This window comes from Chenopodium album, chromosome 17, assembly GCF_948465745.1.
Source record: "Chenopodium album chromosome 17, dcCheAlbu1.1, whole genome shotgun sequence".
NCBI classification, from domain to species: Eukaryota; Viridiplantae; Streptophyta; class Magnoliopsida; order Caryophyllales; family Amaranthaceae; genus Chenopodium; species Chenopodium album.
The window spans coordinates 42,613,391-42,741,696 of record NC_137850.1 but is presented as its reverse complement, the minus strand read 5'-3'; the positions used below and the strand labels follow the sequence as shown (position 1 = coordinate 42,741,696).

General features: G+C 34.4%; 14 protein-coding genes across 14 annotated transcripts; 9 read left to right on the top strand and 5 right to left on the bottom strand.

The window, feature by feature from the left end:
- Positions 1-1,796: 1,796 nt before the first annotated feature.
- On the top strand, positions 1,797-4,103 carry LOC145589052 (putative F-box protein At1g32420). The gene is made up of 4 exons (XM_081645625.1): positions 1,797-2,234; positions 2,374-2,788; positions 3,807-3,910; positions 4,050-4,103. The coding sequence occupies exons 1-4, from the start codon at positions 1,797-1,799 to the stop codon at positions 4,101-4,103; spliced, it is 1,011 nt and encodes a 336-aa protein (XP_081501751.1).
- A 1,923-nt stretch (positions 4,104-6,026) lies between these two features.
- LOC145589051 (F-box/kelch-repeat protein At3g23880-like) lies at positions 6,027-7,103 on the top strand. Its single transcript, XM_081645624.1, has one exon. It carries the CDS (start codon positions 6,027-6,029, stop codon positions 7,101-7,103), a length of 1,077 nt encoding a protein of 358 aa, XP_081501750.1.
- A 3,146-nt stretch (positions 7,104-10,249) lies between these two features.
- LOC145589049 (F-box/kelch-repeat protein At3g23880-like) lies at positions 10,250-12,814 on the top strand. The gene is made up of 3 exons (XM_081645623.1): positions 10,250-11,300; positions 12,086-12,149; positions 12,379-12,814. The coding sequence occupies exons 1-3, from the start codon at positions 10,250-10,252 to the stop codon at positions 12,812-12,814; spliced, it is 1,551 nt and encodes a 516-aa protein (XP_081501749.1).
- Positions 12,815-21,327: 8,513 nt separating this feature from the next.
- Positions 21,328-22,443, top strand: LOC145589048 (F-box/kelch-repeat protein At3g23880-like). The gene has a single exon (XM_081645622.1). The coding sequence runs from the start codon at positions 21,328-21,330 to the stop codon at positions 22,441-22,443; it is 1,116 nt and encodes a 371-aa protein (XP_081501748.1).
- A 6,344-nt stretch (positions 22,444-28,787) lies between these two features.
- On the bottom strand, positions 28,788-29,870 carry LOC145589047 (putative F-box/kelch-repeat protein At1g12870). Its single transcript, XM_081645621.1, has one exon. It carries the CDS (start codon positions 29,868-29,870, stop codon positions 28,788-28,790), a length of 1,083 nt encoding a protein of 360 aa, XP_081501747.1.
- A 12,814-nt stretch (positions 29,871-42,684) lies between these two features.
- Positions 42,685-44,600, bottom strand: LOC145588055 (uncharacterized). The gene is made up of 2 exons (XM_081644698.1): positions 43,409-44,600; positions 42,685-43,118 (listed from the first exon to the last, which is right to left on the bottom strand). The coding sequence occupies exons 1-2, from the start codon at positions 44,556-44,558 to the stop codon at positions 43,084-43,086; spliced, it is 1,185 nt and encodes a 394-aa protein (XP_081500824.1). The 5' UTR covers positions 44,559-44,600; the 3' UTR covers positions 42,685-43,083.
- Positions 44,601-44,738: 138 nt separating this feature from the next.
- Positions 44,739-45,554, bottom strand: LOC145589046 (F-box/kelch-repeat protein At3g23880-like). Its single transcript, XM_081645620.1, has one exon. The coding sequence runs from the start codon at positions 45,552-45,554 to the stop codon at positions 44,739-44,741; it is 816 nt and encodes a 271-aa protein (XP_081501746.1).
- Positions 45,555-50,143: 4,589 nt separating this feature from the next.
- LOC145589045 (F-box/kelch-repeat protein At3g23880-like) lies at positions 50,144-51,304 on the bottom strand. Its single transcript, XM_081645619.1, has one exon. It carries the CDS (start codon positions 51,302-51,304, stop codon positions 50,144-50,146), a length of 1,161 nt encoding a protein of 386 aa, XP_081501745.1.
- Positions 51,305-53,054: 1,750 nt separating this feature from the next.
- LOC145589044 (putative F-box protein At1g33530) lies at positions 53,055-54,110 on the top strand. Its single transcript, XM_081645618.1, has one exon. It carries the CDS (start codon positions 53,055-53,057, stop codon positions 54,108-54,110), a length of 1,056 nt encoding a protein of 351 aa, XP_081501744.1.
- Positions 54,111-61,041: 6,931 nt separating this feature from the next.
- On the bottom strand, positions 61,042-70,458 carry LOC145589043 (uncharacterized). Its single transcript, XM_081645617.1, has 6 exons — positions 70,254-70,458; positions 67,135-67,200; positions 66,008-66,546; positions 64,843-65,964; positions 64,169-64,445; positions 61,042-61,592 (listed from the first exon to the last, which is right to left on the bottom strand). Exons 1-6 carry the CDS (start codon positions 70,456-70,458, stop codon positions 61,042-61,044), a joined length of 2,760 nt encoding a protein of 919 aa, XP_081501743.1.
- A 3,689-nt stretch (positions 70,459-74,147) lies between these two features.
- LOC145589042 (putative F-box/kelch-repeat protein At1g12870) lies at positions 74,148-75,361 on the top strand. Its single transcript, XM_081645616.1, has 2 exons — positions 74,148-74,676; positions 74,844-75,361. Exons 1-2 carry the CDS (start codon positions 74,148-74,150, stop codon positions 75,359-75,361), a joined length of 1,047 nt encoding a protein of 348 aa, XP_081501742.1.
- A 5,306-nt stretch (positions 75,362-80,667) lies between these two features.
- LOC145589041 (F-box/kelch-repeat protein At3g23880-like) lies at positions 80,668-81,618 on the top strand. The gene has a single exon (XM_081645615.1). It carries the CDS (start codon positions 80,668-80,670, stop codon positions 81,616-81,618), a length of 951 nt encoding a protein of 316 aa, XP_081501741.1.
- A 4,344-nt stretch (positions 81,619-85,962) lies between these two features.
- Positions 85,963-87,237, top strand: LOC145589039 (uncharacterized). The gene has a single exon (XM_081645614.1). It carries the CDS (start codon positions 85,963-85,965, stop codon positions 87,235-87,237), a length of 1,275 nt encoding a protein of 424 aa, XP_081501740.1.
- Positions 87,238-113,323: 26,086 nt separating this feature from the next.
- Positions 113,324-114,650, top strand: LOC145589038 (putative F-box protein At1g33530). The gene is made up of 2 exons (XM_081645613.1): positions 113,324-114,385; positions 114,561-114,650. The coding sequence occupies exons 1-2, from the start codon at positions 113,324-113,326 to the stop codon at positions 114,648-114,650; spliced, it is 1,152 nt and encodes a 383-aa protein (XP_081501739.1).
- Positions 114,651-128,306: the final 13,656 nt, after the last annotated feature.

Below are 128,306 nucleotides of genomic sequence, written 5' to 3'. Positions count from 1 at the left end.
GGGATACATCTCGGGGTCATATAATGCCGTTTGGATCCATATATGATCATTATATGTTGTCATAAATGTTCGTGGTAAACTTGAGTTAATGAAATCGGTGCAAGTTGTAAACTGGTAAATTGGTCATTTAAAGGCAAATTGGATGGTTCCACCCAACCAATTAAACTCCCACAGGGTATTAGGGAACATGACAAACATTTTGGCAATTTTTTTTTTTCCGGGTGAAAAAAAGTCAAAAAATTCCAAAATTGAAGGCTAATATCCACGCTTTTTAAGAAATTTTTGAGGTTTCAAGTAGAGTTGTCAATTCGGGTAAACGGGTCGGGTTTGGGTCGGTAAGAGTGTGTTAGGTCAACTCCGGTCGGGTCAATTCAGATTAATTCCATAACCTATGCGGGCCGGGTTTGGGTTGGGTCATGCTTGAGTTGGGTCATACTTCTTATATATCGGGTTTGGGTCGAGTTAATAACAGGTCGGGTTACATTCGGGTCGGGTGAACAATAAGTCGGGCTTAATTCGGGTTTTCACACGTTAAAACGAGTTAGGGTAATTCTCGGGTTCGAGTTGGGTTTGGTTCAAGTCAATAATTTGCGGGTTAGAATCAGGTCGGGTTTGAGTCGGGTTCTGTTCAAGTCAATAATTTGCAGGTTATAATTAGGTTATTGGGTCATTCTCGGGTTCAAGTCGGATTCAGTTCAAGTCAATAATTTGTGGGTTATAATCAGGTTGGGTCATTTCCAAGTCGGGTCATTCTCGGAGTCAAGTCAAGTTATGTTCAAGTCAATAATTTGCAAGTTACAATCAGGTCGGGTCATTTCCAAGTCAGGTCATATTCGAGTTCAACTAACTATATATAGATAATTATCATTTTTATCAAGCTAACTATTTCCTTTGGCTATAATATATATGGCAGTATACTAGGGAGCTATAGTTTATAATTTAGGAAGATAATTATTTCCTTTGACCATACAACAAATATATACTATATTTAACTCTTAAATATGAGGATGATGCTCCGTTTTTTTTGCTGGCCTAGACCGACTTGGTCTCCCAAGACAAAATGCTTTGATCAACAATAATAAGGTGGTTTAAATTGCATTTAAGGTGAGTTGAAATCGGGTCAGGAATAATTTGGGTTGAATTTAAGTCGTGTCAATAACAAGTCGTATTGATTTCGAGTCGGGTTAGTAACAGACGGGTTGAATTTTTGGGTCGGGTTAGTAATAGGTCTGGTAAAATTCAGGTCGGGTTGATAACAAGTCGGGTAGAATTTGGCTCAGGTCAATAACAAGTCGGGTTTGTTACAGGTTGGGTTAAATTCGGGTTGAGTTAGGATTGGGTCGAGTTGAATTCAGGTCAGGTTAGTAACAAGTCGGGTTAAAACGGGTTTGGGTTAATTTCGATTCAAGTCGGGTTTGGTTCAGGTCAATAATTTACGGGTTACATTCGAGTCGGGTCATCTCAAGGTCAGTTTATGTTCGGGTCTCACATACTCGGGTCTAGGGTTGGTTTCAGGTCGGGTTTGGGTCACTATTTTTTCGGATTCAGATGGGTTGGTTAATAATCAGGTTTGATTCGGTATTTTGAGTCGGGTAAACTTTTGACAACTCTAAGTAGGAGTAGGGATTAGGGACTAGGGAGTACTACTGTACTATCTGTACTACACTACTAGAGTACTTGACCCTTGTTCTTCCTTAAAATCATCGCTTCTCTAATCCAACTTCAAATAATCAATTCCATCCAATTTCACTACAAAACCCTCCATTTTACAGTGTAAAACAGAGAAACTGAACACCATGAACAATACTCTTCCAAACCATCTAATTTTCGAAAAAATCCTCCCAAAACTCCCAGTTAAATCCTTACTTCGCTTCAAATCTGTTTCCAAATCATGGCTTTCCACTATTTCCTCCCCTCAATTTGCAAAAACCCACCTTCAACTCTCCTCTCCACCCCCCAAATTAATCGTACTTGCTGGCCAAAATCGTGCATCAGGAGAAGAATTTTACTTATTAAATTACGATGAAAACAACAATTACAAGCTTAACCATTTTGTTGAATTGGAATTAGAAGATGTGTGTAATAGTCCAGTTAAATCCTTCCATATTTTGGGTTCTTGTAATGGTCTTGTGTCTTTGCAAGTACAGCAGCAGTCCGGTGAGGGGGAGGCGTTATTTATCGGTAACCCGGCTACTCGCCGCTATCGAAAGATCATGATCCCTGAGGGTTTATATGTAAGTTCCGTCCACTCTTTTGTTTTTTTACTATGAATCATCAACAGATGACTATAAAATCTTTGGTGGGTTTTCGTCTTTTGAAGGTGATTATGTTCAATTTTATGTGTTTTCTTTGAGTGCTGGAAATTGGCGACAGATTAACTCGTTAGATATTCGTGTGGTATCAGATGAGATTGAGGAGGTTGTATTGGTCAATGAAACTATTTACATGTTGCTTGAATTTCGGGATTCTATAATTGGGTTTGATTTGAGTACAGAACAGATGAAGGAATTGCCGCAGATTGATTGGTTGAATAACTATAGATGTGTTGGTTTGTCGGAGCTGGGAGGGTGCTTGTTGTTGCTTTGTACTACTGCTAATCTTAAATTAGATGATGTTTGGATGTTGGAGGATCCTAGTGATGTGACTTCTTTGGAGAAATTGTTTTCTGTCAATCATACTGATGTTTTATACTATGGTTTTTCTGAGAACGGCAAGTGTTTGCTACACACTGAGGGGAAACTCAGGGTATTCGACCCGACTCGGGAGAATCCACAGATGTCTCAAGGGGGTATTGCTTTCGATAATGACGACAGCATTGTTCAATCAAAAAGATATATTGAAAGCTTAGTTTCGCCTAACATCAATAATATAACCTGTTCTTACAATTTATTTTTCTTTCTGGGCATTTTTCGGATGACAACCTACAAGGAACAATAGTTTTAGGTGTTAAATGGAACTCCTATAATGACCGAGTCAAGTAGCTCTAAGGTGGCATTCCATATCTTTAAGTATTTTTTTTCTTTAGGTGCCCAATATTTACACTATAGAATATAGATTGCCTGTTAGTTGTTTAAAACTTGCAGATATCTTACTTCTCTTTTCCTTGCTATTTATACCACTGTTATCTGCTCGATGCTTGGTGAATCGGACATTGCATAAGGGTTTTTAATGCAAGTACTTCTCTTAGATAAGTTGTTTGGGTGCTTTGGTAATGTACTAGCCAATCTTGATGCGTCATAACTCTTGGTTCTTCACAAGTGAGATGGTGATTCTTCACTTGTTTAAAATAGCTACATAAGTTACCTACACTTATTGGAGGGATGAGATCTTTTAGTTTTGTTTTGTTTATGATAAGAGAACTAGTTAGATTTCATTATGTATCATACATGCAGGCTATGCATGCATACAAAATCAGTCAACTTAGCTTACAATGTAGCAGACTAGCTGACTAGCAGCTAGAGCGAGTTAAAAGATCGCTTGTCTGATTTGATTTCTTTTGTGCCTTGCAGCTATGAAGAATTTGGTAAGTTCGCCTTTCATGCTAAACAGCCTGTCTGACATGGTTTCTTCGTGCCTTAAAAGAGTTTAATTTAGGATGATGAGAATGAAGAGAATGGGCAGAGTAAAGAATCTTAGCTTGTGTTTTATGTGGTATCTTAGCATGGTTATATATTAGTAGAATGTACTAGGTTTCTATCAACGATTGCCTTTTGAGTGTAATTTTATTTCTTGCAAACTAGTATCTTAATGTATAAACATGTATGTGTTAAACTTTTATGCTTGCTGTTCATCTGCATTTGATCCAGGATTTCATTTCTTTGTGTTATATTATGAATTTTGTGGGAAATGCTCTTTGGTGGCTTGTGTTGAACCTAAATGTTCCACACCTTTGTCTGCTGCTACTCTGAGTGTAATTATAGAGCTACCATGTAATTAACGTGCCAATTTGGAAGAAAGAAAGGATTAACAGATGTTAAAAAGACAAGAACACAGTAATTAACCCTCTGATGTTTTCTTGTGGATAAGTTTCTGTGTCTGGTCTGTCTAAGGTAAACTATAAGAGTCCCGAGCATCTTGAGCAGCAGTATAACTGTATTCCATGAACTCAGTTACGGCTGGATTACTCTACTTTGTTCACACGTTGTTTATGATAGAGTTTAAAACCAAGTCCGAACAACTCTACTCTGTCGATACATTATTTATGAGAGTTTAAAAATTAAAACCAATCCTAGTTCCCTAACCAAAATGCAACCATCTCATAACATGAATACATGATGTACTTTGCAACGGCAACCCGAACTCTACCACACGGTCCTCGTAAGGGATTTTGCCTAGAATCCCGACTGTACCTGATTTGCTTCATGGCTGTTTGTAAATTGTAAATTGGCTCTCTGTTTTAAAGGTTTTTGTATTTCCAATTCTCCTCCTCCCCGCCTATTTTTGTTGTATAGGCTTCAGCTACCTGTTGTTTTTGTAATTTGAAAATTGGTTAGTTTTCATGATCCTAGACTAAATTTCCTCGGGCTCGCCCCAGGCAATCAGCCTGATTGCCATATTATTGTCAATCAGCCATTTTGGTGGGCCATTATGTGTACTTGATAATAGTAATATATTGCTTTGTACGGGCTGTTTGTTTAACAAACTAATGGAAGGAAAATGACCATTAGTCACGGGCCTAAGTTACGACGTTTCCCCCAAAAAATATATTGCTTCTTCTAGATTGCCATTTTCATAGCATTTTCATCGCCATCTTCATTTCGATCTTCGTCCAGAACACCTTATTCGAACTTACTCAGTTCGAAAGATGACAAAAACGATGCTGGGTCGAGTAAAAAAACTTCGACGTCACCGCTTTTATCGTATTTCCATGAAATTGAATTGTAATTCGGACGCCAACATTGGTTGCACCAAAGCTGATAAGAATTGAACTCCCCGAACGTGAATTGCTTGGAGATTGCTCCCGAATTGATGATTTGACAGAGGAGTTCGGGTTTGGGTTCACAATTTGGAAAGGGAACGGATAATTTAATCCAAATCGCTGCAGAATTACTTAATACGAATCAAAATTAGTCGGAGAATAATGGTAATTCTGGAGAAGATGATTTTGCAGCCAGATTGAACCAGGGCTTACAATTGGGAAAGTGAAGGAAACTCACGAAAGTGTAACGTCTTTGACTAACGACTACGTTGGTCAACAAATCCCATCCCAAGTTACCGTTTCAGCAACATCACTGTATAGTTACATATTTACCCCTAACTTAAACACGGAAAAGACGAAAAAAACCCCCCTGATTTACCTCCCATGTCAATCAGGCTGATCAACTAGAATTTTCTCAATTTCCTCTGTTTGGTGGTGTAAAACATTTTCAATACTCGTATAAAGAAATGAGATTCCATTGAAAATACTTCCTACATTTTTATTTACTTGTAACACAGTCTTGTTCACGCGTTTAGAGATTGAGATATATAATATGAATACATAAATTATTCAAAATAATATTTACACATTATACCAAACCCTACTCTAATTCACATACTAAAATTATTTTGATAAAATCGCTTGTTTATCTTCACTAATCATCTTTTAAAATTACATGCCTAAAAAGAGTGTACAAGTAAAATAAATAATGAATTATGTATACTTTAAAGAAAATCACAATTGTAAATACGTAGAGTAGTAATTTTTATTTTTTGAAAAGTTACTTTTCCAAAAATTACTTTCGGTTAAATCAAACAAAAGGTTTCGTATGAATTTTACTTAAGACCTACGACCAAAAACCTTATTAAAAGCCCCAAAAGAAAACAGAATTTATCCTTTTAGCCTCCTATTAGGGAACTAGACTACTATAGTAGTACAGTCTACAAGTATATGTCGATTAGAGCGACCACCACGCGTCCACGCCAACCAAGGTGTAGTCTTTAGCCCTTGACTACAGTCGATTCACTTTATTACCTCTTCTCTCGGTCCTTATAAATTGTTCCTCTTTGGAATCATCGCTTCCTTCGAAAACTAGAAGAGACTCAAAATGAACAATACACTTCCAAACCATCTCATTTTCGAAAAAATCCTTCCAAAACTCCCAGTTAAATCCTTACTTCGCTTCAAATCCGTTTCCAAATCATGGCTTTCCACTATTTCCTCCCCTGAATTCGCCAAATCCCACCTCCAACTCTCCTCTTCACCCCCTAAATTTATCTTACTTGTTGGGCTTGATTGTGAATCGGAAGATCATGAATCGCAAAGAGAGTTTTACTTGTTAGATTATGATAACAACGACAATTACGAGCTTAAGCCTTTCGTTGAATTGGAATTTGAAGATGGGTGTGATACTCCAGTCAAATCCTTCTATATTGTGGGCTCTTGTAATGGTCTTGTGTGTTTGCTCGTACAACAACGCAATGGTGAGGCCTACTTCATAGGTAACCCGGCTACTCGCCGCTATCGGAAAATCAAGATTCCTAAAGGCGCAGAAGCGGGTTCACGATCTGGGTGTGTGTTCTATTATGAATCATCAACAGATGATTATAAACTTTTTGGTGCGTTTTCTTATGGTAGATATGAAAGATTTTATGTCTTTTCTCTTAATGCTGGTATTTGGACAAGAATTAATAAGTTAAACAAGCGAATTGAGTCAAATGACCTTGAAGATGTAGCTTTGATTGATGGTACTGTATACGTGTCTGCTGGAGTGGAATATCCTATGTTTGGGTTTGATTTGAGTACTGAACAGATTAAGGAATTGCCGTGGATCAATTGGGTGAATAATTATAGAATTGTGAGGTTTTCGGAGTTGAGAGGGTGCTTGTTGTTGCTTTGTAGTACTGTTAATTTTGAAGTAGATGATGTTTGGATGTTGAAGGATCCTAGTGATGTTACTTCTTTAGAGAAATTGTTTACTGTCAATCATACTAATGTGGAGTACTATGGTTTATCTGAGAATGGCAAGTGTTTGCTACACACTGAGGGGAAAATTAGGGTATTCGATCCGATTCGGGAGACTCCAGAGATGACTCAACTCACTCAAGGGGGTATTGCTTTCGATAATGGTGACAGCATTTTTCAATCAAAAAGTTATATCGAAAGCTTAATTTCGCCTTTCTAAAGCCAAGATAATTGAAGGTATTACTCTTGTTGCTATTTCCATTGGCCTTTTATAGTGTGCTTAGTTGCTTATGTATGACTTTCCTTTGCTTGATTGTTTGTTCAATCTTCCATCAGCCCATTTATATGAACATGTTCATTCAAGTGCCCTTCTTTTTTACTTCTAATTCTGGCAGCAATTTTCTCCGAACTATACCAAGTTTTCAGATGAAAAATCTTGTCAACCTCCAATTCTAGTCTCTGTTGTAACATGCAATATAAATGTAGGAGCCTTGTGTTTATTGAGCAGTAAATTTATACTCAAGTTTTTGTTGTTTGAAGATTAGGTAAGGCGGTTTTGACTTATGCCCTATGTCAAGGTAGGTAATACACAAAGCTTGTTATATAGTTAAGTTAATTCTGTCTCCATAGAGATGTTTTCATGTGTTAACTTTTTCTGCAAAATTTTAGTTGCTTCTCTAGTCTTCTAGGAAATTTTAGTCAGGTTCAATCTTACATGTTCAAATAAATGAGCAGATGTGAATTACAGTCCTGTCCTGCGTCAGTTCATTTACCAGAAGATTTCCATTTACAATTCTTTTACGGCGTTATCCTGCTTTAACGGGATATGTAAGGATTTTGACATCAAGAATATAGCTTTTGAAAATTGTTGGCAATTGTAGGCAATACTTTTGAATGACAATCTACAAGAAACAATAGTTTTAGGTGATATGGAACAAAAGTTATATGGGTGCTTTGGTAATGGATATAGACCAATTCAATCTTGATGTATCTTAACTCTTGATTCTTTAGCTATGTGACAAGGGAGGGGGTGACCCTTGACTTGATCAAAATTACTTCATTTATTAAAACCTTATAGGGGGATGAGACCTTTAAATTTTCCCTTGTTTAAGATTAGAGAACTATTCAGATCTCATTGTGTGTGATACATGTAGCCATGCAGGCTATCTTCTTTTGGGGAAAGAAAGCTTCTGTTTTTTTTTTTTTTCCAGCTTAAGATTAAAGAGCCAGTCAATTTTATTCTATGATACAGGGGCTATAATCGCTATACACATCACTTATAAGCAGCAATATAGAAACTCAAATTTTGTTTTTGTGAAAACTTGCATAGTTGCATGCATAAATAGATTTGCAAAATCAGTCAAACTTAGCTTACATTGTAGCAGCTATGAGGAATTGAAGAGATCGCCATTCATGCTAAACAGCTTGTTTGACTTGATTTCTTTGTGCCTTGCAGCTATATGAGGAATTGAGAAGATCGCCTTCATGCTAAACCAGCTGGGTTTCTCTGTGTTTGACAATGAAAATGAAGAGAATGGGCAGAGTAGAGTATTTCAGCTTGTGTGTTTTTATGTAGCCATTATAAGAATAATTAGCTTGGCTAATATTAGGAGTCATACTAGATTCTAAGTTCTAATGAAGTTGCCCTTTTGGGTGTTATTTTCTTGCAAACTAGTATCTTTAATATATATTAGCCTTGTGTGTTCCTTTTGGGTGTTTTTCCTTGCAAACAAGTATCTGTAATACATTATCAATGTGTGTTTGTATAAAATTTATGCTTCTTGTTCATCTACACACGGTCCGAATTTCAATTTTTTTTTTTGCTAGGTTAAATTGTTTGGACTATTGTGGAGAATTCTGTCTTTGGTTGCTGATATTGTACCCAAATGTTCCACACCTTTGGCTGCCACTTTTGAGTAGTCCGTATACTTGCAAAGCTAACTTGTGACTGTGTGAGCCCTCATTGCCAAGCTGCTGCAAACCTGCAATACTCAGTTTATAATTTTCTATGATCTTTTGTCTTTAATGCCTTAGTATTTTAAAGGCGTGAATGTATATTGACTACCCAATTAAAATATCCTATTCAAAGGATGTGTGCTTGACTGTCCGGCTATGTTACTTGGACTTTTCATTTCACCTCACGTACTCTTGTCGGGCTCTTGACATTTGGACATGGGTATAACACCTAGACACTTTACTTTTAGTTTAAAATCATGAAACTTTCACAAAATAGCCTAGTCGGACGCTTGGACAAGTACACGTGTCGAACATGGGTACCAGAGTCCAAGTAACATAGTTGCCCAATGCCCCTTTTACCACAAATGAGAGATAAAAATATTGTAGCAACTTGCAACTATTGTCATTCGGGTTGGATTTGAATTGGGTCAAATATGGTACACTAAGCCGGCATGGGTTGGGTTGGGTTTTGTTTCGGCCATGATGATTGGATTGAGATTTCGGGTCGATTTCTGATAGGATCATTTTGGATCGAGTTAAAAATGGGTAAAATTTTTCCACAAAAAAATGGGGTAAACCTTTTAAAATTAAAGTATTTGGCACATTAGATTTGAATTTGAATCATTTGATACATGTAATTGTGTAAAGGAATATTCAAAATAACTAATTTATACACTTAAACATATTACAAAATAATAAAAAAATAAATACAATAAATTTATTAGTTAAAATTAAAACAGAACATGCTTACATCATTTTTAACACAAGTCAAACTATCATTTTTTTTTTGTTTTTGATTTTTGGTTTTCTTTATCCTACTTAGCGTATTTTTAAAAAGTACGTTGTATAGTTATTTTTGGGAAAAATATACATCGTTAATGTAATTTAATGTATAATATTATTAAACATTTTCAACACAAATAATCAACAATACCTTTTCAATTTAATTTTACTGTAGTAATTTTGGCCTTATTATTTCATTTTTTTTGTATACACATTGCATTTGTAAATTTCATATAAATCGCCTTATTTTTTTTTTATATTATATCACAAATTAATTATGAAAATAATTATTATTATCGTGCATTGCACGGGCACTAATCTAGTAAATAAATAAAATGGAGTGTTAAGTTTGGGTCAATTAGTTTGGGTTGAAATAAGTTCAGGACAATTAATTAATTTGAGTTGATTTCAATTTGGGTCATTTTGAATAGAGGGTAATATTAGTTTGGGCTTTGATTTGAGTTTTAATCGAGTTTGGTCAAAAGTGGTTCACCTCCACTTTCGGTCTGATGGTTAAACTCTATACTTTTTTCACCCACCTGCCGTACCACCGTCTCCCATCTCTCCTGCCACCACTTGAAATCATCAGTTACTCCCAATTTCCATTTTCATCATATGATAGAGAAAATGAGCACTATTGAAAAAACTCTTCCTAAACATCTCATATTACAAGAAATCCTACCAAGACTCCCAGTAAAATCCTTACTCCGCTTCAAATCTGTTTCCAAATCTTGGCTTTCCACAATCATATCCCCTAAATTCACTAAAACCCATCTCAAAATCTCCTCATTTCGCCCTCACTTCCTCGTCCATGCTACGCTTCATCGTGCATCAGATGACGAAATCTATTTGCTACAGTATGACCATATGAATTGCAATGTAAGAAATTTCATTGAATTGGAATTTGCTAATGGTTCTGATCTCCCAATTGAAGTTAACTACATTGTGGGTTCTTGTAATGGCCTTGTTTGCTTACTCGGAAACGAACACCGCACTCGCGAGGTCTTCTATGTGTGTAACCCGGCGACTCGCCACCTTCGAAAAATCAAGAAACCTGGTGGTGTAGATCGGGCTGATCGGTCCGGGTGTGTTTTTTGCTATGAATCATTAACAGATGATTATATAATTTTCGGTGCCTTCTCGTCACGTCATGATGATTTTGTTCATTTCTATGTGTTTTCTTTGAGTGCTGGAAATTGGAGAAGAATTGATAGTTTAGACAAGCATTTGGAATTGGTTGAGCTTGAAAAGGCGGTGTTGATTGGCGATACTGTTTATATTTATGCTGGATTGTTTAGGTGGAAGAAGGGTAATCCTGTTGTTGGGTTTGATTTGATAACAAAACAATTGAAGAAATTGACTTGGATGAATTGGTTGAATAAGTATAAGAGTGTTCGTTTGTTGGAGTGGAGAGGGTGTTTGTCGTTGCTTTGTTCTACTGATGCTTTATCTGTAGAAGATGTTTGGATGTTGAAAGATCCTGGTGATAGGAAATTTTGGCAGAGATTGTTTTCAATCAATCGTACTAATGTATTATACTGCGGTTTCTCTGAGACTGGCAAGTGTTTGTTACACATTCAGGGGAAACTCAGGGTATTCGATCCAAGCCGGGAGACTCCACAAATGTCTCAAGGTGGTGTTGATTTTGATAATGATGGCAGCATAGTTCAGTCAAAAGGTTACGTTGAAAGCTTAGTTTCGCCTTTCTAAAAGCCGGGACTAATGAAGATGATGGAGAGAACGGAGATACACTTATCATTTTGGTAATGTTAACCTTGTTAATGTTACTCCTATTATTATGTTTCTATTGGCATTGACCTTAAGTTTGTGCTAAGTTGCATTTGTATGATTTTTCTTTCCTTGATGACTGGTTTTAATCGATGTTTATATTTATGTATGAACCTTGTTAATGAACTTTCTAGTTTTGAAGATTTGAACTATATCTTTGTTTGACTTACGATTGTAAAGTATAGTTGCTTACTTTATATGGAAGTGGTAATGAGCTAAAGCTATTTAGTAAAAGTTATAGTCTCCAAATAGATGTTTCATGTGCTAAGCTCTTGCCATTATTTAGTTGATTTCTTGATTTCCTTTTTTTGAAGAAAATTTAGTTGATTTCCTTTATTCTGGGAGACTTGGGCATCTGGAGCAGAGAATTTCGAGTCAACTTCTGAAATTGATGGTTCAATTCATCAGCTCATTCATTATATGAACATGTACATAGACCATTCTGTTTGATATCTTCCAACTTCAATAGGACACTTTAGAGATTTACTATCTCTATTCTCTACAATTCATACCATTATGCTGTCACACCTTCTGCAAGAATTTAAAATTCCAAATTGTAACCTCTTATTGTTAAGTAAAGTAACTCTTAGGTGGCAATTTCCTCCATTTTTCCCATAATCGTTCTAGTGACTGCTAGGTATATGATTTGTAGCTTTCCCTTTTTATTTCTGACAGCATTTTGTTTAAAATCCTTTGTGAAAAACTGGTGCTCTACTGCTCTGTTGTCTCAAAGTCCCCTGTAATATGTAATAAAATAATTAGCTCTTATGCTTTGTAGGAACTAGGAAGCTTATTCTGGCATGTTCCAACGTCAATTGTCACTACTTATGGACTTATGGTAATTCTGGCAGCAATTTTCACCGAACAGTCCCTATTTCTGGATGAAAAACCGTGATAAACCTCGTTCAATTCTCTAGTCTCTACTATTTAATTTGCAAAGTAAATCTAGTTTGAAATTCTTTGAGCAGGAGCGTTTTACTCTACGATACAGGGGGTATACAGGGTAATCCTGTTCTTGGGTTTGATTTGATTACAGAACAATTGAAGAAATTGATTTGGATGAATTGGTTGAATAAGTATAAATGTATTCGTTTATTGGAGTTGAGAGGGTGTTTGTCGTTGCTTTGTTCTACTGATGCTTTATCTGTAGAAGATGTTTGGATGTTGAAAGATCCTGGTGATAGGAAATCTTGGCAGAGATTGTTTTCAATCAATCGTACTAATGTATTATACTGCGGTTTCTCTGAGACTGGCAAGTGTTTGTTACACATTCAGGGGAAACTCAGGGTATTCAATCCAAGCCGGGAGACTCCACAAATGTCTCAAGGTGGTGTTGATTTTGATAATGATGGCAGCATAGTTCAGTCAAAAGGGTATATTGAAAGCTTGGTTTCGCCTTTCTAAAAGGCAGAATTAATGAAGATGACGGAGAGAAGGGAATGTGCAATCATTTTGGTAATGTCAACCTGATTAAAACTGCTGCTATTATTATGTTGCTATTGGCTTTGACTTTTAGTTTGTGTATAGTTGCTTTTGTATGGAAATTTTCTTTGTTTGATGACTGGTTTATATCCATGTTTATATTGTTTGATTGACTTATGATAGTATAGTTCAGTTGCTTATGATTTATGCTTTAGTAAATGTTATACAGTCTTTAAATAGATGTTTCATGTGATAAAATCTTGCCTATATATAGTTGACTCCCTACAATCTAGTTGAGCAGAGAATTTTGAGTCAAGTTCTAGAATTGATTGGTCAAATCCATCAGCTCATCTATTATATGAACTTGTAACATTGACCATTCTGTTTGATATTTTCCACCTTCAACAGGCCACATTAGAGCTCTGTTCTCTACAATTTATACCACTATCATCAGACATCTTCTGCAAGAATAAATATTTTCTGATTGTAACTTCTTATTGTCAAGTAAAGTAACACTTTTGTGGTCCGTTTTTCTCATAAAAATTGTTCTAGGGACTGCTATTTACATAATCACATGCTTTGTAGCTCTCCCTCTATATTTCTGCAAGCATTTTGTTAAAATCATGTGTGAAATATGAACTAACATGTAAAAGCAGGTGCTCTGTAGTCTCAAAGTCCCCTGTTATATGTAATACTACGTAAAATAATTGGCTCTTATGCTTAGGTAACTTTTACTTTGTAGGAAGCTTATTAAGTAAAGTTAACCACACAATTAATCTTTCTTAAGGCATGTTCTAAGTTCAAATACCCGCAGCAATTTTAACCTAACAGTCCCTAGTCTCTGGATGAAAAACCGTGCTCAACCTCCTTCAATTCTCTAGTCTCTACTCAAACTTGCAAGATAAATCTGGGAGTCTTGAAATCTTTAAGCAGTTGTATTTTACTCAAGTTGTTTTTTTGCTGGAAGATTAGTATAGGTGGTATGAGTCTTATGACTTATGCTCTCTGTCAAGTTAGGTAAGATACAAAGCTTATTATATCTAGCAAGCTAATTCTGTCTCTAAATAGATGTTATTTGTACGTGCTGACATGTTGCTAATATTCGGTTGCTTCTCTAGTATTTAAGCTAAGCTTATTAGCTTTCCTGAGAAATTTCAGTGAGGTTCAGTCCTAGATGTTCAGATGATTGAGGGGATGTAACTTACATCAGTTCATTGATTTGAACATTTCCATATCCAACTCTTTTCCGGGACTTTCCTGCCTCAATAGGACATGAGGGGATTTTAATATCAAGAGTTTATAACTTCTTTGGAAAATTAAAGTCCTTTCTAGGAAATAATTTCAGATAACGATCTACAAGGAACAATAGTTTATAATATTAGCCATGTGTGTTTGTATAAAGCTTTTATGCTTGTTGTGTTCATCTACAGTTGATCCGTATCTCATTTCTTTTTGTGCTGTGCTAAACTGTTAGGAGTATTGCGGAAAATTCTGTCTTTGGCTGCTGATGTTGTACCCAAATGTTCCACTTCTCTGGCTGGCTGGCTGCCACTGTAGACTGTTTACTCTGCTGATATTTTTTTTTCCACTCTTTTGTATTAGTTGATTTCATGAAAACTTGCATGCATAAATATATTTACTATTAGTCAACTTAGATTACATTACATTGTAGCAGCTACTAGGAATTAGAGGAAGTCTTTTACAAAAGTATAGAGGGTCCAACTGGACCAGCACACCAATAAGATAAAAATATTCAGAATATAAAGGAATTGGGTATTTAGCTTTTTGCCAAACTAGTGTATTCCTTCGTAGGGTTTTGGATAGAGCTGTCAATTCGGGTAAATGGGTCGGGTTTGAGTCGGGTTTGTGTGGGTCGGGTCATCTCGGGTCGGGTCAATACGGGTTTATGTCAGGACCTATGTGGGTCGGGTTCGGGTTGGATCATGCTTGAGTCGGGTCACGTGGGGTCATACATCTTTTCGGGTTCGGGTCGGGTTTAGGTCGGGTCAATAAAAGGTCGGGTTACATTCGGGTCGGGTGAAAAACAAGTCGGGTTAAATTCGGGTTTTTACGGGTTTAAATGAGTTAGGGTCGTGTTCGGGTTCGGTTCAAGTCAATTATTTTCGGGTTATAATCAGGTCGGGTCATTATCGGGTTTGAGTCGGGTTCGGTTCAAGTCAATAATTTGCGGGTCATAATCAAGTCGGGTCATTATCGGGTTTGAGTCGGGCTCTATTCAAGTCAATAATTTGTGGGTTATAATTAAGTCGGGTCATTCTCGGGTTCGGGTCGGGTTCGGTTCAAGTCAAAAACTTGCGGGATATAATCTGGTCATTTCCAAGTCGGGTCATTCTTGGGTTCAAGTCGGGTTTAGTTAATAATTTGCGGGTTACAATCAAGTTGGGTCATTTAAACTTGTCTGGTCATTCTCGAGTTCAAATTGGTAAGTCAATAATTTGCGGGTTATAATCATGTCGGGTCATTTCCAAGTCGGTCTCGGGTGTGGTTCAAGTCAAAAAATTTCGAGTTATAATTAGATTGGTCCTTTTCAAGTCTTTTTATTCTCGTATTATAATAATCAAGTCGGGTCATGTTCGTATTCGGGTATCAAATATTGGATTAATAGGGTTTAAGTTTGATATCAGGTCGGTCATATTGGGTCCAGTTACATTTTTTTTAATTTTTTTTAATTTATTTAAAACTCCAAATTAAATTACGTAATTTAAAAAATTTCCAAAAAAAAAAATATTAAATAGACAAGTGAATAATAAAATTTGAATTCCCTTTAAAAAAATAATAATAAAAAAAAGGCCACTTTTGTTTTTTTTTTATTTTTTATTTTTTTGTTTAATTTTTTTTTTTTGGCTGCTGTCCAGTTCAGTTTTTCTTTGACGAGGATTATGTAAGAGATAAGTCAAGTAAGATGAGAAAGGCCACTTTTGTTTTATAATTGGAATCCATGTTAATAAATTGAAAAAAAGCCCGAAACTCAATAGTCAATACGGAGTACTCTTTTTATCCTAAAAATTCCTAAATCCTAAAATTCGGGTTAATAATAGGTCGAGTTTAAATTCGGGTCGGGTCAATAACAAGTCGGGTTGAATTTGGGTCGGGTCAATAACAAGTCGAGTTGATTTCGGGTCGGGTTTGTAACCAGGTCGGGTTTAAATTCGAGTCGGGTAAGGAACGGGTCGGGTTGAACTCGGGTCGGGTTAGTAACAGGTCGGGTTGAATTCGGGTTTTGACGGGTTAAATCGGGTTTGGGTCGTTCTCGGGTTCGAGTCGGGTTCGGTTCAGGTCAATAATTTACGGGTCAAATTCGGGTCGGGTCCTCTTTAGGTCGGTTCATGGTCGGGTTCGGGTCTCAAATACTCGGGTCAACTCGGGTCTAGGGTTGGTTTCAGGTCGGGTTCGGGTCACCATTTTTTTCGGGTTCAGACGGGTTAGGGTTAGGGTCGGGTTAGGGTCGGTATTTCGGGTCGGGTCAACTTTTGACAGCTCTAGTTTTGGATATTAAGCAGGGACTTGACAAATCGGAGTCAAAAGTGAATATATAATCAGTTGAAAAATAAATTTAAAAATAGGAGTTAAACTGCACAGTTTTATTTTTAAAAAAATGTGTAAAATGTATATTTACAGGTTTTTTTTTTTTTTTATTTTTTTTATTTTCGAGAGGATGTATATTTACGGTTTGATATGGGTCTCAAATACTCGGGTCAACTCGGGTCTAGGGTTGGTTTCAGGTCGGGTTCGGGTCACCATTTTTTTCGGGTTCAGACGGGTTAGGGTTAGGGTCGGGTTAGGGTCGGTATTTCGGGTCGGGTCAACTTTTGACAGCTCTAGTTTTGGATATTAAGCAGGGACTTGACAAATCGGAGTCAAAAGTGAATATATAATCAGTTGAAAAATAAATTTAAAAATAGGAGTTAAACTGCACAGTTTTATTTTTAAAAAAATGTGTAAAATGTATATTTACAGGTTTTTTTTTTTTTATTTTTTTTATTTTCGAGAGGATGTATATTTACGGTTTGATATGGGTTATACTTCGAACTAGACTGCTAAGAGTGCTAACACCCCTTTTCCACATACGTTGACTAAGTTTTGTTCACTTCACCTTAAAAAAAAATAATATTAAGTAAAAATAATTTCAGTTCAGCAAAAATAAGTTCAGTTCAATAAAATTAATTTCACTTCAGTTAAAATAATTTCAGTTCAGTAAAAATAAGTTTAGTTCAGTAAAATTCAGTTTTTCTAAAGAAAAAATATAATAGAAAATTAGCAAAAATAATTTAAGTTCAACAAATATAATTTTATTTTGGTAAAAATAAGGTGAAGTGAATGGAGCTAAGTGTATGTGTAGCTTAAATGTTACTGTTAGTTACGGAGTAAATTATTTTCAGAATCAATGTTCTCCTCTAGTTACATAACTGAAAAGATGGTCTTTTTTTCTCCTCTTCATCTTATAATGTGTTCTTATTAAAAGCATTCATGCCTCCTTTACACACTGAGGGTCGAGAGATTATAGAAAATTGACATAAAGCTTTCTCTCTTCCCCTTTTAATCAGATTCAAAATTGACATTAACCTTTGTTCTTGTTTAAAACCATTGCTTCCTCTCTCACAGTCTCACCCTTCTCATCTCCACCACCTGAACACCTATCTGCAGTCGTACTCATCACCTCCATAGATCATCAGTTGGAAGAGATTCAAAATGAACACCATCAACAATACTACTCTTCCTGACCATCTCATTTTCGAACATATCCTCCCAAAACTCCCTGTCAAATCCTTACATCGCTTTAAATCTATTTCCAAATCATGGCTTTCCACTATTTCTTCCCCTGAATTTGCTAAATATGTTTATTTTAAGGTATGCTAGTTTTATATGTTAGGTTAGTTGGATTATTGTGTAACGTATCAAAGGTATGCTAGTTTTTGGGACTAAGACTTTGTTGTTGTTGTTGTAGTAGTATCAAAGTTATGCTAGTTTTATACTTTGTTGCTTGAATTGGGTTATTTAGGTCGTTATTGTATGCTGTATCAATTTTACCTGTTCCATTCAGTTATTGATTTGCCTATGATTCAAATATGCAGATGCAAATCTTCGCCAAGACTCTTACCGGAAAAACCATAACTCTCGAGGTTGGGATTTCTGACACCATTGACATTGTTAAGACTAAGATCAAGGATAAAGAGCAAATTCCTCCATACCAACAGCGTCTGGTCTTTGCTGGAAAGCAGCTGAAGGATGACCGAACTCTCGCTTACTACAATATCCAGGAGGAGTCGACAATCCACCTTGTTCTCCGTCTTTAAATCCCACCTCCAATCATCGCCTTCCTGCTCTAAATTTATCGTGCATAATGTAAGCTAACTCTTTGGGGGCATTCATTCTAGAGACCAGCACCTATATGCTATGTAGTTTTCCCTCTTTCAGCATGTATTTCGTTATAAATCCTCTGTAAAACTAACATGAAAAAACAGGTGATTCATAGTCTATAAGCTAAGCTAAACCAATTAGCCGAGTCTTCTAGGAAATTTTCAAGCAGGTTCAGTGTTACATGTTCTGATAAATGAGCAGATGTCACTTACAGTTCTATCTCAAATCAAGTTCATTTGTTAGAAAATCTCCATCTATAATTCCCTTTAAGTTTTCCTTCTATAAGATCAAAGAAAGAGATTCACTATGTAGGCTATCTTCTTTAGGGTGGAAAATTGTAGTTTTTTTACTGCTTAAGATTAAAGAACCAGTCAAGTTTCATTATCTATGATACAGGGGTTATATTCATCATTTGTAAGCAGCAATATAGAAACTCAAAATTTGTTTTAGTGAAAACTTGCATGCATAAATAGATTTGCAAAATCAGTCTAACTTAGCTTACATCGTTGAATTGAAAAGATTGCCTTCCATGATAAATATCCTCACTTGATATCTTCATGCCTTGCAGCTAGAAGGAATTGAGAAGAACGCCTGTCATGTCATGCTAATTGCTAAACAGCCTTTCTGACTTGGTTTCTCTGTGTCTGACAGGGAGAATGAAGCGAATGGACTGAGAAGAGAATCTCAGCTTGTGTGTTATGCAGCCGTTATAACTTTATAAGTATAACTAGTTTGGTTAACATTAGCAGTACTCGTACTAGATTTCTGATGAGGATCTTTTGGGTGTTATAATCTTGCCAACTAGTATCTGTTATATATTAGCCATGTGTGTTTGTAAATAACTTTTATGCTTGTTGTTTATCTACGTTTAGTTTGCTGGATTTCATTTCTTTGTGTGCTATGCTATACTGTAAGGAGTATTGCGGAGGATTTCCTCTTTGGCTGTTGATATTGGAAAATATATGTTGATGTTCATGATAAATAACAATTGTTTACCTTGTCAGAATATTGTTAATCAGTGCTCATGTTATTTATTTCACGATTTATCGCCTAGTTGAACATAAACCGTTAATGGGTCTCACATAATATCATGTGCTGACATGTTGCTAAACTGTTACTCTCCTGAAACAAATTCAATCAGGTTCAGTCGTTCAGTCTTACATATTCAGACAAATGAGGGGATGTAACTTACATAAGTTCGTTGATTTGAACATTTCCATATATGATTCGATTACGCCTTTAGGGTTTGTTTCTGCTTCAATAGGACATGAGAGGATTTTAATTTTTAAACACTAAGAATATCCTGCTGATCCACACGTTTGTGAAATTTTCAGTTAGGTGGCCAATATTTACACTTAATAGTTTTTTCTTCTGGATCTCTGATATGGCCTGCTGGTTGTTTGATTCCTGCTGATTTCTACCTTCTCTTTTTCTTACTATTTATACTGTTATTTTCTACTTGAATTTCAGTGAATTAAACATTGCATAAGGGTTTAATATAGAAGTACTTTTCTTAGATAAGTTGTTTGTGTTAAGCCAATCATGATGTGTCTTAATTCTTCATTCTTTAGCTATGTGAATGTGACGAATGAGGTGGTGATTCTTCACTCGTTTTAAAATAACTAGAACAATCACCAAAAACTTATTAGGGGGTCTGGGGAGATTTGAGACATTTAGTTTTCCATTGTTTAAGATCAGAGAACTAGTCAAATTTCATTAAGTGATACATGGTTACATGCAAGTTATCTTCTCTTGGAGAGTAAGATATAGGGAACTGTGTCATTAACTATTTTTTAATTTTTAATGCTGTAACAATATTACTCAAATAACACTCTTGTGATTTTTTTTTAAAAAGTATCTAGTCCCTCTTTTCCGTATCACAAACTTTCACATGTGTGGTCAACTATTATGGGAGTTACTTTGTTAGTGTTATAGGGGTTATGGGATACTAAGTCAGTTAGGTGTTACTATGTTAGCGGTTACCCACTCGGTCAGGGGCTACTAAGTCGATTAAAGGTTACTCGGTTAGGGATTATGACTTAGTTGGTCAAGGGTTACTAGGTGTGTGTAAGCTGTCCACACCGTGTAGTCAGCCCCACATAAAAGTTGTTGTTTCTATATTGTTGGTTACTTTTTCTATTATTACATGGTTTGGGAGTAGGGAAAATAAGAATATCTGCATTGAGAGTACATGAATATTTTAGTGAATGAGAGGTAAATAGGATTATTTGCTTTGGAAGTATATGAATATTTAGTACTCGTAAATGGGTAAAATTGTTTTGTAAGTAGGTAAATGTTTTGATCAATGTGAAAATTGCATTGAAAATAGGTAAATATAAAGGAAAATGTGAAGAAAAAAATATTTTAATTAATTATTGAAACGTAATCAACAATATGGTGTTTTCACAAAAAAAAAATAAAAAAAAAATAAAAAAAAAAATCAACAATATAGAAAGGAAGGAAGAAATACATTTCAATACCTTACAAATTCTTAAATGGACCTGGTTCACACTAATTTATTGTGGACCACTAACATTAGAGAAACTATGGTTGTTTTATTAATTAAAAAAAAAGTCACTATAATAAAATGAAGGTCCCTATATTGAAAAAAAAAGTCATTTTGGTAATATATAGGCTATTAGAGGTTAATTTTTTCAATAAAATATTTAGGTCAATATAAATAAGAAAAGGTGACTATGTTAAAATTAGGGTCATAACGTCGTACTTCAAGTCACAATAGTATTAAACGTTATACAACTTTTAATAAAGGTTACTATGTTAAAAATAAGGTTACTATGTTAAAAATAAGGGTCATTATGTTCAATATAATGTCAGTTGCGTGTGTATAAACCTCGGGTCCACAATAATATTATTGTGGACCAGGTCCACGCAAGTATTTCTGTCAATACCTAGAGTTTATATTTTACTCCGTATTATTTTATGAAATTCTTTTAGGAGTGGCTACTATTGACCAAAAACCATCCCAAGAGACTCTTTAAATAAAGTACTCCGTAATAAGTTATTTATTTATTTATTTATTTTAATGAAGAAACCGTAATAAGTACAAGCTCTTACCCGTAAATATCTCCAGAAAGCATCTGCAAGAGTTAAACAAAATGAGCAGCATCAACAATAATACTCTTCCTAATCATCTCATTTTTGAAGAAGTCCTTCCAAGACTCCCGGTAAAATCCTTAATTCGCTTTAAATCTGTTTCTAAATTATGGCTTTCTACCATTTCTTCCCCTGAATTTGCTAAATCCCATCTCCAATTCTCCTCTTCCAACCCTAAGTTTATCGTACTTACATCGGAAGACAACATTTACTTGCTAGACTATGATCATAACCGCAATTACAAGATAGTACGAGTAAGATACTTGGATGAATTGAAATTCAAAAATGGGTATGATCATCTATATAAATTCTTGTATATTGTGGGTTCTTGTAATGGCGTTGTTTGTTTTTGTGTCGAAGAAGTAGGATACCGTGAGGCTTTCTTGATAGGTAACCCTGCTACTCGCCGCCATCGAAAGATCATGATCCCTCAAGGTATAAGGCAAGGTATGGGGGCCAGGTGCTTGTTTTATCATGAATCGTCAACTGATGATTATAGAATACTCGGTGTGTTTCTGTTTCGTAATTATGTTCAAATTCATGAGTATTCTCTGAATGCTGGAAATTGGATAAAATTTAGTATTTCAGACCTTGATCTTTGTTTGTATAATTCCAGTTGTTTCATGGGTTACTTTGCAATGAATGAGTTAGACTTGGTAGTGTTGATTCATGAAACTTTTTACATGTTTACTGGGGGTTTATTCTATCGCAATCCTATTGTTGGGTTTGATTTGATTACAGAAAAGTTTAAGGAATTGCCGCCGATGAATTGGCTAAACATGTATAACAAAAATATGAGACTGCGTTTATTGGAGTTGAGAGGGTGCTTGTCGCTGCTTTGTACAACAACTGATTTTGCTGAAGATGATGTTTGGATGTTGAAGCACTCTAGTGATGGGAATTCTTGGCAGAAATTGTTCTCTATCAATCTTACTGGTGTCATATACTATTGTTTGTCTGAGACTGGCAAGTGTTTGCTTCACACTAAGAAAGAACTCAAGGTATTCGATCCAAGTCGGGAGACCCCACAAATGTCTCAAGGGGGTATTGCTTTTGATAATGGTGATAACATAGTTCACTCAAAAGGTTATATTGAAAGCTTAGTTTCGCCTTTCTAAATCCAAGACAAATGGAAGTAGCGGAGAGAAGGGAATTGTGCTCATTTTGGTAATGTCAACCTGGTTTATATTACTCCCTAACATTTTGCTAAATGTCATTGGTCTTTTATATTTGTTTAGTTGCTTTTGAATCAATTTCCTTTGCTTGATGATTGATATTCATCCACAATTATTTTGTTTGAACATTTGCACAATAGCTTTGTCTGTGTTATGATTTGGTTAGTATAGTGTATAGTTATGTTTTATGCTTTTATGATGGGGTATTGGTATGCTTTTATGCTTTTATGTTTCATGTAGTAAGCTCTGGTCAATAATTAGTTGTCTCCCCATTCTCTAGTCGAAATGATCCTAGGAGTTTCGGGCATCCTGAGCAGACAAATTTGTCTCAAGATCTGAAATTCATGGTTTAATCTTCCATAAGCTCATTATTATAAGATCATGTACATTGACCATTTTACTCGATATCATCCAGCTCCAATAGAATAAACCAGAGGGTTAGTATCTACTTCGTAATATTTATACTGTACTATTTTACTTCATACTTCGTACTATTTAGCTTGGGTCAAAGCAAAGTAACTCTTAGGTAGCACTCTCCTTCACATTTCTCTTTATAATCATTCTAGAGACCACCAGTTTTATGCTTTTTAGTTTTCCTTGTTTAATTTTGCAAGCATTTTGTTTTAAATTTTCTGTGAAAACTAACACGAAAACAGGTGACCCTTAGTTTCAAATCCCCCTGACATATGTAATTGATCAATGATCTCTCATGAATCCAGGTTAACTTTACTTTGTAGGAAGCTTTAACCACAAATTAAGCTCTCTTTGTTTAAGGCATGTTCCAACTTCGGATGCCCGCTTATTTCTGTTAACTCTTGCAGCAATTTTAAGATTTCCATGAACAATTCTTTTATGGTGTTATCCTGCATTAATAGGACATAATAGGATTTTAACATCAAGTACACAACTTTTTGTTCTGAAGTTATTGTCCATTCATGGCAATAATTTTGGATGATGTATACAAGGAACAATTGTTTTAGATGATATGAAATGAACTCCATAATGATGACTGAAGTAACTCTAAGGTGGCATTCCACATCCTAAAGAAATTTTCAGTTAGGTGGCCAAGATATACATTCTATAGGTTTTCCTCTGGATCTCTGGGATGGCCTGTTGTTTCTTTTAAACCCGCAGATTTCTAGCGTCTCGGCTTCTCCTTTTCTTCATATATATTCTGTCTGCCCGGTGAATTGAACATTGCTTAAGGGTTTAGATATATGAGTAAGTTGTTTTGGTTAATGTATAAGCCAATTCCGATGTGTCTTGACTTTTGATTCTTTATCTATGTGACTGAGTGTGGTGAGTTGGAACAGAGATCTAGTTAGATTGCATTATGTATAATACATACAGGCCATCTTCTTTTGGCAAAAGAAACACTTTTACTCATCATTTGTAATCAGCATATAGAAACTCAAAATTTGTTTTCATGAACACTTCAATCAATCAATCAATCAATCAATCAAAGCCTTAATCCCAAAAGTGGGGTCGGCTAACATGAACCAAATATGATTATTCCGTGTAGTCATCAACATAAATCTTTCTCCTCCATCCCTTACGATCCAAAACTTCATCCTCACGTAAATCCATGCACTTCATATCCTTCCTCACTCCTTCCAACCAAGTCATTTTTGGTCTCCCTCTTCCCCGTTTAATCCCTCCATGATCCCACTCTTCCACTCTTCGCACCGGTGCACCCACGGGTCTCCGTCTTACATGTCCAAACCAACGCAGACGATTTTCCCTTAATTTATCTGCAATGTCTGCCACACCTACTTTCTTGCGAATAACCTCATTTCTGATTCTATCTCTTAAACACTTGTATGCATAAATATATTTACAAAAGCGGTCAACATAAATTACATTGTAGCAGCTACGAGTAACTGAGATGATCGCCTTTCATGCTAAGCAACCGGTCTGACTTGATTTCTCGTGCTTTGCAGCTATGGGGAACTGAAAAGATCGTCTATCATGTTAAACGACCTGTTCACTTGATAGCTTCATGCCTTCAAAGAGTTCAAGTTGAAGAGAGTGTTTGTGTTTTATGTAGTCATTTTTAAGTATAAAATAGCTTGGTTTCTATTGATGATTGCCTTTTGTGGTATCAGTTATATAACTATGTGTGTTTGTATTATGGAGTTAAACTTTTTTGCAACGTTGAAATGTTAGTAACATTGCGGATAAATGCTCTTTGACTGCTTATGTTGTAGTATTGTACCCAAATGTTGGCTACTACTTTTGACTCAGTGTGGATTATGATTCTCGTTGTCATAGGGTTAGCAAAGTAGAATAACTAGCATCTACCATGCCAAAGCTTAAGTAATTAAGTGTGATAGGTTTAGCATCAATTGAGAAAGAGAGAGTATAGGCAAAGTTTACACTAATTTGCGCGTGATTTAATTATGCATTTCTAAATTAATACTCCACAATATACGAGTTTATTTTGATATAAAGGCAAGTGATGAGATTCGATCTCAATACGTCATGGAGCTGGGAGGAAAGCTTCAACTACTATTTAAGCTATCTCTCACTTGCTCTCGCTCTCGCTCTCATATTTAATACGAAGTACTTATTTGTGGTTCTAATATACTCCATCCGTCCCATGATATATGAGACGTTGGACTTTTTTTTCACTATTCATACATTAGGTTTGATCATAATTTTTTTTACTAACATAATAAAAATATATTTTATCATAAAATATATTGTTAGATAGATTTTAATATAAAGTTTCATAATGTGATTTTTAAAATAATATTCATTAATATTTAACTATATAAAGATAAAGTTAAATTAGTGCATTGATATATGTGTAATGTTTGACTGTGTTATGTATTATGGGACATAGGGAGTACAAGTAACTATTTTGACAAATAAGTGAAACTCAATGTTGTTTAAGTATATGCAAAATTCAAAGATAATGAAAAAAGTACAATGAAAAAAGTAAAAAAAAAAAAAAAATGAGGGCATAATAATCTTTACGTACTATTCAAAAATAGAAACAAGAACAATATTTTGGATCTCGAAAACAGGTGCTGGATTATGGGATGGAGGGAGTATACTCCCAACATTGAATTGTGCACGTTTAAACCCAAAAAAGAAAAATACGAAGTACTCCTTCCATGTTTTAATAAGTGTAACAGTTTGACCGGCACAATTTTAGACATTTTAATTGATTTAAATAAAATTAGAGGTAAGTGGAGTAATTAGAGTATTAAAAAATTGTAAAAGAAAAATAATAGTAGGATAATAGTTTATTGAAAAGTATTGAATGTGAGAGGAAGTATATAAGAAATAAAGTGATAGTGGATTTGGGTGGGGATCATAAGAGAAGAGAGATATAATATTTAAAAGTAACTTTTTGTCAAAAAAAAGATGTGTAACACTTATTTAAACACAGTCGAATTTAATAAGTGTAACACTTATTAAAACATAGAGAGAGAGTTATTAAAACATAAAGGGAGTAATAACCGCGAATTATACTGTCTGAGGTTTCCTTTGTTTTAACAGAAAGTAACTTTTTGGGAGTACTTAAATCTTGTCCATAAACGCAATGAACGACATGGCGTTTGACAGAAGAAACTTGAAATTTAAGTGCAGGGGAGAGGGGTGCAGACGTTCAGTGCAGCATAGGGAAGGAAAAATTATCTCTGCCAAAAGATTTCTTTGCTGCTTATCTCTGCCAAAAGACGTTCAGTGGTTTAAAATGCTTGTCAAACTGTAGTAGTGCGATTTAATAAAGACAAAATAAAGTAACTTTTGAATTTCAAAAGCACAAGTATACAATGGACAAGATAAATTAAGGCTGATTGTAATACGGAGTAGTAATGGGAAAGGTACAAATTCAGATAAATGAAATTGTAAGTACAGTATTACTTTTGTTTCATATTAATGGTAATTTTAGGGTATTATTTATAAAATATAAAATATTTCAAAATTATATTTTCTCTGTTTTTTTATTTGTATTAGGTTGATCGGCATATTTAACGAGATACATTTTTTACCATTAATATCTTTAATTGTCTATTAGTAAAAATTGTAACAAAGTTACATTATGAAACTAGACATTATGCTAATGATATATCATATAATAACTTTATTTATTTTATAGAGGTGAAAAAATTAAGTCAATCATGGTATGTGAATAGTGCAAAAATCAAAGTGATGCATTTAAAAAAAAAACGGAGGGAGTAACTAAGGCCTCGTTCTCTTCACCTTATTTTTGCTGAACTGAAATTATTTTTACTGAAACAAAATTATATTTGTTGAACTTAAATTATTTTTACTGAACTTAAATTAATTTTAGTGAACTGAAATTATTTTTGCTGAACTGAAATTATTTTTACTGTTTTTCTATTATAATTCTTCTTTAAGGAAACTGAATTTTACTGAACTGAACTTATTTTTACTGAACTGAACTTATTTTTACTTAATATTATTTTTTTAAGACGAAGAAAAAAGGACCTAAGTATAAAACAAAGGTAGTAATTATTTGGTTAATTTAAAAGTAAAAAAATGTAGAAAGTAGAAATTCCTATAGTAGATAAGAAGTAACTTATCCCATCCTCTCTTATACTCATAGAGTCATAGTCACTCAAACTTTCCACAAATTTGGAGACACATAAAGTTAACCAAACAAAGTATAGCTTAGAAAGTTAAATTATTGGAAATACAATTTCCTTTACAGTATGTCAATGTAACATGGATATAATATTTCCTAGAAATTGCAATTTGCCAGTTTCTCATGTATTGTTATAACTTTCTGAGCATTTAATTCTCATATATAGCTAAGCAGGACCTAAGTATTCCCTACGTATCGTTTCTCCTCCGTATGTGGTTATATTTCAATTATATTTGTTAAATTTTAACTAAATTATTACCTGGAATGTTAATTTCATCTTGAAAAGAACAATTTTTCTGAATTTTTACTTAGATTATATTGAATATACGGAGTATTTGATTGAAGATATACATTAAACCTGTAAAAGTGAAAGTATAACAAAAGAAAAGAGACATGAAGACTACTTACGTTAGTTTTGAAACATAAAATAGAACTCATAGAAGTAAATGCAAACGTGTTAAGACAAAACATGTTCTAACAAAAATATGTTCCAACTAAAAAAGAATACTTGTTACTCCTTACTTCGTATCATCAATGAATATGTAGTATTTCCTCCGTCCCTAAATTACATTCCTCCTTTTTATTTTGGGTATTCTAAAATTACATTCTACCTTTTTATTTTTATTAAGTTTTTTTTTTCTAAATATCCTAAATGCACTCTCTTTCTCAATTGTACTTTTAATGTTTAATTAATGTATTTACATTCCACTTTTAATATTTGGTTAGATAATGTACTTTTTCAGCCTTTAATTTTTCAGAATCCTTGTGCCAAATTACAATGAATATAATTGGTTAAAAATTTTCAATTAAGAGCATGTGATTGGTCTTTTTTTTTTGGCAAAGGATTGATGACATGTCATGAGTAATCACTCATCTATCTTTGTTTTATTCAAAAACATTATTTAATAATTTGTACTTCCCATTGCATTATCTAATTATTATTATTTGTCTTATTCTTTCCTCCTTAATTCCCGTGTAAATTTTCAAATAAGAATGTAATTTAGGGACGGAGAGAGTATCAAACTATCAATGAGATTTTGACCAACTCGAATTTGTCAAAATTGAGGGTCAGTACAGTCTATGGTCAAAGTTCTACCTTATCAGTTATCACCATTTACAGTTGTAAGGTCCTAACTCCTAATCATTAATACGGTGTATCAAAAATTCAAAAGTCCATCTTCAAATAAAGCCACAAATTCAATTCCGTAGTACATTTTCCGTTTGTGATAATTACAATATTAATCATATTACAACATTTAAGAAATTATAGAAATGGCATTTTGTTGCACTAAAAAAGAAAGTATATGTAGTTAAATAAAAATGGAATGGCAATCATGGCATAATCTTTTGTCAAACATTGCAAGAATCAAACAGCGTTGCGAACATCTGTTTAATCATACATAAGATGATAAGAGAATACAAAATAAAACGACCACTCTAATTCTTACATAATTCTGAATACAATAACACTAGTAATAATACTCCGTTTGAAACCTAAATAAGTGACTAATAAATACGAAGTACTTAGTAGTAAAATACGGAGTACTACAATTTGAGTAACTACTCTGAAAATCTAGCCATGAAAATTACAGAGTAGCTTCTTCATACATCTTGGTTTTTTATCGTGACATAAAAAGTACACATTAAGATTAGGTTCGTCTAGTAATACTTACTCAAGAACTGGCGAAACCAAACTCATCTTATAATTCCAAGCGTTACCAATAGGACAACCAACACTAGTTCCTCCTTGATATTGTCTATCAAATGGTTTGCTCGGATCAAGTAACGCAACCACACCGCGGTTTAAAACCAACCATTTTCCAGTCTCGGAAACACACAACAATTTCATAACATCACGATTAAGATCATACAATTTCATCCAAGAAACACCATCCGATTCCAACATCCAAACATCACTACCAAAACACCACGACAACCTCCCTTTTATCCCATATAACCTCAACCTATCCGAACCACCGCAACGCTTATACGCATCCATCATATCTTTATACATTATAGTGATTCTACTTAACTCTGAATTGACTAAATTCACCCCTACACAATGGCAAACCGAAGGCCAGTATAGAGTATCATTGACAAAAGCCGGGACATCAGCCGGGACAATCGAAGAGCCATCTATTTCATCAATAGACAATCTATCCCACCTGTTTTTCCTTAATGAAAATATATAGATTGTATACAAATCAATGTCTTCTATAACAATTCCACCAGATAACCCCATTAAATAAACAATCTTATAATCATCAATCGAAGAAACATAAGCAAATGCAGCAGTTATCACAACAATATGACCTCTAGGAGCTTGAGGACAATCAATAACATCACTACATTGTTTGGTGACAGGGTTGCAAATATAAAAGTTATAATGTTTGTCAAAAAAACATACCAAACCATTGCAACAACCCAGCACGTGAATAGGTCCACCGTTAAAGGTGAAGTTGAATTTAAGGGTCTCTTCGACACGGCCGTGTTCATCGAGTGTAATCGAGGTGAAAATAGGATGATTGTCGCTGTTCCCTGAGAACAGGAGGAATTGAGGGGATGGAGAGGTGAATAATTTGAGGTGGGTTTTTGCGAATTTTGGGTTAGAAATTGTGGAAAGCCATGATTTGGAGACAGATTTGAAGCGAATTAAGGGTTTAACTGGAAGTCTTGGTAAGATGTGCTCGAAAATAAGATCGTCTGGAAGAGTTAGGGTTTGGGATTCTGAATCCTCAATCTCTTTCTCCATTTTTGAAAATGAAATTTTAATTGGAAGTTTGAGAATAAAATGTTTTAAAGTTTATGATACTAGCGTGGAGAGGTTGAGTACTTAAATGAAGGTTGAATACTACTCCGTAAAGAGAGATGAAAACAGAGAATAAATGAGGGGAAAAAAAAAAAGAGAGAGAGACTTGTCTCACAACTTCACAGGTCAAAAACTACTCGAAGTAGTCTAGTAGTCTACTACTCTAGCATAATTGTTCAGCACTTCAGCTACTCACAGTTAATTTTAAATGCTTTCTCAAAAAAAAAAAAAAAAAAGTTAATTTTGAATGACATTTCGGGTGAGAATTGAATCGCGTAAAAGGGGTACACTTTATTACTCCGTACTTAAGTACTTTGTTTATCAAACTGTAAAATAATAAATACATCTATGAAAATGTTCAATTAAAATGACATTTTCACGATGAATAAATTTTGTTTAAATTTTGTTTATAACGTGAGAAATTGGAACCTTTTGTTAGGCATTGTTAATTTCAGTTTATTTTCATTTATTTTAGAAACAGATCACATCACATTAGAAAAATTAAGTTTAAATTAGAAAAAATAAGTTCACACCAAATCTTCGTTTTATGTGCAATTTTTTATCGCTAAATATCTTTAATTTTGTAATGAAAAAAATTATGAAAATCACATATTAATAAAATACACATTATTATAAATCTAACAAGACCTCACTTAATATATTTTTTCTATATAAATTATCAATTTTTAAGGATTTTTTAGAAAATAACAACACAAAATAACCAAAAATTTGATTATACATTTCAATATTTTATTATAACACCACAAAAAAAAACAAAAAAAAAAGAATTGATTTCACCATCACTTTCTAACGCCATAAAAAAAACCGTTACTGGGCACCACACTTTACACGTGTCAGTTAACTATCAGATTAAAAAAAAAAAAAAAAAAAACCATAACTCCTAACCCCAGCCACCACCCTCATCATCAGCGCCGATTTTCCTTGCCTCTACCGCCGTCACTCCAATCCCGGTTGTCGGCTACCCCAGACGACTACCCTGGACTGACAAAACCAGCCCTACTCCTCTGCCATAAGCCTCACTAACCCAACCTCTCGCCGTCACCGGTGAAACAACCTCACCCGAGCCTAGCCACCAAGCACAACCGACGCTTAAAACATTTCAGCCAACCACGAACAAAAACCAGCCACCTTGAAACACCATAGCCTTGAAATGCGCTAGCCCAACCACGACCCTAACGGCCAAAAGCCCGAAAACCACCAATTTTTTACCCTTTCACCCTCAAAATGGGCGGAATCGACCATGGAAACCCAAAATGGTATATTTTCATGGTCGATTTGATCGTTTTAAAGGTGGGAAAAGGGGGGTGGTTTTACGCCGTGGTGGCCGGGGTAGGTGGGGAAGGGAGCGTTGGCAGTTGAGCTAGGGTTGTGCGCAGGCGCGTCTAGGCTAGGGTGGAGCGCCGACGGCTGGGGTAGGAGCGAAAAGGAGCGCCGATGACTGGGGTTGGGGTGCCGGCAGTGGCAGTTATGGTGGTGGGGCTGGGTTTAATTTTGGGGTGTAAATTTTTTTAAATTTTTTTTAACCTATAATATGGTGACATGTGGCAATGTGGACCCCACTTAACGGATTCCATCAAAAAATCTGTTAAGTGGTGGTAAAATCAAATTTTTTTTTTTTGGTTTTTTTGTAGTTTTATAATAAAAGTTTCAAATTTTATGGCGTTATAATCAAAATTTTGGCTATTTTATGGTGTTATTTTCTAAAAAATCTTATATTTAAGGTCAAAACTGACATTCAGATCAGATTAGATCAAATCAGATCAGACCATATCAAATAAGTTTAGATAAACAAAAATAAGGTGAACCAAACAAGCCCTAACTCAACCATCTCTTAATCAATCAAGCTTTTCACATAATTTTTTGATGATATTACATTATTACCCTTCAAATTTTAAGAAAATCACTAAAATGGTAATAATACATGGAAATTAGTGGAATTAGATAAAGTTAACCAAACAAAATAAAATTTAGAAAGTTAATTCTTGAAAAATACAATTTCTTTTATGTTAACCAAATATGATTAATATTTTTTTTAAATTGTAATTTCCATATATTGTACGAAGTCACTTTCTATGGGTATTTAATTCCCATGTGCAACAAACATAGGCCTAAGTATTCCCTATATATCTTTTCTACTTCGTATGTAGTTTTATTTTAATTTTTGGTTGTTAAATTTTGAATGCATTACGTGCGTGAAATGTTAAATTCATTTCGAAAAGAATTTGTAAATGTTATTTATTTATGTTTTTTTTGAAAATTTTACTTGGCGTAGATTATATTGAATTTTTCCTTTATTTTTTTTAATTGCATCACTTTATAAATTGGAATTTTTAGGCAATTTTTACTTTTTTAGAAATGATAGGAGATAGATAGAGAGAGTTAATTTAAAGCTTATGTTTTAGAAAAGTGATATAACTAATTCAAAACTTGTAATTCAAAAGAAACAAATGAAGTATCTAATCAAAGATATACATATTTAAAGTCTGTAAAAAGTGAAAGTATAACAATAGAAAATAGACAAAAAGAGTAAGTAAGTTTTGAAATATAAACATATACGAAGTATGATACAAGTAAATACATTAACGTGTTAATACTACGTAGTAAACATGTAGTTACACAAAAGGATTAAACCATTAAGCTAATAACCTCAGTAAAGAAAGCTGAACTAGATAAGAAAGCAAAATGTTAACCATATACTCTTAATAAGTTTAGCAAAAACTGATTAGAATCAGTACCTTGATGTAATACTCAACAGTGGCTTTACTGAAGAGGTCAGCCCTGAGTTTTTCAGTCCTAGTGAGAGCATTCTTCTTCTCCACCTCGACTTGCAATTTGGCCCTGTAAACACAAATTTTAAATCTGTAAAATAATAGATACAAAACAAATGCAACAAAGAGTTAATTTTATTAATTTGATAATTTTGAGTACAATCTCTAATTTGCTCCTCTGATTCGATCTCCACTTTGACTTTGACTTATGCTGATGTAAACCTTTGATTTGCTGTTGATGTAGACCTTTGATTTGAATTCTTGATTGAGGGCCAACCAGACTTGATCTCGATCAATGAATATTTGATGTAGAGGTTGAACTGGTGTTCTTGATGATTTGAATTCCTTCTTTCTTTTGTGTTGAGGGCCGTCGAGGCTTGATCTCTTCCACGGATGATCTTCTAGAGTAGAACGGCACGTCGAATGCTTGTTGTTCTTCTTCTAGGTTTTTGAGAGACTTTCTCCAGAGAGGTTTAGAGTATTTGATAAGAGGTTTAGAGTGTTTGAGAGGTTTCCTTATTTTTGATCTCCTTGTTTACTCTAGGTTTTTCTCTCTAGGTTTTACTCCTCCTCTTTTTCTCTCTGTAGGTTTTTTTTCTCCTTGTTTTATTTTTTCTCTAGGTTTTCCTCCTCCTCCCCAATGAAATAAAAAGAGCTCTATTTATAGAGGTTGTGACTTCTAGGGCTAGGGTTATATTTGTATTGGGCTTTTGACTTGGTAATCATGACCCATCTATTATAGCTTAACCCATTTGTTGAGTTTTAACTCTCAAAATGAACCTATTAAATTAAATTATATTAAATGGGCTAATTTAATATATTTCACCCAAATTAAATAATTTAAGTTAACAGTCAAATAACCAATAAGTCAACAATTTGACTTTTGACCCGTATAATATCCGATGTGGCACTTATATAAATTTTTCGTGCCTACAGGCCCCTCTAAAGGAAACAGCCTGTTCTGCCTCAACTCCTGGCAACTGAGCCGACTTTGACCAACCGGCCTTCAGAGCAGCAAGCTCGGCATTTGCTTTTGCAACATCAGAAATGATCTTAGTCTCTGCATCAATTTTTGCTACATTATGCGCTGTTTCGCCTTCCCTTTGCTTGGTCCTACCCCCTTTTCATCTTGGCCTCTTTAACATCCACCTTAAGATATAAACACATACTAAAATCAGATCGATCGTATTTTCAAAAATTTAATAGCATACTAGCATAAGTCTGTCTAATTAACATACGGAGTATTTTCTTGGCCTTAAACAAGATAGTATCATCAACATCAGAAAATTATTTGTTACTCAACTAGATTAGACCCGTGCGATGCACGGATTACAAAAATTATTGAAATAAAATAGCTTATTTGTATTATTTATTTTTGCGTATGTTCTTATAAATTAGATCATAAAAGATATCTATCATCATAAATTACATGAGTAACAAAATATAAAAATGAAAGCCAATCTAATCTAATCAAACCATATGCATACGAATTTATATACCTCCGTATCTAAGAGTTCGAAATACAAAATAAAAATACTTGTAATTTAAAGATCCTAAGTTAAATAAATAGAAGCACCTTGGGAATATAAAACAATGATAACATTTACCGACAACATTAGTTCATTTTTGTATAACAAACATCCATATTTATTAGTACATCAGATCAATACATGACTCCATAGCTAGGTTGCTTGCATAATCCTTAGTTAAAAAAAAAAAAAAAAAAAAAAATCCCATAGCACAAAATAACATTAAAGCCTAAAAAAAAATCGTAATTACCTAAAAAGTTTAAGCTCGATATCAATTTAAATATTCCAACAAAAAAAAACATTTATTTATTTATTGATATAGTCAAAAGATTGAAATAAAAATTAGAAAAAACTAATTCTTTAAAAAAAAACAAAAATAAATATGACATCATAAGTGCATTTGGCGGGAATTTTTTTTATACAAGAGCGACACATATACAAATTGGGGGAGATGATGATGTCAGCAGTTTTCTGTTTTAGTAATTGTTAATAGATATAGAAACTAAGATCATATTTTCCATTTTTTTTTAAAGTTCCCCCAATTAAAAGTCATTACTCAATACACTCTATCTCCCGCCAAAATTTCAATAAACATTGCATTTTCACATTATTAAACCAAATATAACGATTAATCAACAAAATTCTAATCTAATCAAATTTCAGAATTACATTATTATCTAAAATAAAAAACCCAAATCTTGAAAAAAAAAGACCAAATCGCTCAACACAAAATTAATAACATAGAGTTGAGAATTTACCCCAGCTTGCTGTGGTTTTTTTTTTATTTAATTCTTTGTTATCGGTCCTTTGCCGCTTTTGTTGGGTTAGTGTGACCCAAATTCCATAGCCCAACTCATTATATGTCAAATTTCTTAAGGTTTCTTAAAAATTCTAAAATAATCAAGAAATTGATGGATGATGGTGGAAGAATCTAAAAACAGTGAATGCTCATGAGAGTTCTAGATTTATGTGGACAATTTGAAGAGCTTGTGTGTAGAAAATTCCACACACTTCCTCCACCTCCTTACATCACCTATAAATATAAGGTGTTGGGCATTATTTGAAATATGTATCCATCTACATATCCTCCAATACTCCAATACTCTCATTAAGTGTCCCTCCATTCTTAGAGAGAATTTACCTACAAATACAGCTCTCTAAGATATATATCATGATAAGTTTCTACATACACACAATCTCCCTAATACATTATTCTTAATTTGTATTACCTCTTTGTGAGTTCCTATAATGAGAGTTCTCTTGTAATACTCACCCTTTTAAGGCTTGGTGAGTGCACATCGGAAGCAAATTAAAGATGTAAAGATTGATAAGATAAGTAGGGAAAAAATAAAGGCAAGATAACTAGTGAAAATGGACACACAATATTTAACGTGGGAAAAATTATAAAAAAAAACTCACGAACAACGAGCGTAGAAAACATTGGTCAGTCGTATCAACATTAGATACTCATCATTGTGCCAAGAAATGTAAATTTTATAACATAGTCGCAATTGGCGGTGGTCGTCGACGAAATCGTCCCGTGATAAAAATAATGATATAGATGGTTTCTGTTAGGAGATACATAGTACTCGAAGCAATACTGCCTGCGATCAGGTGTAGCAATGTTTATTGCTGGAACTATAAGGGATTCAGCAATTACTCTATCTGCTCTATTAGCAAACACCTCATGACAATATCTAAGCATGCCTGGTTTGATAAATCTGATGCGAATTCAATTGTAATATGAAGTTTACCGGCAACAGATGTGTATGTTAGTTCAAGCTCTTCTTCCATGTTAAAAAAGAGATTCAAAGATTGGATGGAAATTCAAAGAGTTTAAATAAGATATTTATTGAAGTAAGTAAATGACGATTGAGTGTAAAGGAAAAGAGGAGGGAAACCAGAAAATATAACGCAAACAAAATAATGAACTTAACTACTTAGTGTATTTATAATCAGAAAATCTAATTACCAATGTGTATTTATAACAAAAAAAATAAAAAATAAAAAAGAAGTAGATTTTTGGGTGTTGTTGTATCCACTTCCACCATAACCGGCTCGGTTCTTCCGGTGGAGCGGCGGTAATCCTATTAGAAGTAGATTTTTATCTGCATCCCAAGAAAGCTCGATGTTGGAACCCGCTTATAGCTGTGGGTAATCTTTGACAAACTTCTTCCACCCCTCGTAAAAGTATCAGTAAAAGTGGCATTTTTCCGCCTGATATTGTACTCGAATATGTATTCTTCACCATCCTTTTTGTCTCTATTACGTGCTGGTATTTTCACAGGATTATTGTGGGTCAAACGTTCCGCTCGCCTGACGTAGTTCTTCGGACACATAGCTAACATGCCCGGGATGATGAATTCTTCATGTACGCTCTTATGTATGTTCAAGTTGGTTTTTTCAATGGCAGTTGGAGCTAATCTTATGGTCTGTGTGTTTTGATTATTTGCCATGTCAATTCCAAGAAAGGAGTCGGGAAAGAGATGATACTCTCTGACAAAAGGAGGGAAGCAAGTGTTTGTAATTTCGTTAAACAAAATTTGTGAGAATTTGTTTACGACTAAAATCAGTAAAATGTTACTTCTTAATATATAGCCACGACTAAAATCAAAGCGTGCTCAAATGAACTAACTAACTAAGGGCCTGGAGTATACAACACAAGGAAAAATTAGGCTTAAATTGGGAAGAAGTCCAATCTGACCTGGCAGCAACTAAAGGAAATAGTGATATGTTGGGCCCAATAGAGATCCGGAAAAAGATTGGAGATTGAGGAGATAGGGCTGAACAAAACTATCCGAAAATCTGAAAATCCGATTCGAATTCGATCCGACTTTTTAGGATATCCGATTAGGAATTTCGGATCGAATATCTTATCCGAAAAGTCAGATATCGGATGCCAACTTGGATAACTATATTTACAATTTCGGATATTCGAATCGGATATTCGGATATCCGAAAATTTTCAAATATTTTTCGGATAACGGATTTCAGTATTTGATATATAGTATTAATATTTTTTACATATAAAATTTTAATTTTAAAATATATATCATAATTAAAAATAATAATTTTTTAAAAAAATTTCGGATAATTGATATTTCGGATATCCGATCGGAAAAGGTTCGAATATCAAATATCGTTGATTCCGGATATCGGATATCCGATCCGAAATCCATTGGAGACAACGAGCGAAGTCAAAATGGGATGCGTATAGAGACCAATCTTTGGGTTTTTTCTATAGAAGTGTCAAAGCAAGAATAGATAAAGCTGGAAATCAACAATAGACTATACAAAATTAACTAGGGGGTGGACATGCACCATGGTGCACCCAAAATAGGTGCATCAGGTCCAAATAACAACCCATAAATCATATTTGCCCAAATTAAATCAAATGAGACACCGTTAAGTCTTAGTTGCACTCTAGTGCAGCTAGAATAGCTGCACCACTCCTATAAAATGAACATGTAGTAAAAAAATTATGAACACGTAAAAATAAATGAACATTTAGTAATAAAAAATAAACACATTAAAAAATGAACATTTAATACTAAAAAGTGAACATGTTAAAAAAAATGATAATTCAATATTAAAAATAAACATGATAAAAATCGTAAAATTGCTGGGCCACAACTTTAAAAATGAACATTTAGTGTAAAAATAATTATGAACACGTAAAAAAAATTTATTAATTAAAATGAACATGTTAAAAATAATTATGAACATTAGCGTATTGAAAATGAACATTTATCATATAATAATAGAATAGCTGGAGCACACCAAATAAAATGAACATGTCATAAAAATATATGAATATATAAAAAAAATGAACATTTAGTATAAAAAATATGAACACCTGACAAAAAATTATGATCATTTAGTATATTAAAAATGAACATGATTTTCTTATATTCATATAAATAAAAATTCATTTTATATTATTATTAACGGAAAAATAAAGATAAAATGAATCATTAACATATGTTTAGTTTTTATATACTAAATGTTCATTTTTATAGTAATAAATGTTCAATTTAATTGTAATAAATGTTCAATTTTAAAGTACGCTGTGCTCATTTTTTTTTCCAAAAATTATACACAAATATTAGGAACTCAGTTAAAAACCAAAATTTATTATAACAAAAAAACTAAAGTTGCATCAATTCAATAATTTAACACAAAAACTCATTAATTAAATTAACATTCATAAAAAAAATTCAAAAATTTAGTTGAAATAGTCTAATTCACTAGATTAACATTCTCCGTACTTTGTATCATCAATGAATCTTTTTTATTAGTTACTTTAGGGGAGCCAGAATACATATTATATACATCACCACTTGGGCCACAGGGGGCCGGGCCTCCACCAGCCCCCCTGGTTCCGCCCCTGCAATGATGTATTATTAAAGTATAAGTTGTGTGATTAGTACTTTTTGTGTAATATTATGCATGTAGTGGTATTTTTTACCATCCTATCCCCCCCTGTGGCTCCGCCCCCTGCAATGATGTACTATTAAAGTATAAGTGGTCTGATTAGTACTTTTTGTGTAATATTATGCATGTAGTGGTATTTTTTACCATCCTATAAGTTGAATATTTTCCCCCAAAATACTTACCATCTGTCACCTATTATACATATAATGGTACATTTTTCATCCTATATATATGCTAAACTAATACTTCGGAGCTATGTGCTAAAGGTTAACCTATATTAAAATTGGAGATCACCATTTATAATTGTACGAACCTAATGGTCATTCATAAGGAGTACACAAAAAGTCATCTTCAAATAAAGCCACAAGTTTCCCTCAAAATAAAAAAACAATAAATAGAAAAAATAAAAGCCCACAAGTTTAATTGCTTCCTCCATTTTGTGATAATTATAGCATTAATGTTTTAGAAATTATATTATGATGGTCTTTATTTTTGCACTAACAAAGAACTGGTATATGGACTATGGAGTTTATTTAGAATGGAATGGCATAATCTTTTGTCAACCGTTGCTAAAATTAAACTTAAGAGTGAAATAATCTAGCATTAGTATTTAGTAAGGTGAACATCTGGTTAATTATACATAAGATGATAAGAGGATACAAAATAAGACGACCACCCTAATCGTTACATACATTAACACCAGTAATAATACTAATACTCCATTTGAAACGTAAATAACTGACTAAATAGTAAATACAGTACAACAATTTTAGTAACTCTGGAAAATCTAGCCATGAAATTTCGGCCGCTAGAACCGATTAGGCAATTACGGATCAGAGTAGCTTCTTCATAGTACATCTTACTCAAGAACGGGTGAAACCAAACTCATCTTATAATCCCAAGCGCTAAAAATAGGACAACCAACACTAGTTCCTCCTTGATATTGTCTATAAAATGATTTACTCGGATCAAGTAACGCAACCATACCTCGGTTACGAACCAACCATTTTCCGGTCTCGGAAACACACAACAATTTCATACCATCACGATTAAGATCATATAATTTCTTCCAAGACAAACCATCCGATTCCAACATCCAAACATCACGACCACAACACCACGATAATCGCCCTTTTATCTTATATAACCTCAACCTATCAGAACCATTGTAACGTTCATACGAATCCATCATATCTTTCTGTCAAACTTTAGAGAAGAAGTTTAGAGTAAATGTTTTCTGTATGTATTACGATATTCACAAGGTATATATATACAACCTAGGAGAAGAGAATAGGGCTTAACATCGGCCCAATAGCTAAATACAATATAAGGTCTAACACCCCCCCTCAAGTTGGAGCATGCAAATCACAAATGCCCAACTTGCCAAGTAAATACATGAATTGACTTTTACTCAAAGCCTTGGTGAAAATATCCGCTAATTGGTCCGTTGTCTTCACATAAGACGGACTAATGATACCATCCTGAATTGCATCACGAAGATAATAACAATCCACCTCAATGTGCTTGGTACGCTCATGAAACACCGGATTTTTCGCAATATACAAAGCAGATTGATTATCACAAAACAAACTCATAGCACGAGGATGCGAGACACCCAAACTCAGAAGAAGAGCCTTCAACCATTTCAACTCATCGGTGGTCTTAGACATTGAGCGGAATTCGGCCTCCGAAGAAGACTTAGCCACAGTGTCCTGTTTCTTAGTTTTCCAGGATATGGGAGAAGCACCAAGAAACACCACCCAACCAGTGATAGAACGGCGCGACAAAGGACAACCCGCCCAATCGGAATCGCACCAACCTGTAATATGTAAGTCACAAGCGGAACCCAAAAGAATTCCCTGACCAGGACATCCCTTCAAGTACCGGACTGTACGAAGAGCCGCTTCCCAATGATCCTGGCGCGGTTGTTGCATAAATTGAGACAAAATATGCACCGCGTATGCCAAATCCGGTCTAGTAAAGGACAAATAAATCAGACGACCCACGAGTCGCCGATACTGCTCTGGATCAGAGAAGAAAGATGACTCTGATGTCGCCAGGGAATGATTCTGCTCAATAGGGGTACCGGCCGGACGTGCCCCAAGTAAACCAGACTCTGCTATAATATCAAGAGTATATTTCCGTTGACACAAAAATATGCCTTCCGGACTACGTGCAACCTCAATACCCAGAAAATACTTCAACAAACCCAAATCTTTCATATGAAAACAGTCACTCAAATATGATTTGAATTGTGAGATAGTAGAAGAGTCATTACCGGCAATGATTAAGTCATCAACATACACCAAAACACTAAGCTGTATAGATCCAGTTTGCAGAGTAAATAGAGAGTAGTCAGAATATGATTGCAGAAAACCGTACCTTTTCAGAGAGGTGGCTAACTTAGAGAACCAACATCTAGGTGCTTGGCGGAGGCCATACAAAGACTTTTGAAGGCGAAAGACCGAATCAGAACTAGAAGTATGGAAGCCCGGGGGTGGTTTCATATAGACTTCCTCATCAAGATCACCATGGAGAAAGGCATTATGAACGTCCATTTGATGGAGTTCCCAATTCTTTGCCGCAGCAATAGCTAAGAATGCACGAACCGTGACCATTTTAGCAACCGGGGCAAATGTCTCATTGTAGTCAATACCTTCAACCTGATGATTGCCAAATATAACAAGACGAGCTTTTAACCGCTCAACCGTGCCATCAGAGTTATGTTTCACCTTATAAACCCACCTGCATCCGAGAGCTTTCTTCCCCGGAGGTAAGGTGGCCACAACCCAAGTCTCATTATCTTCCAATGCAGAGATTTCTTTGTGCATAGCTTCCCTCCACCCCTCATGTTGCATAGCCTCTTTGAAATTACGAGGCTCCACTGCCGTATCAATAGCTGCAATAAAGACACGATGGCGCATAGAAAATTTGTCACAATTCACAAAGTGTGCTAAAGGATAGGGAGTACCTGAGGAGCTCGGAGAAGACGATGAACTTGGAGAGATAGATGGACCGGGAAGAGAAATAGTATGTGCGACGTAGTCACGATGCCAACGAGGAGGATGTCTGTCGCGTTGATCACGGCTCAAACCAAGCGAGGAAGCAGAGAGAGAACTCGGAACAGCATTGGGGCTGCTGTCCGTAGTACTGGCAGCAGCAGCAGACTGCACCGCGGTGTTGCTGCGGGCAGCAGTCTCTGCCGCAGGTGGACTGCGGGCAGAACTGGTTGCCGCGGTGGAGCTGCGGTCCAGGCTGCCAACAGCAGCAGTAGAGGCAGTTTCGGCAGCAGTAGGAGGAGAGTCAGCAGCAGTAGTGGGGGCAGCAGGGCTGTGCACTTCGCTGGGAGGCCCGGGATCAAGGGTAGCCTCACCAACCTCAAGAATATGTTCAAGATCATCTAAAAAATCAACGTCAACCCCTACATTGTCATTAGACATATGATTCGTACCAACTTGACTATCATCCGCAAAAGGAAATTCACTCTCAAAAAATTTGACATCACGAGAAACAAAAATGTCACCCGACTCCAAATCATACACCTTCCATCCCTTCTTACCGTGAGGATAACCCACAAACACACACTTCCGACTACGAGGAGCAAACTTGTCACCCTTCGCCTTTTGATTATGGACAAAACAAAGACACCCAAAAACCTTTAATTCATCAAAATTAGGTGCAACACCAAATAGTGTTTCAAAAGGAGTCTTATTAGCCAAGACACGAGAAGGAGTACGATTAATTAAATAAACCGCCCCAAGGACACACTCACCCCAAAAACTAACCGGCAAATTGCCTTGAAACATTAGTGCACGACTGACATTTAAAATATGCTGATGCTTACGTTCCACCCTACCATTTTGTTGTGGTGTACCAACACAAGAGCTTTGAAAAATAATGCCACGTTCATCAAAATACGGAATTAGGTGTTTAAATTCCGTACCATTATCACTCCGCACACATTTCACAGTCACTTCAAATTGGCATTTAATCATAGCAAAGAAAGAGCAAAATGAAGAATAAACCTCAGTTTTATCATTCAACAAATAAACCCATACGCCTCTTGAAAAATCGTCAACAATAGTCAAAAAATAGTGAGCACCACAACTAGAAGGTGTCTTATATGGCCCCCACAAATCACAATGTATTAATTCAAAAATACGACTAGCTCTACTATCACTATCAGGAAAGCTATCTCGAGTTTGTTTAGCTTGTGGACAAATATCACATGCTTTATTCAAAATTTTGCTACTAGAACTAGCACTAACTGCAGGAACTAACTTGACAATTCTATCCGACGGATGTCCCAAACGACGATGCCAGAGCTCAAATGTAGACACCTCTCGATCCGTCACCGCACATACTTTGGGAAGACGCCGGAAATAGTAGAGTCCATCTATCCGTTCACCGCCTCCAATCAGGCTCCCCGAATGTTGGTCCTGTATAGCACACAAAGAATCAGTGAAACGCACAAAACAATGTGAATCATCAATCATTTTAGAGACCGAAATTAAATTGCAATTTAATTTCGGAACAAAAAGAACATTTTCAAGAATAATGCAATCTGTTAATGGCACTCGTCCCATCTTCGTAGCCATAGCATGTGCACCATCAGGTAACCCAACAGGACACGGAGAAATATCAGTCACATTCATCAAAGAGTGTTCATCCCCCGTAACATGGTGAGACGCACCAGTGTCGACAATCCAATATGGAGAAAAATACTCACCGATCATTTTCTCCTGTTGATTATTAACCATATTCAAAAGGAGGCGAACATGCTCGGGTTTAAATTCGGAGAGAGCAGAAATAGTATCATTCGAAAGTAGGGGAGAGGAGTCACCAGAGCAACCCACGGCATTAGCACGCACCGGGGGTTTGCTCGAGGTTGAAGCAGCAGTGGCAGCAGTGGTCGAGGCAGGACCTTTAGGGGCAGGCAGCAGAGCACCCTGCTGTCCCGAGGAAGTAGCAGCAGCAGAGGATGGAGCACGGCCCTTCCTACCATATTTCTCCAGCCACCAGTCAGGGTAGCCATGGAGCACAAAGCAACCCACGTTGTCATGACCAGGCCGCTTGCAATGAGTACAATAAAGCGTCGATTTGTCCACTCTATTGAAATTGGTCGATTGAATTTGTCGACGATCCGAGGGCAGAGCAAACACATGAGCATCTTCACGTGTCATAGAGGTATGAGATTGGGCAATACTCCTTGAGCGCTCCTCTTGAAGAAGTGCTTGATAGGCACGCTCAATAGTAGCAGGGGGCTGCTGCGAGAGAAGGTTTGTGCGAACCATAGCATACTTGCTATCATCAATCCCGACCAGAAATTGATGCAATATTTCCTCCTCCCTGTCCCTCTCGTATGCAGCAGCAACATCACAAGAACAAGAGCCACACTTGCAGCCATGTGGGGGTTTAAGGCGTAAAAGATCATCAAAATAACCCATTAATTGGGTGTAATATTCCTCGACAGTCATAGTGGGCAATTGCTTGCAATTTGTAATTGCTGCCCTCAATTGTTGCAAGCGAGGTCCACTTGCTTCACAGTAGCGTTTGTCTAGGTACTCCCACAGTCGTCTGGCGTCTTCAAAATATGGAATAGATGCAGCAACTTTCGGCTCCATAGCCCTCAAAATCCAAGACACCAACATTGAATTAACCGTATCCCAATCGAGCATTTTCTTTTTCTCTGTGGGTTTGGAGATAGTACCATCAACAAACCCGAATTTACGCCGAGATTTCAAGGACAAAGACATAGCCCTGGACCATGGTAGGTAGTTCTCACCCTTCAAGATTACGTGAGAAATTAAGTTTCCGGGTTGATCACCCGATCCAAGATAAAAGGGAGAAGCAGGATCGATCTTGTTGTCGTCCCCCATTGTCGATTGTCAATAGAGTAGATTAGAGTTTAGAGTTTTAGAGATTAGTGAAAAAAAAAATTTAGAGTTTTAGGGTTTAGATTGATTTTGGCTCCGATACCATGTCAAACTTTAGAGAAGAAGTTTAGAGTAAATGTTTTCTGTATGTATTACGATATTCACAAGGTATATATATACAACCTAGGAGAAGAGAATAGGGCTTAACATCGGCCCAATAGCTAAATACAATATAAGGTCTAACACTTTCCATGTTATAGGAATTGTACTAATCTCTGCATTGACTAAATTCACTCCAATAATTACGCATACGTTAACCGCAGGCCAGTACATACTTTCATTGATCAAAACCGGGACATCGACCGGGACAATAGCAACACCTTCAATTTTATCAATACACAATCTATCCCATTTCCAAGTCTTTAAAGAAAACATATAAATTCTATACAAATCAATGTCTTCTACGACAACTCCATACGATAACCCCATTAAATAAACAATCTTATAATCATCGATCGAAGAAACATAACCAAATCCAGCGGTTATCACAACAACATGACCTTTAGGATTTTGAGGACAATTAATAACATCACTATATTGTTGTGTAACAGGGTTGCAAATATAGAAGTTATAATTTTTGTCACAAAAACATACCAACCCATTGCACGAGCCCACCACATGAACACGTCCACCGTTAAAGGTGTAGTTGAATTTGAGGGTCTCTTCGACACGGCCGTGTTCATCGAGTGTAATCGAGGTGAAAATAGGATGAGGATCGCGGTTCCCTGAGAACAAGAGGAATTGAGGGGATAGTAAAGAGGGGGATGATTTGAGGTGGGATTTCACGAATTTTGGGGTAGAAATTGTGGAAAGCCATGATTTGGAAACAGATTTGAAGCGAATTAGGGGTTTAACTGGAAGTCTTGGTAAGATGTTCTCGAAGATAAGATCATCTGGAAGAATTATTTGGGAATTTGATTCCTCAATCTCTTTCTCCATCTTTGAAAATGAACTTTAAATTGGAAGTTTGAGATTAAAATGATTTTTTTATGAGACTTTGAGAGAGAAGTTGAGTACTTAAACGAAGGTTGAGTACTTAAATAAAGGTTGACAGATACGAGTAATAAAGGTAATAAATTAGGAAGGAAAAAAAAAAAAAAAAGAGAGAGATGTGACAAGACATGTCTCACAACTTCACAAGTCAAATACTACTCGAAGTAGTCTAGTACTCTACTACTCCAATTCTGTTCTTACGTATAGTTCAGCTAGTGAAAGTTAATTTTGAATGACATTTCGGGTGAGAATTGAATCGCATAAAAGGGATGCGGTTCATTACTTTGTTTATCAAACAGGAAAATTGTAAATACATCTATAAAAATGTTTAATTAGAATGGCATTTCCATGATGAACAAATTTTGTTTATAAACATGAGAAATTGGAAATTCCTCTACTTTTTACTTTCTCCGTTTCACAATAATCTTGACACTTTATTTTTAAATGTGTTTTATAATAATTGTAATACATTTTATTTGGTAAAGACATATTAATATTTTATTACTTCTTGCTCCTACTAAACTTACTTATATTATACTTTTTTAGCTGAATTGATTTGATCCAATCTAAATCAATTTAATCTAATCTAATGATTTTATTTTTCCTAATTTTAATTTCAATAATAAAATGTATTTATTATTATTATTATTATTAACCTAAAATACAATGGTCAAACAAATGCATTTACTTTATTCCTAAAATATTAAAAGTTCATAACAAAAGTTCTTCTACAAAATGACATACACAAACAAAAAAACATAGCCAACCAACAATACATGTACAAGTGTACAACTTTATTGAAAATGACCATACATGCATATATTTCACCTTTGAGGTAATGGGTATATTTGAATGTCGTTAGATATTTGAGTCTCATGAAAGATACCTGAATTTCAAAAAGATCTACCATCTCGAGCCATACTTGAAAATTTTAATTATTTTCTTCGCTAAGTAAATACTATTCCCTTCGTCCATTATTGATAATTTCTTTTGGTTAAATTTTAGTTTCAAAATATTCACCCAATTTGCTTTTTCAGTATTTTTTTAGCAAAATTCTCTCTAATTTGCAATATTGTTTGTGCCAATTTAACATTCCCATGTAAATTTTGCTTTTTCATATATTTTTATTAGTTTTACTCTCTACTTTTTTGCAAATTCAATGTAAATTTATCTTTTCAATGCACTTTAATACTTCTTATTTATGTTTATTAATTTCCATGAAAAATGTTTATAAGAGACTATCAATCAGGGATGGAGGGAGTTAAAAAAAAAAGAAAACTTTAATAATCTTCACTCCGTACAACAATTGAAAGATATTTCAAACCACTTTAATATCATGGAATATATTGTCAATAATACCAAATATGGACACCAAACATTAATTGGCTGTTATGGACGTCGTAGAGATGTCAATTCGAATAGTCGGATGGAGTTTGGATCGGATCTATTCGGGTCGTGTATGTTCGAGTCAGATATATTCAGTTCAATTACCCTTTTAACCCGCTTCAAGGCGGATCAGATCACTTTCGGATTGGGTCAAATTCGAGTCCAGATCGAATTTGGGTCGGGTCAACTTCAGATCGGTTCATACTCAGTTCTTATAAAAATTGAATCGGGTTCCAAACGGGTTTGACCGGATTAATCTCGGCCAGGTCGGTGAATTTTGGATCGGGTACATTTCGATTCAATTGATTTCGATTATGTTAAAATTGGTTTGAATACTAAAGTTGATTCACTATTCGGTCAATTTTGATTCAAATACTTTGGCTGAATTTTGATTGGGTTAACCAAATTTAATATTCAAATAAGTACATTTTTAAAAGTAGAGTAATTATTGAGTTTTTATTTATTTTATTTTATTTTATTTTAATCTTGTCATTGGGTCAATATCAAGTTGTCCACATGTCATTTTTCCATATCGTATCATTAATATATGTTTAAGTAAAAAAAAAGGTAAATAATAAGTTAGGTTTAAATTATGGTTAGTTTGAAATCATGTAAAGTTAAAATCGGGTCGATTAAATAGCAATTCGAATAAAAAACAGATCGGATTGAATCGGGTGTTTGTCGGATCAATTTTGGTTGAATAGAGCTCATGTCGGGTCAAACCGGTTTGGGTTGAGTTCAATTCAGGTTAAATCGGTTTTTGGGTTGAGTTCAACTCGGGTCAAATCAGTGGCAGGTTAAGTTCAAATCGGATCAAATTCGGATTTGGTTACAAATCGATTTTGGGTGTTGAGTTTCTCGGATCAAATCGGATCAGTTACAGTTCGAAACGGATGATTTTTTTCTGGTCAATTCGATTTTGACACCTTGCTGCATTATTCACATTTCACAACTTCATTCACATTTCATAAATTCATTTGATTACATGAGGTAGATTTACCGATTTTAAGTGGTATAAATATTAAACCAAGAACGGATTATGATTGATTTAATGAGGATCGTAAGACGACTTTAATGACTGAAGTACAACTTAATACAGTGAAGAAAATTTGGAGCTTAGGGCATGTTCTGATTTACTGAAATGAGCTGAGCTGAATTGAACTGAACTGAACTAAATGAATGTTTTATGAGAGAATGAAATTAGAAACTGAACTGAATTGATTGAAGCTGAACTGAATTGAAATTAAGTTGAAGAGAACATACCCTTAATGCACTCCCTCCGTTCTACAATGATGTTTTTGTTTGGAATCTTTGACTTTTTTTTTTTTTTAAAAAAAAGAGAACCTTCTAAATTTCTCTTAATATATAAGAACAAATATAATCATGTGGAATCTAGTTAGAATCGTCTTGGTGAGTAGATTACTAATATCTAACTTTTATAATTTTGCTAGTGTGAGATTAAAGATATTTACGGTCAAAAATGGGTAAAAATTTACATCGATTTACGAAGTAGGAACATCATTTTAAAACGGAGGGAGTAATGAAAATCACAAAGTTTTATATGTGGCTGGCTGCACCGTACGGCCAGTCACAATATAATTTTTTTTATTTTTATTTTTAATTCTTCTTCTCTCTATTCTCTATCTCCTTTTTTAATTTCTTCTTCTCCACTTAGCCACCCATATCACCCCTTCACCAAGCTATCTCTTCTTTCTCTCTCTTCCTTTCTCCAAAAAAGGGCAGCATACTTGCAAAATAAACCACCTGCAAATATGCAATTACAAAGGAAGAACGCATGTCCTCCACCAACCCTTCATTGTGCTCCGTGAGCTCCTCGTACTTTGTCGTCGAAAAAAACTTAACGGTTTTTAAGGCCAAATTCGACCATAAAAACTCTAGATCTAGAGTTTTTATGGTCGAATTTGGCCTTTTCAGCCATATTTAAAGTGAAATCCGAAGCCATTGTTAATTTTAAAGGTATTTGTTCGATGATTTTTTTTTAACGATTTGGTTATGGATTCGGTTGGATCTATGTTTGTTTGTGGGTTTGGTGTATGGTGGTGGTGATAGCATGGCGTATTGGGGGTGGGGCTAGTGGCGTTTTGGGGGTGGTGGTAGGTCAAGGGTTACTAGGTCGGGGGTTACTTAAGGGGTTACTAGATGGGTAGGTCGGGGGTTAGTTAAGGGGTTAGTAGATAGGTTACTTAAGTGGGGTTATTTGAAGGGGTTACTTGGGAGGTTATTTAAGTGGGGTTACTTGAGGGGTTATTGGAGGGGTTACTTAAGTGGTGTTACATAAGGGGTTACTAAGTCGGAGGGGTTACTAGAGGGATTATTTAGTCCGGTCAGGAGTTACTAAGTCGGAGGGGTTACTTAAGGGGTTACTTGAGGGGTTACTTGGTTCGGTCAGGGGTTACTAGGTCCGGTCAGAGGTTATTTGGTTGGAGGGGTTACTAGATTGGTGGGGTTACTTTGTCATTTGCTGATTTGGCACCCTGTCGCATGGTGCGGCCAGCCTCACCAGAAACACACTGAATGAAAATTTATAATTTGTTTTTTTAGTTACATAATTTTGCAAAATTACAGATTTTTAGGCAATTTTGAAAATGAAAGAAATACAGAGAATTAAAAAAATAGAAGGGATAATGTTTACCAATCACTGCAACTACAAGTTAAATTTACCGTATATCGACATTGCAAGTTTTTTCTTTCTTTTTTTTTTCTTTTTTTTTTTTTTTTTTAATTTTTAATTTTAATTTTTTAAAGCTAAGGAGAACTTAAATAGGAGTAGTATACATAATGCAATTCTTTCAAAAGACAAAAAAAAAATAATACATAATGCAAACATAGAAACTGAAAGTACGGAGTACAAGTAGTGTACAACTGAAACGGCCACTAGTCACTAGTCTACTACTCCTTACATAAGTTCTAATTTCCTAAATACAGCACTAGTTAATAGTAATAATACCGCCATTTGAAATCCAAAAACTGAGTCATTGGTAAATCTAGCCGTGAAATTTTGCCTGAACCGATTACAATAGTGCCCAATAAGATGGGATTACATTACATATGCACAGCCATACCTTCAAATCTTCAATTACACAATTACTCAGCAAAAACACAAAAAGATTAGGATCGTCTTGTCACGCTTACTCAATTACGGGTGAAACCAGACTCATCTTGTAATCCCATGCTTTGTATACATGACCACCAAAATGAGTACCTCCTTGATATTGTCTATAGAAACTTTTACTCGGATCAAGTAACGCAACCAGATTATCATTTGATACCAACCATTTTCCAGTCTCAGAAACACCCAACAAATGCATTTGATCGCGATTAAGATCATACATTTTCACCCAAGACAAATCATCTTTGTTCAACCTGTAAACTTTACGAACACAACACGATGACCTTGACCTAATATTGAAAATATCAAACCTCAAAACATTAGGATCATAAGAATCATAAAACACACACAATTGCCCTTTAATCCCAATTAACTCTATCCTTTTAAAAGGTTGAACCGAATTAAGCAGTTCATCAGGAGGTGTTAAAGGAATTTTACTAATCTCAGAATTGACTAAATTAACCCCAACAACATTCCCAAAGTTAATCGCACACCAGTATAGAACGTCATTGACCAAAACCGGCACAACATCTCGAGCAATTGCAACACCTTCTACATTATTTAATCCAGGGGATGATCTTTCCCATTTCAAAGTAGTCAAAGAAAACATATAAACATCAAAATCAACCAACTCATTGACATGAAAATTGTTTTCATTGGATGTCTTTGTTAAACAAGCAATCTTGTAATCATCAATTGAAGAAACATAACCAAACCCAGCACCTATGATTTTTTGGTTAAGGCCGAAATCAGGACATTTAATAATACTACTATGTTGTTGAGTAAAAGGGTTGCAAATAGAAAAGTTGAAATTTTTGTCACGAAAACATACCAAACCATTGCAACAACCCAAGAAATGAAAACGAGGACCACCGTTGAAGGTGTAGTTCAATTTAAGCGTCTCTTCGACACGGCCGTGTTGATCGAATGTAACCGAGGTGAAAAGAAAATCAGAGTCGCGGTTGCTCGATAAAAGGAGGAATTGAGGGGATGGAGAGGTGTATAATTTGAGGTGGGTTTTTGCGAATTTTTGGGTGGAAATTGTAGAAAGCCATGATTTGGAAACAGATTTGAAGCGAGTGATAGATTTAATTGGAAGTCTTGGTAAGATATTCTCAAAGATTAGATCTTCTGGAATTGTTAGAGTTTGAAATTTTGGTTTTTGTGTATGTTCATCCATCTTTGGTAGGAAGTATTGATGGTTGTATAAGAGAAAAAGTTGTTTGAGCTAAGAACAGGGATTTAAAAATAAAAGAATTAAGCTTTTATTCAATAATAATAAATTAATAATAATAATAAAAAAAAAAAAAAAGGATGTATGGAGTAAACAGAGTTCATTACATATCAGTTGTCATTGTCAACATGTTAAAATTGTTTTCCTTGTGTTCCACGTTAAATGTGGAGTACTCTTGCTAGAGTAGCTGAGTGAGCTGCAAACACGCGGATAATAGGGAAAAAAGAAAGTTTTTAGAGATAATAGAGGTAATACTTCCTTCGTTTTTAAATACTTGTTTCATTTTTTTATATGTGGAATTTTAGGAAAAATTTGAGAAAAATAATAAAATATGGAGGTAGTGGGGTTGGTGGAAAAATAAAAAAAAATATACTCCCTCTGTCTCTAATTGTTTGCTCCACTTTCCTTTTTAGGGTGTCTCCAAAAGATTGCCCCATACTACTTTTGGCATGTTTTCCCACTTGCACTTTCTCTATCTATCTCCTCGTTGATATTTGTATCAACCCATGTGCACTATTTTTTGCCCAAAGCCTTAATAAAGTGGATTTATGGTTTGGGGCAAACAACTGGGGACGGAGGGAGTAAAAGACAAAAGTAGTGGAGAGAATTGGTGGAGAGAGAATATATGTTGGGTCCACTAGGTGAGAGAAATTAATTAAATATTGTAAGAGCTTTTAAAAAAAAGAAAATGGAGCAAGTATTTAAAAACGGCCGCAAAATAGAAAGTGGAGCAAGTATTTAAAAACGGAGGGAGTACTCATTTGCATCCGAGGCGAGGAACTAAAAATTGAGGAAAGTTAAGCATTTACAAATGCATAATGAGGGGTATTTATGTAATTATACACATGTACAAACGAATACATATTCTGGTATTATTGGATGATTAAATGGTAGCACTGAATATACAGTGATACTATATATGCACATAATGATATTATATATGCATTCAGTTGTACAAAATTTATGCATAAATAGTACCACTATAAAATTTATGCATAATACTCACTCTCCTTCTATTCTTCCACTACTTTTGCTTTTTACAATTTTTATTTTCTCAATTACTCTACTACCTCCTTATTTTATTACTTTTTTTAATTTCTCCTAAAAAACTCCGTTTATGGAGAAAATGGAGCAAGTATTTAAAAATGGAGGGAATAAAATTTTACTCCGTACGTAGGGTCTGTTCTGATTTACTGAACTGAATTGATTGAAATTGAACTGAACTTAACTGAATTGAGTTGAGCTAAACTAAATTGTTTATGAGAGAAGAAAATTAAAAAGCTGAACTAACTGAACTAAATTGATTGAGCTCAATTGAAATTAAAGTGAAGAGATCGGACATAATATCTCTCATCTCTTTTTTTTTTTTTTTCCCAATTATCTCCAAATCTCTTTTTTCCATCTCTGTTTACAAGTCATTGTGCAACAGTGGGAGCAAAGTAGCAAACCATATGGAAAACCTGTTGACAATAGTGATTAGTGACAAATGACTGACATGTGCATTTAAATCTCTTTACTTACTGCATACACTTAAAATCTCTTTACCTTTTTTGGGACAAATTTGTTTTTTATTAAAAGTAATGAAAGCTTCGAATTTTTTACCCTTGTTCTTAGCTCAAAATCTCAAATAAACAAAGCTCCTTCTCACTTTCTCAATTCTCACACTATCACTTTCTCAGTCTCTCTCTTTGCATCAATGGAGAGAGAAACACAAAAACCAGATTCTCAAAATCCAACTCTTCCAGACGATCTCATCTTCGAGCACATCTTACCAGAACTTCCCCTAAAATCTCTAACTCGTTTCAAATCTGTTTCCAAATTATGGCTTTCTACAATTTCTAGTCCAAAATTTACAAAATCCCAATTTCTCCTATTTTCAGGGAACCACGATCCTCATCCTCTCTTCACCTCGGTCACACTCGATCAACACGGCCGTGTTGAACAAATCCTGAAATTCAACTACAATTGCAACGGCAAACGTATTCATGTGTTGGGTTCTTATAACGGTTTGGTATGTTTCTGTGACGAATATTTTAATTTCTACATTTGCAACCCTTTTACAGAAAAATGTAATGATGTTATTAATCGTCCTGAAAATGCCCCTGATTTTACTCCTAACAAAGTCATATCTGCTGGATTTGGTTATGTTTCTTCAATTGATGATTACAAGATTGTTTGTTTAATTGGAAAATCAACTAGATACTTTTCTCTTGCCTTGTCTAATGTTTACATATTTTCTTTGAGCAATTGGAAATGGGAAAGAGCATTGTCTAGATTAAATGTACATGGCATTGAAATTGATCCGGTCGACCGTGTGCCAGTTTTGGTGAATGATGCTCTTTACTGGTATGCATCAAACATAAATCATATTGTTGAGATGAATTTAATCAATGCTGAGGTTAGATCATTTCCTTTGACAACTGCGGATATGCTTAACTCGCTTCGACCAGATAAATGGGTGAGATTGTATGGGATAAAAGGGAGGTTGTGCTGGCGTTGTGGTCGGGAAGTTTGGAGTTTGAACAAAGATGATATGTCTTGGATGAAAATGTATGATCTCAATTTTACAGGGATGCGGTTGTTGTGTGTTTCAGAGGCCGGAAAATGGTTGGTTTTAAACCAGAAGTTTCTTGCTTTACTTGATTCTGGTAAAAGTTTTTATAGACAATATGAAGGAGGTACTAGTTTTGATGGTCCTATATTTAGCGCATGGGATTATAAGATGACTTCTGTTTCACCTTTTCTTGAGTAAGTGTGACAATCGTGTTCAGGCAACATTTCGTGGTAGATAAACCGATGAATTGGTCTATGAATTGGTCTAATTGTAGTATTTGGTATTTTTTGGAGTTTCAAATGGAGTATTAGTACTCTGTACTAGTCTTATTGTGTTTTGAAAAAAAAAATCTGATGTAAGGATTATGGGTTGTTAAATATATGTTTCCTATTATCCGGTTTATGTATAATTAAGAAGATATTTACCTTCCCAATGTTAGTGATATTTTACTTTGAATCTTGCATAGTTGCATTTTACGGTGTTTTTACTTCTACTCCGTAATTGACTCCAATACCAAATCCTCATAAATTCTAGTTTTTTACGGAGTATTTAATTTAATTTTTTTTAGTTGTTTTTATTTTTAGAAAACACGAAGTACCACTTTGAAACACCGCCTTTTTTAAAAAGACACCACCTTTTAAAATGCTATAGCTAAAGCACCTTATTAATTTGAAAGTTCAATGCAGATATGAAATCGTTAAATCTCTCACAAAGTAACAAACAAGTGAAACACTGATTGATTCACCATAACTTAGGAAATTCAAAACATTTTCAATAAAAAATGTGAATCATATGCGGATTTTATTATTCAAAGTGCCTAATTAACAGCCAATTCTAATTAGGTTTTTGATTAGGGGATAATATTTATTATCACATCAAGCTAAGGTATATTATCACATCAAGCTAAGGTATATTATCACATCAAGCTAAGGTATAAATTTTGGGGGTTTAAACTTGGGGTTAATTAATAAAAATCACACATCATCCATTATTTATATGTGAATTCTAACTAAGGGCCTTTTCTTATTTATTGAACCGAGTTGAACTGAACTGAATTGATTGGAGCTTAACCGAACTGAACTGAATATTTTATGAGAGAGGGAAATTAGGAGATCAATTGAACTGAGCTGAACTGAATTGATTGGAGCTGAATTGAACCGGACTGAACTGAACTGAACTGAAATTAAGTAAGTGTGAACAAGCCTTAAATTGCTTATTAATTTTACACTCATTGCATGTAATTCTCTCCAAGTATGTTTTTACATGTCAAACCTATATTAATTTAGCCACTTAGGGCTTGTTGTCTTCCCCTTATAAAAATAAGTTTTGCAAAACTTTAATTCTTACACTATTCTTATACATTAGTAACGTTGTTTATTTATTGATACATTTTTTACTAATTTATTTATAACAAAAGTTATCAATTAAGGGGATTTTTTTTAAAAAAAATTAAATATATCACAATAGAAACAAAACCATCCCATGGATATAGAGGTTTAAGATTGAAATTTCAATCATTATTCTGTCTTTAAAGTCATAATATTCAGATGAAATCTAATATAGTTTGATTGCATCATTAACCTCACCACCATGCTCAAAGGCGCCTATTCACGAGACTTTTATGAATTCGGGATGCAAAATCAATGGGTGCCGGAGCTACTTCCAATTGCTCGGGATACCCATCCAAAAAGCAAAAAACGATGTATGCTGTTACAAATTCCTAAGCTATCTTAACAAAATCTTTCATACTCCTCATTTTTTTTATTACAAGCATTTAAAAATCTTCACCACTATTCGATATAGTGGCGATTTCAGTATGGATAAATCCTGAAATTTCTGACTAGATTTCTCTAATATAAAATTTGTATAAATAAAATAAATTTCTTATAAATTTGTTGAACTTCGCATGCGGCCCAGCAGTAAGAAACCTACTGATCAAATGAAAAGTCGCGGGCTCGACGCTGCATGACTTTTTTATTTGTAATTTTTGTCTCTCTATATTGTTTCTTCCTTATTTGGCTTTTACTTTGTTCTTTTTTTTTTTTTTTTTTCTTTTCAATTCTAATCAATGATCCGCCTTAAAATTAAATGAACCTCCAATACCTCAAATCGACACGTATTGTGCATACCCGATTTATCAATTTAAATTTTATTTTTAATTATGATACTAGATATCATTGTATACGTTTGAAAATTCCGAACTCATAAGAGCAAATTCATGGAATCGCCACTTATTCGATAGATTAGTTATTCTTAAAAGACTAGATGATGCTTTAATAAAACAAAAATCTTGTTTTCTTAATAAGTCAATCTCCAATACTCTAAAAAATTATCAAGATTCTAGATTTTGTAAAAGATAGATTACAGTTCAATTTAACAAATCTAATGAAGGGATAGTTGAAGTAAATATTTTTGTGTTAAAAGGAAAATACAGAGTTGCGAATTTTATAGTTGATTTTGCACATTTTTATTTAGACGTAATTAAGAGCGTAACTAATTTCCTTAATGAGTAAGGATGCAGTTAATTTAAACTTTGGAGCGTCCTAAAAAAAAAGGTTAGACTTTAGAGCCTCTAATTAGTTTATTATGTATAGTCTTCTCTTGACTTCTTACATACTCTATTTTCTCACTTCCATATTTCACGCCTCTTTCCAAAACCCTCATCCAATCCAAGGCTCTAAACTTATTGCGCAATTCTTACAAAAACTTCAGGTAATTTAATCCGATCGCAAATTCATCACCATTTTAATCTCAACTATCATATCAAAACACGTTCAATTTTATTATTATTTTTTTTCTTAATTATTTTAATCCTGACCCAATTCTAATTCATCAATTTCAGGTTTCAATTCAATGCAAGAAGTAAAAAAATCATTGAAAAAAATGGAGCAAACAACAGCAAAATCAGAATCCGAAACACCAACTCTTCCGGATGATGTAATAGTAGAGATGATTCTACCTAGACTTCCGGTAAAATCCTTAACCCGCTTCAAATGTGAATTGATGTAATTGATGGTGGATTTGAGGTTTAATTGTCACTATTGTTGATGCGCTTTAGTGTTGGTAAATTGAAGCGGCGTGGATTGAAGGTTGTGGTTGCGTTGGTGACTGAAAATGGTGTGGATGTGCGGTTGAGAGCTGGGCGGCGGTGATTGACTGCGGGGCTGAAGGATGCGGCAGACTGAGCTGCTGTAGAATTAAGTGCGGTGGGTGGAGTGGTGAGAGGGCTACTGGTGGCTGCACTACTGTCCAACCAACGGTTAGAGGTAGTTGTTTTGCTGCTTGGTGGTGTGGCAGCGGTGAGTTGTTGGGTTGCAGGCAGCCGGTTTGGGAGTTGTTGTTGGTGGTGTAAAGGTTGGGACACAAAGGGATTTTCATAATTATGATTAAGTAATTCTTAAAAAATACATGTATTCTAAAGAATACATAATATAAATACAATTTTAATATATTATGGACCTTAAAAATAATTCAAAATAAAAATCAAAATACTTAATATGGGCCAATCAAATTTCGCCATATCAGCATATTGTGGTGTCATTTTTTAAGAATGACATTGTAGATTTTTTAATGGATATAGAGGTTTAAGATTGAAATTTCAATCATTATTTTGTCTTTAAAGTCATAATATTCGTAAGTGTTCGCTACAAATTTATAAAGATGAAAACTAATATGGTTTGATTGCATCATTTACCTCACCACCATGCTCAAAGGCACCTATTCACGAGACTTTCATGAATCCAGGATGCAAAATCAATGGGTGCCGGAGCTGCTTCCAATTGCTCGGGAAACCCATCCAAAAAGCAGAAAAACAATGTATGTTGTTACAAATTCCTAAGCTATCTTAACAAAATCTTTCGTACTCTTCATTGTTTTTATCACAAGTATTTAAAAATCTTCACCACTATTCGATAGATTAGTTATTCTTAAAAAACACTAGATGACGCTTCAATATAACAAAAATCTTGTTTTCTTAATAAGTCGATCTCCAATACTCTGAAAAATTAGGAAGATTCTAGATTTTTTGAAAGATAGATTACGGTTAATTTTAACAAATCTAATGAAGGGATGGTTGAAGTAAATATTTTTGTCTTAAAAGGAAAATACAGAGTTGCGAATTTTATAGTTGATTTTGCACATTTTTATTTAGACGTAATTAAGAGCGTAACTAATTTCCTTAATAAGGATGCAGTTGGTTAAACTTTAGAGCGTCCTATAAAAAAAGGTTAGACTTTAGAGCCTCTAACTAGGTTGAAATCCCGTGCAATAATGTACGGTTGTTAAATATTTTTTACAATCAAAATATAAGGTATATAAAATATATCCAGCAATATTTTATTTAGGTATATATAGGATAGGATAAAAAAAAAAAAGATTTTGCAATAAAAAAAGAGATAAGTGAAAAAGGCGGGAAAATTTTTCACAAGGTATTGACAAGTGTTATAGATGGATTTGCTTTTAGTATAGGTTAACTAGGTTAAGTCCCGTGCCATGCACGATTATAATTAACTTTGCAACAAAAATTATAAAGAATGGTTTTTTTTTTTTTTTTTTTTTTTTTTTTTTTTTTTTTGAGGGGAATAAAGAATGGTTGTTAATTTAACAATAATTTATCCAAAAAAAAAAATATTTGAGACAAAATAACTTGAATTTTAATTTATACCAAATGCGTAAAGGTTATTATTTTGAATTATTTTATAAAAAAAAAATTATTTAGTAATAGAAATTTAGAAGCTATTAGATTTTATATAAGAAAATGAAATTCTAAGCTTAGGTTAGTACCCGTATATGTCTGAAAAAAAAAGGTTAGGGCCTGTTCTCATTAACTGATCTTAGCCGAACTGAAATAAACTAAACTGAAATGAAATGAATGTTTTATACACTACTAGAAATAAGCTAAATTCCGACGGAAAAGTTCCGTTAGAAACACCCTGAAATTCGTCGGAAATAGGGTTTCCGACGGAATTCCGTCGGAAGAGGTTGTCGGAAAATATGTTGTAGGAAAAATGAACTTTTCCGACGAAAATTCCGCCGAAAACACTATTCCGACGGAAAAATATTTTCAGGTACTGCAACAATCCGTCGTAAAATTCCGACGGATTCAATTCCGTCGAAAATTTCCGACGGAATTTCCGTCGGAAATTGCTTTTATGAAATTTTAAAAAATGCACCGCGCCACCACGGGCACGGCGTATCACCACCTCCAACCACCAAAAAACCCAACATCAGCAGTCCATAACCACCCCACCACCCACAACCACCACATCTACCACTGATAACCACCAGATCAACCACCCACCGACAACCTCCAACCACCCAAAACACCCCTGTCAACCCCAACCACACCCACTTCCTAACCCTAACCTATCCACAACACCACCCCCACCCATACCCAGATCCACAGCACCACCACCACAACCACCCTAACCTATCCACAACACCACCACCACTTTACCCTCACCCTGACCGAACTCTAACCAAAACACCCATACCCCACCCTCACCCATACCCAGATCCACCCACCTAAACACCCAAACCCTAACCCGGACCCGACCGAACTCGACCCCACTTAAGCCCAGATCTCACAACCACCACAAACCACTGCAAATGTTAAACGCACGCACATCAGCCACATCCACCACCACCACCGAAATCCATATTTATAAAAAAAAATAATCGGAAACAAAAATCGAAAAATTAAAACATAAAACATACCTGAAATTGAAATATGCTTCGAATTTCAACATGGAAACGGTTTAACAAGGCCAAATTCGGCCATGAAAAGTGTAGATCTAAACTTTTCATGGCCGAATTTGGCCTAAAAAACCTTTCAAGTAGTTGGTTGATGTCGTTTGTGTGTTGGTCGTTGATGACGGTGGTGTTTGATGACGGTGGTTGTGTTGTTGTTGATGCCGTGGTGTTTGATGACGGTGGTTGTGTTGTTGTTGATGCCGTGGTGTGGTGGTCGAAAGAGGGGAAAGTACGGAGAACGAGAGGAGGGAGAACGAGAGGAGAGAGAACAGAGAGAAGAGGAAAGACAGAGAGGAGGAGAGGAGATCGAGAGAAGAAGATAAGAGGGAGAAGTAGAGAGGAGAACGAGAGGAGAGAGAAGCAGAGGAACGGAGAAGAGAGAGAGTGGAGAGTGGAGAGGAAAAGAGAAAAGAGGCGCTTCTCAAGTTTGTTTAGGGTTTTGTAGCGGAAATGGTTTTTTTTAAAAAAAATAAATTATGTTCCGACGGAATATTCCGTCGGAAACTTACGACGGACTATAAATCCGTCGGAAAAGGTAGTTTCCGACGAAAAATACAAAAATTCCGACGGATATTTATTCCGTCGGAAATTGCCGACGGAATCGATGAATTCGTCGGAAATTTCCGACGAAAAAAAATCCGTCGTAAATTTCCCTTTTTCCGACGGAATATTGGGTCCATCGGAAGAAGTCCTTCGGAATTAAGCTATTTTCTAGTAGTGTATAAGAGAAGGAAATTAGGAGCTGAACTAAACTGAACTGAATTGGATTGAATTTCAACGTATGAGAACAGACCCTTAGTACCCGTATACGAACTCATATACATTCGTCCTTATATTTTTGTTGACACACTTTGACCGGCATTAAATGAAAATTTAGTTGATTTTATATTACTTTAGGATATTTAGTATTCCGTAATAAACTTTTAAAAAATATATTTATAGTGAGTAGTAGCAGTTTTTATTTTAATTTTATTGCATAAAATGTGTAGAGTAATTAGATTGAAGTTTTCAATATATGGTTAGTTAAAATATTTTACACTATTCATGTGTCATCATTTACTTAATTTATTTTACCAATATACAATAAAAATATGATCATATAAAATGTTGTTGGATTTGGCATATGTCTGCTTATATATATATATATACATACATGTAAAATCATAATTTTCAATAATCTCTAATAAAATATGTTGATAATTAAAGTTGTGTCTCGGCAAATGTGCAAATCCAATTCTAGTCTATAAAAAACGGAGGGAGTATAATATAATAAAAAAATTTTGTTAAGTTGTTTGTATAGACGTTGTGTATAATTTTAAGATTCATACAAATTACGCGACCAAAATGATTTTTCTATTTCCGCCAAAGCGGGATTTTATTATAATAGATCAATTTCCGCCAAATTTATTAAACTTTGGGGAAAGGAGGACATACAAATACGTTCCGATGAGTTATAAGTATCCCAACGGGCCACATTGTGAGCAAGAACATTCCCGCTACGCTTAACATGAGAGCAACTAAAGGAAATAAACAAAGAACTGGAAAGAAACACATCTTCATAGAATAAGAAAATAGGAGCAGCTCCCTGTTGCCTTCCACGAATTGCCGAGACCACTCTCTGAGCATCACTTTCAAGGACCACATGGTCGAAGCCAAACCTCCTCGCCAGTTGGATGCCATAAGCAGCAGCACCAGCTTCTGCAAGCTCAGGGCTCCACCTCGCCATGACCTTCTTTATCGCAGCCACCAAAAGCCCTCCAGCAGCATCACGAATAACCACTCCAAAGCTAGCACTCACCCCTTCCACAATATGTGCATCAACGTTTATTTTCACAGCAGGGGCAGCAGGGGGGATCCATCTTGCATTAGATACAGTAGTGCTAGGGGCAGGGGCACGATTACTAACCTTCACATTATAGGTCACATAATCTGCACATAGTTTTACAAATCCAATAAAACTCTATTCGTAACTGACATTTCAGATGTCCGTTACGAATAACTGACATTTAAAATGTCAGTTACGAATAAGTGATTATTCGTAACTGACATCTTAAATGTCCCTTACGAATAGAGTTTTATTGTATATAATTTAACACTTATTTGTAACGGGCAACAAAAGTGCCCGTTACGAATAACTGGTTATTTGTAACTGACAATTTTGCTGCCCGTTACAAATAATTATTAAATTAAATTTTCATTTTATTTAATTTCGACAGCATGTATTTATATATAATTAATATATATTAATTAAAACCTGTTATAATATACATGTTCCTGTAAAAAGCAATTATACCGAACAATCTTTCGTAAAAATTAATACGACGTAATATAAAAACTGAAGTAGTAACACATTACAAATAAAAACTTGTATAAATTTATCCAACATATACAACACTAAAAATATTACGTTGTTTTACCTAAGCTAATAGTTAAGCATTCAATAAATATTTACTTCTAAAGTATTGCGCCCATTGTTCTCGAACCAAATTCAACTCGTCAACATCATATGGGGCGGTCTTTGGACAAAAATCCTATTGAAAAAAAAAAACCATATGAAAGTGGTTACAAAATAAAAACAATCATTAGAATAAATGCGATGAACCAAATTATAGAAATAAAACTCATAATATAGAAACAAAACACATAACATCCTTAATTGACTTATATTTTGATTTCTATGAGTTGAAATCAATAAAAAGTTAACATTTACTATTAAAAAAAAAACATATATAAGATATGGCAGAACCTGAATTGAAAAAAAAAGATATCAAAACAGTAGGTTGAATGTACATCAACCAAAATCAAAACACACCTAATTTAGGATGAAACTGAAATCTCAGAACTGATCAGAACTGAAATTTCAGAACTGATCGGAACTGAAATTTCAGAACTGATCGGAACTGAAATTTCAGTGATCGGAACTGATCGGAACTGAAATTTAAGAACTGATCGGAACTGAAATTTCAGAACTGATCGAAAGTTATCGGAACTGAAATTTCAGAACTGATCAGAAGTGATCAGAACTGAAATTTCAGAACTGATCGGATCTGAAATTTCAGAACTGATCAGAACTGATCGGAACTGAAATTTCAGAACTGATCGGAATTGAGACAAACAATAGTTCATAATGGATAATATTAATCAACTTGAAGACAAGGTAATAATTGCAGAACTAAAAGAGACAGCAATTTTAAAGCTGCAGAACTTCTCCCTAAAGCTATAATCTTTATTTATCAACTAGTTCAGCAAAGATATTTTGAAGCAAACTACTGATGAAATAAGATATCAACTGATTTTCGTGAATGTTATTTTTCATTGTCTTCATTTTAACTGCTGTTTACTCTGGTCTGGAAGTAGTTTATTGATGCTGAGTTTCACTGGGTTTTTTCTTTATTGTTTCCTAGACTCGTAGTCCAATTGTTTCAGCTCATGTTAGCATGAACTAATATGTCTACTGTGGCTATTAGACAAGCAACAATGAACTTCATTCTTGTAAGCTTTTGTTGGTCACATATATGATATACTTTTCAATTTATTTATATGATATACTTTTCAATTTATTCAATGGCTCTTTTTTCTAGCATTCCACCCCCTTTGAATATATGATATACTGCCCACAAGGTAAGTGCAATGAAGATACGATTCGTGTCCATACTTATCAAAGAGGAAATGAGCATTCGCCTGATATTTGTCCAAACAATGTTGCCAGAGGGGGCAACTGAACGACCAATGCAATGAACTTCAGTGAAATAGCTTATGAGCAGAATACACAACAATAGTGCACTTCATAAAGAGAAATGTGATTTGATAAGAAAGAGAATTATTACTACTCCATAATACTCTGTATTCAATAATTGGGCAGATTATTGACTATAAGAGTCAAAATCATCATCAGCCAAGGAAAAAAAAAAAACATGTTACAAGCCATCAAATAAGCATCTATCAAATTTGGAGTTAAGTAAATAAATTACTGAAAATAGTTATCCGGCCGAACTAAATTCGAGTAGCGTACCAGGTCGAATTTGTCATCATACACCAAAAAGAAGACTTACAGAGTTACAAGCCATCAAATAAGTCACCATAAACACCCATCAATCTATTTATCAGTAAAAAAAAAAAAGAAAAAAATTACAGTTCTAATTTAAAAGAGTAAAAAGCCAGCATCTAACTTTACAATTGTACATATTCATTTGCTATAAACATCCTAAATGCAGCAACCAAATGTGAAATTGGGTATATCCCAATTAATTTCCAGAGAATATAAATTAAGGAAATTCTCAACTAGTTCTTTATTTTCACTCAATATCCATTTATCCTCTGAAAATCAGATACTGGGACCTAGGGTTGACTTCATTTTCACTCAAAAATCAGATTTAAAAATAAAATAAAATAAAAATAAAAATAAAAAAAATCAATTATCCAAAAATCCACTCAAATTCATAAAAACAAAATCAAAAACTCAAGCTCAAATTCAAATTCAAAAAAGAAAAAAGAAAAAAAAATACCTGGATTCTTGAGTTTCGAGAAGAGAGCTTGCAAAGGAGACCGGAGAAAACGACCGGAGTAAACCACCTGAGAAAACGAACGGAGATAACCACCGGAGCAAACGGCGGAAATGGCGAGGAGCCGGCCACCGGAGCTTGGAAGGAGAAAGGGAGAAGAGACGAGGCCCGGCGACGGAGAAACAGAAGACCGGCGACTGAGAAACAAATGACCGGCGACGGAGAAACAAAGGACCGGCTTCAAGGAGATGAGATTGCGCTTCAATGGGGAACAGTCGAGCTGAGTATGAGGGAGGGAAAATGAAAAAAGGGGATTGAAAAATTTTTAGGGCTTGAAAAGTTTAATTTTGAGGGTTATTTAATCGTAACGGACAATTTAAGTCAGTTACAAATAAGTTGGTCAATCTCGTGTTGACTTTACTTTTTGTAACGGACAGAAAATGTCCGTTACGAATAACTTATTATTTGTAACTGTCAGTAATTGTCCGTTACAAATAAAAATTTATTCGTAACGGGCAGTAAGGTGCCCGTTACGAATAAGTAATTATTTGTAACGGACACCTTACCGCCTGTTACAAATACACATTTTTTACGCGGATTGAAATTTTTTTGTAACGGACATTAATTTTGCCCGTTACGAATGATGTTATTGTAACGGGCAACAACATGTCCGTTACGATTAACCCGTTACAAATAGACTTTTTTCCACTAGTGGCATCATTCAATAAATCCAGAAAATTGCTTTTCTCCCAGATTTTTGTGGCAGCCTTGCAGAAGAAAAGTGCATGAATATCAGTTTCCACTCCCCCATTACATATTGTGCAGCGATTATTGGTTCGAATGTGGCGCTTGTATAGAACATCAAGCACTCCCAAACTCCCCATACATGCTCTCCAAATAAAATGACATAACTTCGGGGGTCCTTTCAAGTTCCATACATATTTCCAGAGCTCAGTGTTGTCACTCCCACGGAAGAGTTCCCACGTTCGCAAATGCCCAAGCCTACCAAGCCAATACCCTAATTTAACCGAGTATAACCCATCCTTGGTCGGCCACCAATACCTCATATCACACGGCCACCTCCTAGACAAAGGAATGTCAAGAATGGCTCTCTTGTCTCCCTCATTGAAATGAGCATCCAACACCCCAACATCCCAGCAGCCTCCATTAAAATCAATCAGCTCACACACACGAAGGTTCGGATTGTGATTTGGCAGAGGGGTTGGTACATAGAGCTGTCCTTCACCACGAACCCAAGATTCCTCCCATACCCGAATTGAGACCCCATTCCTAACCCTCCATTTCAATCCATCAAGGAGAAGAGATTTTGCCCCCCACATGCTTCTCCAACTATAACTCGAATCAAAGCCCCTTAGAGCCTCTAAAAAGTCAGAATTTTTATAATATCGAGCCTTCAAAATAGCATGTAGCAAGGGGTTACCTTCTTGAGAAAGCCTCCAACATTGCTTTGCAAGCAAAGCTTGATTAAAGCACTTCAAATCACGGAATCCCAATCCCCCCATAGACTTTGGAAGACATAATTTCTCCCAACTATGCCAATGCATTTTCCTATCCACCCCGTTCGAGCCCCACCAAAATCGAGCTAAAATGGAGTGGATTTCATCAATAAGACCATCCGGGGTTTTAAAAATACTCATCATGTATGTGGGAATAGCTTGAGCCACGGCTTTTATCATTACTTCCTTCCCCGGGCGAGATAACAATTTTTCCTTCCATCCTTGACGCTTCTTCCAGATTCTCTCCTTTAGACATGCAAACACGGCTTTTTTTTTATCTCCCTATTATAGTCGGCAAACCCAAATATTTTTCATGTCGAACTACCTCTCGAATCCCAAGAGCTGCCACAATCAAGTTTCGTTGGTCCAAAGACACACATTTTCTAAACGCGACTTCGGTCTTGCTTAGATTAACTTTCTGACCCGATGCCCTTTCATACGTACTGATTATATCAGCAATTTTAGAGCATTCTTGCAAATTTGCTTTAGCAAACACGATACTATCATCAGCAAAAAAGAGGTGAGATATTCTAGGTGCCCCTCTACAAATTCGAACCCCACTCAGAAGCTTATCATTCACCGCCTTAGAAATAAGAGTTGAAAAAGCTTCCGCACATAAAAGAAAAAGGTACGGAGAAATGGGATCACCTTTTCTTAGTCCACGGGACGGAGTGAGGGAGCCTTTGATCTTGCCATTATATTTGAAGGAGAAAGAAACACTGGAAAGACATTGCATTATTCGATTCACCCAAGCTATCTTGAACCCAAACTTTAACATCACCCTTTCCAAAAAGCACCATTCGACCCTATCATAAGCCTTGCTCATGTCCAACTTAAGAGCCGCCGTCCCATCTTGCCCTTCACCTTCATCGCATGAAAAACCTCAAAAGCCACAAGAGCATTATCAGTAATTAATCTCTTCGGAACAAAAGCACTCTGTTGTATGGAAATAATCGACTCAAGGAAAGGCTTTAGTTTATTTGCAAAGGTCTTCGAAATTATCTTGTAAAGCACATTACATAAACTAATGGGTCGATATTCCTTTATACTCTTAGGATCATTGCATTTTGGAATAAGCACAATACAAGTTGAGTTCACATCATTCAACAGCACATTACCCCTTCACCAACTCTTCACAAACCGAATTACATCCCCACCAATAATATCCCAAAATTTATGGAAAAAGAGGGCATGCATACCGTCGGGTCCGGGCACCTTATTAGGATGCATCTGAAATAAAGCTTCCCTAATCTCTTCTGCACGGAGTAGCTAATTTAGTACTCCTCCGTACTAAATTACTGTACGTATAACGTACGAGTACATAATGTTGGATGAAAATAAGAAACAAGTTAACAAGAAACATGCATGTAATTAAACAGTATTACATGAAAAGTAATTAAAACGAAAAACTGGAATATAGATCTTAACAGAAAAAAAAAAAGGCAGCAATACAAGCAACAACCACTTGATGATCAGCTGGAAAAACTACAAAACCATATTTATGATCAGTAGGATAACCTACAGAACCATGGGCATAACCATAACTTGATTGTTGTATAATAACAGGTGGTGGTGATGGTGTCCGATGGCCTCAGTCACCAAATAAACCACCAGACGAACAGCCAATGCCATTGTCGAGAACGGCCGTGACAAGCGTTGGCTGCACTACCATGATCGGTTGAAATTAATTAGTACAAGCTGTTGTAGAATATTTATAATTTAATTTAGATATAATTAAAGAGACGTGGTTTCTACGTACATCCATTTCATAATCAAAATTAAACAGACGTGCATTGGTTTTGTCGATCAAGTCAATGGCTCAATGCATTATGCATGCTTTCGAATAATATGGTGTACTATAGATTATGTCATTATCTTATGGGATCTCATTAGATTCATTAGGATGCAAATTTTCTAAATATATACAAGTAGTGCGGATTACATTTGTATAATTTAAACAAATATGTGATTTAAGATTTTAATAACTAAATAAGAGCATTAGAGATCACATGCACTACTACAAAACTTGGAAAACATACCGCTTATTAAAAACCCGTTATTTAACGAACGGGTCTGTTTTGATGTAACAGATCCAATATTTAATATAACAGATCTCTTATATATCCTAGGGCCCACCACTTAAGAATATATGAGATATAAAGGACCTTATTATGCACTCAACGGGTCTCTTCCTTCATCCTTTAACACATGCTCTGCTCTTATTTTCCATTTCTTATTACTCTTATTGTTTTATTTATTCATTTTATGTTCTCATCTAAACTCCTCATCTATATATTTTGGCATTCTCTCTCCTCAAAACCCTAACCTCAACCCCCAAATTAAAATCCTCATCTTCTAGCTCTTCCGAATCCGCCGTCTATCTTCCTTTTACTTTCTCTATTCAAGCTATGAAAATTTCCACTCATTGTTAAAGCAACTCCTACCATCTCCATAAGAAAATCACGCTCTAAGGTATATAGTTTTCTCTCTCATTCGTGATTTTTCTCCGTCTCTTAAATCGTATGTTGGGATTCAACAATGATGTCTATGTTCTTCTTTTTGTTTGAAAAATTGCAGAATTCAAACCTGAAATCGTGCGTGGTCGGCTTTTTTGCCGTTTTTAATTGGCCTTGATGTCGGTTAGGATGGAGGTTTCTGGGTTTTTTGTTTTTGTGATTTGTTCAAAGAAATGAAGGTATTTTGGTAATTGGGGTGGATAACTCTTTATGTTTTTTTAGATCTATCTGTTTGGGTTTGGATTTTAGTTTATTCTCCATTTTTATGTCCAATTTCTTCTTATGGCTGGTATTTTGATTATTAGTTTGGGTTGTTCTTGATTATTGCAGTATATGAAATAGATGGAGATAGTGGACGAAAATTTTCAACTATGGGAAGGAAGACATAATTATGCGTGGTCTTCTTGAGTATTTTGTAATCAAAGAATCACAATTTGCAAATTTGTTGACTGCAGAACTTTGGTGCGTGGGATCGAAAGATTAATGTCAATTGAATTTAGTTAGAACTTATATACTGTATGTTGTATGTTTAGGAATTGTGTTTGTATATTTTTTTTTTTGACAGTACAGTGTTTGTATAACTTGTTGAACTAAAGAGTTGCAATTTTTTTGTTTTGTAATTATATACTTGTAAATTTGGATCTGTAGCTTTGTAAATGTTGTATAATACCAATCTGATTATTTAAAAGAAATATTATTGATGTTAAATTGTAATTTCGTAATTTGCCAAAAAAATCAGCTATTTATTTTAGCGTAGAAAATTTAAATTTTAATAAATATGAAAATTATTATTTTTTTTTTTAAAAAAAGGATCAAACAGACCCGTTATTTAATATATGTGGTTTATTTGACACCCCTTAACAGACCTGCTATTGCAAATAACGGGTCCTTTCCCTTTAAAGTGCATCAATTATACACCATACCAAACAGACCCCTTATCTCTATTAACGGATCTATTTGTTTTTAGAAACAGACCCCCATAATGAAGGGGTCTCTTTACCAAAGAGACCCCTGAGATAGAGACCCGTCAGAAACGGGTCTCTAAGGCATGTTTTAACGGGTCTCTTCGCCTATTTTTGTAGTAGTGATGCATGTGAAGAACTTTATGAAACAGGAAAGCATTATTTTATTTACAATTTGACACTAACAGTCCCAGTTATGATTTACCTTCTTTAAAAGGCCTTAACTGTCGTTAAACAATTATGCGCACTCCTAACCTTAGAGGAGTCCTTCTCAAAACAATCTCAATCAAATTTTTTAACCAATTTGACTGATTAATAGTGGCACTATGCATGCATGTCCTGTTTTCGTTATTAGGCTTAGTTAAAAAATAAATAAATAATCCTTCACTTCTCTAAACTTCCACCCCCTATGTTTAGGTCGTTGTACTGTGTTCTTTTCATCTTAAAACTATATCATTATTAAGTAAAACGACCGCTAAATATTCAACACACGTGACATTTTTACTTGTTTGTAGGGTCATAATATGCTAGGGACTTTAAGAAATGCCATCCCAAAGTAGGTATTGTCATGAGTTAATAGATATATAGTTGGGATTGTTTAAAGAAGATTGTCCATAGCTAGGACATGTGGTGTAAATTATCCTTTTATTTATTACTAGTGTTTATACACGTGATGTGTGATTTTAATTAATTTTATACTTCTTTAAGGCCATTAGTAATAATTCTTCTTAAAGAACTGGCTATACACATCGTTTGCGTTGGATTCCTTAGTTTCAATAAAATATTAATCCACATATCAATCAATTTACGCTAATTTTAAAAATAATAATCTTGTCATCATTCATCAAATATCAAATAAATTAACAAAAAATAAATAGTAATCAATGAAATCATATTGTACACTTGCCGTAATATGCTGTATAGTAAGTAAAAGTAACACACATATATAATGTTGAATGAAAATAAGAATTAAGAAACAAGAAACATGTAAACAATATTACATCAAATATAAAATGAAAGTTTCCAATATAAATTTAAGAGAAAAGAAAACGGCAGCAATACAATTATGGTTGTCCAACACGCACTTGAGCACCTGCTGGATAAACTCCGCCTGGATAAACTACTTCGCCTGGATAAACTTGAGGACCATATGGATCATATACTACTGGTACCACTTGTTGTTGCTGTACTATTACTTGTTGTGGTGGTGGATCCCTCTGGCAAGCTCGACCACCAAATATACCACTAAACGCACAGCTAATACCGTCGGCAAAGGCCGTCACAAGCATTGGCTGCATTATTACCACGGCTATCAATAACACCACCATACACTTTGTGACTTGACTCATTTTCTTTTTGTTCTAGCTTGTTATATCAAAGATTGATTGAATGAAGTTAATTAGTGGATCGAATTGGATCAACCATTTATAATAAGGCCAGATATGTTAATGTAGAATATTTAATCAAACAGTAGACGTGGTTTCCACATCCATTTCAACATAATCAAATTAAACAGCTAGACGTGCAGTAGCTGTTCCTCATCCATCATAATTCATAATAATGCATGCTTTGAAAATTAATTTCTAAGTATATTTCAATATTTGTGTGCCACTGAATAATTAACATGCTCTACATGATGGCTTTTAAACTTTTTATAACTAATTAATTTAACATGCGTTTACTCTTGAAGCTAAGCAAAGGTAGGCCTTGGTCAAGCCTTGGATGAACTTAAGCAGTTACAAGATTAGAGTTGAAGCGTCCGAATTGAATACCACATATACAGGCACGTAAGCGATTGGTTAAGTTATACTCCGTACTAGATTAATTTATCCAGGTTATTCAATACTCGTATAATTTTTTCCTCGTACTTGAGGCTTTTTCTACTATTTGTATAATTTGGCCTGATCTAGTCAGAGCGAGTTAAAACATGAGAATTGTATACCAAATTTAGCTAACAATTTATCATTACTTAAAGTTATACTTGATTAAGTTATCCAGATTACCCAGTTAATTATCTTGTTGACTTGGATTCCACCATCACTAATACGTACATACTCCGTTCATTTTATCACTACTCTTTATTACTTTATTACTCCGTAGTAGCAAGTTGTTACTCAGGTAAACTTTTATTTTTTTACTCAAGGTCCATTATTTTTTTGGGCCCGTTATAAGCTGGCCACACCATGTAGCCACGTACAAAAAGATGTCAAACTTTTATTATTATTAATTTTTTTATTTTTTTTTTATAAAAAACAAAGTGTTTTTTTTTTTTTTTTTACAAGACTTGGTGTGAGGAACAAAGTCAACTATCAACGTTTACTGAATGATGTGTCATTGTGTCCAAACTCCAAAATCAGACCAAAAAATAATTGTAGTTGTTACGCCATCGTCTTCTTTCAGCTTTCTTCAACTTCACTCACTCCCATGCGCTTCTCCAACATTCTTTCCTCCAACCTATTCACTAAATCTCCATACTTTACACTTTATACTTGATTCACCTTCAATTACAAAATCATAGTTGAATCCAACTGTTCGACCCCTTGATTTTCGGATTCAGATACCTTGTTTAAGGTCAGTTTTACTCTAATTTATGCTCAAATTTACTGTATTTAGTATGATTTATGATATTTGATCATTGCTTAGTTAGTTGAATTAGATACTTTGGTAGCTAGGAATCAAGATCTTACTTTCTAGTGTTTGACTAAACCCTTGAAATTAGTACTTTTACTGCAACTGATGATTAGGGAGACTTTATAATCATGTGAATTTGTGGATTTGAGCAACTGGGTTTTGCAAGATTAGGGGTTAATTGCATTTTCTGAAGTGGGTTTATTTCTATTTTGGTTAATTTGTATGAATTGAGTTGTTGATCATGAGGGTTTTGCCAATTTGGACTCTACATGTTTTGTTGTTAGTGTTTCTGTTGATTGGGTTTACGAGTTGCGAATTTGATTTGGATTTCGTGGACGCCGAATCTGAAATGGAAGATGATGCTGTTAGAAGAGCCCCCCAATATGATCGTTTAGATGAAGTGAAAAAAGCATGTTCTAAAGTCATATGTTCTGCTACTGAACTGAAAATTGATGACAATGTAATTGATAGGATTAAGAATGAGATTTTCTTTAATAATGGAGATTGGGAGCAAGAAGGAACTAATGCACCTTTGTTGCCATTTGATGATAGACCACCGAGAATGTCATCTAGTTATGATTATGAACTATACAACGCTTCTCGTTTGATGCCGCCGTATAAGCTTGTATCTTTCAAATTGACTGATGTTAGCAGTGCTCATCGGTCTAAAAGGACTGTAGCTGTCAATGGCTATCTTTATTTTGTGATTACCTCTAGTCTCCCTTTGGCAACTATGAGTGAACGAGTGCTTAAAGGCCCAGAATTTTCCATGTGGAGCCAACATTCTCAGCTTCTTATTAGTCTCCAAGGGGTATATGCTGAATCAAGAAAAAATGGTGGGGAGAAAATGCTGTGTTTGTTGGGTAGCACCATGCTGCCTTCCCGTCAGCCTGATTCTAGTGATTCAGGCTCAAGTGATAATCAGCCAACTCTGCTGCAGGATGAGCAAATCCTAATCGTTCTTAACATCCAAAGAAAGCTAGTCTAAAGAACAGGGCCATTCAAGGTGAGGTGCGGAGTTTGAACTCGAAAACAAGTCCAAAGTACTTTGATAAAGTTAAAATCACATCTCAGATGCAGGCTAATGCTCGTGACTATGAATTTAACTCTGATGAGATTATAGCAAAGGCATGTAATCCATATCCATACTCGGATACTTCCATAAGTAGCGGCATAGAGCCCTACAAGGGTGCTGATTTTTGTTCAACACTTAAAAAAAATTCCATTGATGGGGCTTTTGTAGTTGTGCCTCATTGGCAATGCAATGACACTGATGAATTTTGTAGCAAGTTTGGTCCTTTTGCTTCAGATAAACAAATAAACAGTACAGATGGAAGCTTCAAGGATGTGAGAATTCTTGTGCACAACATTGTCTGTGTAACTAAAAAAACAAGGATGTATTTTTTTTTTTTTTTATGAAAACAAGCAAGCGGGATTTTATTATAATAGATCAATTTCCGCCAAAGTTATTAAACTTTGGGGAAAGGAGGACATACAAATACGTTCCGATGAGTTATAAGTATCCCAACGGGCCACATTGTGAGCAAGAACATTCCCGCTACGCTTAACATGAGAGCAACTAAAGGAAATAAACAAAGAACTGGAAAGAAACACATCTTCATAGAATAAGAAAATAGGAGCAACTCCCTGTTGCCTTCCACGAATTGCCGAGACCACTCTCTGAGCATCACTTTCAAGGACCACATGGTCGAAGCCAAACCTCCTCGCCAGTTGGATGCCATAAGCAGCAGCACCAGCTTCTGCAAGCTCAGGGCTCCACCTTGAAATAAGTATTATTAATAGTATATAGAATATATGTTAAAAAAAAAAATACTACGTATATTAATTGAGTATGATTGGATTAGATACGTTGTCAAAATAGAAATAAGTATTATTGTAGCTTATAAAATGGAAGTCATTAAAATTTGGCAAAAAAATAAAAAAAAATAAAAAGGAAAGTGCAAAAAGGAGGGAAAATTATTAATGACATTGTGACAAGTGTCATCTTAGATTCGCTTTTAGTATAGGTTAATTGATTGATAGATAGATTAGTTTATTATACATAGTCTTCTCTTGACTTCTTACATACTCTATTTTCTCACTTCCATATTTCACGCCTCTTTCCAAAACCCTCATCCAATCCAAGGCTCTAAACTTATTGCGCAATTCTTACAAAAACTTCAGGTAATTTAATCCGATCGCAAATTCATCACCATTTTAATCTCAACTATCATATCAAAACACGTTCAATTTTATTTTATTTTTTGTTTCTTAATTATTTTAATCCTGACCCAATTCTAATTCATCAATTTCAGGTTTCAATTCAATGCAAGAAGTAAAAAAATCAGCGAAAAAAATGGAGCAAACAACAGCAAAATCAGAATCCGAAACACCAACTCTTCCGGATGATGTAATAGTAGAGATGATTCTACCTAGACTTCCGGTAAAACCCTCAATCCGCTTCAAATGTGTATCAAAATTTTGGCTTACTACACTTTCAAGCAACAAATTCGCAAAAACCCACCTCAATATTTCATCATTATCCAACACTAAATCCCTCATTTATAAAGAGATTAATTGTTACCGAATGCATAACGGCCGCTTTTTATCCTTTGATGAATGCTACAATATGAAAGAATTTGTCAACTTAGAGGACAGATATAATGGCCCGAGGTATGGACCTATTCCTCGGGCTACTCGTATTGTGGGCTCTTGTAATGGTGTTTTGTGCTTGTTTGATAGCGATTTGTTTGAGTTTGTTCTGTGGAACCCTGTAACGAATCATTACCACCTTGCTGGTGGGCTTGAACTTAATTATGTGCCAAATGATGATGTTACCAGTGTCGGATTTGGTTACATATCTTCTATTGATGACTATAAGATAGGTTGTTTAGTACATTCTGATGAGGGGGTGTGTCATGTTCATGTTTATTCACTAAAAACTAGGGAGTGGAAAGAAACGGCTTGTTTAGAGGCAAAAGAATACGTACCTATAGATCGATGTTATTATTCGGCCTTAGTTGATGATATTATATACTGGCCTGACCTCCAGAAGCTAGAGTTTATAGGGATGAGAAAAGTCACATCGTTGGGTTGAACTTAGTCAGTGGACTATTGACAAAAGTCCAATTGCCGAATTTACTTACTAGGAATTTCGATGCTAAAGTATTCGAGATAAAAGGGAGTTTGTCATTGTGTTGTACCATGTATGATCATGGTAGACGACATACTACACGAGTTTATGATGTTTGGACTTTAAAGAATAATGGTGACGGAAATTCTTGGGAAAAATCGTTCTCAATCAATATCAAAGGCTTGACTTTACTTTACATATTTGAGACGGGAAAATGTTTGGTAACTCGAAACTCAAACCAGCTTATGCTACTTGATCCTAATGAGGCAACATCGAGTTCATCGACTGAAGGTGATGGAGAAGTTGCGGCTATTTGGCAGCGACGCAAAAGATCAAGAGGAAATTTGTCAAATTTCTATCACAAAGCTATAGCAGACGTCTGGAACTATACAGAGAGTCTCATTTCGCCTTGTGGTATATTTGCGTGTGGTGAATGAAGATGACGGCAAGACTGGAGAAAGAGTTGAAGAAAATGCTTAGGAGCCGAGGCATCAAGCATACAATTATATGTATCATTGTAATATTCGGGTGGTATTGTATGTTCTTAGCATTGTCAAAACAGTTTGACAGTTCGGATTCGGTTCGGTATTAAATCGGGTCGGTTTGAAATCGGTTTAAATGTATGCGGGTCGGTTTCAGTTCGGTTTAAATAGTTATCGGTTCGATTCGGTTTCGGTTTATTCTTGAGCGGTTTTAATTCGGTTCGGGTTGTAAACGGTTCGGGAAGTAAACGGTTCGGTACAGTCGGGTTGCGGTTTGTTAACGGTTCGGTGTAAACGGTTTTTATACCGGTTCAAACAGTTTCGGGTTGGAAACGGTTTCGAGTTAGAAACGGTTCGGTTCTTTTTTACTTTAGTTTTATTTTGGTTCGGTTTGTTGACGGGTTCGCCTTTTATACGATTTAACGTTATTTGGATTAGTTCCATTTCACGTTTACTAAATTATGGTTCAGAACGGTTTTTTATTTCAAAAAGTCGGTTTTTAATCGGGTCGTTTGGATTCGGGCAGTTAAACAATTTTGGTTTGAAATTTCATAGTACTTGCTAACTAACCTTTTGCTCGTTAGCAAGTTTTATATCAAGCCGAGACTTCATCACTTCATATTTAGGCATTAGGCAGTATATTATATACAAATTCTCATCGATTTTAAAAATACATATCATGTTATTTTCAAGTTTAGTCATACTGATGTTACTAGTTTATTACGAAGTAACGTAGATTATAAAAGTTTAGTGTATTAATGAATTATTATTGTTTTACTATCACATTGTTAGCTGCTTCTTATTCAATCATCTAATTGATGTGTCATAATCATGATTTGATGAGTTATTGTGAGATCAAAATTACAGTTTGATTTATAGACAGCTCGGTTTATTAACGGTTCAGTGCAAACGGGTTTCACTTTGTTAACGGTTCGGTGTAAACGGTTTTTACCTCGGTTCAAACGGTTTCGGGTTGGAAACGGTTTCGGGTTAGAAACGGTTCGGTTCTTTTTCGGTTCGGTTTGATTTTAATTCGGTTTAAAACTGGTTCGGTTTGTTAACGGGTTCGGTTCTTATACGGTTTGACATTATTCGGATCGGTTCGATTTCGGTTTTACTTAAATACGGTTCGGGTCGCGCGGTTTTCGGTTTTACAAAATCGGTTTTTAATCGGTTCGGTTCTCATTTGGGTCGGTTGGTTTCGCGCAGTTAAACGGTTTCGGTTTGAAATTTGACAGCACTATATGTTCTCAATTGTATGCTAATTGCACCAACTTGTTTTTGGTCATAGGTTTATTATTTAGCTTTAATTTGAATAATTTCTATGTTTTATTAGGCGCAAAACTTATTTACTTTCTCCGTGTTTTAATAAGTGTTATACTTTGACGGGCACATAGTTTTAGGCAATTTAATTGAATTAAATTAAAATAAGAGGTGAGTGGGGTAGTTAGTTGGTGTATTAAAAAATTATAAAAGAAAGATAATGTAGTTAATAGTTTATTATAAAGTAATGAATGTGAGACTAAAATAATAATAATAATAATATAAAAAAAAGTAGTAGTAGGTTTGTGTGGATACTATGAGACAAATGATTCAATTATAAAGCCTAAGGTTAAAAGTTCAACTCTCCAATCCATGCCAAGTCTAGTCAAAGGCCCAGTCAACGTGGCAAGCCCACTTAGGCCCAATTCTCCCATTAAACTAAGGTATAAAAGCCAGCACTCCTCTCTCTTTACATTCATTCACTTCAAGGCTCAAGCAATTAATACTTTTGCATAGCCCTCTCTCTCTAAACACTGCACTAACTTTGGCATCGGAGGGGCTTCCTCGGCGGGCCAGCCCATAAATGATTCAATTATGAAGCCTAAGGTTAAAAGTTCAACTCTCCAATCCATGCCAAGTCTAGTAAAAGACCCAGTCAACGTGGCAAGCCCACTTAGTAGGCCCAATTCTCCCATTAAGCTAAAGTATAAAAGCCATCACTCCTCTCTCTTTACATTCATTCACTTCAAGGCTCAAACAATTAATACTCTTGCATAGCCCTCTCTCTCTAAACACTGCACTAACTTTGGCATCGGAGGGGCCTTCCTCGGCACAACCCCGAGGCAAGTTTATGTGTGTTTGCTATGCAGGAAACCCTCGGCCCATCCACCACTTGGACCGAGTTTAGCCTTCAGCCCACTAAAAGGACTTGTCCGTATGTCCCATTGTTTTCACCCGAAACAACCATGTTTGGTTCCATAGTTTCTAAATGATTCATGAAAACATCAGCTTAGCTTCTTGGCCTAATTTATTTATTTACTAGATAAAAGCCCGTGCGATGCACGGTTCTAGTAAATCTTTTTAATTAATTTAAGAATTTTTTTATATGAAGATCATTCATCGGATATTTGAATATAATTCCTAATATCATAAGATATATTTTTTTTAATTTTAACACTAAAGTTATCTTTCGTAGGTTTATTTATTTTACGTGGCGCTTGAATTTAAAATGCCAAACCTTATTCTTTAATTTTGCTTAATATAAAATAAATGACAAATAATTTTATTTATTGATTAAAATAAGTCCTTTGCAAATGCGTTTTTTTATATACTCGTTTTGTTTCAAAATGTTAGTCTCATCTAAAATCTTTTAACTATTAAAAAAATTAGGGGGAATTTTCTAAATTTCTCTTTGTATATAAGGAAAAACATAGTGATATGAGATTTAGTTTTATTCGTTTCGATGAGTACATTTTTAATATCTAATTTTTATAATATTTGCTAGGGAGAGATTAAAGATATTTACGATTAAATATTTACATCCATATATGTAAAAAAGATAATTATTAGTTTTATAAATAATTTAAATTTTAATTGTTCACTATTCGTTATTTTTACCTAGGTGGCAAAATTCTTAAATCTTATTCATCACTTTTTCTTAGGTGGCGAGTGAATTTTTTTAATTCTAAAATAAATTATTAATCTAAAATTTCATTGATCAAAATAATACCTTTTCTTATGTGGCGCGTCCAATGCTTCCGAAAAATGCCTACTTTATTTATATATATTAGATTTATTTATTTATTTATTTTATGAGAAAGGGTAAAACAATTACGGCAAAGTTACATCCTGAGGGTTATCACCCCTATTTAGATTAGCAATGTCACTAGCTAAACTATTAATACATATATTTGGAGAAACTAGTATAATACAACGCTGGTTCAAAATATTTAGAGTATCTCTAGCATTCTTAGCCAGCTGGTTGTCTGTCACTTGGTTCTTGGCCTAATATAATGCTAACAATTTGTTTTTAGAATTGTGTGCTTTTTTTTGGGCTTAGTCTAAATAACAGACTCCTGATTCTAATTGTAGAATGTATCACCATAAATTTATTCACCTAAATCTTCATTATCAAAGCTGTAATAAAACGAGAATATCATATGTACTACTACTCCCTTCGTGTTTTAATAAGTGTTATATTTTGATCGGCACATAGTTTTAGGCAATATAATTGACTTAAATAAAATAAAAGGTAGTTGGAGTATTAAAAATTAAAGAAGAAAGATAGTGAGGTTAATAGTTTATTGAAAAGTAATGGATGTAAGAGAAAAGAAATAAAACTAACACAGTCGTATTTAATAAAAAAAAGTACTGTTGGGTTTGGGTGGGACCGTGAGATGAGAGAGATTATATTTAAATATAGCTTTTTGCTTAAAAAAGGAAGTGTAACACTTAATAAAACTAACGAACTCGTATTTAATAAGTGTAACACTTACTAAAACACGAATGGAGTATATGAGTGTCAATTTGCAAGCCGCCGGTAAGCTCATCATTATTAATATGTTTTGGACCTATGATTTTAGGAAGCATCTATTTTTTCTGTCCAAAAAAATAAATGAAGAAAAAAATAAGCATCTATTTAATGTGTCTAATTATAAAAATTAAAGCTAGTAGAGTAGAAGAAAAAAAATAATAATTAATAAAATAAAGAGGGAAACAAAATGATGAAATTGAGTTAAATGTAAAAGCAGATGACTTTTTTCATTCTGAAAAGATTGATGTTCTCATATTAAATCTTCATAAAATATTATTATCCACTTGAAAATATATGAGACATAGTCTATCATGTATTCATGTTTAAATATTTGATAATAACTTTTTTATTCGTAAGAATTTTGAGGGTGGTGTTACAATCTTGTTAGAGATTGTTATTACTAATGCCAAAAATTTTGTTTTTTGAAATTGACATTTATTTTTAAAGAAAATTGTAGTATCATTTTTTTTAAAAAGTTGGAATGTATTTCTTAATGGTTTAAAAATATTTCGTGCTATTCAAATCTTCGTCACAAGCATTTAAAAATCTTCGCCACTATTTTGATAAACTATTTATTTCTAGCTTAATAAATAAAGTAGATTACGTTATATACAAAACAATTTTTTTGTTTCCCTACTTAATCGATCTTCTATATTACGGAAAAATTAAGAAGATCATAGCTAGGTTTGGTTGAAGATTTGCCATCAATTTAGACAAATCTAATTTGGGGATTGTGGGAGTATCATTATTGATTTAAGAGGAAGATACCATCGCGAATTTAATAACAATTTTCACATTTTTATCTACGCGTAATTAAGACCGTAACTAATTTTCTTTATCCATAAAGATATTTTAGGTTAGAGACACTCTCATATCTTGGGCTCTTGGTCTACTATATATATACTCTTCTTTTATCTTCTTACACACTCAGTTGTCTCATTTCAATCTTTACAGCCTCCTTCCATAGCCCCAATCTGATCCAAGGCTCTAAATTTTCTGCGCAATTGTTTCAACCTTCAGGTAACTTAATCAGATCTGAAATTCATCCCCATTTTTATCTAAACTATCATTGAATTAAATTGTTATTATTATTATTATTTTTTTAATCTAACCCAATTCCTCTTTTCAATTTCATATTCATCAATTTCAGGTGTTGATCAAATGCAAGAGGTAGAAAAATCAGCGAAAAAAATGGAGCAAACAACAGCGAAATCGGAATCCGAATTACCAACTCTTCCGGATGATGTAATAGTAGAGATGATTCTGCCTAGACTTCCGGTAAAACCCTTAACCCGCTTCAAATGTGTGTCAAAATTTTGGCTTTCTACAATTTCAAGTAACAGATTCGCAAAAACCCACCTACCTCAAATTTTCTTCATTGTCCAACACCAAATCCCTCATTTATAAGGAGCTTTACAGTTTTCGAAATCGCGGCTCTTATTTATCCTTTGATGAACGCTACGATATGAAAGAATTTGTCACCTTAGATGATAAGTATTCTAATAACAATGACCCGAGGTATACTCGTCGGGCTCGTGTCGTGGGTTCTTGTAATGGTCTTTTGTGCATGTTTGATAGCGATGTTTTTGAATTTACTCTGTGGAACCCTGTAACAAAACAATACCACAATGCTGGTGGTCCTGAATTTAATTATGTGCTAAATGATGATGTTGCCGGTGTCGGATTTGGTTACATATCTTCTATTGATGACTATAAGATAGGGTGTTTAGTACATTCTGAGGAGGGTGTGTGTCGTGTTAGTGTTTATTCACTGAAAACCGGGGAATGGAAAGAAACGTCTTGCATAGAAGAGAAAGGGTTCATTTGTATAGATCGACGTTATTACTCAGTGTTAGTTGATGATACTATTTATTGGTCTCCGATAGTCAGAAGAGAATCTGAGGATCAGGAAAGTCATATCGTTGGGTTGAACTTAGTTAGTGGACTATTGACAAAAGTCCCATTGGGAAATTTGCTTACTGGGTATTTTGATGCTAAGGTATTCGAGAGAAAAGGGTGTTTGTCATTGTGTTGCAATTCTGTTGTAATTGGTAGAAGACGACGTACTAAGCATGTTTCTGATGTTTGGACTTTAAAGAATAATGGTGACGAGCAATCTTGGGAGAAATCGTTCTCAATCAATATCAAAGGCGTAATTTTGCTTTACATATTTGAGTCTGGAAAATGTTTGGTAAGTCGACACTTAAACCAGCTTATGCTACTTGATCTTAGTCAGGCAGAATATGTAGAGGTTACCGTAATTTGGCAACGTCATAGAAGAGGACATGTCTATCACAGAGCTATAGCAGACGTGTGGGACTATACTGAGAGTCTCATTTCGCCTTCTGGGATATCTGCGCGTGTGGTGAATGAAGATGACCGCGAGACTGGAGAAAGAGTTGAAGAAAATGCTTAAGAGCCGAGGTATCAAGCATACAATTATATGTATCATTGTAATATTCTGCAGATGGTTAAGTCCTCAATGGTTGTATGCTAATTATATGCTAGTTTTATAGACTTATCATTAGCTTTGGGAGTTCTCTAAACAATTTACGCTCCATAAACAGAGTTCTACATTTACTTTTATTTTTATGTAATTTGAATAATTTCTCTATTTAGGTGTGTGAAACTTATTGAGAAATCGGTTGTAATACTTTGATTATCTTGTTTTAAGCAGATTTTAATACCTATCTGAATTTTTCTTTCATAAAACCAAATACATACGTTTGGCATTGTTGTGGTTTTCTGTTTTTTGGTTTTTTTGTTCTCTAAAAGTATATGATATAAGTCCCATAATGAATCAAATCATATAAACTTATTAAAATTATGATAATTATGAAAACTGACAACAAAAAAGTGGAAACTCCTTTTTCTTGTTACCTGTTTTTGGTTTTTGGTTTTTAAAAAAACAGGAAATTGAAAACCAAAACTGATGCCAAACAAGCCCACATAAAGGCCCTGTTTTAATGTAATAAAGTATGACCAATACTGATTTAAAAAAAAAAGTATGACCATATACTTCATAGTATTTTCTTTGCATATACAACTAGTAGGGCTGTCTTAAACATTTTGGAGGCCCTGTTTTAATTTTTAAATTGGGTTCTAAAAGAAATGGGCCCTGGTCTACTACATTTATGTTCCTTATATTAAGCTTAGCCTTAAGTACACCTTTATTTACTAGGATGAATTTATTTTAACTTTATTTTGGATGCAAGGGATGGATTTAGTTAATTAACGGACATTTAAATAACTTAATGATGCTGATTTTAAATAGCTTAGCCTTAAGTACACCTTTATTTACTAGGGCTAAATTTGCAAGCGGCCCAGCTATTGTAAAAATTGGTGCTGAAGAGATTTTAAGCCTTCTTTTTCCCTACTTAAAGAAGAGAGATATTTAACTCCATCCTTAATTCCATGAGTCCTTAAAAATTTCCCATTAGCTCAATGTACGTATTTAATTAGGCTAGTTCAAAACTTAATGATTTCATGTTAGTTCCGTTGGAATACTTGCTTCAAATTGTTGGTGATTAGTTAACTCCTTAGTAATTAGTTTGTGTTAGTGGAGTCATAATATTAGTGGTTGGGTTTAGTGGGTTAATGTAAGGCATGATAGATTATGATGATAAGCTCATGTTACTTACTTTTAGTTAAGTTTTGCAATATACGTATGTATTGATTACAAGTTAGTTATGTTATTATTTCCCTTCTCTCGTGTCTATTTATAATTTCAGCAAGTTCAAATGATTTCAATTAAGGCTAGATAACCTAAAAACACGTTAATAGAATACACTCTAGATTTGGTCAATTGGTCGGATTATTGGTAAAAAATTGACCCCTAATGACAACTTGGTAAAATAATTTCGGCGATAGTTTATTAAGAAAAAATTGACCCCTAATGACAACTTGGTAAAATAATTTCGGCGATAGTTTATTAAGAAAAAATTATTCTCATTCTACACTTCCCTTAATAAAAATAATCCCATGCAACATTTGGCTAAATATATCTATTTTTTATAATAGCTACTTGCAAATTGATAGGTGTGTCGCGTACCTATTAAAATAACAGGACTATCTCTACTATGTAGCTGAGCAAGTAAGGGTCGAATCCCAAGAGACTAACTGAATCAAAATTTCAAACTAATCAAATTGACTTGAATTAAAGCTAAGCAAGTAACCAAACAAATATATGAAATAATACTAAACTGAATTCTAGCAAGAAAATAATCAAGAATAGCCCAAGAGCTAAAGACATCTAGGAATATGTATACCCACTAATACAAATCGATGCACCATTCTACAAGACGGGTTCTCCCTATAACAATACCAAGTGTTTCTTTCAATTAACAAGTGGCTTCCCTAATAAGCAATCATACCTGTTGTCATGGAATCATACATATTAAAGACATTGAGAACGACACCCTATAAGTCCTAGTAAGAAAAATTAGCTATCCTAATGCATAAAGGCTCTTACTTTTGATTAGGGTTCTAAAATCAATTAAGATGAATCAACTCTCGTTGCAAACCTAATCACATTCAATTACACTATTCCTAGTCGTTTATTGATAATAAAATCAGCCCTAATGAAGAAGAATTATAAATTAATAAAAATGGGAATTGGGAATCAATTAACACATCAATCCATATTAAGGTTTAACCCAACCCTAGATTATGAAACTACTCAAACACGATAATTAAATAAATAAAATAAACAATAAGAGAAAACATAATAACAATAATAATAGGAGAATAAAGGAGAGGAAATAAATTCTTGAATTGAATTACTAGAAGCTTGAAAGTAAATGTTCAATGAACAAAACTTGAATAATAAAGGAGAGCAAAATAATGCACGTAAAACTAAAATAACGCAAAAGCTCAAAATAATAAAAATATGAAAAATCTTATTGATTTATCTTCTTATTAACCTATTTATATCCTTATAAAAAACTAGAAAATTCTATCTTATTAGGACTCTAAACACATTGTTAAAAGAACGACCACAAGCAGGTTGTGGCTGCGAAAAAATTGTCACAAGCAGGTTGTGGAGTAGGATGCCACGCCTCCCATTGCACACTAAACACTTTCTCTAGAAAATCAAACCACCATCAAAGCTAACAACTAGCAAACTGAGCCATTTCCTACAAAAACATAATAAAACATACCAAGGAGAGCAATATTGAAATTTAAAAAACAATAGCTCTAAAAGAGTAAGACAATGGAAAAAACACAATAAAATATGATCAAATATAACATATAAATCGGTTACAATATTGTATTATCAGAAATGCTGATTTTAATTTTATTTTCGTTGTTGTATTTTAAATTAAATTCTCTTGTTAATTTTTCATTTAAAGTGCCGACCCCTTTTTAAGGATTAAAAATTTGGAGGAAAAAAGGGTTTATATATTTTCACTTAATTTTTCCAACCCCTTATTAAAAAAATGAAAATTGGGGTTGGAAAAAAAATTGGGTAATTATGGAATTAGAGAAATAATAAGAGATATAATATTTATTTAAAAACTTTAAAAGGGAAAAAATAATTAAAATAAATAAGGCATTTTAAGGAGGGCTTTTTTTTTTTTTCCTTGGAAAATTATACTATAGATTTGTTGGTGCAAATGTCTCTTCAATTAATTTTTGTGTTAAATTGTCACTTAAGATCATTTTTTTTAACTAAATTGTCGTTCTTGCTAATGACTTTTTGTAGTTCTTGTTATTAACAAAAAATAATGTAACCAAAAGATAGATTAGTCTTTCTCAAAATAGATAAACTCATGTTTTTTTAGTTGTGTTGTAGCACATAATCAACACAAAAAAATCATAAATAACTGAGGCAGTTCATTTAATTTATACCTGCGAAATCACTTTGAATAACTAGTATTTGTTATTAATGTCATTGAAATTCCCTTCCTCGTACCCTCTAAATTATTAGTACGTGTTTAAATTTTATCACAACTCATCATTTTCTAGATTGCACATTTAATAAGTACTACTCCGCACCTTAGTTTAGATATGAAATTTTAATACCGTATTTAATAGTGATACGTGGTTTCAATATTTTCATTAAGAGAAAAATAAGTTGTAAATTTCGTGAATCATTCCCAAGCAGTACATGTATACAAATTAAATGCAACCACGGATTTAATGCATCATTTTACAAATTATTTACTTTCAGACATTGTTGAGAGCAATACCATTTTTGTTCACAATATACCGTTCAAATATTATCTTAGAAGATACAATCTTATATTTCATTAACGCGTGATTGGCGCACCCGGGTGCACTACACTATTTTTAGGATTTCATAATTATTTCTCCGCATTATTCAAACATTGTTGTGCGCAATATGGCCAATATCCATTTTATTACTCTTATAAGCAATGAGGCTCTACAAACTTGACCTAATTGTACCCTAATCCCAAAATAACAAGTCAACAACAAAAATAAGGTTGACTTGACCATTGACTAAAAATATAAATAGTCTTTCTCTTTCCTCTTTCACAGTCACTTTCACTACAAGCAGCCACCCTAACCCTTTCATTGAAACCTCAAATTCAGCATTCTCATTTATCATCCGATCAAACCACTTAATCTGCGCCACTACTCTTCAGGTACTAATCTACTCGCAAATTATTCACTAATTTCATCTAAAATTTAATCAATTCAAAATCCCCATTTTATAATTTAAACTTAATTAATCCTTGATTTTTTTTTTTTGTGTTTTTTCATTTTTCTAGTCCAGTTATTGATCCGGCTTTGCAAGATGATGAACAACACATCAGCGCAGAAATCAAAATCCGAACCGACACACAAAACTCTTCCGGATCATCTCATCCAGGAAAACATCCTCATAAGACTGAAGGTAAAACCTCTAATTCGCTTCAAATGCGTTTCCAAAGGATGGTTTTCCATGATATCAAGTCGTAAATTTGCAAAACAACAATTTGAATTCCAGTCGTCTTTGAACGATCAAACCCTCATTGTTCAGGAGCAGCGTAATACTGTAGAAGATAAGTATTATTTATCCTTTGATGAAAACTACAATTTAACTGAGTTTGTTGGATTGAAGGAGAAATATCTTCCGCGTAGTTTTAATCCTCTAAATACTTGTGTCGTTGATTATTGTGATGGCCTATTGTTAATGTTTAATGAACAAACTATGCGCATATATGTTTGGAACCCCGTGACAAACCAATGTCGCGATACTAATGGTCCAGTGGCTCTTGATAAGGTAGATGATTATCAAATGAAGTGTGTCGGGTTTGATTATGTACCGTTAATTCATGATTATAAGATAGGGTGTTTGATGTTATATAAGAATATTTCGGTACATGCTCTTATGTTTTCTTTTAAGACCGGGTTATTGACCGAATGGGCTTTATTAGATGACTATTATGAAACGTTGGAAAAATATGGGGATCCCTCGGTGTTTGTTGATAGTAGTAAAGTGTTTGTTGACGATACTATTTATTGGGCTCCGAAACGTATGTCCAATGAAGGAGATGAAGAGGAAATCTTTGGGATGGATGTGATAGCAGGGGGTATGATGTTTGTCCCATTTGTACGCAGAGAACATTGGGAAATCGCGAAATTATTTAAGATGAATGGGAGATTGGCATTGTGTTTGATTGGAAATGGTGGTAATAAGACTGTTTGTAATGTTTTTTTGATGAAGTTAACTGATGCTGATGATGGTCATACGGTTGAAATGGCTTCATGGGAGAGAGTATTATCTCTCACTTATATTGGAGCGGATTTTGTGTATTTATTTGAGACAGGAAAGTGTTTGGTAAGTAACATATCGTTATCTTTATCTTTATCTCTATCCTCTCAATTTCTTCGGCTTATGCTACACGAGCTTAGCCAAGTATCATCACAAGAACAAGAACAAGAACAACCCGATGAAGGTACCATTGTTTGGGAATCAGTAGAACGAGGAGACTTATGTCGCTATTTTTCAGGGGATGCATTGGGTTATTGCGAGAGTCTTTTTACGCCTTTTGATCCATACTTGTTGCAAGACAATCAAGATGGCTGATTAATTGGCCGTGAGAATTGATATTGATTAGCATAAGGGACTTAATTATAAGAGCCAATAAATAATCATTTGGTATGTGGTTTAGTTTGTGTCATTGTGATAATTAGTTGCTTTTTTAGGCTCATTTTTAGTCCAATTTTACAGTATTTTGTTATTGTTAAGTCATAATACAGGAATTGTCATGCCACCTTTGTAGTAGAGATTATATCTTGTTTTGGTTAGCCGCGTAAGATTAATCGAAATATTGATTGTAGTACTTCTATGATGTTTTGGAGAATTTTATATATTTATTATTAATCTTACAGCTGTCAAAAGTTGACCTGACCGAAATACTGACTCAAACCCGATTATTAACCGACCCATCTGAATCCGAAAAAATGGTGACCCAAACCCGACCTGAAAACAACCATAGACCCGAGTTAACTAGAGTATATGAGACCCGAACCCGAACTGACCTGGAGATGACCCGACCCGAATGTAACCCGTAAATTATTGACCTGATCCGAACACAACTTGAACCGAAATTGACCCAAACCCGTTCAAATTCGTCAAAACCCCAAATTAATCCGACTTGTTACTAACATGACCTTAATTTAACCCGACCCGAATTTAACCCAACCTGTTACAAACCCGACCTGAAATCAACCAGACTTGATATTGACCTGACCCAAATTCAAACCGACTTGTTATTGACCCGACCCGAATTTTACCAGACCTATTACTAACCTGACCCAAAAATTCTACCCGATCTGTTATTAACCCGACTCAAAATCAACACGACTTGTTTTTTACCCGACCTAAATTCAACCCAAATTGTTCCTGACCCAATCACCTTAAATGCAATTTAGACCACCTTATTATTGTTGATCAAAGCATTTTGTCTAGGGAGATCAAGTCGGTCCAGGCCAGCAAAAGAAAGGAGTATCATCCTCAAATTTAAGAGTTAAATATAGTATATATTTGTTGTATGGTCAAAGGAGATAAGTATCATCCTCAAATTTAAGAGTTAAATATAGTATATATTTGTTGTATGGTCAAAGGAGATAAGTATCTTCCTAAATTATTGACTATGGTTCCCTAGTATATTGCCAATTATAGTCAAAGGAAATAATTAGCTTGATAAAAATGACAATTATCTATTTATACTTAGTTGAACCCGAATATAACCTGACTTGGAAATGACCCGACCTGATTGTAACCTGCAAATTATTGACTTGAACATAACCTGACTTGAAGCCGAGAATGACCCGACTTGAAAATGACTCAACCTGATTATAACCCGTGAATTATTGACTTGAACCGAACTCGACTTGAACCCGAGAATGACCCGACTTAAAAATGACCCGACCTGATTATAACCCGCAAATTATATACTTGAGCCGATTCCGAGTATCCGACTCAAAACCGAGAATGACCTGACCTGATTATAACCCGCAAATTATTGACTTGACTCGAACCCGAGAATTACCCTAACCTGTTTTAACCCGTGAAAACCCGAATTAAACCTGACCTATTATTCACCCGACCCAAATGTAACCCGACCTGTTATTAACCCGATAAGAAAGATGACCCGACGTGACCCTACTAAAGCATGACCCAACCCAAACCCGACGCGCATAGGTTATGGAATTAATCCGAATTGACCCAACCCGAGTTGACCTGATCCACTCTTACCAACCCAAATCCGACCCGTTTACCCGAATTGACAACTCTACCCGAAACCTCCAAAATTTCTCAAAAAGCGTGAATATTAGTCTTCAATTTTAGAATTTATTGACATTTTTTCACCTGGGAAAAAAAATTACCGAAATGTTTACCATGGTCCCTAATATCCTCCGGGAGTCCAATTGGCTGGATGGAACCACCCAATTTGCCTTTAAATGACCAATTTATCGGCTTACAACTTGCACCGATTTCATTAAATCAAGCCTACCACGAACATTTATGACAACATATAATGATCATATATGTTTCCAAACGGCATTATATGACCCCGAGATGTATCCTCTAAAATCTCAATGATTTTCAGCACCGGGCCCCAAAACATTCAAAATTTCTCAAAAAGCGTGGATATTAGTCTCCAATTTTGGATTTTTTTGACTTTTTTTTTCGTCCGGATATTAAAAATTGCCGAAATGTTTACCATGGTCCCTAATATCCTCCGAGAGTCCAATTGGGTGGGTAGAACCATCCAATTTGCCTTTAAACGACCAATTTACCGGTTTACAACTTGCACTGATTTCATTAACTCAAGCCTACCACGAACATTTATGACAACAAATAATGATCATATATGGTTTCAAACGACATTATATGACCCTGAGATGTATTCCCTATAATCTCAAGGCTTTTCGATACCAGGCCCCGAAACCTACAAAATTTATCAAAAAGCGTGGATATTAGCCTTTATTTATGGAATTTTTAGACTTTTTTCGCCCGAAAATAATAATTTCTGAAATATTTACCATGGTCCCTAATGCCCTTTGGGAGTCCAATTGGGTGGGTTGAATCATCCAATTTGCCTTTAAACGGCCTATTTACCGGTTTATTACTTGCACCGATTTCATTAAATCAAGCCTGCCACGAACATTTATGACTGCATATAATGATCATATATGATTCCTAACGTCATGATATGACCCCGAGATGTATTCCCTAAAATCTCAAGGCTTTTCGACACCTTGCCCTAAAACCTCCAAAATTTCTCAAAAAGCGTGTATATAAGCCTTTAATTTTGGAATTTTTGACTTTTTTTTCGCCCGAACATAAAAAGTGCTGAAATTTTTACCATGGTCCCTAATAACCTTCGGGAGTCCAATTGGGTGGGTCGACACTACTACAAAAATTGGCAAAGAGACCCGTTGAAATATGCCTGATAGACCGCCTCACAACGGGTCTCTATCTCAGGGGTCTGTTTGGTAAAGAGACCCGTCATTAGTGGGGGTCTGTTTTTGATGACAAAGAGACCCGTTGTAAGTGATGTCAGGTCTGTTACATGAGTTATAAATTTAATAAGTTTGAAGAAAAAGAAACCTGGTATTAGAGATAGGGGGTCTGTTAAGTGGTACCGAATAGACCTACCATGTCAAATAACGGGTCTCTTTGTCCTCTTAGTTTTTTTTTAAAAAAAATAATAATATTTTTGTTTTTTATTTGGTACGATTTTGGAGGTTTTTCATTTGATTTTTGAAAATTCTATTTATAAATTGGCAAATTATTTATAAATTGTAAATTACACTTTAAGAGCACAGAAAATAGCAAATTAAAATTGATGTGAGATACAATAAAATCCAACATAAATTTGCAAAAAAAAAAAAAAAAAAAAAAAAAAAAAACAACACTATGAATTTACTGAAATTTTACAATTACAATAACACCATACAACAACAAGGTTTGAATACTCCATTTCAATCTCCTCTGTTTGAGAATTTACTATGACGAAATCATACAAACCCTGACAAAACAAAAAAAAAAGACAAATTAATGTTGATTAATGAAATTGATATACGAAGTAAAACAAAACAAATTCACTAACAAAACAATATACTACATCCAAAACAATTATAACATAGTTAGTAAGTTACCCACTTGAGTATAATAAGACTGAATGGTGAAGAACACCAGCAAAAAAATACAACAATTAGCTCCGGAAACCTGACCCGAAACAGGACTATAACCAAAATTGAATATAAGGTGTAATTAAGAGCCACATCATATGTAATTCATAAAAAATACAAAAAAAAATTAAAATTGTATGTACTTTTCATAACATTCAACTCATAAAATTTGTTCAATTAAATTGAGAAAATTCTTAAACGAATGAATGATAAGAAACTTTATATAAAATACAATTCAAAAGTTTAATAACAATCAAACCACAAATATAGAGACAATTTAAACTGAAAAATCAGTTTATAGATCGATTACCTTAATTTTAATCGGAATTTCAGTCATAAATTAGACAAAATTCTTCATAATTTGCAGATCTATTATTGAACCGTCATCGAAACTTAGCAAATAGCGATTTTCTCAAACTTGGGAAAAAAAAGAGGATAAAAAGCAAGCATGTATAAGAGGAGAGAAAGAGCCCATTTTACCATTCTTAGAATAAATGTAGTATTTCGATTTAATGGAGAAAAATGACAGAGTATTGATTCAATGGAGAAGGGAACTGAAGAGTTGACGGCGGCGCATTCATAAGGAAAAGATGAGGGTTTTAATTATGGGTTGGGCTTGGGAGGAGGTTTTGTAGAGAGAGAATAGGTGAATGCCAAGTAATGATGAAAATGAAATGGTCAGGACTCCAATTCTACTAGCAGGAGGCCAGGAGTAAGAGCAAAGCTAAGAGACCCGTGATATTAGTCAACGGATCTTTCAATTCCCTTCTCTAATTAAAGGTGTGGGACCTAACAAAATAAGAGACCCGTTAGGACTTATAACTGGTCTCTCATTTCTCACTCTCTTTGTTTAATACACATAAGAGACCCGTTATAATTAATATTGGATCTTTTACATCAAACAGACCCTATTGGTTAAATATTGGGTCTTTTATTGGGGGTCATTTTTCCAAATTTTGTAGTAGTGCGAACTATCCAATTTGCCTTTAAACGGCCAATTTACCGGTTTACAACTTGTACCGATTTCATTAAATCAAGCCTACCACGAAAATTTATGACAATATATAATGATCATAAATGGCTCCAAACGACACTATATGACCCCGAAATGTATCCCCTAGAATTTCAAGACTTTTCGACACCGGCCCCTGAATCCTCCAAAATTTCTCAAAAAACGTGTATATTAGCCTTCAATTTTGTAATTTTTGACTTTTTTCGCCTGAAAATTAAAATTTCCAAAATGTTTAACATGATACCTCATACCGTCCGAGAGTCCCATTGGGTGGGTGGAACCATCTAATTTGCCTTTAAACGACCAATTTACCGATTTACAAATTGCACCGATTTCATTAACTCAAGCCTACCACGAACATTTATGACAACAAATAATAATCATATATGGTTCCAAACAACATTATATGACCCCGTGATGTATCCCCTCGAATTTCAAGACTTTTCAACACCGGGCCCCGAGACCTCTAAAATTTCTCAAAAAGCGTTGATATTAGTCTTCAATTTTGGAATTTTTTGACTTTTTTTTTCGCCCGGAAATTAAAATTGCCGAAATGTTTACCATGCTCCCTAATATCCTCCGAGAGTCCAATTGGGTTAGTGGAACCATCCAATTTGACTTTAAACGGCCAATTTACCGGTTTACAACTTGCACGAATTTCCTTAACTCAAGCATACTGCAAACATTTATATATAATGATCATATATGGTTCCAAACGGCATAATATGACCCCGATATATTTCCCATAGAATTTCAAGAATTTTTGACACCGGGCCCTGAAACCTCCAAAATTTCTCAAAAAGCGTGGATATTAAGCCTTCAATTTTGGAATTTTTTGACTTTTTTTTTGTTCGGAAATAAAAATTGCCGAAATTTTTATTATGGTCCTTAATATCCTACGGGAGTCCAATGGGGTGTGTGGAACCATCCTATTTGCTGTTAAACGGCCAATTTACCGGTTTACAATTTGCACCATCTTACCGGTTTACAACGGCCAATTTAATTAATTTGCAACGAACCCGACTTGAACTGAAATTGACTCTAACCCGTTTTAACCCGTCAATACCCGAATTTAACCCGACTTGTTACTAACCTGACCTGAATTCATTCCGACCCGTTCCTAACCCGACCCGAATTTAACCCAATCTGTTACAAACCCGACCCAAAATAAACCTGACTTAATATTGACCTGAACCAAGTTCAACCTGACTTGTTATTGACCTGACCCGAATTTTACCAGACCTATTACTTACCCGACCCAAAATTTCAACCCAATCTGTTACTAATCCGACTCAAAATTAACACGACTTGTTATTAACCTAACCTAAATTCAACCCAAATTGTTCATGACCCGATTTCAAATCACCTTAAATGCAATTTAGAGCACCTTATTATTGTTGATCAAAGTATTTTGTCTAGGGACACCAAGTCGGTCCAGGCCAGCAAAAGAAAGGAGCATCATCCTCGGATCAAATTTAAGAGTTAAATATAGTATATATTTGTTGTATGGTCAAAGGAGATAATTATCTCTCTAAATTATAGACTATAGTTCCCTATTATATTGTCTTATATATTATAGTCAAAGGAAATAATTAGCTTGATAAAAATGATAATTATCAATTTATTGTTAATTAAACCCGAATATGACCTGACTTAGAAATGACCCGACCTGATTGTAACCTGCAAATTATTGACTTGAACATAGGGACTTGAATTCGAGAATGACCTAACTTGGAAATGACCCAACCTGATTATAACGTGCAGAATATTGACTTGAACCAAACTCGACTCGAACCCGAGAATGACCCGACTTGAAAATGACTCGACCTGATTATAATCCGCAAATTATTGACTTGAACCGAACCTAACTCAAACCCGAGAATGACCCGACCTGATTCTAACCCGTAAATTATTGACTTGAACCGAACCCGACTCGAACCCGAGAATTACCCTAACCCGTTTTAACTTGTGAAAACCTTAATTAATCTCGACCTATTGTTCACCCGACCCGAATGTAACCCGACCTGTTATTAACCCAACCTAAACTCGACCTAAAGCCGATAAGAAGTATGACCCGATGTGACCCAACTCAAGCATGACCTAACCTAAACCCGACCCGCATAGGTTATGGAATTAATCTGAATTGACCCGACCCGAGTTGACCCGACTCACTCTTACCCGACCCAAACCTGACCCATTTACCCGAATTGACAACTCTAATTAATCTTATTGTGATAAGAGGTTATGTTTGGATGCACTAAAAAAGATGGCTAAAACCTGAACATCTATCAACTAACTTCATTTGCCCTCAATAGATTTGCATGCATCCAAATTAAACATTGAATAAACTGATATTTAGTAAATAGATTAGCTCATTGGCATGCATCAATCAATACATAATACTAAATCAGACATGGTGTGTCATTCATGGTGCTATTTTTTCTCTTCAAAATTCCCTAACCCTATATCTTTTTTTCCTTTCATTTTTCCAGCTAATGTCACCTATAATTTATACACAAATTTGTTAACTACTGCTAAACCAAAACGTTGCAGACGTCATCACTGTCCACATGTCACACTTATAATAATTTTTTTCCCGTTTAAATGCATGAATGATGCCATCTCTCTCTCTCTCTCTCTCTCTCTCTCTCTCTCCCTCTCTCTCTGTCTCACTCTCTCTCTCTCTCTCTTTTTTATTTTTTTATTTGTGGAGCTACCCTAGCCTATTTAACAATTTTTGAATATTACTAGTTTTTACATTAAAACTACAGCCTATTAATTTATCCTTAAAGAATAAAACAATTGTAAATAGCGCACTAATAACTGGACTCCTACATTGAAATATGTATTAAGGTACCACATGTGCCGCAGGAATGGGATAACTATTTGAAAGCAAGGAGAGGACCAGATGAAAGAAGAGCCGACCGAGGTTGAATGAATTATTCCACCTGGCAACAACAAAAGTAGAGTTTGGCATAGGTTAAGTGACATTGAACAAATATATATTATATCATAACTTGGTGATATGAAAATGAAAATCTAAATTATTTAAACTACAAATATATTTGTACAAGGTGTATAGTTCTTATTTATATTTACCCTTTTTTTAAATATAAAAATTATATAAATAGATTTTATATAAAACGTGCATCGCACGGATTATAACCTTTTTATACACTAAACCGAGATAATTTTGATTCATATAATTTCCATATCCGTTATAAAATATGTTTTATATATCTATTACTCCGTATGCCATATCTTTAAATAAGATAAGACACCACATTTTATTTTTAAAAATATTTATATATTTTAAATAAGGTAAATTTGTAACAATATTAAAAAAATATATATATATTTGATGAATTCCATAAATATAAAATATTATCTTTTGAAATTAGATAAATGCATAACGAATTAGAGGAAATTAACAATTTATTTTAAAATAAAAATATTAAATTATAGTACGGGCCTGTTCACATTTACTTTATTTCAGTTCAGTTCAGTTAAGCTCCAATCAATTCAGTTCAGCTCCTAATTTTCCTCTCTCATAAAATATTCATTTCAGCTCAATTAAGTTCAGTTAAGTTCAGCTCCAATCAGTTCAGTTCAGCTCCAATCAGTTCAGTTAAGTTCAGCTCAGTTCAGTAAATGTGAACATGCCCTACATACAAACAATCAATATTTGTTTTAAAAAATACAAACAAACTGTGCATCGCATGGGTTTCATCTTGTTTAATACCATTATGAATTTATTTGTTTCATTAATGGTTGACAATATTTTACATATGTAATTAGCCCATATACTAGTTGTTTGTTGAAACGAACACTACAAGAGGGGGGGGGGGATTGTAGTTGAGTTCCTAGTGACTACTTTTGAAAAATATAAAACAGAATATAAAGGAACTTTGCAATGCACACAGGATTTTACGAGGAAACCTTCCAGGGCCCAAGTGGAAGTAAAACCTCGACCCTTCTAAGGGATTTCCAGATAAAAATCAATCCACTATAATAGGGCAAACCTCAAGTTACAAACCTATTATATGACATATCTTTACTCACAAGTTCCAGATTGAACCTGCTACACTTGAATTCACTCGCACTATCACAGTACTACCTCACAACTTTTACACTCAAAGCTATCTTACCTGTATGCAATATAAATTTCATACACACACACCCAATAACCCAACCAATTACAGAAAATATAACATCTAGAATATGTTAGACAAGCAATGCACGAAACCCGAAACAATTATGACAAGATTAAAAGCTTGGCAAACTTACACAAATTAAGCTTAGAGATTTCTTCACGCAAAACTCACAAAAAACTTATGAAAATGTGATCTCTACTGTTTATACAAGATTAGCTCATATAGCAAGTAGGGTTTTTCTAAAAATAATTAAGTTAATTTAACTAAATCACAAAATAAAGTTTTTATGTAAATATTTTAAGAGAAAATCTTTTTGGAAAATAAGATAAGATAAGGTATAGAAAAAATAATAATATCTTTTGTTAAAACCAGATTTTAAGAAATAAATTATCTCAAAAATCTTTTCTTAAAATCTATCTATTATCTTTTTCCGTTTAATTAAATTTGCCAATTATCTTGTCATGCTTCTAATAAGTTTTGTGCATATCTACTTAACATATTTAACAATAAATCTAGAAGATAAAATCTTAACTAAATTGATATTGATGTGCCGCGTTTCTGTAATTTTGAATTACTTGGGCTTCACGCAGACCAGGACCAAGTTTCTGCTGTCACTCTTGCTCCAGTCTTCAACTGGAACTTCGCAGACTAAGTTTTTTCCAGAACTTACTGTCTTCAGCTTGCATCCTCCAAGTTCCTGTTAGGGAACATTCCTGTTAAGGAACTCAGTTCTTGTTAGAGAACTCTTCTTCTATATTGTTTGACTTTTCTTCAAAGGTCTCTTCATGTTTTCTTAGCTTAAGTTACTCTTCCACCTCCAAGGTCAACTTCACCTGTACTAATTAAACACTTATAAACCTTTATGAGTTGAGTTTGCTTTAGTTTAAGTACATCATCATCAAAACCTTTAAGGTTGAACATTAGTCCTATTTTGTTTGATTAATTATTTATATTCTTGATACTATTGAGAATGTGTCATTCTACATGTTGGGTGTGGCCCAAATTTTAATTCATAGGCCCATTGTTTGGTGGAGTATTTATACATATTCTAGATACTTACAGAAAAATTAAGCAAGATTAATTCATGTTTAAATTTCCTCTAGAATTATCTACTTAATCGTTCTAAAGAATTTTTGACATTAGAAGCAACTAGAATATATGGTTCGTGAACAATTTAGAATATTATGGCTACTAGATTGATGAAGGAAAGACATTTTTTCCAAGATTCATCTTCAACTATAAATAGGTTATGTGCATAAATTTCAATCAAGGCATACATACACAAGAAGTCATAATTATATAGATTCTTAAGCAATCAATCTACTATTTTGTACCATTATAATTTCATAATTAGTAATTATAGTTCGCTCTACCTATTGATTTTAGATTGAAACATTTAGTTGCAGATTTAGTTAGCGTGTTAGATTTGGTTATGTATCGTCTATTGATAATTATATGATAGTGCGTGTATGATGTTATTTCAGAATTCGTTACATATTGTGTATCCTTTGAACACTAGTTTATGTAATGAGACGGCTTTGATACATAAATATGTATTATGTAATGATGTTTAATATATCAAGGAAAAACCTCGACGTTTGTCGATAGCAGTAAGACGAGTATTGATGATATTAGGATTCACAATGTTTAGTCGATGAAACACCATGATGATCGATATTTCATTTTTTGATGTGAAACAGAGGTAAATTTAGATATGTAACTTATCTATCAATTGATTTCATTGCTCTCAAGATATTGGAATGTGTCCGAAAACTAATTAAAGTATTTTATTGATATCTAGTAGCTACCTTATCTCGTTGGTATATATCTACTCCTTTTATGAAAATTTTGTTTTGTAAAAGGTTAGCAATTTCACCCAAATAAAAGTAAAAATGACACAATTGAGAGTAATAATGACAATAGATTGGCATTTTGAGTTAAATGAAACTTCACCCAAATGCATTCGCTCAATTTCATACATACACTCGCCTAAAACCCATCATAGTGGAAATTCCATTTAGGTTTGCAATATGCAATTCCTTAAATTACACAATATGTGATTTTAACTATTATTATTTTAGAGAGAGAAATATGGATGATAATTTATTTATGAATATTGAGATTATGCATCTTTCATGTATTAGAAATAAATAGTCATAAATTCATATACACTTGGTGGCACATCGATTCCCTCTAAACACTATTGATAGATTTATATGGTTTCACAATCTGCATTTTTATTAATAATGTTTCTTGGTGTAAATACTATCACTAATTATAGGAAAAAATATACATTACTCAAATCTTTAATTTTGAGATTATTAAAAGTAACAATTTTTTTTCCTTTCTCGCTTTGCAGGATTATCTTTCTGATGCAAACAAATTAAATGCGCGAATTTAACAGTTCAATCTACGCATTATTTACATATCGACGCTATTCAGAACATGCAATCGATTTTCTTTTCCTTTCATATGTACACTTTCATCACGTCGAGAAGCAAACCAACTTTGAATTTCTTAACTTATTCCAACAATTATTTGCCTTTTATAATCATTGAGAGCAATCCATGTATTTTCACAATAAGCAACTCCTTTCACGGTACAATCTGCGCTTTTATTTATCATTATTTTGGAAAAGAAAATTTGGTAGCTAAATTTACTATTCACTCTAAACACAATTTACGTCTTTGCAATATTGAGATCATGCATTAAACATGTTTTAGGAAAAAAATTAGTCGTATATTCGTAGCTTGGTCGACACATTATTTACCTAGTGACACTATTTATAGCGGTTTCCTATTTTCACACCTCGCACTTTTATTAACAATATATTAGCAAAATGAATAAATCCGCAAAATTTAAAACATAATCTACACATTCTTACATTTAATTATGACATTATTAATAGTGAAATCAATTATTATGTTTTTTTTTTCTTTAGACTAGGTAATGGATATAAATGGCTACAATAGACGCGTATAATGTAAAACGAGTAGAAGTCTCGACGTTTATTTATTAATGGCAGTAAGGTGTAACTAGAATTTTATGATTTCATGGATTGGCCCGGGGATTGATTTGTTATGATATTTTTTGGAAAATTTTTATAGTATTTGATTTTTTGAAAGCTATGTGATTATAATAAAAGACAGAGTGGTTTTATTTATTTATTTTTTATTTTTTTTATTTTTTTAAGGTCATTTTAAGGGAACACAACAACCTTCCCTTAGCTTATTTAATAGATCGAGATTTATATTTTGACACATTTTAGAACGATGTATGTTTCCTTTCATAATAGTATACAATGCAGTTTAATCAAAATCTAAGAAAAGCAATACAACCACAGATTTTACAACAAAATTAAAAAAAAAAATATTTACCTCCGGACACCATCGAGAGCTTTATTAAATTATTTTCACAAAAAGCAGTTTTATTATTAACCTATAAGAAGCAATACAATTTTTATTTTTATTTTTTTAATTCACACATTTCACACCACTCATTTTAATTTTAGAGTTTGTTGTGCGTAATATACATTTTTTATTTTTTGGAAGGGAAATATCCATTTCTTTAATATATTCAATTCCTTAGTAATGAAGGGAAATAAACATTTTATAATTTCGTCAGCAGTGACGTTTAGGTCCTGTCTACTCTACAAACTTGACCTTGACCTTGACAAAGACCTAATTCTACCCTAATCCCAAAAACAACATCAAAATATAAATAGTCTTTCTCTTTCCTCTTTCACTGTCATTTTCATTACAAGCCGCCACCCTAAACCTTGCACTCAATCCTCAAATTCAGCATTCTCAATTTTCATCCGATCAACCCTCTTAACATGCGCCACTACTCTTAAGGTACTAATCTAATCGCAAATTCTTCACTAATTTCATCTAAAATTCAATCAATTCTAAACCCCCAATTTTATAATTCAAACTTAATTAATTTTTTTTTTTGGGTGTTTTGATTTTGCAGGCCAGTTTTAGATCTAGCGTTGAAAGATGACGATCGCCTCATCGCCAAAGAAATTGAAGCTTGAACCAACATTCACACCTCTTCCGGATCATCTCATCGAGGAAAACATCCTAATAAGACTTGAGGTGAAACCTCTAATTCGCCTCGCAGGCATTTCCAAAGGATGGTCTTCCATGATATCGAGTACTAAATTCACCAAAGAGCACTTAAAACAGTGGTACCCCTCGAACGATCGATCTCTCATTGTCCAGGATGATCGTGATACAGAAGGCGAAGATAAGTATTTTTTATCCTTTGATGAAAACTACAATCTGAATGAGTTTGTTGAATTGAGGAATAAATATCCGACTTATTTATTTAAACCTCTAAAGACTTGTGTGGTGGGTTCTTGTAATGGTCTATTGTGTATGTTAAATGAGGAAACCATGCGCATCTATGTGTGGAACCCTATGACTAATGTGGTCCGCGATACTATGGGTCCCGCCCCTCATTTCTGTAGGTCGGAGGATTATGAAGTGAGGTGTGTTGGATTTGGTTATGTATCGTCTATTGATGAGTATAAGATAGGGTGTTTGATGTTTTATAAGAAAACATTACTTTCTCTTGTGTTTTCTTTAAAGACTGGGAGATGGGCTAAAAGGCGTCAGAGAAAAAAGCATTATAAAAAGGTGTTAGCATGTATAGATGGGAAACCCCGGTGTTTGTTAATGATACTATTTATTGGATTTCGGATATTATAGAAGATGGGCATAGCTTCCTAATTGGATTGGATTTAGTTTATGATGATATGATATTCCTCAAAACATTCGTAAATATCCCTCAGGGATTCGCAACTGCAAAATTATTTCGGATGCAAGGGTGCTTGGCATTGTGTATAATTCAGAATGGTGATGGTGATGGTGATGGTGATGGTAGGGTTCTTTAAGTTTGCAAGATGATTGAAAATGATGATGAGGAAGATGATAGATTTATATGGAATGAAGTTTTTGATCTCAACTACATAGGAAAGAATTTTGTTTATTTATTTGATACAGGAAAGTTTTTGGTAAATAAGATATCGCATCAATCTCAACAACTTATGCTACATGAACTTAAGGTATCATCATTAGAGGAAGAGGAAGGGGAAGGGGAAGGGGAAGGGGAAGGGGAAGGGGAAGGAGAACAACAAGAGGAAGCAGAAGAGGAAGAGGAAGAGGAAGGAGAAGAAGTAGAGGAAGGAGAAGAACAAGAACATGAAGAAGTGGAAGAGGAAGCGAGAGAGGAAGAGGAAGAGGAAGAGGAAGGAGAGGAACAAGAACAAGAGGAAGCTGAAGAGGAAGAGGAAGCAGGAGAGGAAGAGGAAGTAGAAGAACAAGAACAAGAGGAAATAGAAGAACAAGAACAAGAGGAAGCTGAAGAGGAAGTGGGAGAGGAAGCGGAAAAAGAAGAACAAGAACAAGAGGAAATAGAAGAACAAGAACAAGAGGAAGCTGAAGAGGAAGTGGGAGAGGAAGCGGAAGAAGAAGAACAAGAACAAGAGGAAATAGAAGAACAAGAACAAGAGGAAGCTGAAGAGGAAGTGGGAGAGGAAGTGGGAGAGGAAGCGGAAGAAGAAGAACAAGAACAAGAGGAAATAGAAGAACAAGAACAAGAGGAGGCTGAAGAGGAAGCGGGAGAGGAAGAGGAAGAACAAGAACAAGAACAAGAGGAAGGAGAAGAACAAGAGCAAGGGCAAGAGGAAGAGGGTGAAGATGTGCAAGAGCAAAACCTAGAACCAATCGATGAAGGTACCGTTGTTTGGGAATCAGTTGATCGAGGAAGCTTGTTTCGCTATTTTTTAGGGGCGGCCTTTGGCTATTCTGAGAGTCTCATTTCACCTTTTTAGTCGGGCTTGTTGGGAAAGGATGAAGATCAGATAGTTGATGTGATTGATTGACCATGAGAGTAGATTATGAAGTTTAAAAGGGACTTAATTAAGAGCCAATTAATTAATAATTAATCAGTGCATGTATGGTGTTGTTTGTGTCATTGTAATATTTAGTTGCCTTTTAGGCTCTATTTTAGTCTAATTTTATGGTTTGTATTTGCTAGTCTTAATCCAAACAAAACTATGTTACCTTGTAATAGAGATTATCTCTTTCTTTGGTTAGTCGCGTTAAATTAATTGAAAAATAAGTTCTAGTACTTATGTTAGCAAAAGTTTCAATGTTTCTCATCTTGCTTAGACAAAACTAATGTTTGGATAAGTTAAAAGCGGCTATACATGCATCTATCAACAAACTTCTTTGCCCTTGGTAGATTAATATGTATCCGAACACTGAATAAACCATTCTAATTGATATTTAGTAGAATGCTTAGATTATTGGCATATATGCTCTTCTCATAAAGTTTTTCTTTCGAAATAAATGGTTAACAATTTCATAGATTTGACTAACACATATATTAGTCCCAACTTAGTTTCCTCCTAATACTGTTGAGAGTAACGTGTGTCATTCTACATTATTTTCCTCCTGATACTACTGAGAGCAATATCCATTTCTTTTCACAATTTTTTCTATCATTGATCATAGTATAAGAGAGGCAAATGTAAGTAGTTGGTGATTCCATATCTTATGCTACATTTTACTAACTTTTTGGCACTGTTTAATAAGCGATATCTAATTCACAATTTATTGTAGAGAGGTGAACATGGAAGATACTTTTATTATGAGTCATGCTACAAAGCATTTACGTCTTTGCACTATTGAGCTGATGCATTATCCGTGTCTTAAAATACAATATAGTCATAAAATTTTAGCTTGGCCAACACAATATTCACCTCTTGACATTATTGAGATCAGAGTAGTATCTATTTTCACAATTCGCACTTTTATTAGCAATGTTTTAGCAAGATAAATACAGTTGCAAGTTCTATAATACAATCTACGCATTCTTACCTCTAAATTTGACATTAATAAAAGTGTCATCCGTTTTCTTTCTCAATTTGCATTTTTATCATTTTTTTTTAATAAATGCGCAAATTTAATTGCACAATCTATGCAGAAGTACGGTTGGATCGGGGGACAATTTTACAATAGCTATAATAAAACTGTAGTCATAGTAAATATATACTTTTGATCTTTGTCATTTATTATTAACAGTACACATTCTATCTCAACCACTCATGATATTAACCAAGATTGAACCAAGTATTGGTTAACACTTGAAAACATCTCATTGTGGCTATAAAAAAGGCATCCACTGTTGAGAACATGCAACAAATATCCTTTTCTTTACATAATGTACACTTTTATTACGTACAATAAAGGAAAAAATTCATCCACTGTTGAAAGCATGCAATAAATATTCTTTTTGATATTCTTCTCATGACCAGCCAATTTTAGAACTTTGCCCTTTGTAGAAGTGGAGACAAATCAATTTTAGAATTTGTAATTAAGAGGATAGTTCATTGTCCTTACTTTCCTCACCACTTTGTTCTATTCCATCACCTATGATCTTTCCAAAATCTTCAAAACCTTATGACACAAGTAAGGGCATTTTCAATTTTCTTTTGTACCATGCGGCTATAATAAAATCTTAGATAAGCAATACAACTATAGATCTCATAACTTATTTTAAAAAAATATTTTCTTTCTGACACTGTCGAGAATCCATTTATTTTCACAATTTGCAAATCTTTTAATTCTTCGTGTAATTTGCACTTTTATATATCATTATTTTGGGAAGGAAAGTAGGGCAGCTAATTTGTGGCTCATTCTACACATATTTCATTTTTGCATTTGCATTATTCATGTCTTAGAAAAAAAAAACATAGTCAAAAATTCAATTTGTAACTAGGTCGACACATTAATTACCAATTCATGGCGTTATCTATATTTTCATAATCAGCACATCTATTAACAATGCTACAGTCGTAAATTCTACAACACAATCCACACATTATTACGAGTTATACTCATTTCAATTTTATCATTCTCTAAGAGAAGCAAATAAATGCGAGAATTTACTACCTCAATCCACGCATTAATTACGTGATGGGATTATTGTATGTTATTATTAGATGAGAATATTGAAAAATTTTATTGTAATTTGATTGTAAGTTTGAATTTGATGCTAGCAATTATTGAATGTTATTAGATGGCATTATTGAAGAATTACCTAAATTAAATGTTATTAGATGGGATTATTGAAGATTTTAAGGTCAAATTGCTTTGTTGATTTGTCTACTGGCTCGTTGGTGTGCTTTACTTAAAAGTGTCACAGATAAGGAGTACCGCCGATGAGGAGTGATAGACGTGTTGGAGTTGTTATTGATGAAGAGATAACACAACTTACACATACTTAACTTTAATTTTGACATTATTAAGTGACATCCTTTGCAAGCATTTTCTTTCTCGATTTGCATTTTTATAATTATCTTGTGGACGCAAATAAATTTATGAATTTAGTAGCTCAATCTACACATTATTTATGCCTCACTGAGAGCATGCAATCAATATACTTTTTCTTTCATAGTGTACGGTTTTCTAGCTCATTGTCTTGCATGGATAAATCAATTTAGGTTGCATAATTATGGCATTTTATGCGTAAAAAGACTTCGTGGAAAGCATTTATGAAGTTGTACTGGTTGCGTCTTATTATTTTTAAGAACCCATGAAATAACTCAGACATAATAGAGTAAATTGCATCGGTTTTTAATAGAGAACTGAAATGCTTGGTGACACATTTTTTCCACTTGACACTAGGCCTGGTTATTGAACAGGGCTACCTAATGGCAAAAGGGTCGGGCTTATAATTAAAGGGTTTTGAACTTTTGACCTTTTTAATTTTAATGTACAGGGCTGTAATAGGTTTATATCTAATAAGGCTTTTATGGGATTTTCAATTAGAGCCCAATAATTAAAAGAAAATCTAATAGGCAACCCAATAAGAACAATGAAAATAATACTCCTACATAATTGAATACCAGCTTCAATAGAAGCGAGCGCTTACTCTCTCTCCTCCATTGAAGTCATTCTCGGTTTTCTCTCTGCCATTGAAGCAGTTTCGAAGTTAAGATGATTTTGTTTTTGTTTTTTTTTTTTCATTTCTAAATTATCGAATATAAATTTTACAATCTAGTGGAATGTTTGCTTATTTAATTTTATTTTAGAAATCACATCGTTATATTTTGTTGAGATTTTAGGGGTTAGAATTCTTGATTTTTCATACATGAATTGATGATTTTATTGTTACTTGAAGAAAATGCAAAGAGCCCAATCGGATAATACATTTTCATTCCTAATTTCAATGAATCAAGCAATATTATGATTTCAGAGCAGCAAACCTTAAGGATTTGAGACACTTTTCCATCTGTTAGATGCCTTATCAAAGACATTAATATGCCACATTTGACAAAAGACTATTTGAAATAGATATATGTAAATTAAGTGGGCAATGGCCCATTAATGACCTGCATTGACCCTGACCCACTAAATGTTTCCCTTGAACCGCAACTAACTCGCCCCGCTAATGACCCGCCTGTACTCCTCTTGTGTGTGTTCAGCTGTGTAGTCCGGAGGTTGCCTTGAGATTGGTGGTGGTTGCCCTGTAATTTGTTAGCAGAGCGTGTGGGCATGATCCGGTGTGTGGTGGTTCGTGGTTGGGTGGACCCTGTAAAACGTGGGGATCAAGTGGGTATGTGCGTGGCCGAGAGCGAACCGTGATAGTTGATTGTGTAATCAAGCGACGGGTCCCGTGGTAGTAACGTCGGTACTAAGACGGGCTAATAACAAATTGGGGCTATCGTTCGAGGGGAGGCCATGAGTTTGTGGTCCTAGGTCTGAGGGGAGGATTGTTGGGAATATGCATCCTAAGTCCCACATAGAAGAAAGGAGGAGGAGGAGAGCTCCTTATTGATGAGATGTTCACCACACTAATATGAAGCCTTTTGGGTTGTTCCCAAAAACAAATTCGTGCGGGTTTGGCCTGCCAAAGCGGACAATATCATACTGGTGGGTGTTATAAATACAGAAGAAGTCTAGAACAAATAGTATTGAAATATTAAGTAAGATCGAAAAGATGATCTTACAAACAAAAGAACAAAACCAGTGTGTCGTGATACAAATCATTGACTTGAAAACGAAATTCCGGCGCAACCACGGTGCTTAATTGTATTCGCCAGCACGTTTCCTAAATTTAACACACCACTTCCGCACAAAGACACTTTTGGGTGGAAGGTTGGAGTCAAGTATCTTATGCCAAAAGAGAGATGTAGTGTTTAAGCTATTGTGTTTTGTATATATTTCTTGTATGTGTAAAAATCAGAAAAGCATCCACCAATTTATAGAAATGAATGATTGAAGAAGATGAAAAATCATGGAGTAATCTTCTATGAAAAGGAAATGAAATTAGAAATATTATGGTGATTAAAACACCATAATCAACCTCTTAAATGGAGGGTTACAAGAAATCAAACAAGAAGAGGAATCCAAGGGAACCGTTGGAGTTCAACGAACAAACACGCGACCGATCGAATGGACACCCCCTTTTTTCCAGACGTCTTCTCGCGCCCGGTCGGGCGCCCGATCGGGCAGCGGAACTTCAGAATTTTACGACTCTTCGCAGTGCTCGCCCGATCTGGCAACAGAACTCCTTAATTTTATGACTCTTCTCGCGCCCGATCGGACGCCCATATCTGACCCTTTGAATTTCCTTTCTTTATTTCCAACAGTGGGTGTGTGAACTTGTGCGGCGGCACTAACAAGTGGTATCAGAGTCGACAGTTTGGTTGATGCCCAGGAATAATTTAGAGTAACATAATTTTTTTTCCCTTCTCAGGTTGCATTTTTATCATTCTATTGGAGATGCAAAAAATTGTATGAATTTAATAGCTCAATCTACGATTAATTTACATCTCGACACTGCTGAGAACATGCAATCAATATTCTTTTCTTCTCGTAATGTAAACTTTCATCGCGCTCAGAAGCTAAAAAACCATAAATTTAACTTATTCCAACAAATATTTACCTTCTTACACTATCGAGATCAATCCATTTATTTTCACAAAATGTAGGTTCTTTCACTGTGCAATTTGCAGTTATATTTATCATTAATTATATTATAAAAGTATATATGGTAACTAAATTTACAACTCACTCTAAACATAATAAGTGTCTTTGCAATATTGAGATCATGCATTAATTTTTTTTTTTTTTTAAAAAAAATCGTAGCTTAGTCCACACATTATTTACCTTGTGACACTATGTTGATAGATCAGATCTATCTATTTCACAACCCACATACACTTTTATTAATAATATTTAAGTAAGGTAAATTTATTTGCAAATTTTAAAACACAATCTTACATTTAATTATGACGTTATAAACAGTGACATCAATACTTATATATGTTTTCTTTGAAGACTAGGGAATGGAAATAAATGGATGCAATAGATACACATAATGTAAAACGAGGAGAAGCCTTGATGTTAATTAATGATAGTAAGGTGTAACTAAAGTTTTTATATTTGATGAATTAGGGATTGATTTGTTAAAATTATTTTATGGGGAATTTATGTCAATATCTAATTTCAAAAGTTATTTAATTATGATAGAAGACTATGGTTTATTTATTTATTTTAGCCATTTTTTTATTATTATTGTAGCTTAAGCCAGGGGCACTAAGGTTATTTTAAGATCGAGAGCACAACTGTCGTCTACTATTTTGAACAGTAGAGATTTATAATTTGAAACATTTGAGAACGACGTCCATTTCCTTTAATTATAGTATACATTTTTATCAAAATCTTCAAAAAGCAATACAACCATGGATTTTTATAACAGTAAGATATTATTTACATCCTTTTTTTTTGAAAGAAGATATTATTTACATCCTAATCTGACACCATCGATAGCAATATCCACATATATATATTTTACAATACGTAGTTATATTATACTTTTTTTATAATTCCCAAAATTCACGCTATACATTATTTAGTACTTGTTATTTTTTTTAGAAAACACATTATTTAGACTTTGTTGTGCGAAAATCAATTTTTTTTTTTTTTTAAACGCAACGCTATCCATTTTTTTCTTAATAATGAAGGGAAATATACATTTTCATATTTTCGTTATCGACGACTTACTAGATCGATGCAACTCTACAACCTTGACTTACCTAGTTCTACCCTAATCCAAAAACAACCGCAAGAAATAGGGTTGACTTGACCATTAATATAAATAGCGACTTTCTCTTTCCTCAGTCACTCTCACTTTCAATACAAGCCGCCACCCTCACTCTTACATTCAAACCTCCAATTGAGCATTCTCATTTATCATCCGATCAACCCACTTAATCTGCGCCACTACTCTTCAGGTACTAATCTACTCGCAAATTATTCACTAATTTCATCTAAAATTCAATCAATTCTAAATCCCCATTTTATAATTCAAACCTAATTAGTTTTTTTTTTTTTTTTTTTTTTTTTTTTTTTTTTTGGGTGTTTTTATTTTGTAGGCCAGTTTTTGATCCACCATTGAAAGATGACGAACACCTCATCGCTGAATAAATTGGAATACGGATCCACACACACACACCTCTTCCGGATCATATCATCGAGGAAAACATCCTAATCAGACTTGAGGTGAAACCTTTAATTCGCCTCAAATCTGTTTCTAAAGGATGGTTTTCCATGATATCGGGTACTATATTCATAAAAAAGCACTTAAAATTGTGGTATCCCTCAAACGATCGATCTCTCATTGTCCAGGATGATCGTGATAATGTCGGTGAAGATAAGTATTATTTATCCTTTGATGAAAACTACAATGTGAATGAGTTTGTTGCATTAAGGAATAAATATCCAGCGTTTTAATACTTGTGTGGTGGGTTCTTGTAATGGGATATTGTGCATGTATAATGAAAACATTATGCGCATGTATGTGTGGAACCCCGCGACTAACCAGGTTCGCGATACTTATGGTCCTGTCCTTAGTAACTGGGATGATTATGAAATGAGGTGTACCGGGTTTGGTTATGTTTCGTCTATTGATGATTATAAGATAGGGTGTTTGATATTTCACAACGAAACATTGTTTATTTTTGTGTATTCTTTGAAGAATGGGTTATGGACCCAAAAGCCTAAGACAAAATGGTATTATGAACTGTTGTTTGAATATCTAGATGAAACCCCGGCGTTTGTTTGTGATACTCTTTATTGGTTCCCTAATCGTATAGAAGATGAGAGAAACTACATAATTGGATTGGATTTAGTTGAAGAGGATTTGGTAATCATCCCATTATCAATTCGTTTTCCTGGCGAATTTGCAACTGTAAGATTATTTCAGATGCAAGGGTGCTTGACATTTTGTTTGATTCATGGTGATAATGGTACGAATTATTGCCATGTTCGCCGTATGACTGAATATCGTGATATGGAAGATGCGATGAAGTGGTCAATTGCGTGGGAAAATGTTGATGAGTTAGCTCTTAACTATATAGGAAACAATTTTGTTTATTTATTTGATACAGGGAAGTGTTTGGTAAACAAGATATCACATCAATGTCAACAACTTGTGCTACATGAACTTAGCAAGGTACCATCATCGGAACAAGAGGAAGAGGAAGAGGAAGGAGAAGAGGAAGATGTAGCAGAAAAGGAAGATGAAGCTGAAGAGGAAGAGGAAGAGGAAAAGGAAGAACCTTATCTCGATGAAGGTATCGTTGTTTGGGAATCAGTTGATCCAGGAATCTTGTTTAGTTATTTTTCAGGGGTCGCCTTTGCCTACTCTGAGAGTCTTGTTTCACCTTTTGGACATGGCTGATTGACTGATCAGAAGAGTAAATTCTCAATAGTAAAAAGGACTTAATTAGGAGCCAACTAATTAATATTAATCAGTGTATGGTGCTGTTTATTTTGTGTCATTGTAATATTTAGTGTTTTGATTTTAGGCTCAATTTTAGTCCAATTTTATTGTTTCTATTTGCCAATTTTAATATGACATTACTATGTTACCTTATAATAAAGATTATCTCTTGCTTTAGTTAGTCGCGTAAAATTATTATTATTTGTTTACAATAACTTACCCAGTTTGAAAAATCCCGAACAATTATGAAAAATCAATTGTTTGATGATGAATTCGATTCGAAAAAACCAACCCTAGATTCTGACAGATCTTGTTAATCAGAAATCACAATTTAATCAACAATATAAAGAGATAGTGAAAAAAACATACAATAGGGAAATCAAAAGGCAAGTATGATTCGTCTTCAAGGAAAGCTCATAAGCCACTTTAATAGAGAAACCCGAAAGAGAGAGGAAATCAACAAAGGAAAGAAAAACTAGTGAGAGGTGATTGAAGAACGTGGTATAGTTGAACCTTGGATCGAAGGAGAGAGAAACCAACAGCGAGGAGACGATTTTCTTGTTACTCCGTATTATCGAAGGAAATAAATCAAACTTTCCCTCAAAATTCTCTTCTCTAGCTGATGAGGACGAAATAAAAGAGATCCCTAAACATAATAATTATAATATAATTTATTTTTTAAAAGTATAAATAAATTTTGGGGGCATTATCTTTCATCAGGTCAAATGACCGTTGACATGATGAAAAGGTAACTTTTTTTCTAAAATGTCATGTGTCACAACTTTATTAGTATAAAAAAGACCAAAAAAAAAAAAAAAAACACAACCACCTGATCACCTCCATCCCACCGCAGCCCCTCCTCCTCCTCCTTCCCTAGCCCCACTGGAAACTACCATTTCCCTCCTCAACCCCACTGAAAACCACCGGATTCCTTCGAAACCACCAGCAACCTTACTCCCTTCCCCCGAAACCAACTACGGCCTCATTTCCTTCCCCCAAAACCACTTGCAAGGAGACCCACCCCCTTTCGCCAAAAACACCATATCATATCCGCCCCACCAGAAACGTCGGCAATCCAAGCCGGCAGTCCTCCCCCATCTAGTAAAATTCCTATAACCCTCGATTCCGACCACCTCCTCCCTTCTTCCACTTGAATTCAATTTTTCAATCCCAAATTTCGCAAAATCCCTAGGGTTTGCAGTTGCACCAATTTGTAAAATTATGTCAAAAATTGAATTGATTTATCGTCAAATGGCGGAGGAATATGGCGAGGAGAGAGAAATTCGGGTGAAAGCGATTCAATGGAGTCTCGTTAGAAGATGATGAGATGATTCAGAATAAGGGATGGGGTGGCTGGAATCAAGGGATGCTATTAGGGAAGAGGGGAGTTTTATGGGATGGTGGAAGGTTGCCGGTGTTTTCTAAGGGCGGGGGAACGACGAGAAGGTGCTGGCCTGGGGTGTTTTCGATTTGACGGGGGAAGGGCAAGGGGTGAGGGTGTTTTTTGGTGGGGGAATTATTGATGGTGGATTTTTTTTTTTCATTTTTAATTTTTTATTTTAAAAACTGTTAATAATTTTTTTTAATTCTTTAGACCAATTAGGGATTGACACGTGTCAAATAACCTGTTATATTAGGTCATTGACTATTGTTGATCGGTCATGACTTGATAGAAGAAAATGCCTCCTAAAGTTGGGATTATTCAGGAATAATCAATAGTTTTGATTAATGAAAGTAAATGCATGACTCAAAGTTGGGATTAATAATAACAAATTTTTCTAAAAAAAACCCTGAATATTTATTTATTTATTTATTATTTAATAAAATACTGATGGCTTTTAATAAAATATCGATGGCTACAGGCCATCGGTAAAAATACCGATGGAAAAAAGTCATCAGTATTTAGTTTTTACCGATAGCTTTTAGCCATCGGTGAAAAAGTAACATCTTATTTTTAAAAAAGAAATAATTTATCGATGGAAGAAATCCATCGAAAAAATTATATTGATGGTTAGGCCATCGATATTTCTCAAACTAACGATGGCTTGAAAAAACCATATATAAATTATTTTTTTACTGATGGCTTATACTAGCCATCTGTATTTTCCATCGATAAATGAGCTTATTTTAGTAGTGGGTGTGACTAGCCACACACAACGAGCTGCCATGAATTTTATAACTATTACCAAAAATTAGCAACTTTTGATGCTATCGAGAGGAATATCCACTTATATTCGCAATATGCAATTCCGTTCACTGCATGATTTGTTTTTTTAATTTATTCATTTTGCGAAATTTGTATCATCATTTTATAAAAGCAAATTTGGTACCTAATGTTGCGACTCAATTTAAACATAATTTGTGTCAATGTAATATTAAGATCGGATGAATTTATATATTTTCACAACCCACACTTTTAACAAGTTGTAAATTTTAAAATACAATCTACACATATTCTTACATTTAATTACGAAATTATAAAGAGTGACATTAATTCTAATGTTTTCTTTGAAGACTAGGGAATGGAAATAAATGGGTGCGATGGATACGGATAATGTAAAGCGAGGAGAAGCCTCGGAGTTTATTAATGAGAGCAAGTAAAGTTTTTATATATATTTGATGAATTAGGGATTGATTTGTTAAATTTTTTGTTTGGGAATTTATGGCAATATCTTTTTTCAAAAGTTATTTAATTATAATAGAAGATGACGTATTAGTTTTATTTTAGCCATTTTTTTTGCTATTGTAGTTTAAGCCACGGCCGAGGTACTAAGGTTATTTCAGGATAACACAACAGTCTCCCATTATTAGCTTACACAACAGAGATTTATAATTTGAATCATTTTAGAACAACGTCAGTTTTCTTACATTATAGTAAGCAATTTTATCAAAATAAGCATCAAAAAGCAATACAATCACAAATTTTATGACAGTATTAAAATTATTTACATCCTGACACCATCAAGAGCAATATCCAATTAAATTTCACAATAAGCGGTTTTATTATAACTTTAATTATTCCCAACTATCACACTTCACATTATTTATACCTTTTTACTTCATTTGTTAAGGAAACACAATATTTAGACTTTATTTTACTTAGTATCCAATTGTTTTGTCAATAATGCTAGATAGTGCAACTCTACAAAACTTGACATAATTTTACCCTAATCCAAAAAACATCATAAAAAACTAGGGTTGACTTGACCAACCATATAAATAGTCTTTCCCTTTCTTTATTCACTGACACTTCCATTACAAGCCGCCACCCTCACTCTTACATTCAACCCTGAAATTCAGCATTCTCATTTCTCATCCGATCAACCCACTTAATCTGCGCCATTACTCTTCAGGTACTAAATTAATCGCAAATTCATCACTAATTTCAATTTAAACTTAATCAATTCTAATTCCCCAATTTTAAAATTCAAACTTTTTTTTAATTATTTTTTTTCTTGTTGTGTTTTCATTTTGTAGGCCAGTTTTTGATCCAACGTTGAAAGATGACGAACACCTCATCGCCGAAGAAATTGGTATTTGAATCCACACACAGAACTCTTCCGGATCATCTCATCCAGGAAAACATCCTAATAAGACTTGAGGTGAAACCTTTAATTCGCCTCAAATCTGTTTCAAAAGGATGGTTTTCCATGATATCGAGTACTCAATTCACAAAAGAGCACTTCAAATTGTGGTACCCCTCGAACGATCGGACTCTCATTGTCCAGGATGCTCGTGACACTGTCAACGAAGATAAGTACTATTTATCCCTTGATGAAAACTACAATCTGAATGAGTTTGTTGAATTGAGGAATAAATATCCTGCGTTTAAATTTAATCCTCAATCTACTTGTGTGGTGGGTTCTTGTAATGGGCTATTGTGCTTGTATGATGAAAACATTATGCGCATGTACGTGTGGAACCCTATAACTAACCAGGTCCGCAATACATATGGTCCCGTCCTTTGTAAGTGGGATAGTTATGAAATGAGGTGTGCCGGGTTTGGTTATGTTTCGTCTATTGATGATTATAAGATAGGGTGTTTGATATTTTATAGGGAAACGTTATTTATTTTTGTGTATTCTTTGAAGACTGGGTTTTGGACCCAAAGGCCTAAGAGAAATTGGTATCGTGAACTGATGTTAGAATATTTAAATGAAACACCGGCGTTTGTTGGTGATACTATTTATTGGTTTCCTGCTCGCATAGAAAATGAGAGAAACCAAATAATTGGATTGGATTTAGTTGAAGAGGATATGGTAATCATTCCATTAGCAATAAACTTCGCTGGTGATTTTGCAAATGTAAGATTATTTAGAACACAAGGGCGCTTGACAACTTGTGCCATTATTGAGGATAATGTTGGTAAGAAATTTTGTCATGTTCGCAGTTTGACGGAACATCGTGATAAGGGAGATGCGATGTCGTGGGCGATTTCGGGGGATAGTGATTTAGCTATGAGCTATATAGGAAAGAATTTTGTTTATTTATTTGATACAGGAAAGTTCTTGGTAAACAAGATATCACATCAATCTCAACAGCTTATGCTACATGAATTTAGCAAGGTATCATCATCGGAACAAGAACAAGAGCAAGAGCAAGACCAAGACCAAGACCAAGAGCAAGAGCAAGAGCAACAAGAGGATGAAGAGGACGAAGAGGAGGAGGAGGAGGAGGAGGAAGAGGAAGATGAAGAGGAAGATCTACCATTCAGTGAAGGTACCGTTGTTTGGGAATCAGTTGATCGAGGAAGCTTGTTTCGCTATTTTTCAGGGGCCGTCTTTGGCTATTCTGAGAGTCTCATTTCACCTTTTTGACATGGTTGATTGATTGATCATGAGAGTAGATTCTGAATTGAGAGTAGATTCTGAATAGTAAAAAGACTTAATTAGGAGCCAATTAAAAAATAAAGTGTCCGGTGTTGTTTGTGTCATTGTAATATTTAGTGCTTTTTAGACTCAATTTTAGTCCAATTTTAATGTTTGTATTCGCCAGTCTTAATGTGACATTACTATGTTACTTTATTATAGAGATTATCACTTGCTTTGGTTAGTAGCGTAAAGTTATTAGGATTATTAATAAAAAGTAAAATAAAATTCAATGCTTTTTAACTTGTTGTGACACAATAGTTGGTTCCTACAGGCGCCTGTACGGTGCAACGTACAGTCGTTTTGTAGGAAAGAACATGATATATAAAAGTAATGAACATATAGTTATAGTGAAAAGAATGTACTATTAAAATGTAATGAACATATACCTAAAGTAAAAATAACATACTATTAAAATGTAATAAACATATACCTAGTGTGAAAAAAACATATTTGCACCAAAAAAATAAATAAAAAGAACGTATGTTTATGTTCATTGATCAGTCAGTGTAATGTACTTTATTTGCAACATAATGATCATTGCTTAATGTGAAATGTTTATTAAATTTTGTCTTCAGATTAGGGTGGTTATATATAGATAAAGTTTATTACATAATATTATCATGTTCTTTATTAATATTACAGATGTTCTTTAAATATGAAAAAAATATATAAAATTGAATGTTCGTTACAAAACAACTATATGTTCTTTAAAAAATAGTTACATGTTTTTTTTGCGTTTTTTGGCTGTACCAAGCAAGGTACAGCCGCCTGCACCTAAAAATTTCAGTTGTGACAGAGCTAATGTTTAGCTTCCTCAAAAAAAAAAAAAAAAAAAAAAAAAGAAAAAGAAAAAAGAAAAAACTAAACCAATGTTTAGATGAGTTAAAAACGGTTAAATCCTGAACATCGATCAACTAACTTCATTGCCCTCGGTTGATTAGTATGCATCCGAACGTTGAATAAACCATTCTAATTGATATTTGATTAGTAGTATGCTTAGGTTGTTGTGTTAGATGTGGCCCAAAATTTCATATGGACCAAGTTTTAAAGAAGCCCAATACAATTCTTCTTGCTTCTAGAGTATGTCAAATATTCTACAATTATGTTGATTATTCTAGAAAAATGGTCAACTTTCTAGAAGCAATATTATAATGCAAGGAAATCTAGAGAATTGTTCATACATCTTGAGGCATCCATTTCCACCGACCTAACCAACTATAAATAGTTGGAGTTTGGCTCATATTGAGGCATCCAACCAATATACATTCAACCTCCATACAAATTTACTCACCCACAAAATTACTCATCCATTTACACTAGTCTCCCTAGTTAATCTCCTCCTTGTAATTTATTCCACTATTCTCTTTTCTTTTATTTTGAGAGTTTTAATTGTAAGAGTTGTATCTCAATACCCTTTTATTAAGGTAACTTTGTACTCTCATTTTATTATAGTGGAATTTTTTGGTGCTCGTCATCGTGGTTTTTTTTTTACCTCTATTTAGAGGGTTTTTCCCACGTTAAATATCGTGTCTCCTTTTATTGCTTATCTTACATTTTACCTTTAATTTCTCGTTCTATTTTACATTTCCGCTGCGTGCTCATACCCTAACATGTTGGCATATATCATGTCTTCTAAATTATTTATTTTTTCTTCGAAATAAATGGTTAACTATTTCACAGATCTAACTAACCCATATATTAGTCCTGACTTCCCTATCTAAAAAAAAAAAAACAAATATTAGTCCTGACTAATATCTCCTCCTAATATGTTGAGAGTAGCGTTATTTACCTCCTCAAACTAGTAACAACAATATCCATTACTCTTCACAATTTTTTATTTCATCGATATCATATTACTATTTATGTCTAGACTCTATTGGAGGTGGGACACTGTAGTGCCCCGACTCCACTTCTAAAAGAAAAGGGTTTCTAGTTTCCCTCCTAAGTGGTAATGTGCCATGGGACAGATATTCCATACAGAAGATGAAGATATAAGAAATATTAAATCCCTTTGCATTGTCTTAAGCCTGTAAAAGCATGCATTTAATTGTCTTGAAGTTTTATCACTAGCCATGACTTGGAAGTGTAGAAACTATAAAGGGAGAAGGGAAAGAATTACAAAACTAACTTGTATTCATCAATTCAATTAAAACTAAGTACAATAAAAGCCCTTATATAGGCATAACAAATTAAGGAATAGCATGACCCATATTCCCACGTCTAACTTTAATAAAGCACAACTAATTAACCCACTAACTCCACTTAACTCCACATATTCAACAAACTACTTAAACTAACAAAACATGTTCCTATCCTAAATTATAGCAACTACTTTGAATCAATCCAACAGGAAGGAAGTAGAAGAAATGCACCTCATCATCAATATGTCGGGCTTATAAACCTAATTATGGCTAGACAAAACTTAATAAATGGTCACTCATTCCTGACATAGGCCTTTTCAAGTGGTCAATTTTTAGAGCAAACTATCATTTGGAGCCTTATTTGGTTTTTATTGAATGCAGGTTTCAGAGGGAACTATGTAATTGTTTTCACAACCCCTCCAAGGCAGAAAACTACATAATTTGATTACGTGAGATGATTGCATTCAACCTTAGAAGCAAACTGCTTTTTAATATTCTTTGCTAGCAGCAAATACATATGTACTATTGTACATTTTACATAAAAATCCATAATTGTAACTTAATTGCAGTCTACACAACTACAAAATTAACAAGTAGCCATGTTATAATGCATTCAAAATTTACTAAAATTGTTGAATAAGATAGTAAAATAAAGTATTTTAATTGAAAATCTTCCGAAGAATAGTGGGAGTTCATGGATAGAAACAGTAGACTATATATGCTTCTTAGCTCTATTTAAATAATTAGATAAATATATCTAGTGATCTAGATAAAATTAGAAACTTGAAAATAACTGGGAATTATTAGATTATTAAAGATAAACTAGGAGAATAAAATAGAAAAAAAAACCTACCTAAATTAAATTACATAAGATAGTATTATGGGAGAATTTTAAGGCCAAATTTCTTGATTTTTTCGTCGGCATGTTGATGTACTTTACTTAAAAGTTTCATATAGATGAGGAGTACTGCCAATGAGGAGTGATCGCTGTTTTGGAGTAGGTATTTGATAGAGTATAAAACATATTCCTGGGCCTCAACTATAAGCTTAAGCTTTTGGTTGAGTTGGTCCTTTAACATGGTATCAGAGCCAACGTGACATAGAGGTCACGGGTTCGAATCTCATCCGCCTCTCCTTTAAAGTGGAATTAATTTGCGCTGGGTATGAGAGAGCCTGTGCTGCATCCACATTTCAAGCCCAAAGGGCCTTTCATGTAAGGGGGAGTGATAGAGTATATAACATATTCATGGGTCTCAACCATTAGCTTAAGCTTTTGGTTGAGGCCCAAGGATATGTTTTATACTCTATCAGTATTGATGAAGAGATAAAGGAGCAAGGTGAGAAAATGGGAGTGTTTTGATTTACATGTATAATCGGGTGGATATACTTGATGGGGTGATGGATGAATTAGAGCTCTACCAGTATCCAACCCTCATCCATTACTAGACTCATACGTTACTTAATTTCCTCTTCATCCATTTGGATCAGATTTTTCATCAGTAATCATAGTTTTTTTTTTTTTTTTGGTTAAGAGGAACTGAATTAAAACCATAAATTAGAAAGTTTTACAAACCAGGCCTGGAAAACAGACCAAATCATAATCCTACCCATGACTAATGGGGGTCAAAGGATAGATCAGCTACAACCTGCTATCTAAAGTTAGTGCCAAAAGACCAAGAGTTATTAGAAGCTACATAGTTTAGATTTACAAAATGATTCAAAACATCCTCCTTAGTTTCCAAACCAATTGACTGATGCGGAAGAACCTTGAAAGCTGTCCTTGCCAGAGTATCTGCTAGCTCCAGAGCCTTCCTCCTTACATGCTGGAGCTTTCCCTTTCGCAGCCCTTGGATCAACTCCCTGCATGTCATATAATGGAGATACATGTCATCCGGTTTAACCTGAGAATCAGTTATTCCCAGAATAGCTCTTTCGCAATCAGAGAAGATGGAGATGTCCTCCCATTGCTTCTCAGCAGCCCACTGGCAAGCAGCCATATAGTTGGTGCATCCTGATTGAGATTGTCTGTAATTGAGATTGTATCATTCTACAAGATTTACATCCTGATACTTGCTAGTGAGAGCGATATCCATTTTCCGTTCACAATTTTCTCTTTAATCGATCATAGTAAAAGAGAAGCAATTACAATTATTAATTTCATATCTTATGCTACATGTTACAATTTATTCGACATTATTGGGAGAGAGGTATCTAAGTTATTTTCACAATCTACGCTTTTATTTATCATTATTTCAAATAGGCAAATATGGTAGCTAATTTTCTAACTCACCCTACACATAATTAACGTCTTTGCACATTAAAATCACGCATTATCCATGTCTTAGATTTGCCCAACATTCCTTCCGGGTCGGTAGCCAGTAACGACACTAGCACCTTTTTTAAAATATCCCTAGAATCCGGAGGTTCTATCCAAGAGCTAAGTAGCAAGCAAGAAGGAGAGGCTAGAAAAGGCCCCGCTTCCTCTGCTTGCTTTCATGTAGTTTATTGCGGCTAGACTGGATTTCTTCTTGTCTTTACTAGAATTTTTAATCTCTCTCAATTCGAAAATCCAGGATTTGACCAAAAGTGTGAAAAGCTGGAGGACTTTGTCGTTCCACTTCGGGTTTTTGTGTTTTTCTTAGGTTGGTTTCCTGGTCCTCGAAACGCCAACCTACTTAGCTATAAATAAGAAAACATCTTAAACTGGCAGGCCCTTCCATAAGTGGGTTATGCCCCTCATCTTTTTGCAAAAAGCCGCTCCACGGTAGTAAAGTCTCATCTTGTGTGTTGGCTGAAGTGACAATAGGTCTACTTCGGTTACAACTTGATCTACGGTGCGATCAGACCAAGTGCGAGATTGGATCGAGAAATCAAGCAGGAAGGTCAGCCCTTGAATTTATGGCTAAGTTATTAAGACTAGCCGGGAGCAGTGTTAATGAATCCCTTAGACAGAATGCTTGGTCAATACATTATTTACTTCTCGATGATATTGAGAGTTTTATCTATTTTCACTATCCGCACTTTTATTAATAATATTAATGTAAATTATATACAATCGTACATTATATAACACAACCTGCACATTGAGTTTATTTCTTTCTCAATTTGCGGCTTTTTCAAGCTATTGCTTCGTTTGAGATGAGCGAAAGTGCAGATGATGTTGATGGGATATGATAGAATGGTTCATCTTCTGGAGGTTTCACTATCAAGTCAGCTATGGATATAATTCGAGGTGAAGTTGATGAACAAGAAGATGGAAAATGGGATGTAATCTGGAATAATCAAGCGCCAAAACATGTAAGGATGTTTCTTTGGTTAGCAATCCAAGATCAAGAGATGACAAATAAAAATAGATTCATTCGACATTTGGTGGATGACCCCGGTTTTCAAGTGTGTAGGGCCGTTGAAGAAAAAACCGAACATTTATTACGCCAGTGCCCAGCTGCGAGAGTTGTTTGGAACAAGTTAGGAATTAGTTTTGGTATGAGAATGGATTTATCTTTCTAAGAATGGATTGTGAGGAATGTTGATGTGAAGCAACATAGGGGTGAAGAGGTATGGTCGTTGATGTTTGATGTGACTGTTTGGTGACATTGGAAATGGCGTAACTCAAGATGTTTTGAAGGGCAAGCTGCACAAATTCCAATTGATCAAGTGGCATTTATATATGCTGGTGTGGCTACGGTTAGAAAAGCTTGGAAAAGGCATATGAAATTTCATGCCCCAGCCAAGAGAATTAGAGAGGAAATTTCTGTTCATTGGCTACATCTAAAAGAGGGATGGGTGAAGTTAAATTCAGATGGAGCAGCGAAAGGAAATCCAGGAAAGGCTAGGGGTGGAGGTTTAATCCGCGGACATATCGGGGAATTGTTTGAGGTCGATCTATGATATTAATTGTGGCGCTTGTACGTGCACTAAGGCTGATTACTTTCTGTGCTAAAAAGCTTGGCAATAGCGAGGAATGCGAGTCACTGGAAAGTGCAAGTGTGTGTGGACTCATAGGTTGTTGTTCGAATGTTAGTGGAAAATAACTTTCCTAACTCTGCATATATACATATCGTTCAAAAGTGTTGTGCTCTTATCTCTCGTGAGGGGTAAGAATTCTCTATCGAGCATTGTTATTGTGAGACAAATCGAGCAGCAGATTTTGGTTAGCCAATTTTGGGGCAGAGGCGTCTTGACCACTCACTATCTTCTTGGAGATCCTGGAGGATCTTAAGGATGTTTTATTAGAGGATCTAGGCGGTGCTACAAAGCCTCGTATGGTGCCTGCTATGGGTAGTCTGCGTTAGTTTGCCTACTGTTCTAGTAGTTTTTTTATTTTTTCTTTTTGTTTTTCTTTTCGTAGTTTTATATTTGTTTTTCTTGTTCTAGGTTTGGCCCTCTTTATTACCAAAAAAAAATATTGAGTTTATTAAGTGACATCCCTTGCATGCATTTTCTTTGTCAATTTGCATTTTTATATACTTCTTATATTTATAGACGCAAATAAATGCACGAATGTAATTGCTCAATCTATGCATCATTTATGCCTCAACGCTGTTGAGAGTATGCAATCAAAATAATTTTCCTTTCATAGTGTACACTTTCTTTGCAGGGGGGTTCTATTTCATAACCTGCACTTTTATTAACAATCTCTTAGCAAGGTAAATACATTTGCACATTTTATAACACAATCTAAACATTCTTACATTTAATTAGGACATTATTAAGAGTAACATGAGATCAATTCTTATGTTTTCTTTGAAGAGTATGGAATGGAAATAAATGGGTATGATAGATACACATAATGTAAACTGAAAAGCCTCGAAGTTTATTAATGATAGTAAGCCTCGAAGTTTTTTAATTGATGGATTGTGGATTGATTTGTTAATTTGGGGAAATTATGACAGTGCCTGATTTCGAAAGCTATTTAATTATAATAGAAATAGACATAGTGGTTTTATTTAGCCATGTTTTACGTACTGTTGTAGTTTAAGATAGGGGTACTAGGTCATTTTACGAGAAACAACAGTCTCCCATTGCTGCATACAATAGAGATTTATTATTATTTGACATCCGTGCACATTTAAGATATATTAATGTTTCCTTTCATTATATATAGCATGCAATTTTATCAAATCTTCAGATTAAAAGGCAATTCCACCACGGAAGTAGAAGAAATGCACCTCATGAATATGTCAGGATTATCAAACCTAATTCTGGTTTGACAAAACTTAATAAATGGTCACTCATTCCTTACATAGACCTTTTCAAGTGGTCAATTTTTAGAGCAAATCAACATCTGAAGCCTTTTTTATTTTTAATTAATGTAGGTTTTAGAGGCAACTATGTAATTACTTTCTAAGGCAGAAAACTACATACTTTGATTACGTGAGATAATTACATTCAGCGTTAGAAGCAAACTGCTTATTTAATATTCTTTGCTAGTAGCAAATACATATGTACTAATGTATAGTGTACATACAAGATCCTGAATTGTAACTTAATTATTGCAGTCTACACAAGTACAAAATAAACAAGTAGCCATGTTAAATTTACCAAAATTGTTGAATAAAATAGTAACGAAAATCTTCAAATGAGTAGTGAAGGTTCATGGATAGAAATAATAGACTATGGGTCTGTTCTTCACCTTATTTTCAGTTATTTCATGTGCAATAAGTTTAGATAAGTTCAATTCATGTTTAATAAGTTCCGATAAGAATTACCCAAGTACAAATTACAACTAAAATAAGTTTTAATAAGATCTAATAAGTTCAGATAAACTCATGTAAGTTCAGATAAGTTAAGATAAGTTCAAATAAGTTAAGATAAGGTAAATAAAACACGCTCTATATATGCTTCCTATCTCTATTTAAATAATTATACAAATATACACTACTAGATTTCGGTCAAATTGCGACCGTTTTTATATGACTGTCATTAAAACGGTTGCAAAAATTGAAATCTGCTACCGATTTTTACGCGATCGCAAAATTGCAACCGTTTTCTAAATGGTCGCATATTTGTGACCGTTTTTGGGACATTAAACGGTCGTAAAGCTATTTCAACTTTTTTTAAAATAAGATACATTTAAAAAATTATTCAAAATTAATTGAATCTTTTGCGACCGCTTTAAACGATTGCAAATTATGTTAATTGTGACTGTTTATCAAACGATCGTAATTTGCGACGGCTAAAAGTGGCCGCAAGGATGTTATTTTTGTTTTTATAGAAAAATTACTAAAACAGATGCACCCTAACCTTAACTTCTTGAAACGCCGCTCCTCTTTCATTTTTTTCTTTCTCTAGCTCTCTTATTCTCTCTCTTTTCATGTTTCTCCTTGTCTTCTATTTCTCTTTTCTCCTTCTCTTTCTCTTTCCTCTTCCCCGATATGTCCTCTTCCCCGATCAATAATCCTCTTCTCTTCTTCCCTGGTCTGTCGTCTTTCCTCTTCTATTTCTCTTTACTCTTCTTCTTCTCTTTCCCCTTCTCTGGCAACGTAGGTGGTGTTACAAGTGCGGAAAAATCTCCGTAGTGGTTTGATGCTTAAGTGGTGGTGTTAAACAAGTTAATGGTTTTTAAGGTCGAATTCGACCATGAAAACTCTAGATCTACACTTTTCATGGTCGAATTTGGCATTATTAAACCAAATTCGATGTGAATTTTAAAGTTAACTCAAGGTTTGAGGAATGTTTTTGTGTTTATTCTTCTTTTTGTTTGATTTTTTGTTCAATTTGGTTTGATTTATGTTTGAATTTTTTGGTTGGTTTTTGTTCGCATTTCCTTGTTCGATTGTTGATTTTTTTGGGGTTGAGTTCTCTTTGGGTTTTGTGGGTTTGATTTTTTGGTTTGATCAAATTTCCTTGTTTGAATTTTTTTTTTTGATTAATTTTTGTTGTTTTGATTTTCTTGTTTGAATTTCCTTGTCTGAATTCTTTTTCTGGTATGATTTCTTTGCTTGATTCTATGGGTTTGATTTTCTTGATTGAATTTCCTTGTTCGAATATTTAATTTAGTTAATTATTGTGGGTTTTGTTTGATTTTTGGTTTGCTTTTCTTTGATTTTTATTTCCATTTTGTTTGATTTTTAGTTTATTTATGTGAATTTTATTGATTTTGTTTGATTTTTGCTGGTCGTTTGTTTTCAGTTTTTTTCCCTGGTGGGTGAGATTTATGGGGTGGGCTTGAGTTTTCATGTTGAATGATGGAATTATGAGAGGGGCTGGGTGAGATTTATTGGGTGGATTGGTGTTTTTGAGGTGGCTGCACTACAAAAAAACCAGTGAATTGCGATCGCCAGCACCGGTCGCAATTTTTGAGGAAAACGGTCGCTAATTAGAATTGCGACTGTCACCGGTCACAAAGGCACGGTCGTAACTTAACTGGTCGCAAAAAAAAAATTGCGGCCACTTGGCGGTCGCAGATCAAATTGCGACCGTTTTTCGTATTTTCAACGACCGTTTTTTAAACTGACGTAATTTGTTATTTGCGACAGGCAAAGCGGTTGCAATTGCTGAAAATTACGATAATCACATTAATCATCAGACTACACCACAATATATCAACAACAACATCAATGGACTTCAACATTTCATCATCAAAATATAAACAATTATAAATGAAAGAAAAATTAAAATTGGTTACCATTTAACTCAAATTAAACCAAATAAGACTTCAGAATAACCATATTAACCCTAATTCAATCAAAAAATGAATCAAACCCAATTCCATAAATAAACTGCTTCATTAATCAATCCATAATAAGGTAAAAACAGTAAACAAATTTTTAAAAAATAAAATAAAAAAATAAACAAAAAACAAAAATTGCATGAATTACCTAATGACAGTCGACGGACGACGGACGACGGAGGAGGCTAAGATAGAAGGATGAAACCGGCGAATTTTCGCCCTGCACACGTTGATTTGTGACCAAATTTTAGGGTTTTCGCCCAAACTAACAAAAATTCAAAACAAAATTAGGGTTTTCGAACAAATTAACTAAATAATGAAACCCATCGACTTACCTTGATACAATCGTCAGAAAGCAAAGGAAAGACGGCCTGGAGGGGAATCCGGCGACGGTGGTCTGCGTGGGGGTTGAATTGAGACCCAAAGTTAGGGTTTCCGAACAAATTAACTAAACTAATAAAATCAAAAACAAAAACAAATTTGAACGGCATACCTGTGTCTTGCGTCGCTGGCCGGAGACAGGCGTCGGTGGGAACAACGGCAGAGCAGCGACCGTCGTGGTGTTCTCCCTCTTCCCCCTTCTTTCAACGTTTCTTTTCCCCTTCTAAAAAAAATGAAACACAATTTGGTTTAAATTTCTAATTTAAACCCTTACGACCGGCTCTACGACCGTTTAAACCGGTCATAATTTTTTTTAAAAAAAATTAATTCTAATAATTGTAACGACCGTTATAACGGCCGCAGTTTATTAAAAAAACGGTCGCAATAAATTAAAATTACGACAGGCTATTAAACGGTCGTAAATAATACTAACTGCGACCGTTTTTTAGCCAGTCGCAAGAAAACAGTCATAATATGACCGAATTTTAGTAGTGTTGGGTGGTGTATTCGGGGTGGCTAGTGGTGTTTTAGGGTGGGCAGTGGTTGTGGGGCTGGATGTGAAGTACAAGAAGTGGGTGCATTTTTTTTTCTTTTTTTTTTAAAATGTTTTAGTGACCGCTTATGACGGTCGCTAATTTGAAGATTTGCGACCGCTGATAAACCCGGTCGCAATTACTAATAACTGCTACCGTTGTCTAAACGATCGTTGAAAATGATAAAAACAGTCGCAAAAAATTTTGCGACTATAACCACGTTACGACCGTTGACAGTCACAATTATTTTCAACGACTGTTTTTGTATTTTCAGCAACCGTTAGAGGCGGTCACAATCTAGCCAAATTTTTGTTGTGATATCTAGTGATCTAGATAACATAAGAAACTTGAAAATTATTAGGGATTATTAGATTATTACAGTAGGAGAATAAAATTAAAGAAATAAAATAGAAAAAAAAACTACCTAAATTAAATTATATTATACAGGATTATATTATTGAAGAATTTTAAGGCCAAATAGCTTTGTTGAATTGATCTGTTTGTCGGTACGTTGATGTGCTTTACTAAAATGTCTCACAGATGAGGAGTACTGTTGATGAGGAGTAACCTCTGTTTTAGAGTAGTTATTGATGAAGAGATAAAGGAGTGATGTGGAAAAATTGGAAGTGTTTTGATTTACATATATAATCGAGTGGATAAATAATTGGATGATGGATCACTAGAAGAAAAAGCCAATTTAGCAACTGAAATTTGCAACTACCATAATATTTAATCGCAAAAAATTATTTTGCGACTAAAAAAAACAGGTTGTCGCAAATTTTGCAACTAATTTTTCAACAGTTGCTATGCCGTCTCTAATTTGTGACTGATAATTGTAACTAATCTAACATTCAGTTGCAAAAAATAATTTTGTGACTGAAAATACAGGTAGTTGCAAATTTCGCGACGAATTATTTAATAGTAGCTATTCTGTTGGTAATTTGCGACTGAGATTTGCTACTACCCTATATTCAGTCGCAAAAAATACTTTTTGCGATCGAAAGAGATTGGAATATTTAGTTGCAAATCTTTAGTACTCCTACTCCGTATCAGTTTGATGTTCATACTTTTCAAAGAATTAATTGTTTTTTTTTTAAAATTTAGGAGAGATATTTAGGTTTACTCAAATTAATCAAAGGCATTGAAATGCGCGCTCATCTTCACTTCACTTTCATGGGAGTACCTTTGTTTATTATTCTTAAATAAAGGAAAAATATACAGAGTATTGTTTACTGCTTCAAGAAGTAAAACCTCCGTTTACAGGCTTAATCAATTTACCGCTTATTGCTTCGCCGAGCCACCGCACCAACGACCACCGCTCCACCGACCATCGCTCCACTGCTGCCCACAGTGATGAACGTCTACAGCACCACACCACTCTGCTGTGCCACCATTGGTAGGTTCGAATTTTTCTTGTCATGGAGTAATTGGATTCCGATAATTTGTAAATATAAGAGCATGGATCTTTTGAATGATAAAGTAAATTTGTAGTTTTCATCAATTAAAGAAAATTAAGATTCCAATTTTAGGTGATTGAATTTTTTTTTCAAAGTTCTAGTTTTAGGGATATAATTCGATCGATTCGTTTAAACGCAAATAATTTAGTCGAAATGCAGGAAGTTCAATCAAATTACACTTAATTTTGTCAACTTTACATTTATTTTAGTATTAATAAAAATGATTTTAGTCAAATTAATCTTACCTAAGTTCAATTTAGAACCCTAATCAGATGAAGAACAAGAAATACTTTGCAAAATATTTTAGAAATATTGTTTTGTTTTGCTTTTCTTTAATTAAAGGGTTCGCATGAGATCTTGTGATTGAAATGATTTGATGATTAAATATTGATTATTGTGATCGAAAGACATGTATTAGTTGTTATTTATGCATGGGTTTTGTGTTTCGTCTTGCGAAAACCTGACTATGATTTTCATTGAGGAGCTCTGTTCTGATGGAAATCTTGTCCTATTACATTTCCTTCTCCAAAGAAAGCTCGGCCGTTATCAACTCCGCTAGGAGAGGAGGCGAGGGTGCTAGAGTTAGAGAAATATCGCCGGAGTCTGTACCTCTGTCCCTCTCTTTGAAATCTTATAATTTTCGTGCCTGTTTTAGGTAATTCGTAATTTTTGTCATTTTCACTTTGGTTTCTTGGTTATGATTGATTGGGAAAACTTCTTCTTTATCGGGTTATTAGAATACTATAAGCTAAATGAGATTAAACTCTCTGATAGTCTGATTTTGCTATTTAAATTTGTAGAACTAAAACAACTAAATCTAACTAAAACAACAATATTAAACTCTATGAAGTCCACTTATCACTTTGTTTTATCATATCACTCGCTGTAATTAATCTTGTGTTTCTTACAGCTACTAAGCAATGGAGCCAACTACTTGAGGTAAATTATCCTTTGAGATAACATTTCTAGCAAAGTAACTAATAAACCTCGATATTGTGAGAAACTAATTGACAGCGGACCACTCCCTAATCCGGGCATTGCATAGTTTTGCAACCTCCTCCCCCAATGTACATGTTGGTGGTGATGAACTAAAATCTGTTCTCACTATTTGAGGTTCTGTTGCTGGCTTGCTGCTCCCATAATCATTGCTATTGTTGTTGTTACTTGCTGTTGTTGCTGCTCTGTTATTGCTGCTGCTGCTGCCAAATTGTTGTTGTCCTACTGTCGCTACACTGCTGCTGCTAATGCACTAGCCATTGAAGCATATTGATGAATATTATCGACTGCCTCGTTTTGCAGTACAGTATAAATTTGTAATTTTTATACTTGTAAATTATAATATAGTGTATATTGTATTATAAACAACATATATACTTTCCAATATTGTAACATTTATGTATATATAGAATATCTATCATTAACTTTTAGTGA

Excerpts from the sequence above, each read along its gene's own strand:
- LOC145589052 (XM_081645625.1), top strand. The coding sequence starts at position 1,797 with ATGAACAATACTCTTCCAAACCATCTAATTTTCGAAAAAATCCTCCCA. Across the intron at positions 2,235-2,373 it reads TGATCCCTGAGGGTTTATAT|ATTAACTCGTTAGATATTCG; the intron begins GTAAGTTCCGTC and ends AATTGGCGACAG. Across the intron at positions 2,789-3,806 it reads TCCACAGATGTCTCAAGGGG|GATTTCATTTCTTTGTGTTA; the intron begins GTATTGCTTTCG and ends CATTTGATCCAG.
- LOC145589051 (XM_081645624.1), top strand. The coding sequence starts at position 6,027 with ATGAACAATACACTTCCAAACCATCTCATTTTCGAAAAAATCCTTCCA.
- LOC145589049 (XM_081645623.1), top strand. The coding sequence starts at position 10,250 with ATGAGCACTATTGAAAAAACTCTTCCTAAACATCTCATATTACAAGAA. Across the intron at positions 11,301-12,085 it reads CAGCATAGTTCAGTCAAAAG|CATTTTGTTTAAAATCCTTT; the intron begins GTTACGTTGAAA and ends TATTTCTGACAG. Across the intron at positions 12,150-12,378 it reads CTGTTGTCTCAAAGTCCCCT|GAGCGTTTTACTCTACGATA; the intron begins GTAATATGTAAT and ends TTCTTTGAGCAG.
- LOC145589048 (XM_081645622.1), top strand. The coding sequence starts at position 21,328 with ATGAGCAGCATCAACAATAATACTCTTCCTAATCATCTCATTTTTGAA.
- LOC145589047 (XM_081645621.1), bottom strand. The coding sequence starts at position 29,870 with ATGGAGAAAGAGATTGAGGATTCAGAATCCCAAACCCTAACTCTTCCA.
- LOC145588055 (XM_081644698.1), bottom strand. The coding sequence starts at position 44,558 with ATGGGGGACGACAACAAGATCGATCCTGCTTCTCCCTTTTATCTTGGA. Across the intron at positions 43,119-43,408 it reads TCAACAGGAGAAAATGATCG|GACCAACATTCGGGGAGCCT; the intron begins GTGAGTATTTTT and ends TGTGCTATACAG.
- LOC145589046 (XM_081645620.1), bottom strand. The coding sequence starts at position 45,554 with ATGGAGAAAGAGATTGAGGAATCAAATTCCCAAATAATTCTTCCAGAT.
- LOC145589045 (XM_081645619.1), bottom strand. The coding sequence starts at position 51,304 with ATGGATGAACATACACAAAAACCAAAATTTCAAACTCTAACAATTCCA.
- LOC145589044 (XM_081645618.1), top strand. The coding sequence starts at position 53,055 with ATGGAGAGAGAAACACAAAAACCAGATTCTCAAAATCCAACTCTTCCA.
- LOC145589043 (XM_081645617.1), bottom strand. The coding sequence starts at position 70,458 with ATGCAGCCAATGCTTGTGACGGCCTTTGCCGACGGTATTAGCTGTGCG. Across the intron at positions 66,547-67,134 it reads TCATCAAGTGGTTGTTGCTT|GTGAAGGGCAAGATGGGACG; the intron begins GTATTGCTGCCT and ends CATGCGATGAAG. Across the intron at positions 64,446-64,842 it reads CTATTTGTAACGGGTTAATC|CTCGACTGTTCCCCATTGAA; the intron begins GTAACGGACATG and ends CCTCATACTCAG.
- LOC145589042 (XM_081645616.1), top strand. The coding sequence starts at position 74,148 with ATGGAGCAAACAACAGCAAAATCAGAATCCGAAACACCAACTCTTCCG. Across the intron at positions 74,677-74,843 it reads TATTGATGACTATAAGATAG|AAGCTAGAGTTTATAGGGAT; the intron begins GTTGTTTAGTAC and ends CCTGACCTCCAG.
- LOC145589041 (XM_081645615.1), top strand. The coding sequence starts at position 80,668 with ATGAAAGAATTTGTCACCTTAGATGATAAGTATTCTAATAACAATGAC.
- LOC145589039 (XM_081645614.1), top strand. The coding sequence starts at position 85,963 with ATGATGAACAACACATCAGCGCAGAAATCAAAATCCGAACCGACACAC.
- LOC145589038 (XM_081645613.1), top strand. The coding sequence starts at position 113,324 with ATGACGAACACCTCATCGCCGAAGAAATTGGTATTTGAATCCACACAC. Across the intron at positions 114,386-114,560 it reads TGCTACATGAATTTAGCAAG|TTGATCGAGGAAGCTTGTTT; the intron begins GTATCATCATCG and ends TTTGGGAATCAG.